This window comes from Cnephaeus nilssonii (genome assembly GCF_951640355.1).
Source record: "Cnephaeus nilssonii genome assembly, chromosome: 20".
NCBI classification, from domain to species: Eukaryota; Metazoa; Chordata; class Mammalia; order Chiroptera; family Vespertilionidae; genus Cnephaeus; species Cnephaeus nilssonii.
The window spans coordinates 32,777,962-32,883,153 of record NC_137091.1 but is presented as its reverse complement, the minus strand read 5'-3'; the positions used below and the strand labels follow the sequence as shown (position 1 = coordinate 32,883,153).

General features: G+C 51.5%; 2 protein-coding genes and 1 pseudogene across 7 annotated transcripts; 2 read left to right on the top strand and 1 right to left on the bottom strand.

The window, feature by feature from the left end:
• Positions 1 to 14,317: 14,317 nt before the first annotated feature.
• ACSF3 (acyl-CoA synthetase family member 3) lies at positions 14,318 to 93,680 on the bottom strand. Of its 5 annotated transcripts, XR_013812854.1 has the most exons (11): positions 93,616 to 93,680; positions 85,633 to 86,340; positions 84,375 to 84,530; positions 68,760 to 68,914; positions 66,895 to 67,043; positions 52,792 to 52,904; positions 38,716 to 38,842; positions 26,030 to 26,164; positions 25,773 to 25,884; positions 14,768 to 14,969; positions 14,318 to 14,582 (listed from the first exon to the last, which is right to left on the bottom strand). XR_013812854.1 is itself a non-coding variant. In XM_079759625.1 (10 exons), the coding sequence occupies exons 2-10, from the start codon at positions 86,314 to 86,316 to the stop codon at positions 21,460 to 21,462; spliced, it is 1,779 nt and encodes a 592-aa protein (XP_079615751.1). In that variant the 5' UTR covers positions 86,317 to 86,340; positions 93,616 to 93,680; the 3' UTR covers positions 21,099 to 21,459. The 5 variants fall into 5 exon arrangements, 4 of the variants coding, with proteins under 4 accessions (XP_079615751.1, XP_079615753.1, XP_079615754.1 ...); XM_079759625.1 differs by lacking the exons at positions 14,318 to 14,582; positions 14,768 to 14,969 and adding an exon at positions 21,099 to 21,607; XM_079759627.1 differs by lacking the exons at positions 14,318 to 14,582; positions 14,768 to 14,969 and adding an exon at positions 21,099 to 21,607 and having other exon boundaries at positions 86,263 to 86,340.
• On the top strand, positions 41,248 to 42,242 carry LOC307092413 (Y-box-binding protein 1-like; annotated as a pseudogene). Its single transcript has 2 exons — positions 41,248 to 41,292; positions 41,433 to 42,242. The product of its transcript is annotated as a Y-box-binding protein 1-like (transcript).
• LOC307092677 (large ribosomal subunit protein eL22-like) lies at positions 54,988 to 56,387 on the top strand (the record flags this gene model as incomplete). Its single annotated transcript, XM_079760030.1, has 1 exon — positions 54,988 to 56,387. Exon 1 carries the CDS (start codon positions 55,932 to 55,934, stop codon positions 56,385 to 56,387), a length of 456 nt encoding a protein of 151 aa, XP_079616156.1. The 5' UTR covers positions 54,988 to 55,931.
• Positions 93,681 to 105,192: the final 11,512 nt, after the last annotated feature.

Below are 105,192 nucleotides of genomic sequence, written 5' to 3'. Positions count from 1 at the left end.
GACACTGTCACTGCCCTTCACTGGCGTCGCTCAGCTTGAATTACATGTGCCAAATGTGTTCACTGTCTGCTGTGGAGCTCTCCTGGGCTGGTTATTCCCCGCCGACCCCCAGGGCTAGCACAGAGGAAGGCCGGGCACCAACCGGCCCTCCCACCCAGCCAGAGCCCTTCCGTCCTGCTCCGGTCTCTGGCCTCCTCTGCTGGCAGTTACCTGGTTAGGATCATAGCGCTCTTCCCAAGCCCTGCCTGCCTCTCACAGACCCAGCCTGTGCCAAGGAGTGGGGAGAGGGCAGGAGGGGAGGGAGGACCCTGGGGATGACATGCATTCGGAGGAGCAAGAGCAATGGGGAGTGGGGCTGCTGACCAGCCCTGGCCCCAGCCTGGGGAGCCCCTGTCTGGGTCTCTGTCGCAGGAGCAGGCACGGGCTTCTTGCTTTTCTCTCCAGATTGCTGGGCTGCCGAGCAGGTGCAGCTCCATCTGTGCCCTTGGCCTCCTTGGAAGGAGGCCAAGCGACCTGGGGGAGGCTTTGGCAGTGACTGGGGCCCTGGCATTCGCTGCGCCAAGGTGGGGAGCGGGGAGCCCCCTCCACCTCCAGGCTCTGAAGGCCTGGGGCTGGGGAGCAAACCCTGGGGGCCTCCATCCTGCCTCTGAGGGCAGGGCCCTCAAACACAGATAGGCCCTCAGTGCTTTGGGTTTCTGCCTCCTGGTGCCAGTGTAGGAGTGGGGGTGGGGCGGCGAGTGAAGTGGCCGAACCACCCCAAAAGCGGCAGCCCTTGTTCCCCTGGGTAACGTCAAGCAGGAGCCGGCCTGATAGCCTCTCCTCCCCACCCCCACTGCTTTTCCATCTTTCCTCTGCCTTGCTTTCGGCTGCTGGCCTTATCTTCCACCCAACAACCTCCCTCCCCCTCTCCACCCCCAACCCCTGGTTGGAGGGGAAGCTGGGTCCCGTCATGAGTGAGACCCAAGTGCAGGGGTCACCGGGGAGGGGTGTGGTGCCCAGGCTGGGCAGGAGCTCCTGGTAAGAAGCCCCACCCTGGGCCAGGGCAATCTTTCTCTCCACCAGCCTGTTTCTTCCTTGTCCAAGGGCAGGGGTTGGGTTCCATGAGCCAGGAGGTCCTGTTGGGTGCTGGCCCACCCCAGGTCACAAAGGGACGGTTCGCTATCGGCAGCTGGCCCTCTAAGCTCCCCTCCCCCGCCTCCAGTACCCCAAGACTGTCGCCCTGACCCACACTCTGGCCCGCCCCCTCCTTTCTCAGCTCTGCAGCCGCCCTCAGATGTTCCAGGCCTCCAGGCTGTCATCCCCAGGACTCAACCCTCCCTCCCTCTCGGCTGACCCTCCCTCCTCCTGCCATAGGGACTTGCCTAGGAGGGAGGAACCTGTGGGCTGGGTGCCCAGAGGCGAGCCTGTGGGCGGGGCATACACCTGGGCGGGCTGGAGGCTTCAGGTCACCCTCCCCGCCAGGTGGTAGTGGGCAGCTGTATTCCCTCCTCAGTGCACTATGTGATCCCCGATGCGGAGCCTGGGAGTTTGAGGTGCTCGGCCAGAGCGGAGCCGGGGCTGTGAAGGCCCTGCGGCCCGAGAGCCCTGAGGAAGGTCAGGCCGCTCCCATCCCTGCTCTGCTGGGTGACCCCTCCTGGGCAGAGCCTCTTAGGCAGGATGGACGTCACCGGCACACCAGTGCCGACACAGGCAGGGTGCAGAGGGAGCCTTCCACTCCTCTGAGGGGCGCTGGGGCACCGGCAGGAGGCAGGTCGGGCGTGTGCAGAATCTGGAGAGGCCCAGAGGGCAGCCAGCTGTGCCCCGGTGGAAGGCAGGGGGCCAGAGTGGCAGGGGCCAACCCTGGGGGCTCACTTCTCTGTTCTGGGGTTGTTCAACTTTTTTTTGATAAGCGCGGGGGCACTGACTGTCCTCAGCTGCAGATGAAGCTATTATGACTTTAGAATAATAATGTGATTATTTACTTTAGAGTAAGAATTATTATGTATAGTATGCAGGTTTATATGAAGTTAAACACAACCATAACACACACACACACACACACACACACACACACACAGTCCTCTGAAGCAGCGGCCTCTCAGGGCAGGTAAGGACACTGCAGCTTAGCAGGTGCTGGAGATGGCCAAAAATGTGCATGCCCCAAGACAGAACCTGTGAAAAGTCATCTTCCATGGCAAAGAGAGAGAGAGAGAGAGAGAGAGAGAGAGAGAGAGAGAGAGAGAGAGAGAAACACTGAATGAGAGAGACACATCGCAGATGCCCTGACCTGGGATCAAACCTGCAACCCAGAGGTGGGAGATGATCCTGGATTGTCTGGGCAGATCTAACGCAATCACACGAGCTCTTAAGAGCAGAGAGCGATTGGCCGGTGGCAGAGAAATTTGGCAAGAGGGTGACATCAGAGAGCTTCAAGGTGCACCAGGGACCAGCAGGTGGGTGTTGGTCTGGAGGTGCAGGGGCCACGGGCAGGGCCTCTGGGAGCTAAGGATGGCCCAGCCACCAGCCAGAGGAAACAGGCCCTCAGTCCTACAACCCCAAGGACCTGGATTCTGCCAAGGACCCGAGGGAGTTTGCAGCAGGTCCCACCTCCACCCCTCCCAGCACCGGGTAAGAGCCCGCCCAGCGGACACCAACTTTAGCCTCTGTGACCAGGAACAGACGACTTGGTCCAGCCCCCTTAGACGCCCACGCAGATCTAAAGAAACAGGGAGATGACAACTCGATGTTGTTTCAGCCGCTAACTTTGCAGTAACTTGTTCTGGTGACCAGAGACGACGAGCACTCAGGTTGAGTAACTTGGCAGGACCAGCTGGTGTTAACCGAGCGTGGGCTTGGCTCCGGGCATGGGGGTAACTGAGTGCCCGCACTGCCTCAGCCGCCAGGGGCTCCGGTGGTCCACAGGCCCACTTTGTGAGGGGGCCCGTTAGGGCTGCGTAGCAAGGAGAGAGCCAGGTGTGAACCGAGTTCCTTGGGCTGCAACAAGGGGCACCTGCTGGCCCAGGGTTCAGTTGCCATGGCGGGGGGCGGGGGTAGAGAGAGGGTGCACATAGAGGGGAGGGGGGAGAACGCCTGGGCATTCGGGAGATGCTGGACAAGGAGGTGATCCCGACACCAGGCGACCTGGGCAGAGGACAGGCTCCTTGTGGACAGGAGCTGGGTGAAGGTGCCGGGGGGCGACTGCACATCACACAGTGAAGGCTAAAAGGTGCTTCTGAGGCCCAGGCGCCTTTCCCACCCCACACGTGGCTGGACCCTCCGGGACCCCAATTTTACAGGCAAGGACCTGGAGGCTGGAGGAGGCAAATACATGTAGGACCAGACCGGGAACCCAGGCCCACCGGCTGCAGGCCCATGCCCTTCCATATTCGAGCCTGGTCTGAGGTTTGGAGAGAGGCTGAGTGGAGGCAGGTCCTCCCTCCCTCCCTCCCTCCCTCCCTCCCTCCCTCCCTCCCTCCCTCCTTCTGTGCCAGGCTCTGGGGCTTCAGTGCTGAGGAAAGACCCTCCCAGAAGAGTCAAAGCATAAACAAACCCTAATGTGGTGAAGCAGGGTGTGTCAAGTGGAGCCAGTAAAGGTGGGGGCAGATGGATGGGGAGTTGGAGGGATGAAGGGGTGGGACAGATCTGGAAGGGCCCTGAACCCTACCTGGGCCCCCCTGGCCTAGACAGGGCAGTGAGGTACCACAGGGAGGATGGAGGGGTGGGTTGGAGTGTTGGGCATCGAGAGACACGAGGGGCAGGTGAGGCCAGGCTGGTGGCTCTTGGACGCAGCTCCTGGCCTGGGGAGCTCAAGGGTGTCACTGCCCCCAGTTCCCGTCCTTGTTCGCCCTCTGGCGGCCACAGGGCACAATACAGGCAGAGGCCTCCCGGTCCAGGCGGCACCCGTCAGGTTTTTTTTTTTTGGGGGGTGGGGGTGGGGGGTTGTCTTTGTCAGAAGCCCAATGACACCCCCAATAAGTGCAGAACAGCCATTCTATGTTTTTGCTCTGGAGTGCTCAAAAAGTATAGATGGACAGACAGCAGACAGAAGCTGCAGGGCCTGTGGCCCTGAGGAGCCAACAGCTGTTGATGCAGTGTGACCCTTGGTCCTGGCTCTACAGGGAGCTGGGCCAGAGGGACCCTGGGCAGCAGGCTCTGTCTTAGACTCCCTCCAGGGCTTTCCCTGAGCTCCAAGCCCCTGTTTGCTGGCACTGAGGTCCTGTCCTGCTGAGCAGTCACCTGCACAGCAACCGAGACACGGAGATGGAGAATCTGGTCAGCAGCCAGGTTTTCCTGTCTTTTGGCTGATAAACAGCCCCAGCCAGACCTGCCCTGGCACTGGGGAGGGACTCAGCCAGGGTGGCAGGGCCGGGCTAGGGGAGGGCCTGGGTTCTAGTGGCTCCCGCCATGCTTGCTGGCACCAGCAGAGGGCAGTGTGGCTCCAGGGAAGCCAGGTGGAGCCGGCAGCCTGGTCCTCTTTTTTTATTTTAATTTTATTTTTGTTAATTCCCACCCGAGGATATTTTTTACATTGATTTTAGAGAAAGGGGGAGGGAGGGAGGGTGAGATGGAGGGGGGGAGAGAGAGAGAAACATTGAGAGAGAGACACACATCGCACATGCTCTGACCTGGGCCTGGGATCAAACTTGCAACCCAGGTGCCCACCCTTGACCGGGAACAGAACCTGTGACCCTTCGGTGTATGGGCTGAGGCTCTAACCACTGAACACTGGCCAGGGCTGGTTCTCCATCTTGCTGGCTCTCTGCTTAGGGGGCAGTGGGGAGGGGTAATGGGCCCTTCTCACCCCCACCCTGGACACATCTGTCCCCTACACACTCCTCCAGAAATGCAGCCGCCATGTGACCCTGCACCCCATGTCCCTCCCAGGGTGGAGGTCCCTCCTCCCCCTGCATGGACCCTTGTTTTCCCAAGTGGGATCAAAGGGCTGCTGGCCACGGGGTCACACAGACTCCTACACACATCCACCCAGAGGAGCTTGGGCTGCGGCTCCTCAAAGGCCCTGGACCGGTGGGGGCAGCTCACCCAGGCCTCACCCTGGTGGTATTGGCCCTGCAGCCGGCCAGCCTGCTCCCCATGGCAGGTGCTCTGGGGCATGACCTCTGCCCAGGGGCACTGTTGTGGGCTAAGCCAGGTCAGCCCAGCCCCTGTCTTGGCCGGAAGGGCGGGAGGAGCAGTGAGGTTCAGGGAGCAGGCCTGGCCACAGTGATAGGGGCGGTGCAGAGAGGACTAGGTGGCGGGCAGGCCAGAGACAGGTTGGGCTCAGAGGGTTGAATTTTAAAGCAATTTGCAAGTCATAACAGCCATTCCCACCCCCCACCCCCGACTTGGTTTTGTGGGAAAAACCCTCACCAAAACATGCCAGGGCCAAGGCTGGGGCCACCGTGCATCCAAGACCCCAGGGCGGGGGTGCAAGCCCCTGTCCTTCATCTGCAGAGCCTCAGGGTGCGGAGGACCCAGGAGAGGGGCTGGTGTGGATGGCTGCCCTCTGAGCTGGGCAGGAGGGCGTGGAGGGCAGGAGGAGTGGCACAGGCCCTAGGTGAGATGTTGGATGAAGCGGGCGGGGGTGGGACGAAGGCAGCGTGAGAGCCCTCTCAGCGCTGCACACCAGGCTGGGCCTCCATCACCAGTGACACTCCCTGGCTGCCTGGCCTGGGCCCTGGCAGTAGACGCCCCAGCCTGGCTTCACACACAGCAGGCGTGGAGAGGGTCTTCTTGAAAGACCAGGGGGGCTCTGCTTCCAGAGCCGCCTGGGCCCTGGCAGCTCTCAACCCCTGGGAGCAGCCTCAGAGTTTGTCTCCCACTGAGTCACCACAGGCCATCTCAAAGCGCCCTTGGTGCACAGCCGGGCTGGGGGGTCCCTGTAGGGAGGAAGCTGGCGGGATGGGCTCCAGGCAAGTGAGGACACTTGGTGGCTGGTCCTTCCGGGCGTGGGGGGGGGGGGGAGGGAAGGGAAGGGAAGGGAAGGGAAGGGAGGGGAGGCCAGGGGGTGTCCCCTTGGCACTATGGGCTGCCTGGGGGTCTGCAGGGCCTGGGGCCCCTCTCCTGCCTCACTGCTCTCCCCACAGGGCCTGGAGAGGCCACTAGCACGGCACCTCCTCCATCAGAGCCCCGCCCACCCCCAGCCTGCTCCCTGGGCACCAGCGCCACTGTCTTTCAATCAATATCAAGTGGACCGCCGACAGATTTGGGAGCAAAGAATCCCAAACAGCCGTATAAATCACATTAATGACCATTCAGATGAAATCAATTGCTGTAATGGAATCAATTTAGTCTGACGACATCGTTGCTGCATTGAATCTTGCCCTCTATTCTGGGGCCACTGGGGGGAGGTGGGTTGTTGACCCAGGCGCAGGGTCTCCGCGGGGCTGCTGTGTTTCCCTCTCCAGTGGCAGGCCCAGGAGGAAGGCACGGGACACACGGGTCTGGGCCCATGAGCTCTCCCTGCTGGCCTTTCTCCTCCAGACAGGTGAACCCGGCAGGAAGGCCTGGGGAGGCTATGCCCATGTCGGTGCAAGAGCTGGTGGGTGGCACAGAAGCCTCCCATGGCCAGGAATGCAGGCCAGCGGCATTGCCGGGCCAACTCAGCCGCCGGGCAAGGGCATCGGAGGCCACAGTGAGCGCGGTTGGCGAGGAGCCTCCTCGCCTCTTTGGAGAGAATCAGCCCGTGCCAGCCCTTCTCCTAGTTCCTGATGCTCCCTGCTCTCCTGAATGTTGGGAGCAGACACCCCTCTCCCCAAGTCCTCTCCCTGGAAGTGTCTGGTGGCGCTCCAGGCTGTGTCCAGCGCCCTCTGGAGTTCAAGCTCAGCCATGCAAGCTTAAGCCCCCACCGTCCCTCCTCTCTGCCCTGCCACTCCTCCTGTACCTCCATCCAGGCTGCTGGGCGGGAAGCCTGGACCATCCCAGACTCCTCCTTCTCCATCTTCTTCCCCTCAGAGCCAGCACTCACCTCCTGGCTCCCCGCTCCTGCCAGTCAGCGGCCCTCTGCGTCCTGTGACTTTTCCAGAGTGTGCTCTGTCCCGCCCCTGCCCAGCACCCTCCTCCATGCCAGAGAGGACCCGGATTTCATTTCAGGGAACCACTTCTCACCCCGCAGGAGTCTTGTTCTCCCCAGCCAAGGGGGAGTGCGGCCAGCTGGGGTCCAGCAGACATGCCCACTGTGCCTTTTCCCCCAGAGGGGGCTCCCTGGGACAGGACTGGACTGTGTCTAGTTAATCCTGGGTTTAATGAGTTACCGTACCTGACAGATATGCCCGAGCTCCGGGGGGGGGAGGGGGTACGGGAGGGGACTTCTGAAGCAGTAGGACTTGGTGAAGCACCTCCGTGACGTGACGGTCCCCCTTCACAGTGATGGTGTGAACATGGGCTGAGTGAACTGGCAGCCTCTATCGAGCAGTGCCTTCACCTGAGGAAGGGTGCAGGTGGGCCCACTCTCCGCCTCGCTCTGGTCGGCAATTCCATCGGTGCCTGGAAGGAAGTTGCGGGAGGTGGCCCGAGGCTCTGTGACTGCTGACAAAAGCAATAGTCAAAACGCTGCAGAGAGCGGTCACACTAGCCCATTCCAACAGGATGAAACGGCACTAACAGGGTTAAGTAAACACGGCGGCTTCGCTGGATGTGCATATTAGAGGGGGTGCTGAAGGGCCGGCCTGGCAGACATCTGCACACAGTGAGGCCGCTTAGGGAGCCCAGTCAGTGTGGGCCCAGAGCGGTCTGGCTGCTGGTGGAGGAGTTTCTCCAGCTGCATTCACAGACGGTGCGTTCCCCGCAGGGCCGAGCGCACCTCAGTTGTGGATTTCCGTCTAGAGGGGAACATCTCACCCCGAGGACGCTCAGGGAACAGGAGAGTCCAGGAACCGTGCTGCCGAGAACACGGGAACCAGGGCTGCCCATCTGCGTGACACAGAGTTACCACCTGTGTACAACCTGTCGGGTCGAGGACAAGAAAACCTTAAGAGCATCAGAGGGAAAAGACCAATGAACTTGAAAGCCACAAAGGCCAAGATGCCAAGAAGCAGAGATGCAGAGGAAATGACTTACATCTGGTACCACACTGCCTGTCACTCAAGAGGAGGGAAAACATAAAGACTCGGGTGTGCAAAGGTTAAGCGAGTTCCCACTCACAGGCTTTTAAGAGAACTATTACAGAGCATTCTTTATTAAAATGAAATCTGTTGAGCCAAGAAGTTGATAAAATGTCAGAAACTTAACGATTGTATAAAAACAGAACCTATTAATTTTTGTGTCCAAAACCAAAAACAAAACTGAAACTCTGAAGAAATACCAAGATGATAGAGGGGCAGGTATTAGAGGAAGGTTCAGCATGCGACAGCCTTGTCCTGGCCAGGGGTGGCCATACGTTGCTTAACCATAAACTTGGTTGGAAGAAGAACTATAGACTTTATAGTAGGTATTTAAAGTTTTTAAGGGTTTTCAAGGAACAGAAATATAATTTATTATTTCCTAATAATCAAAGAGAAAAAAGTTGAGAAGGTTATTCACACAACAAAAGAGGAGGCAAAAACTACAAAGCAAACATCCCTAAGATAGTAGGCGGGAAATGCAGAATAAGATTGTAGAAATAAGTCTCGATATATCAGCAACCACAATAAATGGGCTGCATCAGATCTAGTGATGCCACTCAAGAGACACAACACACACCACACAGAGTTGGTGATGAAAGACTCCAAAGATGGCCACTGACATACCAGCCCCTGGAATAGCAACATTAACCTCAGACAAATATAATTTTTCTTTTTTAATCCTCACCCAAGGACATTTTTTGTTGATTTTTAGAGAGGGGAAAAGGAAGAGAGAGAGAGAGAAAGAGAGATAAAGACATCAATTGGCTGTCTCCCCCAGGTGCTCTGACTGGGCCGGGGATTGAACCTGTGACCTTTTGGTGCATGGATGATGCTCCTACCAACTGAGCCACATCATCCAGGGCTCAGGACAAATATAATTTAAGGAAAAAACATAAATAGGGGAAAGAGATGCTAAATGACATCCACCAAAAAATAGAATAATCTACACTAATAAAAGAGAAAGATGCAAATTGACTGTACTTCATGACATCCACCAGCCAATCAGGAGTGAGTATGCAAATTAACTCAACAAAGATGGCAGGTTAATTTGCATACACAGGCAAGACACAGGTGTTCTGCACCACCCCCGCTGCTCTGGGCCACTGGGCAGAGTGGGAAGGTGGAAAGGCGGCTCTGGGCTGGAGCAAAGGTGGAAAGGTGGCTCCGGCCAGAGTGAAGGCAGTGCTGGCAGCCAGGGGAAGGAATGCCCATTCTTGCATGAATCTTCGTGCATCGGGCCTTTAGTCTATCTAATAATAGAGGAATATGCAAATTGTCCAGGACGCCATCACAGTAACAGTAACGGCCAGCAGGCTGCATGGGGCGACCAGGCTGGCAGGGAGGATAGTAAGGGACAACCAAATGACTGAACAGCAGGCTGCGTGGGGTGACCAGGCTGGCAGGGGGGGGCAGTTGGGGGCAACCAGGCCTGCAGGGGCAGGGCAGTTGGGGGCGATCAGGCCGGCAGGCAGAGGTGGTTAGGGGTGATCAGGCTGGCAGGGGGTGGTAGTTAGGGGTGATCAGGCAGGCAGGCAGGTGAGCAGTTAGGAGCCAGCGGTACCGGATTGTGAGAGGGATGTCTGACTGCCGATTTAGGCCCGATTCCTGGGATTGGGCCTAAACCAGCAGTCACATATCCCCTGAGGGGTCTCAGATTGGAGAGGGTGCAGGCTGGGCTGAGGGGAATTTCATGAAATGGGCCTCTAGTCAAATATAATATAATATGGGCCAAAGAACATAATGTTGAAATATATGCAGGGCAGCTTAACAGAGTGACAGGGAAAAACAAACAACTATGCATGGTGGAGATTTGAACATGCCTTATACTGGGGGGTCAGGCAGGCCAGACACGGCGGCATAGAGGCTCTGAAATAACCCAAATCAACAAATTTAATCTAACAGATTCTTTTCAATCTCTGGGCTCTGAAACAAAACCCAGCTGCATAGGAGAACACAAAAGATGCCTTAGATTGCAAAGAAATGGAATCACATGGTCCATGTTCTTGCAGAATTATATGGAGAGCAGGAGAAAATGGTGGATTGAAGATGAGATTAAATGAAAGTGGAAATGACAGAGTGTCTGGGACTGGTGGTGCCTAAGGACCTGGGATCTATTTATAAGAACAAGCCAGACAGAAGCCAACGTGAGCCACCAGGAAAGGAAGAGCAATGACGGGAAGTTGATGAAATGAAAGAGACACAGTGAGTATTAGCAAACGAAAGAGAAAGTTAAACAGACAACTGCAGCAAGGTTGCTGAGGACAGGACAGAGGTTCTAGGTCATAAGAGAAGGCTGGGCACAACTTCATGCCAATAAAGCTGGAACCTAGATGAAGTGTCCGGTTTTATAGAAGATACAGATAATCAAATGGACTCATGAAGAAGTGGCAATTTTGAACAAACCAGTAACCATTCAAGAGACCAAATAAGTAATCAAAGGCACCCTGCCCATGATAGCATGCCTGGATGCTCTCAGGGGCCATCTGATCCCCTTCAAAATTTTAAATAAAATGCAGGCCCAAGCCCTTAGCCAGTTTGGCTCAGTGGATAGAGCGTCGGCCTGTGGACCGAAGGGTCCAGGGTTCCATTCTGGTCAAGGGCACATGTCCCTGTTGTGGGCTTGATCCCCAGTGGGGGGCATGGAGGAAGCAGCCACTCAATGATTTTCTCTCATTATTGATGTTTCTATCTCTCTCTTCCTTCCTCTCTGAAATAAATAAAAATATATTTAAAAAAAGTGCAGGCCCCAATCCTGCACCCAAAGTCCTGGGCAAGAAGGGTGTTGGGATTCAGAATTTTTCAGATGTTTGAAAGGAATAACATGGGTTATTCCCCCTCCCCCCCCCCCCCCCCCGGGATCTGCAACCAATACACAAATACTGATACAGCTTCATGTCCCTTCTGCTCAGGTTTGTCTGCTGTCTCACTCCCTTCAGGTTGCTATGACAAAACAACTGGGTGGCTTACAAATGGCACACACTGATTTCTCACAGCTCTGGAGGCTGGAAGTCCAAGATGTGGACTCCAGCAAACCTGATGTTTGGTGAGGGCTTCCCGGTTCAGTGACGGTGCTTCTACCTGACTGCTCACATGCGGGAGGAGCAGGGAGCAGGGAGCTCTCAGACTCCCTTTATAAGGGCACTAATTCCATCATGGTGGCCCCACCCTCACGACTAATTGTCTCCCAAAGTGCCTACCTCCTAACACCATTACATTGGGGGTAGGTTCAACATATGAATTTTCAGGGGACACAAATACTTAGTTTCTAGTATCTATCAAATGAGTTTACCGCAAACATAAAAAACTTTGTTTTTCAGAGTTTTGATTTTGGAATTGTAGATTAGAAACCATGGAGCTAGTTTAAGGGTCACATTAAACAGAGTCTAATTTAGCTCCCTGCCCCCCACATTGTGATCAAGTAGGGTTTATCCCAGGAGCAGAAGTGTAATGTCAGAAAATCATCCACATTAACATATTAAAGACAGAAAGGGTGGTCAATTTCATAGATTAGAAAAAAACTCAATACATTTCACACTCATTCACCAAACACCTTAGCAAGCAGGGGCAGCAATACATGAGTTGTTCTGCGTCACTGGACGTGGCTCTGGAGGCATTTGCCCACCCACCTTCGTCTAGTTTTTATTTTAGATTCCAGCAATGCAGTCAGCAGAGAAAAGAAAGAGATAGGAAGGCTAAGAGTTGTAAAGGAGGAGAGAGAACTGGGCTAATGGGCAGGTGTTGATAACACAAGAAATTCACAAATTCAGCAAGGCTGCAGGTTGGAAATCAACACACACACCAGTCCAATAACCAATTGAAGAATAAAATTTAAAAAATCCCTGAAAACTTCAGGTTTTCAACAAAAAGTATAGATAGAGCCCCTGTGACTTGCCCTCTCAGATGTGCAGTTATTACACAGGATGGGCCAAGCTCGTGGCTGGAGGATGCAGTTTGTAAACAGGTCTCACCAGATCAAGCCACAAATTCAATCACCTCCAATGAAATTAACAATGAGGCTTTTAAAAAAAGGAACTTTAAGTTGCTCTTAAAATTCAGATGGAAGAGCTAACGGACAAGAAGAGCCAAGACAGTCTTGAGAATGGAGCTGGGAATGGTGTCTTGTCCGAACAAACATGGAGACCTAGGAAGTCGGCGGGAGTCTCAGCCTGGAAAAGAGCGAGTGGGCAGAGCGCGGGTACCTGAAGTGAACCGGGCCGCAGGCGGTTCAGCGGGGAGGGACGGAAGATTCCGTAACTGGAAACACTCGTTATTCCATGTTGGAAAACTCAGGCTCTTCATACCACACATGTGCGAAAATAAATTCCCAGAGAATTAAGGCTTAAATGAGAAAAGCAAAGCTTTGTAACTTTTAGAACAACATATGGAAAAATATACTTAAGAGCTTGGAGTAGGAAAGGCTTTTATAAGCAAGAAAACTCAAACCATAAAAAGTATTAATGCATTTGAGTACATTAAAATTTTTAAATTTGCATATTTAGATATCATTAAACGAAGTAAAAGACAAGCCACATAACTAATTCATAATAAAAAAAATTACCAACAACCAATAGGAAATGGGCAAAGAACATGAATAGGCAATTCACAGAATAAGAAACGTAAATGGCCAATAAACATATTCAAATTATTCCTTTTAACTAGTAATTATGGAAATGCAAATTAAGACAAAGCGATTCCGCTCCACATCCAGCACACTGGCAGAAACTAAGTCTGTTGGTCCGTGTTGGTGTGGAGGTGAGATTGGAGTCTCACATGTGCTGGAGGGCGTCTGCACAGGCACAGCCTCTTTAGAAAGAATGGGGCGTGGTGCCAGTGGCTGCCAGCTCCCAGCCGGTCCCCACGCTTTCCTCCATCCTGTCCTGGCTGTTACTGGCCACCAGGGGCCGGAAGGCAGCTGACACCTGGTGGGTGGCTTCAGAGCTCAGAACTACGCTGTCTACGGACACTTATGTGTCTGTGTCTGTGTGCATGCATAGCATGTGCACTTTATATACATCCATGCATGTGCACACACATGCCTGTATGTATATGCATGTAGCATGCACATGCATTCATACCTGCATGTATACACGTAACTTTGTGATTGTATGTATGTGGGCACAGGTGAGCATGCATGCCGGTGTGCATGCACACACGTCCAATGTATGTGTACACACATGCGCACACATGCGCACATCTGTGTGTCTAGGTTTGCCTGTATGCATGCGCTTGCATGTGTACAGAGGCAGCCAATCCAGCTGGTGCAGTGTCCCACCTTCTTTCTAAGGAGTGGCTCTCCCCTGTCATGGCAGTGCTAATGGGAGTGCGGCTGATGCATTAAGGATGCGCCTGCTTGTTGCGTTGTTGTTTTAATGGTTTTATTGCTCGATGGTGAGGAAAGGGCTGGCAGGCTGGAATGAAGTAGATTGTTGGCTTAATGGCCCATAGCCATTACAGAGTAATTGAATGGCTGTGTATATATGATCAGACTGTCAACGGCTACGTGCACCGCAAGCTGATGATGAGAGGGGCTGCCGGTGGGCACAGCTCAGCCTTGGGAGAGACCCTGGGGCGGGCAAGGGCCACCATGTGAAGGAACGTGCAGATGTGCCGGGGTCAGGTGCTACGCCCAACAGCATATTCCCACAGAGTTAGGTCATGCCTGCATGCAAACCCACAAACACGGTTACTCATACACAAGCCTGCAAGATGCACAGCCCCATGCATGTGCCCACTCCTCTTACAAAGTGTGCAGTGCTCCCCACATCTGCACACTTTACACACCCATGTGAAGCCCCGTGCTCCAGCAGGTGCAGAGGGATGGCGCCTTTGGAGGCCCGAGGGAGACACCTGTGCCCTCTGGGCCGAGGGCTCGGTGTGCCTGGACTCAGGTGTCAGAGGCCGGCAGATGCCCTGCTCGTGGAGGTCACAGCTCTGGCAAAGGCTGACTGACCACCTGCCCAGTCCCACGCTGAGGGGGCTGCATGGCCTCAGGGGAGAACAGGGAGGCGCCGAAAGCCAGGACCAGGGTGGCCAGCCAGGTGGGAGCCGCCCTGTACCTGCCCTGAGCTCTGATGTGGCTGCGCTGCAAGAAGGGCTTCTGCTCCTCGGACATAGCCTCGGCCCTGCTTGCCCAGGCCCCGGGGCCTCCGCCCGGTCCTGTGCGCCTGCTCCTACGTCCCGGGTCTGGGAGGGCCCTGCCAGCCCGGCACCCAGCTCCACACTTCCCTGCTTGGGGAGGACCTTGAATTCCATCAGATTGTGGCTGAGGGATGAGAAGGAGCCCCACCCTACCCGCTTTGTGCTGGGAGCTCAGAGGAGCCTTCTGGAACGTGATTTCCACGGAGTCCCTCACCTGCCCTCGAGCACCGGCACCCTTGACCCTGTCTTCACAGATGAGGGAACAGGCTCTGAGAGGCACACGGCTGGCGGGAGGGGTGGGGTGAGCCCCAAGGCCCTGGCCACCCACCTTGGCACTTGACTGAGGAATTGTCCCCAACTTGGGACCTGGAACAGAAAAGGGAGGGCGGTCTCCCACCATGGCCTCGGACGAGCCAGCCTCCCCCTGCTGTGCCCTAGAGCCCCTGGTCCCAACCCCTCCATTTCTCCATGTAGCTGCCCCTCTACAAGCTTATCTGGGCCTATTTCCCGTTCTTCACACCTGTGAGCCTGTGAAGGATGCCTCAGTTTACCTCTTGGAGCAGAGGCCTCACGACCATGCTGGCGGGAGACCCCAGGACACTGAAGCTGGTTGGAGAGGACATGGAGCCACCGCTTGGACCAGGTTCCAAAAGAATTCTTCAACAGCCTCTTTCCGTCCTCTTAAGACGCCAGCTGAAGGGCGATTGGTGCAGGAAACAGGAAGGTGCCTAGCCATCCACACGCATCTGGAGACTGAAACACGAGGCTCTCTCAGCCTGGAGGTCGGAGGCCCAGCACCGTGTCTCCGGGGCTAAAACCAGGTGTGGCAGGCCAGGCTCCCCTGGAGGTTCTGGGGGAGAACCCATTGCCTCATCTTTTCTGGCTTCTTGGCCCTTGGCCCCTCCCTCCACCGTCCAGGCGGGCAATGGCTGTGCGTGTCAGCCCATCGCCCTAACTCTGCCCCTCCCCAAATGTTAGGACCCTGTATGACACTGGGCCCACCCAGGGACCCAGGATCAGCCTCTGTTTTAAGATTCCTTTGCCTCATGAAGTAACATTCACAGGCCCAGTCTCGGGACCAGGATGTGAACAACTTGGGGGCCCTCACGGGTGGTCCCAGCATCTGAGGGCAGCTGGGGGACCCACAGGGACTGGACAGAGGTGGGCCAGGCTCATCCGGGACAGCCATGCAGCTCCCACAGCTCCCGACCAGTTCCGGAGGAGCGCCCTCTCTGGGAAGACCGAACCAGGCGCCCCGGGCATGGGCTGCCCCTGCCAGGCAGGCCAGGGGCCAACTCCCTCTCTGCTGCACCTGTGCCAGGCTCCTCCCTGTGCCAAGCTGGTCTCCAGCACGCTGCTGCCGCATGCAGCCAGCCCCGCTCCCCATCTCCCGTCCAGCCTCTTCTTCCAGGTCTAACATGTAGGCAACCCCAGGGGCCTGCCGACTTCATCCAGGCCTGTGCCCTGGGTCGTGCTGCACCCTCTCCTTATAGGGCTGCCCAAGCCCACCTGCCAAGACCAGCTCAAACACTGCTTCCTCTGGACGCCCCCAGTGTTCCGGGAGCCCCTCCAGCGCCCACGCACTTTGATAAGGTCTGTCAGTGTCTTGGTTAGTTACTCGTGTGTGTGGCCTCACCCCTCGGACAGAGTTCCTGAAGGTAGAACAACGAGTGCTTTGAGCCCAAATAGCATGGGTGGCACCACAGCCTTTCTCTTCCCAGGACCCTGGGACAGTTGCTCTTCTCACTGGTCCTCAGTTTCCTCATCTGTGAAATGGGCTGAGCACTCCCTTCAAGGTGCTCACCTGTCTGGCCTCCGTGGCCAGGAGAGCAGCTGGTCCCATCAGGTATGTGAACACGTTGGGGTCTGGAGTGGACTCCTCATATTCAGGTGTGTGGGAGCCCCTTCCTCTCCCTCGTATTCAGGTGTGTGGGAGCCCCTCCCCACCGGGCGGTGCAGCTCAGACAGGCTCCCTGGGTGAGGCAGGTGGCTCGGCCCCTCCTGCAGTCATCCGTCTCCCAGCTTTATTAATGGCTGTGTCAGTGCCGCGCAGGACGCCTGCAGCTGTCTGCAGTGATGGATGACGAAGCGCCTCTGCTGCTATTTATTCTCCAGTGACCCTGTCCCCCCATTGTTGCGTGCGTAAGAGTTATGAATGTGGGACATGATAATTTGATATTGATCTATTTGGTGAGCTAAGAATTTACTGCATCCTTGATGTTTTAACAAAGGATACACTGGAGTCCTGCAGGCAGTTTAAAGGCTGCTCTGACCGCTGCTCCCAGTCCAGTGGGAAAGGGCAGCCGGCCCCACAGGGCCCAACGTAGGGCGTAGGGGCCGGCTCTGGTGAAGCGTGGGCTGCTCTGGCTCAGGAAGATTCTAGAAGGGGCACCAAGGGGCCATAACAGTGCACATAGGACCACAATGCAAAGGTGACCTTGAGCAATCAACTGACCAGAGATGCAGAGTCCACACATGGAGACAGTCCCACCGTGACTGAGGACACAGGGGCAGGGGGACATGGGCTGAATGCTGGGTGGGGCAGGGGGACTGTAGGAGAGGACTATGGGGAGGTGAGGGGACAGGGAGGGGACTGCTAGGGAAGGGGACTGAGGGGGTGGGAGGTAATGAGGAAGGGGTCCCATGGGGAACCCTGACACAGACTCATCCAGTGGCTGTAAGGTAAGGGGCACAGAGAGTAAAGAGGAGGAGCAGGAAGAGGCGGGTATGGCAGGGCTGATGCAGAGGCCCAGGGCTCCCCAGAGGGAGGCTACAGCACAGGACCATTAAAAAACAACAACTTTATTGTTGAAAGTATTACATATGTCCCTCTCCCCCCCTCCCGCCCGCCGCCTTGACCTCTTCTAGGCCCCCTCCCTCCCCGACCTTCACCACCCTATAGTCTGTGTCCATGGGTTATGCATATACGCATACAAGTTCTTTGGTTGATCTCTTTCCACCCACCCTCCCATCCCCGCCTTCCTGCTGAGGTTCGACAGTCTGTTCCATGCCTCCATGTCTCTGGATCCACTCCATTCATGTTTGTTAATTAGATTCCACATATGAGTGAGATCATGTGATATTTGTCTTTCTCTGACTGACTGACTTCGCTTAGCGTGATATACTCCATGTCCATCCATGCTGTTACAGATGGTAAGAGTTCTTTTTTGTTTACAACTGCATAGTATTCCAGCGCATAAATGTACCACAGCTTTTTGATCCACGCATCTGCTGATGGCCACTTGGGCTGTTTCCAGATCTTGGCTATTGTAAATTGCGCTGCTATGAACATAGGGGTGCATACATTCTTTCTGATTGGTGTTTCTGATTTCTTAGGCTATATTCCTAGAAGTGGGATCACTGGGTCAAATGGCAGTTCCATTTTTAACTTTTTGAGGAAACTCCATACTGTTTTGCACAGTGGCTGCACCAGTCTGCATTCCCACTAGGGTTCCCTTTTCTCCACATCCCTGCCAACACCTATTGTTCGTTGATTTGTTGATGATAGCACAGGACCATTTTAAGAACTGAGCTGTAGTTTTCAAATTTACTGTTTAGTGCTGGAATTTGTCTTCTAAATTTTCTTCATGTAAAAACTCAACATAAAACAGAAAAAGAGTTGGGACTTCAGAGTTTAAGGTGATTCTAGGAACTCTGGGAAACTGCTTTATAATCCTGGTCCCACTCAACCCCAAAATCGGGGGGTGGGGGGGAAGGGGTTGTCACAGAGCATGTGCGCGTATGCGCAAGTGCGTGTGCATAGGTATACATGCTAGGATGTCTGTGTGCAAATGTATGTGTATGTATGCATGTGAGCACACACGTATACAGACATGTAAGCACGTGTATGCGGGGGTGTCTGAGCACACGTGTAAGCAGATGTGTGGGCATGCGTGTGAGCACACAATATGCAGGGATATGTGTGTGGTATGTACACCTGTAGGTAATACCTCTTATTCATTGTTGCTTAAAGTCAACCCGGCACTGTACCTATTTTTATAGTTATCTCACCTAAAATGGGCAGTGAGCTGCCATTTTCTGCACGACGGTCTCATTTTGTCTCCCAATGGGCTGGAGCAGGGACTATCTCCAGATCCCCTTTATAGACAGGAACGCCCCGCTTAGCGCTCCCTGACCTGGTTCTCAGGGTGCTGGCTGGGCCCTCTGTCTCTGAGGAGGCAGACTTGGGATCTTGCTCCCCAGGGGCCTGGGCTGCCAGTGGGTCCCAGCCCCACGTGTTTTGGCTGGGGACCAGGGTGGCAGGCAGTTCTGCTTATGGACACACCTGGAGAGTCCGATCCCCTGGCCCTCTGGGGATCAGGACTCATTCCAGGACATGAGGTGCATCTGTGTTGGTCCTGGGGCCCAGCACTGAGGAGTTCTGTTTGCGGCTGTGACATTTTCTGCTGTGGCCCCTGCTCTGGGGGGCGGGGACTCGGGAGAAATGCTGCAGGGGAAGCCTGGTCCAGGACAACATTTTTAAGTCCCAAGTGTGAAGGTGGCAGGGCGAGGCCATGCCTCCCCAGAGGGAGACAGAGGACCGGATGTGAACACGGGGCTGTGGCTTGCTGCAGGCCTGGCGCATTCCTCACCACCGGGAACCTCGTGCTGTAGGTGCGGCAGCAGGGCCAGCGTGGCGAGTAGACCAAGGTTTGAGTCGTGGCTGAGACTGGTGGACACGGAAGTGCCTGGTGCCTGTGCAGCGGGTGCTGGTGGCCTGGCCTGTGCGGCCCCGGCTGCTGGAGCTCCATGCCCTGCCCCGACTTCCTGCGGTGGCCTCCTCTGGGGAGCCAGGAGGGCTGGGGAGCTCCTAGGTGGAGACCGTGTGCAGTCACCAGCCCCCAGACTCAACTTCTGAGGAAGCGAAGCCCTCAGCCCTTGGTTAGAACCCGAGAGCCCAGGGGAAGCACCAGCCTCAGACCACAGACAGGGAGACGCAGGCAGAGGGCACGGGCCGGGGTGCTGGGAGGGGCTGTCTCAAGCCTGTCTCTCCTCAGGGGCCTCTTACCTTGGCTGGCCTCGTGCCTGCAAACACAGATGCTGGATGGACGCAAAGGCAGCTGGGCTCCCACTGACCGCTAATGAGTAATGTCCAGGAGGGACACGGTAGGACTCGGGGACCAGCTGAGCCAGGTGCGCTCCTCCACTCGGTCCTGAGGGATCCTGGAGGCACAGGCTGGCCTTCCCTCTGCTGAGGAGGCGGCATTCCAGGCCGCCTTTCAGTGAGTTCAGACCCAGCTCAGCCCCTCCCAGTGAGGCTGAAGGCAGATGGGCTGTCAATTAGGCCGTCACAGCTCAGCTTCCAGGGCGCCTGCTGCTGGCTTCACTGTGGGAGCTGAGTGTGGGATGGGCGGGCTGCCCAGGTGTGCAGGGGGCATTTTTAGCAAGGGGAACTTCCTGGAAGTCTCGTGACCCTCCATCACGCTGACGTAACAAGTGGGCCCAGCGTTCCGTGTCCTTAGAGGGCCCTGTTCCAAGGACAAATCAACATCCTCTGTCCTTTTGCTGTTAGCCGAAGGGGACTTATTTTTTGAAAGTATTTGACATAGATTATAGCATAAAGCAAATAATTATGTACACATTTTTAGGAATTAGTGTCAAATCACTGGGATTAGGGAAGACCCTGCAGTGTTGAGTCTGACTTCTCTCAGCAGCACGTGGTTATGTGGTTCCCTAGTTACCACAGGGGCGGCCACAGGACTGGGGGAAGCCGGTGTCCACCATGGTGTGGAGGACTGCCCTCAAGAGGAGCCAGCTGTGAGCACAGCGGCTGAGCCCCTCAAAGGGGCCTGCCTGGTAGGTGGGTGACTGGCGTTCATGTCCAGACCCCAGGCAGGAGGGAGCCTGGGGCTGGATGTTCCTCTGAGCAAATGCCACACCCAGGGTCAGACCTTGGGGAGTCACAGGCCACAGGCGAGGCTGAGGGCGGGAGGGTGGTCCCAGCCCCGCCTCTCTCACCAGCTACAGCCTCTCAATAAGGTACCGCACCCCTGCACAGGCTGCGGTGGCTCCTCCAGTTCCCACAATTTGCTGCTCTTTCAGACACACATTTTGGAGACAGGTTCTGGAAAAGTCAAGGCCAGACTCCTGCTGGGCTGTGAGGGCCACTGCCCACCAGCTGTGGGCAGAGGAGCTGCCCTGGTCTCTGGTCAACTGTCCAGAAGCCTCTGGATTCTCTGCTCAGAGTGCACAAAGGGCACCCATGCGTCGGAATCAACACGGCCAAGAGCGGGAAGTGGGAACGCTGAGGTCTGTGCAACTGTGGCCAGGAGTGTGGAGGACAGGGCCTGCCTCGGGGGAGGGTCTGGGAAGGAGAAGGTGGCATTTAGACAAAGACTGAAAGGAGGGGTTGTGGGAGTACAGGGGTATGTGGTGGGGACAGCATGGAGGGGGTGGGGTTTTAAGGGTCAAGGTGGAGCAGCTGCAGGGCCACTGGTGGTCAGCCTCTGGCTACTGAGAGGATTTGGACTCCACAGAACAGCGGGATCTACGTCACAACCATGGAGGGGAGTGGCTCCACAGGGACCATGTAGCCACAGACTGAAATATTGCCACCTGGCCCACCCCAGAAGTTTGTGGGCCCTTTGTGGGGGCTGAGGGATTGCACCCAGCTGCTCAGCAAAAGGTCCAGACACTCAGCTTCCCTGGCCCTCTGGTTGCCTGAGCTTTGTCCCTACAGTGGTCAGCTTGGCCTGAAGGCCTACATGAGCCTCTGCCAGACTCTCTGGGGCTCAGTGAGGCCACTCTTGTGACGTGGACTGTCCTAGAGCCACACTGGGAAACCCCAGGGAGGACAGAAGAGATGATGGCACGCCCAAACCCCCGCACCTGGATGCCTGGGCCTGTCCTCCAGGTGGGCTCCTCAGAGCAGTCAGGGTTCAATCAGGAGGCTCTATAGGGGTCGAGGCCACCTGAGGCAGCGGCCTGGGCATCCTAGACAATGGGGGGACACCCCGGGCTGCGTGCGTGCACATGTGTGCAGACAAGTGCATTCTTTGTCCCTGCCGCACAGCCCCCACACAGGCCCCGGGTAGACAGCACAGCACAGGCGTTTTTCTCTGAGCAGCTTTACTGAATTTCCTGTGGAGACCTGCATCCGTGGACCCTCCTGGGGCCTGAGCAGGCAAAGGTGTGGATGTGGCCACAGGGACGGACAGAGGAGGCCTCTGGCTGTGATCTTATTCCATCAGGCTGGACTCTGTTCCACCCAATTTGGGGGTTTTGGTGTAAAGTAGATGCTGGCTCATGGGTGCCTGGCCTCCGGTGCTCCCTGGCTGTGCGGGTAGAACTGTCTGACCAGGTCCCTCTTGTTGATCTTCCCCATCTGGTTCCTTGGGATCTCCTCCACCAGCAGGAGCTCTGAGGGCACGGCATATGGGGCCAGGACGCCTCTGCAGAGACAAGTGTGACCTGAGTGGCAGGAACTCCAGGCCCAGATGGCACCCACCTCACGGCCTGGCCATAGCTGTGCTTGTTCCAGGAGGGTGCCCTCCTGCAGGACACACTGACACAGAGATGCCCCTCTGCCCAGCGGGGTGGGGCGTGAGGATAAGCCCACCCTGCACCTGGTCACTGCAGCAGCCTTAGCCAGACGGTGGAGAAGGTGGCCTCCCTGCACCAGAGCCCAGCACTCAAGCAGCACCAGCGTTAGTCCAGGGATGGCTGTAACCTGTAGCCCCCACTCCCACGAGGGGCACCCCATTACATGGTGTGTCCGTCTGTGTGTGGCCACATGCTGGGGTCCCACACCCACAGGCTCTGCTCGGGAACTCCTCCTTAGGCTGCAGGCCCACACTCTCCCTCCCGAGGCCCTTTCTGGGCAAGCGGCTGCTCCCTGCTCTCTGACAGCCACACCCGGGCCACGTGCCCCTTTGTAAGGAAACTGCAGAAGCACCGGATGCTGCCTGGGGTGGCAGTTCCATACCTCCTGGGACACAGGGTCTCCAATCTGCTGACAACAACCTTCAGGCCAGGCTGGAGTGATGCAGATAGCGGGCTGCAGGATACATGGCCCCCAGTGTCTGCCCAGGGCCAACAGGTGGCCATGGCCCTCCATTCTGTAGCCATGGGGCCTTGGCCACTAAGGATTAGTAGCATGGAGCTGGTGGTGGGGGTGGACGAGAAACCCCAATTCTTGCCTAAACAGCCTGGTGCTTATGAATAAACATGAGCCCAATCACCCTTGCAGGCTGGGTCCATCTGCCCATAGGCAGAAAGCATCAGCAATATAGCCCTGAACACATTACTATCTCGGGGCAGCTCCTTCCTTAAACAGACTGCTGCAGGCCAGGGCTATGGTGTGGCTCCCACTCCAGGGTACTTGAGTGCAGGCTGCTGCTGGCTCATGAGGAGAGACATGCCACCATCTGTGGTCCTGGCAGCTGTAGATGACCGGGGCTGCCCACGGGTTGGAGGACATGTGGGACCAGGCTGGACTTTGCTGGAATAAGTCACCAGGACTAGAAGAGGGCCCAGGAGGGTCTGGGGGTGTGGCCTGAGATGACGGCAGATTCCCAAGATGAACAGTACAGATGAGAAGGTAGTAGAGCACCATTTCCCAGGAATCAAAAGAAAAACCAGTCAATCTAGAATCCCATGTCCAGCAAAAGTATCTTTTAAGAATGAAGGTGAAATTAAAGACGTTTTTAGACACAGACGCTGACGAAGTTCGCCGCCAACAGACCAGCACCAGATGGGAGCGTGTCTGCAGGCAGGAGGAAATGCTGCCGACAGAACTGAGGATGAGCCAAGGCAGGAAGAGCAGCAGAGCCGGGAAACAGACACCATTTCCTTATTATTGACTTCTCTTTGGGAGTAACCGCTTAACAAAAATCAAAGGCGGCAGTGTGGGGGTGTGACAAATATAAAAGTAGATGCACGGCAATAATAGCCACAAGCTGTCTATGCATGAAGAGGCCGATGTCACGGGAGAGAGACTGTGGAAAGTTGAAGATGCACAGTATAAACCCTAACTTAGCAACCACTAAAAAAGGGGAAAAAAGTATAAAAATTAAAATGATCTAAAAGTGTTGTGAAGAACACAGGCTTAAAATCTGCAGACCCTGCATTTCCAAGAACACTGATCCCTTCATTGCAGGACAGAGTCTGTAAGCTGGGCCTGCTTTCCTCCAAGGGTCCCAGCTTAGCAACTGGTCTAATACAAAGCTCTCAGAACTGCTTCAAGGCAAAGTGAGATCTCGCATAGGAATCCAGCAAAGCTGAGCTGTTTGTTAAGAGCAAGTTTCCTTGTGAAAAAATCCACATGGACAGTGGAGACACTGCCCAATGCCTCCCAAACACGTCTCCTTGCCATGGGGATGGTGGGGCACAGCGGGGACAGGACGTTAGCCACCATCACGACTCCTCATGGTCTGATTGGACGGTGACACTGAGGATTCTTCCCGGGTGTGTGAGTCCCACCGGCCCGCTTCAACTGGCAGTCCGGGGATGGAAGGGTGGTAGGTTGTCCGTGTCCTAGACCCTGCACACATGGTAGTGTTACCCAGCTCTGAGACCATGCCCCGCGGAAATGCGCTGCCCGAGCTGGGGCTGCCAGCTTCCCTGCGACTCCTGCTAAAAGCGCAGCATGGGGGGGGCAGGCAGCTCTTTACCTGGGGAGCAGAGAGACTGAGAGGACGGCAAGAATCTTCAGAAATTTAAAAAAAATATATAGCAAAAGAGAAAACGTTATTTAAAAAAAGTTTTTAAAAGACTCCAAATGGTAGTGAACATAGAAACACAGCCTTACTAGAAAGTCAGTGTCCAAAAGAGTCGGAGGGAGGCTCCTCTCCCCATCCCTGCACCTACACGGGGCACGCAGAGGGTGGCTCCGGAAGGAGGAACCTCTTCTCCCTCCATGGGGTGGACAGCCTCTGTGTCACACCCAGTGACTGCCCAATTTGAGGACACAAAGGCCCAGACACCAGCCTCAGTCTGACAGTCCTCATGGAGACACACGGCAGGCTAGCCAACTGCTCTGCCCAGTCCTGTTCTCCTAGGAGCATCTCCCCAAAGCACCCCCAGATCCTCTGCACAAAGAGCCCGTTTTAGGGTCTTCGCACACCCACTGTCACAAGCCATGACCATCAGGACAGGACCCTGCTGGGGGCTGGGCCAGAAGCCTGAGCTGAATTTGAGAGAGACGTAGAGCCGAGCTGAGGGTGAAGGGGCATGCGGGCACCTGCCTGAGGACAGCCCTAGGTTAATGTGCAGACTTGGACCGAAAACTCTCTGGGAGCTCTCGGGATAGGATACACACATGTACGCACACATGCACACAAGTGCACACATGCACACACACATGCACACATCTCCACCCGTACTCACATGCACACATGTAATTGTGAACAGAATAATTGTTTAATCAAAGCTGCCTCTCCTCTTGTTAAACAGCAGTGCTCCGACTCTGCTTCTGCAGATCCCGGGGATCTAATTGCCCAGCTGTGCTGCCCCTGATGAAACCAGGATTCCTACTGTTTGTGAAATCATGTGGGACAAGCCAAAAATATCTTTAGCACCGAGAAGGAGGCAAGCTGGGGTGGAGGTGGAGGAGGGTGTGGGGAGAAGAGAGAGATATGAGGAAAGGAGATTACTAACTGCCTCCTTTCTGAGCTCGCAGGGCCACTGCTCCATGGTTCCATTACACCCTCCCCTGTCCTGTCCAGTTCTGTCTGGCTTTGACAAGGATGGGGCAGGGATTTGGGGTGGGCCCTGGGACTGACCACAGGGCACAGGGAAGGGGCCTGTAAGCCTTGGGACAGAAACTACGGGACCAGGCAGATGGCCGAAAGGCTCCTGAGGGAGGGGCTAGGGTTAGGTGAAGGCAAACGGGCCAAGATGCAGGGTGAGGGACAGGGACTGCGCCCTGGAAATGGGGGAGCTCTGGCCGTGGGTGGGCAGTGAGCACCCAATGGGCATGGGGAAACGCCCATGCTCAGTGCATGTGGTTTACAGCAGCGGTCGCCTACCTTTTGGACCCCACGGACCACCAGTTGGCGCCGCTGGGTTAGAACACAGCCGAGAGGTGGGTGCCATGCTGGGGCGGGAGAGGCGCAGGAAGGCCCTCCGAGGGGCTCACCCCAGCGCCGGGGGCCGGGCTGGGTGCTCTGGATCTGGCTCCGGGTTAACCGGATGTCCCCCTGACAAGACTCTTCCTGTTCCAGGAGAGAACCTGCTCGCTCACCACAGGGGGCACTGACCCGGAGCAAGTGTTTCTGCCACCTCAGAACCTTCCTCGAACCTCATCTGAGTCGTACGGTGGGGAGTGGGGGCTCCCATTTCCCTGTGAGGGTTCACGGCCTGTGGCGATGGGCACCACGGGTTCTGCTTCTGCCATCATTACAGAGTGTCCCTGGAGCCCCCTACTGGGGCAGCCTCACGTGAGTACCACGTCGCGTGACCTTCCAAGTCCTCCCAAAGATGAATGACAGCAAGGCCCACGCCCCCACCCGTCCCTCCAGGCCCTGGGACAGTCCACTCCCTGCCCATCCATTCCTCTGAGGTGGGAAAGTTCCCTCCCCCGACCCCATGAGGGCCGCCGGCCCTGCCTGCCCTTACCTGGCCCACTCTTTGAGCTCCCTGTGGGACAGGGAGTGTCCCTCTTCCAGTGTCACCACTGCAGTAACCCGCTGGCCCCACGTCATGTCCGGGACACCGATCACAGCCACATCTGTGCACAGAACAGGGTGGGCACCTTAAACGCCAAGTGACCACTGCAGGCTACAGAGTAGCAAGAACGTACAGGAAATGCCGGGATGTGGGGTCCCTGGAGCAAGTCCTGGGAAACAGTTGCTGGCAGCACCCCAGCCACTCACCCTTGATGCTGGGGTGCGCCAGCAGCAGCCGCTCCACCTCCAGGGCGCTGACCTTGTAGCCACCGGTCTTGATGATGTCCACTGATGTGCGTCCCCGGATCCAGTAGCTGCCGTCCTTAAACATGACTGTGTCGCCTGAGGAAAGGGGTTCTGGTCACTAGGAGGCGTGCTGGGGCAGGCACAGAGGACACATGGACATGGGTGGGCGCCTGCATCTGGGCCCATCAATACTGCTGGTGCGCTGGCTGTGTGGGGGGCAGTTTTGGGACAAGGCAGCAAGCACCAAGTTTGATGGCTGTGCTCTCAATCTGTGGTGCTGACAGCGCAACAGCCCTCTGGCTGTGACCCTATGCGGGTGTGATGGAGGGGCCCACACTGTCACTGCCCAGGGTACCTGCTGTCTCTCAGGCCCCTGAAAACAGACAGGAAAGAGGATCGCTGTCTGTCAATGTCCGCAGTTGGGTTCTAGCCTCGGCAGGGCCCTGGTAGAGCTGGGTATCACTGTGGCCCTTTCCCGGTGGGGCGCTACTGGTGCCACGCGGGTCTCTGACAGGAGAAGAGGGACTTCCTGCTCCTTTGGCTCACTGCCTGCTTTCCCATCTTGCTTCTCTTGGGCATCACTCTCCCAGCTAAGGATCCAGTGTCCTTTCTCAGACATCACCGAGCATGAGGGGGGGTGGGATGGAGGACAACCAGGAGCTGGAGGTCTGCACTCCAGCCCGGGGCATCGAAGGCGTGGTGAGGCGGGCTGTGTGAGTGCACACACGTGTGTCAGTGTGTATACATGTGTGAATGTGTGGCATGTGCACCTGGGGACACCCCCATCCCGTCCGTTGCAAGGAGTGCTGTTTCACCCGCCTGCTCTCACACCCTGCACTTCATGCTGGGTTATTAGCTGAAATAAATCATAAATATTTCATTATACATCATGCGTCCGACGCAGGAAGGAGCCATCCATCACTGCGCCACTCCTTGAGACCTGCCGCGGTGCGGGGCGCTCTCCAGTCTATTAAACAAGACGGATGGGTGTGCTTGGACGGGCTGCTGGCTTATTTATAGTGCAGCGGGAAGGCCGGCCTCCCAGAGCACAGGCGGCAGTGTGGTGGTTCTCACCCGCCCCGACAGGAAGCATAAGAAATGAGAGGCATTAGAAAGCTGCATCATGGGGCCGGGACAGCCTGAGGTGTGGGTGTGAAGTGACAGGAGTGGCTGTAGGGACAGGGGTGGACACAGCCTGTTTAAGTCCACAAGGCCTCCGTGACCTCTCTCCCATTCCTGCTCTGGCCTGTCTTCTCTGCACTAAACATCTGCACGGTCTTCCATGTCTCCATGGCTGCCAGCTGCCTGCCATGTAAATGCAGAGTGCGGCCTCAGCCCAGGCCGTCATCCTGTCCCCGCCCCGGCTGAGTCCTTCCAGGGGCTTCCTGACCTGACCCTGCTGGCCTCCACGAGCCCAGGGACTCAGCGGAGAGGTACTGCCGTACCTCCACAGTACAGCGGAGAGGTACTATGCCTGGAGCACAGCCATTGTAGTTTCAGGGCCTCTGTCGATGCCACGTGCACCCTCTCTGAACTGCTCTCAGCCCTTCTCTGTGTAAATGCAGCTTAAGCCAGGGTGAGAGCCCCCTATAGCTGCACTCACATGGCCACTCCGCAGCCCCTGACATATCCCCTTACCCTGGAGCAGGAAGACGGCTCTGGCCTGCAATATTCTAGTCCTCCATCTGCTGCCTCTCCTCCCTTCAGCCTATTCAGACATCACTTCTCTGGCATCTCCAGGTGTCCCCTTCCCGCACGCCAGCTCGCGGTGGAAGGTGGCTTCCTCCAGCACCTGTCTCCTGTCACCAGCCTGATGCAGAGCAGTGAGAACTAGGGTCTCCTCCGAGAGAAGCCAGGCACCGAAATGGAGGGGATGGTGCTGGAGACATATGGAAGCTGTATCATGGAGGGATTTGGGGGTTTGTATGCCAAGTAAGGACAGGTGCACACTCGGGAGAGTCCCGGTCACTTATTTGGATCACTGTCAGCAAAACCAACACACGATGACAGGTAGTCCAGATCATGCTGGATTCCCCCGTGGGCTTCCCATGTGATCACACATGTCCTTAAGAGGGCGGCAGAGGCAGATATGACACACAGAAGAAGGCCATGTAAGGACAGAGGCAGAGGTCGGGGTGACGTAGCCACAAGCCAGGAACACGTGGAGCCCCCAGGAGCTGGAGAGACAGGGGAGCCTCCCCTAGAGCCTCCGGAGGGAACATGGCCCTGTGGCCTCTAGTTTCCAGACTGGGCGGGAATAGATTCCTGTTGAAGTCCAGGTTAGTGGTGAGTGGTTCCAGCAGCCCCAGGACACCCCACCAGGTGAGGAGCTGTGCTCTGTCCTGGGGCAGTGAGCTCAGTAGCACTTGCTGGTCAGCTGGGCGCAGAGGCAGGGCAGCCTGGCCCGCGGAGGCAGCAAGGCTGTGAGGAGCCTGGAAGGTGGTGGGGTGGACAGTGCAGGGTGTGCCGGGACACTATCGCTACTGAGAGCCCTGGAGGCTGTGGGTGAAGGGACATTTGCATCTGAAAGCTCCTTCCTGCTGCCCTGTGGAAACTGGAGGGCAGTGGGATGACTGGGCCTGCTTGTGGCTGCAGCCATGCCCAGGTGGGAGACAGGATGGGAGGGACAGCAGGCAGAACAAGGGCACCCGAGCACAGGAAGGCAGGCCTGGATTAGGACCAACAGGTGAAGGAGAAAGGAGTCCGAGCTCTTTGGCCCACCTCTTGCGTGGGGTGCACTGGGGGCCTGGGGAAAGCTTGACCAGTGGGGGCTTTATAAGGATGGGCACGGAACCTTGAGGGGGCAAAGGTGGTCATCCAGGAAAAAAGTTCTGAGAAAGCCTGTCTCATAAGGACCCTTCTGGAACTTGGCCAGGGTCTTCTAGCTGCTGGGAAAGCTGCAGAAACAGTCTCGGGCCTGTGGGAGTGACAGACAGGGGTGAGGCCCACCAAGCCCAGCCCTCCCAGAGCTTCCTCAAAGCCACCTGCTCTGACCGCTCAGCTCCCCATGGAGGAGCAGAGGCCAGAGGCGAAGGAGCCAACCAGAGGTCTGTGGGCAAAGGCTCACAGAGGGGAATGTCTGGGACACAGCACGGAGACTAACACTGCTTTCAGAAATGCGAAGGGCATGGGACCGTCAGTGGAGGAGGTGCTACTGTGGCATGAAGGTCTGGGACGGTGGAGGAAAGGACTCTTGAGGATTCTAGCTTTGAGGGGGCCCTGGAGAGAGGGAGAGGAGACGCCAGACTCTAGGAAGGTGGGAGGGGGCCAGGTTGGGGCACCCTCCTTCTCTGGGTTGAGGGCAATTGGAAAGAGTGGAGGGACGAGGGGTGAGCATGGAGGGTGTGTGGAGGGCAGGGTCCATTGGTGTCAGTGTAGTACCACTCTGCTCTCAGGGTACCCCCGTGCTGCCTGGAGACCTGGAGGTCCTGACTGGACTGGGGGCAGGATGATCAGGCAATGCACCCAAAAGGCATGCTCAGAATTGAGAGGCGAGGCCCATGTGGCTCCTTGAGGCTCTAAATGGGGACCCTGAACATCCCTCAACAATTGCCTCGGATACTGTCCGGGACAGTGCTAAATCCCGGCAAAGGACATGTCCTCTGGAGGGCTCCAGAGAGCCTCTGACCCACGGCACTCTTTCTGAGCATGAGGCTTGCCTGCAGGCCCGTGACATGTGTGCTCAGTGGTGCTGACGGAAGTGGTTTCAGAAAAAGGGGTCCTCGGCCTTCGAGGGAATGGGGAGATGATGCAGCACAGAAGCCTGCGAGGGTGGGAGCCATCTGCTTACAGGGCAGCCCCACAGCACCATTATTTAGACAGTAAGACTGCTGAGTGCTGTGCCCGCTCGCTGCTCCCACCGTGCCACCCCCAGTCATGCACACAGAGGAGCAGGACAAGGTGAGCCTGCCTTGGCTCCCACTCTCGGCATGAAAGCACCTGCATTGGGCCGTGTCCAGGAGGGAAAGAGTTAAGGAACAAAGCAAGTCTCCAAACCCCCAAAGAGCCCGGGACAGACAGACTTAAGGAAAGAAGGAAGTGTGGCGGGGAATTTCTGCACCTAGGAGCAGAGACTGTACTCCCAGAGCCTCTGTGCAGCCACACTGAGAAAGGGCAGACCCGCCCGGATGAAAGGGCGCGAGGCCAGACGGTGCCCTGGTGTTCATGCGGGAAGACGCACATGGAGCAGTAACAGTGTCCGGAACTGGCTTTGGTGATACGCCAAGTTACGCTGGACACCGTCACCTGGGGAAACGGGGCGAAGAGCAAGGACCTCTCTGCACATTACTTGTGACCTCCTGTGAATCCTTAAGTATTTCAAAACAAGAAGTCTTAAGAAATTGCTGCTTGGCTTATGGAGAAATCCCCCTCCTCAAACCCCAGGGGAGCGCCCCCACCCATGGGCTCACCCCCCCCAGCCCACCCCCCCGGGCTCAATCCTATGCAAGTCACTTGCAGCATCTGCAGCACATTATAATGAACAGTAATTCCTTAAAGGAAGAATTGGTATTAGCGAAGTTTATGACTGAGAACAAGTGTCACAAGTGTGGGAAATTGCCTATCAGGATGCCAATTAGATGCCCCTGATCAGGCTGGACTCTTCTTCAGGTGTAGTGCTCCACCTTTCTGGGAACACCTGCTCTGCTCATCCTGAGGGAGAGCCCAGCTCTCCCCCAACCCCTCTGACCTGGCAGGCCCTGCATCGTAGGAGCCAGGGCTCGCTCGCCAGGGCTGTGCAGGTGACTCTTGAGTCAACTCTTCCCTCAGTGAAGGACTGACACCTCCATGGAGGCCCACACCAGGGTGTGTGTGTGTGTATGTGTCTGTCTGTCTGTCTGGGTGAAAGGAGACCAGGTAGGGTCACCACTTGACCCAGCAACTGCACTAGGGTTGCATGTTCTACTGAGTCACGCTGAGGGCAGACCCGAGGGCCAGTGCAGCTCTGTGTCCTTGAGGCACCAGGCTTCTGAGTCAGAGGACGTGGCAGCCACCTGTCAGTAACAGGCTGTGCCTGAACTCCTACAGCAGCAGGTCAGGAGACTTGTCTTTCCATAAAAGCCCAGCCCCCCACCTGCCTCAGGAGGTTCTGGGGGTGCCCGGAACTTGCCTAGCCTTGGGTGTGGTGGTTCTTCGCCTGGAGTGTGTGCACCCATGCCGTGGACCATGACAGGTAGGAAACCATGTGCCGGCCCTCAAGGCAGCCACTGCCACACAGCTACTGCTGTCCCACATCGGAATCTCTGTCCCCCTGATGGCTTCAGAATTCCTTTCTAGCTGTAGAGGAGAAGGCTTCCCAAGACCCCCCAAGGCACACAGAAGAAATCCCAAGTTCCTGATGGGCCCTGTGAGCTGCTGAGGGGAGACTCTAGGGTGGAGTTTCTCAGTGCCCAGTCTTCCTTTAGCCCTGCACCAACGCCATGTCCCTTCTGCCTTGAGCTTGCGGTTCCCTTGGAGACCTGCCCTGCCTCCCCTGGCTGGCGCCTTCTCAGAGAGGCTTCCGGACACCAGGATCTGAAGGGCCGCCCTGCTTTTGTGCTCTCCATGGGCTCTAGCCCCATCCTCAGGGCCTGGCACGTGGAAGCCAAACACAGCCTCAACAGAGTGACAGAAGGAGGCCAGCCCCATGGGGAGGGTCATGCTGCTGGGGAGCTTCAGACACAAGACCCTAAACAAATCAAGAACTTTCACTTTTTCTAACAACATATTTATCTAAATGTACCAATTCTGGAGTCGGTCTCCTGCTGATGAGTGCCAGGTCCTGGCCCTGCCACCAGCTGCAGCCAGGGAGCTGTGCTCTGACAGACACGGCCTGGTGATCAGTACAGTGTGCTGCACACAGCTCAGGCACGTGCATTTGCAGCAGGACCTACACACTGCTCCGCCTGAAACTGTAATGGAAATTAATCTCCCCACACTCAGAGGCTAACCATGGGCGGTGAGCCTGGCCTTGCCCAGGTGTGGTCCTGGACCGAAGTGCTCCTGGCTGGGCGAGAATCCAGACAGGAGTGACATGGGAATAGCACCGTCTCTGCTACGATAAGGATCCTGAGATTTTGATTCGGGAGAGGGTGCGTGTGTTGGGCACCCCACATGCGGCATCCTGGGCTACGCAGAAAGCTAGAGCAGGCGAGCGAGGAAACCAAGTGAAGGAGACCCAGACCCACTCTTACTGTGGCCACGGAGCATCCTGCATTCAGGCTCCTGGTCCTTGAAGAAACTGAGGGAGTGGAGACCACTGCTGTGAGCTCTTCCCCGGCTGCTCTGCCCTGGAGCCCCTCGTGTTTCCACTCAGTCTCAACTCTGTCTGCAGGTCACCCACCAGGCTAGGTGGTGCTGCAGCTATCCTGTGGGCTCCAGAGATGGATGCCCGTGGTGTAAGAGAGGAGCCGCTGCCACGCAGAGACCTTGGCGGCTGCTGTGCTGACCCACTCCTGGGGGACAGAGACCAAGGAAGACACCAGAAGGAAATGAAGACACGACAACTTCCAGGAGCATAAACCTCACCTGAAAACCAGCAGGGAGAGATGGCAGGGTGAACTCAAGTTCTCTCTCCCTTGAAACAAAATCAACAGTAACTTCTTAAAAGTACAAAGCTTTAAACAGGGAGAATAGGAAAGGAGAGTTAAAAAAAATTGGAAGCTGAAAAGCAGATGAATCAGTGGTCAAGAACTACAAAGGCCCAAAGAAGTAGCCCCTATGAGGGCGTGGAGAGAGGCAGCAGGTGCTGACTCACACCCCAGGCGTGGGCAGAGGCCCCTGGCGTGAGATGGAGAAGAGGAGCGGGCAGGACTGACAGTGAGAAGCAGGTGGAGGGAGCCCCGCCTCGCAGCATGTTGTGTTCTCCAGGGATAGAAGGTGCCGTCTGGCCGGGCATGAGGAGGTAGTGGGCCTGTGAGTGCCCAGGGCTCGGCCGCCCCACCACCCTTCTCACTGTCAGCCACCAGAGGTCGCTGGGCATCAGAGGGGAGAAAATCAGCCAAACAATTCCCAGAACTACAGGACCTGGCTTCCGAGTGCTGGCGGACCAGGAACGTCAGAGCACCCACAGTGCATGGCCAGTCAAACTGTGGGCTCTGGGGACAAACAAGACCCTCTAGGACTCCACAGGGGGAAGGTCACAAAGTACCAGAAAAATGGCTGCAGCTGGCAGCAAACACAGAAGCTAGAAACCCATAAAGGGACGACTTCTAACCCACTATTCCGTACCCCGCCCAACCCGAATGAAGACACGGCCAGACACGTGTCCATTCTCAGGAGGCCTCTGGGGGATGTGGGCTGCAACCTGAGGAGTGAGAGGAAGGAGGAAGCCATGGGTGCAGGAAGAGGAGGGAGGAGGGGACCGCGGACAGTGGAGGCCCAGGTGGGAGCTGTGTGTAATGTGGAGGTGACAGCCCAGCTGGGGGCAGCAGGACACTGAAGGGTTTTTTTCCCTAGGAGAGAGGGTGGCCATCCATGCGTGGGGATGTGGACATAGACGAACAAATGAACTCTTCCCGAGCTGGGGAACAGCCACGGTTCCCACACTGCTCAGCCCTGAATGGAATGTGCAGGGCCTCATGCGCCGACACTGCACACCAACCGCTGATGAGAGTGCTGCGGCCATGGGGTGGGCGGGATCAGCAGTCAGTTAGGACATGGAGATCAATATCAAAGAAACAGCTAACACAGCTTGGGGGCCACTGGTTATTGTTCCCAAACTGGTGAAACCAATGGCACCTTTGAGCCCTGATGTACAGCTTTGATGAAAAACAAAAACTCAAAACATTCACCCTCTGCCCAGAGGTCTGGGACTGACCAGTGCAGACAAAAAAGGCCAAAGGAACAGCACTGAGGCCCAGGAGCAGCCGCGGGCAGCGGAGCCCAACACAACGAGGCCAGGGTGGTCTGCACAGGGCAACACATGCCGTGACGTCGCTTCGTCCCTTCACTTGAAAGCCACTTCCAGGTGGATCGAAGACTCAACTTCGTGAAAGCAAAGTCTGACAAGTTTCAGAAGAAAATAAAGGAGAGCATCTTTATGACCACTGGGAACAAAGGATTTTTAAGCGACAAAAAAAAAATAAAGCACACACACAGGAGATGGCTGCCAGATAGGACTACACCACAACAAAAGCGTCCGCATACAGGAGGTGCCACCAACAAAGGGGACCATGGGTGTCACAGCCGGGCTCAGCATCGTACAGTCAGGGAAACCCCCGGACAGCTGCAGAACAGCCAAGTCTTTGGAACAGGGACCTGTCTTCCAGGGACAAGCAAAGCTCGGGTACAAGATGGTCATTCTTGGTCAGCCAAATGTGAAGGTGGCGATAGCCTGCAGTTACATGTGCTATCACACTCACTAGCATGAGACACAGGTCCCTGATTTCAACCCTTTGCCTAATTCCTAACTATGGTTCACTGGCCAAAATAAAAGGACTCCTTGAGGAGAAACCCATCGGAGCTCTGAGCAGCTATGAGTGAGTGGCCTTAGCAAGATGTGAGTAGAGCAAATGTCACTCCTGAGTGCTATCCTGGGGCCTTCTTAACATGAGAAGGCTTAAACTTCAGTGTGAAACTTAAAAACCATTTATACTTATCTGTGCTTGTAAGAGTAACAAGCTTACTGCGGAAGTACCAGAAGAGAGAAAACACAAGAGGACATGAGATCATGCAGCGATAGCAAGAGTCAGAATTCTGTGCCAAACATGCCCACATGTGACACCCATGCACACGTGTATACGACACGCACCAACAGAGTTCCCTCATGCCATTAGTCTGGAAAATAAGGTTTCTAAGGTCTCACATTATTCTGCTGTTTGGATGGATCACAATGTACATACCATTCCCCATCACTGAGCAAGTGGTTCCCATTTCTCACACTGTAAGTAATTCTGCAACAGCTATCGTTGGGCATCCACTTTTGACCACCTCTAATTTTTTTCTTTAAATAGATTCATAGAAATACTGGCCACACAATCCCACCGGCCTTACTGCATTGAGCATCAGCTCTTTAAGAATCTGCCAGTTTAGTCAAAAGGATTCAATTTTTGTTTCCATGTTTATCTCTTTTATCACTAGGAAGTGAAGCATTTTCTGTATTTTTTAGCTAGCTGTATTTCTTTTTTGTGACCTGCCCATCATCTTAGCTCAAAGTTGACCGGCTCTGTGAGCAATTGACTCCCTGGGCTGCATGGTCAGCCCGCATTCTCGACTAGAGTGACACCTCAGAGAATTTCCACGCTCCACTGAGGCTGCAAACCTCGGGCAGCCCAGCCAATCCACGTCAGGCTCTCTTCTGCTGTCCTACCGGAGACGTGTTTTCTTAAATAAATAGCTTTTAATGTTTGTCTCTGATAATAATACCATGTGCTCATTGCAGAACAAAAAGGGAAGAGGCACCACCAGACGCCCTGGCGATGTTCTGGTGATTTTCCCATGGTTCTTTCTCCCAGGTACCTAAGTACCTTCTACACATGTATTTATCTAAAATTAAGTAAACAGAGTTGACGGTTTACTATGTCACTTTTCAACATTAACAGTGTATGATGCATATTCTTTGAAGTAATCAGAGATGCCATTTTTGTTTCCTTGTGTTCAGTTATCAGTCTCTTTAAAACGACAAAACTGCTCAGGGAAAAGCACCGAGAAGGCAGTAGGAGCTACGTGTTTGCTCAGCTCTGCCCCCGTGTCCCAGCGCCATCCCGTATCCCTATGTTGTCATCTCTGTCCTCACCTCCCTCCCGTGCACGCGTTTCCCCACATCCTCATCTCCGTGTCCTCACCTGGGCCCTGCGCCCTCATCTCTGTATTCTCAGGTGCAGCCTGTGCTCTCATCCCCACGTCCTCATCTCCAGCCCTGTCCTCACATCGGTGTCTTTATCCCCATGTCCTCAGCTCCAACAGCAGGGTCAACGTAAAGCCCTGAGGATGCGTGGGTCCTAGGATCGCCTGTGTGTGTGGACCACCTTCTCTGAGGGTGTGGCAGTGCTCGGTGGACTCAGAGAGCCCAAAGGCACTGTGGCTGTCAGGAAAGTGTCGGGGGTGGGGTCGGGCGGAGGGCGCTTTGATTTCTTCCCTGAGAGGCAGCTGGGAGCCCTGGGGGCTTAACAAGGAGCTCCCCACCAGAACTGGGCTGCAGGGAAGGAGGCAGGCACACACAGGGCAGGGAGGGCCACAGTGGCTGGAATGGAAGTGGCCAGCTTGTCTCCTGTCATCTAGACATGGAGGAGGCCACTGAGAGGAACTGGCCGGAGGAGGACCTGCCAGCTCCTGCCAGAATTCGAATTTGAATGGCAGGAGGGGCTGGCCAGGGAAAGGGTTAAGTTTAATTTATCCTGATTTCTATTTAATATCATGCTCTCCCCGTAGGAGCCGGCAGCTGTGAGCTGATTGCGCGCTCTCATTATGCAGTCTGTATCGCTAATGGCCTGTGACAAAGGCATGCGGCTTCCAGGCCTCACCCCCGAGAGCCAATTAAACACACATACTCCCTTCCTGTTTGCAGTGCATGACAATGAAATTAAACTGAATTTCAAAATCATTTTCTCCTAAAGACATCTCTTTACAATAATTAATGCATACTATTCCTTTTCAACTGAAATATTCATCAGGAGCAGTGACTAAAATGTTTGAACGCTGACTGCCCCACATTTTGCATGGCTGCCACCCCAGTGCTCAGTCAGCCCTGCTATCGGCAAAATCCACAGGGTTTGGCTCCTGTGCTTTTAAAGAAAAAATATCTGCAGCTTTTTATCTGAATTTTAAAATAAAAGAAGATGGCTACAAAGTAAGTCAGGTTTCCAAATTGGGACCATTTAGATGGCTAAAGAAGGGATGCATAAAAAATACGATTAGTTCAAAAGTAGTATTTCCTAAATATCTGCATTTGAAGGACAATTATAGAGAGACAGACAGGTATTAACGCAGATGTTTATAGGTAAACCAGATGGGCGTGTGTTAATATACTGACTACATCCTGTCACAGGCAGGAGGGCCCAAAACAGGTCACCTGGACTCCTGAGTCCCCCAAATGGGGCCCTCTGCTGACCAGCACCCCAGATTCTCCTGCCAGGGTTCCTGGGGCACTGGTCTCTGTTCTGGGGGCCAACACACATTTAATCTGCAAACCCTTCGGAACCCTCCACAAACCTGCTCTCTGCCCAGTGTGGAGGGACCAGGGGGACAGGACATGCCAACCACAGCTGCTAGGAAATACACTTCTGGGGGTACGTGAGAGAGAAAACCATGATGGCTGTGGGACCACAGGGTGGACATGGAACTGGCTGGGATCAGCAAGTCCAGCCCTAAGTGCCACCTGCACGGGGGTAGAAAGGGGGCCATTGATACCTCCTAGTAGGGCTTTCTATCTGTCCCTTCACCCTCTAGCCCCCACTCGATGGGCCTACACAGCTCCCTGCTCTGTCACTTGGTGACCTCAGGCCCATGACAGCGGCAGACTGGAGAGTGAACATGGAATCCACCCCCTACAGATCCACGCTGACCTGAGTCTGTTGAGATGACATGCGTGCAAGTGTCAGCCCCAGGCAGCACATGGCACAGGGGTCACCAGGCTAAGGGCCATGGCCATGGCCATCTCTTACACATCCTCTCTCCCATCATATTTGTACAGCGACCCCTGGCGGCATCCCATACCACCTGTAGCGGCTTCCTTCCTTCTGAGCTCTGCTCTCACAGAAGGATCAAGGCACGTTTCTGATCATGGGGCCACATGTGATAACATGTGAAAACAGGCCTTTCTTTTAGAAAATACTTCCTTGAGATTATTTTGAACTGATGTGTGTCCAAGACAAAAGTTTTAGAAATACAAATAGGCAAAAAGAAAAGGAGAAACGACCCAGAATCTCCCATCGAGGTGTCAGGAACCGATGTTCTGTGTGTGTTTAGATGAGCACACACACTAGGGAATCATGCAGCTGAAAACCTAAACATCCCAGTGTCTGCCAGGCCCAAGGAGGTGGGGAGATGGAGGGACAGGAGGGGACAGGGTGAGGGGCAGAAGGGTGGAGGGATGTGGGACAGGCAGGGGCAGGGGGTGGAAGGTGCCTCAGATCAGGCTCTGGGTGTGTGTCCCAGGTGACAGGATGCCAGTATGGGGGGCCCCACCAGAGAATTCCAGCAGTGCTGCTTTTTTCTGCCCAGCACTGCGGCCCCAGGTTTATACTTGCTCACTTGGGCAGGTGACACAGAGTGCAGACTAGTAGAGAAAAGGGAAAGGAATGACCCACACCACAAATAAACCACATTCCATCAAACAACTTGATCCTGAGTGGGGGAGGGGAAATTTTCAAAGCATGATGGGCTAAGAGGGAGGGAGGGTGGGAGAGGGTGAGGAGGATCTCCTACTTAGAGTGCAGTGGTGACTGGGAAGGGGGTGTGTGTGTCCTGACCCAAGATGGGCAATGGGACCACCAGGTGGGGGCTGCTGGCCCTGCTGAGGGCTGGGGCCTCAGGAGCCTCCTTTCAGAGGCTGAAAGGGATACAGCCACAAAGATGTGAGACACAAAGTGCACCCCCCAGCCCTGTCTCTGCCCTTGACAGAAGATTCTGGGGTGTCCAGGTGTGGTGACAACCTGGGGTGGCCACGTCACACTCCTCTCTCCCCTCAGGCCCCCTCCTCCGTGGCTCTCCCTCTCTGCCCCAGCGCCTACCTGTTTTAAACCAGCCATCTGAGGTGAACGCTTTCTTCGTTTCTTCTGGTTTGCCCCAGTATTCACGGAACACAGTGGGTCCCCTGACCAAGAGCTCCCCTTCCTTCTCCTTGAGTCCTGGGGTCACCTGTGGTGTGGGAGAGAAATGTGCACGTCAGAGCAACACCCCCAGGATGGGTCTCCACCTGCTTTCACTGTGCCCTGCCCGACCGGAGGACCACCACGCTTTTCTGAAACTGAACATTTTGTTGGGTGACTGAGACACAAAGCTTTCAACACAGAAACCCAATCAGAGCTGCTCCCTGAGCTCACCCTGCCCTGGGTGGGGCTATGGGTCATCTCTTCATCCTCAAACAGCTCCATCCTGTAGATTGTAGATGTGAGTAAGTGGCCAGGTCTCAGGGCTTGGACCTGGATGGATTAGCTGTCAGCTTCTAAAAGCCATGTTCTTGGCTTCCCATGAAATCCTGTGTCCAGGGCATTTCTCAGACAAACCACGGAACCCAGGAGAAGCAAGCAGCAGCCCGCACCCTGCCTGTGGCAACTGGAGCAGCTCCGAGTTGGTAGCACCTGCTGGAGAGCCTTTTGGAGGTGCTACTTTGCTTGGTGAAAAGGAAGCTGACAGAGCAGTCAACGGAGAGGGCGGCTCCAGGAGGAAGACTTGGGTGCCAGGAGACACCGGCACTGGAATTCACGTGGTCGTGGAAGGCAGGGAAGCTCAATGTTTCTCTAGAACAGGCGTCCTCAAACTACGGCCCGCGGGCCACATGCGGGTGTTTTTGCCGTTTTGTTTTTTTACTTCAAAATAAGATATGTGCAGTGTGCATAGGAATTTGTTCATAGTTTTTTTTTTTAAACTATAGTCCGGCCCTCCAACCGTCTGAGGGACAGTGAACTGGCCGCCTGTTTAAAAAGTTTGAGGACCCCTGCTCTAGTGTGACCACAGTGAAGAGGAGCAGGGAGATTGGGTTTTATAAGAAACTGAGCAGGGGCTTGCATGGTGCCAGGAAAAGCATCTGCAGAGGAGGAATCTGTGAGGTCACAGGTCCATTCCTCTGGTTAGCCACCGCTGGCCTATTGGAGAACTCAACACTCCTCACTTAGTAAGAGAACTAGTAGTCAGAAAACCAGCAAGGCTGTGGAAGAACTTAACCATCTGCATCTAATCGACATTTACACTCCAGCCCAAACCAGCAGAACATTCAACAAGCAGGACCACATATTCTGGGCCATAAAACATACCTTAACAAATTTAAAAAAAACCTAAAATCTTATCAAGCATGTTTTCTGACCAAAAGCTAGAAATCAATAGCAGAAAAATCTCGAAACCCTTGGAAAATAAATATCACACTTATAAACAATCCATGAGTCAAAGGGGGATGTCTTAAGGAAAATTATAAAATATTTTGAACTGAATGAAAATACAACACATCAACAAGGGGGGAGTACAACTAAAGCAGTGTTTAGAGGGACATTTATATAATTAAATGCATATACTAGAAAAGAGAAAAGGTCTCCAATCAATAACCTAAAGTTTCAACTTAAGAAACCAGCAGTTCAATGGGTACTGGGAGCAGAGAGTGGACCCCAGAGAGCCTTGAGCAGCCCCAGCGCCGCCGGCCTAGTTGCCATCATACCCGGGAAGAGCTGCTGCTGCTGCAGCCTGCCGCCACCACCAAGGGCTGCCCACACCAAGCCTGGCACGGCGAGCAGTGGTGCAGGGCCTGGCGGGCCTGGCGGCCTCACATCAGCGGTGCCTGTTGGCAGGGACAAGAAGGTTTTGGAAAACAAAAAGGGAACCCACTGTACGGGAAAACATATTTGGCAATGATACATCTGATAAAGGGTTAATCTCCAAAATATATAAGGAACTCATACAACTTAACAAAAGGAAGACAAACAATCCAATTAAAAAATGGATAAAGGACCTAAATAGATACTTCTCCAAAGAGGACATACAGATGACCAAGAGACATATGAAAAAACGCTCAAAGTCACTGATCATCAGAGAGATGTAAATTAAAATGACAATGAGGTATCACCTCACACCTGTCAGAATGGCTGCTACTAACAAATGACAAGTGCTGGTGAGGAACCCTCGTGCACTGCTGGTGGGAATGCAGACTGGTACAGCCATCATGGAAAACAGTATGGAGTTTCCTCAAAAAAGTAAATATGGATCTGCCATATTCCACTTCCAGAAATATATCCTAAGAAACCTGAAACACCAATCAGAAAGAATGTATGCATCCCTATGTTCATAAGTAGCACAATTTATAATAGTTAAGTTCTGGAAATAGCCCAAGTTCCCATCAGCAGATGAGTAAATAAAAAAGCTGTGGTACATTTATACCATGGAATACTATGCAGCAGTAAAAAAGAAGAATCTCTTACCCTTTGAGACAGCATGGAGGGACTTATAAGTGAAATAAGTCAGTCAGAGAAAAACAAGTATCACATGAATGCACTCATATGTTGAATCTAATTAACAAAATAAACTGATGAATGGAGTGGATCCAGAGACATGGAAGCATGGAACAGAATATGGAATCTCAGATAAAAGGCGGGGGAGGGTGGGTAGGTGGGAGGTAATCCATATATGCATAACTCATGGACAGAGAGTGGGGTGGTGAGGGCCTGGGATGGGGGTGGCCTGGAGGGGGTCAAAGGGGGAAAAAGGGAGACATATGTAATACTTTCAACAATAAAAATAAAAGGTTTTGGGAACAGTAAAATGGTTCAATGTAAGAAACAAGATATGGTTTCATCAACAGGAATAACACCAAGGAAGATGTATTTGCACACCAGACTGCCGCAAAGAAGAATAACCCCAGGAAGTACCTTTGCAGTGTAGGAGATGCAGAGATTGTGGAGTTTGATGTTGTTGAAGGAGAAAAGGATGTGGAGCAGCAAATGTTACAGGCCCTGGTGGAGTTCCAGTAAACATGCAAGGCAGGAAATATGCAGCAGATGTTAACCATTCTAGACACTATCCACCTTGCAGAGGTCCTCCGTGCAAACACCAGCAGAACTACCCGAGTAGTGAGAGTGGGGGAAAGAGTGAGAGATCCAAGAGTGCTCCCGAAGGCCAGGCCCAACAGCAGCTGCCCTACTGCAGGCAACAGTTCCCACCTTACTGCGTGCGGACACCCTATGGGCGTCGACCACAGTATTCCAACCCTCAGATGCAAGGAGAAATGATGGCAGGTGCTGACAACCGGAGTACAGGAGAACAAGGTAGACCAGTGAGACAGAATATGTATTTGAGCTACAGACCATGATTAACTGGGGTCCTCCTCGCTAAAACAGCCTCGAGAGAACAACAATGAAGAAGATAAGGAAAATCAAGGAGATGAGACCCAAGGTCAGCAGCTACCTCAATATCGGTACTGCCACAGCTTCAATCACCAACCAAATGCCCAGAAAACGCTAAACCACAAGATGGCAAAGACACAAACGCAGCTGATCCACCAGCCAAGAATTCATCTGCTCCCAAGGCTGAGCAGGGCGGGGTGAATAAATGCTAGCTTACCATCTCTACCATCATCCAGTTTAGTCATCCAACAAGAAATGAATATGAAATTCAGCAATAAGAAATGAACAAAAGATTAGAACTGAAGACCTTAATTTAGGGGTGGGGAACCTTTTATCTGCCAATGGCCATTTGGATATTTATAACATCATTTGCAGGCCATACAAAATTACCAACTTAAAAATTCGCCTGCTACATTTGGTCAAACATTTAATTAACTCACCCCGAATGCCTCGGCAGGGCCAGACCAAGTGATTTCGCAGCCTTACACGGGCTGGATGTTCCCTACCTCTGCCTTCAGTGCTTACTTTTTGCCCATTAACCAGACAACTAGAACTATCTGCATTATCTGCTATATAGCATGGGGTTTTTATTATTTTTACCTATAGAAATCTCATTTTGGTAATGACAAATGAGGTTTTTATTTCTTAAAAGACTGGTTTTTCTTAATATACCTTTAAAGGTTTTTAAAATTGTTTCATATTTGGTCAAATTAAGATTTTTAAGAAAAAAATATATTTTATTGATTTTTTTACAAAGAGGAAGGGAGAGGGATAGAGTCAGAAACATCGATGAGAGAGAAACATCGATCAGCTGCCTCCTGCACACCTCCTACTGGGGATGTGCCCGCAACCAAGGTACGTGCCCTTTGACCGGAATCGAACCCGGGACCTCTCAGTCCACAGGCTGACGCTCTATCCCCTGAGCCAAACCAGTTTCGGCAAATTAAGATTTTTAAGGACCTTATTTTTAATCTACACTAATAAAAGAAAAACATGCAAAGTAACCATCACCCCGCTACACACAAGCCATGCCCGCCAGCCAATCAGGAGCGAGTATGCAAATTAACCCAACCAAGATGGCTACAATCACGGAGCTGCAGCAAGCAGGAGGCTTGGGTTTCCCTGGCGATGGAGGAAGCCAAGCTTCCCTGCTGCCCTGGCCTCCACTCAAAGCTACAAAGTTTCAATTATAGAAGATAAATAAATCCCAGATACCAGGGCCTCCTCTTGGGTCACCGGGGGGCGTGGCCGGACTGCAAACCACCACAGGCTCCTCGCCCAGGCCACCCCATGCCCCCACCCTGATCCGGGATATCCTTCAGGGCAAACCAGCCAGCCCCCGCCCATGCACCAGACCTCTATCCTATCTAATAAAAGAGTAATATGCAGATTGACCATCACTCCAACACACAAGATGGCTGCCCCCATGTGGTCAAAGATGGCTGCCCCCATGTGGACACAAGATGACTTCCACAAGATGGCCAGCAGGGGAGGGCAGTTGGGAGGGACCAGGCCTGCAAGGGAGAGCAATTGTGGGAGATCAGGCCAGCAGGGGAGGGCAGTTGGGAGGAACCAGGCCTGCAAGGGAGGGCAGTTGGGGGGTGATCAAGCCTGCAGGGGAGGGCAGTTAAGGGTGACCAGACCAGCAGAGGAGGGAAGTAGGGGGCGACCAGGCCTACAGGGAAGGGCAGTTGGGGGGGACCAGGCCTACAGGGAAGGGCAGTTGGGAGGGACCAGGCCTACAGGGAAGGGCAGTTGTGGGGGACCAAGGCCTGCAGGGGAGGGCAGTTAGGGGTGACCAGGCCTGCAGGGGAGGGCAGTTGGGGGGTGATCAAGCCTGCAGGGGAGGGCAGTTAAGGGTGACCAGACCGGCAGAGGAGGTAAGTTGGGGGCGACCGGGCCTGCAGGGAAGGGCAGTTGGGGGGGACCCAGGCCTGCAGGGGAGGGCAGTTAGGGGTGACCAGGCCTGCAAGGGAGGGCAGTTAGGGGCAATCAGGCTGACAGGGGAGCAGTTAGGCATCAATCAGGCTGGCAGGGGAGTGGATAGGGGGTGATCAAACTGGCAGGCAGAAGCGGTTAGGGGCAATCAGGAAGGCAGGCAGGTGAGCAGTTGGGAGTTGGGAGCCAGCAGTCCTGGATTGTGAGAGGGATGTCCGACTGCCCGTTTAGGCCTGATCCCGGTAGGATCGGGCCTAAATGGGCAGTCAGACATCCCTCGAAGGGTCCCAGATTGGAGAGAGTGCAGGCTGGGCTGAGGGACACACACCCCCATGCACGAATTTCATGCACTGGGCCTCTCTAGTTTGTAATAAAAGTTTACAACTTGCTTTTTCAAAAATTCAACAAACTGCAAGCACCTGTTAATAAAAGGCCTTAAATAACTGTTTGTGTAAAAACAAGAAAAAAAGAAACTAGAGAAAGAGAAAGCAAGCACAAAAAAAGAAACAATAAAGATAAGACAGAAACTAGGATTAAAAAGAGAAAAACAATAGAGGAAATTTAATAAATCCAATAAAACTAGTTCTTTGAAGGAAGATGAACAAAACAGGTAAACTTCTAGCAACATAACAAAGAAAAAAGAAATGGAAGACACAAATGATGAGTATGAGGAATGGAAAGGGTATCACTTCAGACTCCACATATATTAAAATATTAATAATGAAAAATTCTATGTACATAAATTTGGCAACTTAAATGAAATTGAATTCAGTTAAAATCTTCCAAAAAAGAAACCTCTAGACCCAGATGGTAAATTCTATCAAATATTATAAAAATACAAAACTCCAATTACACACAAACTCTTCTAGAAAATAGAAGAGGGAACATTTCCCGACTCATTTTATGACACCAGCATCATCGATTCCCCATGATACACTGACAGCCCTCAAGCACAGCAGCTGCCAGCACACAGGCTCTGTGGCCACAGACACGTAGAGTACAAAGTTGGGGTCTTCTGGAACCAAAACCAACTCTCTTTCAACTAGAGCCCCAGCGTCCCATTCAATCCCATCAATCCAGCTCAATCCCATTCAACACTTAATCTGAGCCCCTTCTTCGATTCAGCTGACCACTACAGGGTAAATACCATAAAGGCAGGCAGATTCACCAATTCTAACTTAGCACAGGTTTGCCAAGGGCGTCTCCCGTCTATGGAAAGCACATATCAAGTAACTAAGATATGTCATCATTTTCTTCTATTTTTTAAAAAAATATTTTTATTTATTTCAGAGAGGAAAGAAGGAGATATTGATCTCAATGATGAAAAAGAGTGATTGATCCTCTGCCTCCTGCATACCCACACTGGGGATCGAGCCCGAAACTTAGGCATGTGCCCTGACCAAGAATCCAATTGTGATCTCCTGGTTCATAGGTTGACGCTCAGCCACTGAGCCATGCCAGCCAGGCTGTCATCATTTTCTTTCTTTCTTTTTTAAATCCTCACCCGAGGATATTTTTCCCATTGATTTTTAGAGAGAATGGAAGAGAGAGGGAAAGACAGAGAGAAATATCAATGTGAGAGAAACACATCAATTAGTTGCCTCCTGCATGCACCGGGACCAGGGCCTGGGCTGGGGAAGAGCCTGCAACCAAGGTACGTGTCCTTGACTGGAATTGAACCTGGGACCCTTCGGTCCACAGGCCAACACTCTATCCACTGAGCCAAACTGGCTAAGGCTGTCATCATTTTCTTTATGCTAAAAAAGACAAGGCCTTTTCATTTCTTGGGGGAGAGGGAAAAATGAACCACCAGATAGAGCTCTAAACACACACGCACCTATTACACATTTGCTTATGTCATACTAACTACTGGACAGACCTTGACAGTAAGGCCAAATTAATTTTGGTGGTTGATGTAAATTTTAGAGACAAGGGTATGACGGGCTATCAAGAGTGAAGATAAACCAGGAGAATGGCCGGAGGAAAATATCAGAGAGAAATAACAAATAAACTAAAATCCTATATAATAAAAGTCTAATATGCAAATTGTTCTACCGGGAGTTTGACCGCTCCCTATGACATGTGCTGACCACCAGGGTGAGGTGCGGAACATGGCGGGCGTCATCGATGTGGTGCTGGCAACGGGCAGCAGTGGGCCCTGATGAGAGTGGGACTGCAGCGGGATGGTGGAGTAGGTATGTGGGCGACGCCAGGCCAAGGCAGGTGCGAGCAGGGGCCTGATCGCCCTGCAGATGGTGACCAGCAGCCAGCAGGCCCTGAAAGCCTGATGGGGCCGGGCTCTGGGCTTAGACAGGGAACTGGGGGTGGGTGGTGGCGATCAACCTCTTGCGGCACCCGGGCAGGGGGGCTGCGACCTCTCACTGGCTACCTGGGGGGCCAGGGTGACGGGGAGGGAGATGTGGTGAGAATGCGGGGTGTCCCTGAGCTCGCTCTCACTCCCCCTGCTTCCTGCTTCCCTCCCCTGGGATGCCAGGGCTCCAGCGCTGGGGAAGCGCACCCCTCCCCCACCTCTGTGCAGCCTCTTCCTGGTGAGCTGGTCCACAGGGACCTGTCGGGCTCCCTGTGGGTTCACGCAGGTTTGTGAGGCTGGCTGGGAGAGAGCATGCCACTGGGCGGCCCAGAGGCCCACCCTGTGCCCCAGCCCGAGGTGTCTGGCCATGCTCACCACATCTCCGTATGGAAATTCAGGAGCCATGACTCAGGCGGAGGGGAGCACGCGGGGGCTGCCCAGGGCCCAGAGGTCAGCTGGGACCTGACCTTCCACACCAGATACTCGTGTTTTGATTGCCAACCAGGCTTAGGGACCGCACCTGTGCACAAATTTCGTGCACTGGGCCTCTAGCAGTGTATAATAGCAAACACTGCCTTCAACTAAAATCTATCACTCATGTCACCAGGCCATGCACAGAGCCAGAGCCCTGCAGGGGTTTCTGCTGGGATTCCTCAGAACCACTCAGGGTTCACTCCCTCACCTGCTAGGATGAGAAGTAGGGCTGGGTGGGTGGTCAGTGGGGCCCATTCCCCATGCTCTGGGGACCAGCTGTTCCTGAGGGTATTTTGGGTGCAGTTTGGATGGGCACGCAGCCAGACCCTGGGTGCCTGGCAGTCTCACATGACTTCATGCCACACCTGCTTTCCACACGGCAATAAAAATCTGGGCTGTGTTCACAAGGGACTCCCCCGTCTTTGTGCCTACAGGAACATTGGTTGAGTGAGGGCTCTCCACTTACTATGACCAGCGCCATGCCTGAGAGCTGCCAACACAAGAATGAACACTTCCTCATCTGAAGCAGCCTGAATCCCACTCTCACAGACTGCAGTGCCTGCCCCAACTCTGACCCATGTTCCACTGGCCTAGTGACCTGCTGGAAGCAGCACTCTACTTTCCTCTATCAGTGGCAGGTGTTGCTGGAAACAGGTGGAACCCCTGATACCTGCCCGACTCATGATGAGAAGACAGCTCTACCCCTCTGTGGTGGAGGGCATACTAGAAGGTGCCAGAATCCAGGCAGGTGAGCAGGTGCAGGACACAAGGTACAGCACTTGTCCCTATGGCCCCTCCTTGACTGTGGGCTCCCCTTGTATCCTGATGAAGGGCCGCCCAGTCAAGCACTGCCCACTGCTTGGACCAGAAAGAACTGGCCATCCACATAGGGATGAGCCAATGGGAGGAAGGCAGGACTTCTTGCCTAGTATTTCAGAGCAGAGGGTATTTGGGGACAGGCTCTGGTTGATAGCTGGAAAGAGGCACAGGGCTGCTGAGTGCTCTCAGGCAGTCACCTGGCACATCAGGGTGACAAATATGAGACTTTCTCTTTAGGGTCATGCTGCCTCCTACCTGGCCCTTGATAGAGGTAACAGACTCCACCACAACTCAAGTAGGATGGAACTGTCAGCTGTTGGTCTGAAGTGAGTGCGTCTGTGGGGAAGGCACCATTACCATCGTGGGCAGGGTGTTCCAGGCCCCACTCTGGGTCACGTGCAGCAGTTGGCGGCACACGTAGCGACAGATGGCCGTGACAGGGGAGGGGACTGGAGATGCTGGTGGCGTGGGGAGGAGAGGCAACAGAGCAGTCTGCTGTCCAGAGTGACAGCCTGCATATGGATAAGATATGAGATAATTAATTTTTAAGAAGAAATAAAAGGAAGCAGAACTCACAGCACCTGTCCTGCTCTAGCCAATGCACATTCCACATGGGTCTCTTTGCTTCCTCAGCAAGAGGAGATGATTCTGTGTGGAGGCCTGGTTATCCTCTGTGTTACATACAGCTGTGAAGTCCTTTATCTGCTGATGGACCCCATTGTTGCTGGCTGGTGCTCGGCTCTCATGTAAGCAAGCAATTTCAAAAAATAAAAAATAAATAAATAAATATAGAGAGTGTGCGACGTGCAGAGTTTATAGGCGGGAGCCAGCTGGAGGCTGCAGCACATGAAAGATGCATGGCAGCAAACAAAGCCATGCGTTAACCCAGCCCAGCAGGGAGGGCGCAGCCAGAGGCAGCCTCGAAGGGGGAACTATTTCACATGGTGCCGGAGAACCTCCCAGTGCGGGAGGGCGCCCGCTCTTCCAGTGCCTGATGTCCCACCAAAGTTACAAGGATCAGGAAGTGCTGGCAACAGAGCTACAGACCACAGGGACAACTGAGCCCTTGGGGTGCTGGTCAGCCAGGGCAGCCACACACTCAGGGACATGGAGACACGATGGTGTCACTGCCTAACAACCCGCAGTGAGCCCAGGCTGTATTCTGTGGGGCACCCAGGACAAGTTGCTCTCCTGACCCATATATATCTGCCCCTCAGGCACCACAGCTACGGGTGATGTGGGCTTGTGAGAACCCCTTGCTCTGGGCCTGTAGGAGTTAACAGGGATCTCCTGTTGTCTGGGAGGTTCTGCATGGCCTGCGGGACACCTACCCCGCACTGCGTTTGCCACGATGGGTGCCATTACTGCTGACACCTCTCTGCTGATCTTGGCAGCAACATGAGGCTTGCTGTCCAGCCCAGAGGGGTCTCCTCATGTGCTAGTTGGATGAAAGGAAGGAGTGGATGGGAGAGGCTGAGGCCACAGTTCCCACAGCAGGCTGGCTCCAGGGAGGTTCTCAGCGATGTCCTCTCTGAACCTCCACGTTCGTTCTATGCTCACCATCACCACGCGGTACACTTCTGCTCAGTGGGCACTTCTCTCTTTGATAACTGCTACCTGCACTGACATCATGCCTATCACTCAGGTGTACGGGCCTGCTTCAAGACCTGTCCTCAGGACAAGCCAAGGAAACAGCTGCCCCCAGCCTGAACCTGCAGTGGAGAAAGATGCTACATGTGACATCATGAGGTCAGTAGGCAAGGGGAACACCACAGTGTGGGAGAGGTTTGATAAGATGCTGGTCCGGTGCCACAGTTGCTGCACTGTGGGTGTTTTGGGTAAAGGGCCATGGCGCACGGCGCAGAGGAATCCTGTGTGTGGAGAAAGAATAGTGGGTGTTAACGGTAAGTGATCTGGGTGAGGGGCGTGCAGGTGTTCTTTGTACTGTTATTTTTGCAATTTTTCTATAAATTTATTACCAATTAAAAGTAAATAACAAACACACCACTTGAAACAAATCACCTCAGCCATCCTAACTTATGAACATTAGAGTCAGTCCTTACCAGTCTGGCTGCACTAACTGGGAATTTATAGTGTATCAGACAGGTACTGGAAGGTTTTGCTTGGCAAATCTCTGTTCAGAGACAGTATCAACAATTTTCAGCAGCAGGTTCACAATCGTGTAGGAACTGAGCAGACTGCAGCCTCCTGCAGCATGAGGCCACTCCGCACCGACAGTCCATGGGTATCGTAGCTTCCTCCTTTTCTTATTAGTAACCATGGTCCCCAACAAGGCCATGCTAGTTCCTGTTTCTGCTGCAACACGCCACTGAAATGGACCGAAATGAGTTCCTTCAGGATGGCCTGGGCTCGTCCTGCAGGCGGCAGTGCTGATGGGCTGGTACAGGCACAGAAACACAGCTGTGACCTGCCTGGAGCTGAGGCCACATCTCACGGAGTGGGAGGCCCAGATGGAAAGTTCCATGTAGGCAACTGCCTGAGTGCTGCTTCATTCGTACTCTACAAAGTCTTGGGGGGAGGGGGGACTTTTGAGTCTCTACTTTTAAAGGCTAAAGATAGATTGACAAATGCCATCAAACACAAGAGGGAGGTGTCCCTCTACCCATGAGTGAGACCCCAAAGCCCTGTTTCTGGTCTGTGGCCCTTGAAGGTAACAACCTCGAGAGCAAGTGTCCTACTGCACTGGAGGTGGGGTCAGACAAACAGCGCCATGGCGGGGCCACCTTCAAGACAGACACAGGGAGAAAGAGGCAGGTCCCTGCAGTCGGGACTTAACCAGGGGTCCCTCCTGTGGCCCTGGCTACCCCAGGGGTGGCCTTTGCCGAGCACAGCCTCACTGGTCACAAGACTGAACACTAGGTCCAGGACCAAACCCCTGTGTGGGACAACAGGCCCTCTGGTGTGTCTTCCCATGGAGTGGCCCTCAGACTCTGTGCGGCCATCAGGGCGGCTGCAGTCTGGACTGTCTGTCCTCCAATCCCTTCAATGAGTTGAAAATGTTCTAGAAGACACCCTCACGTGTGCCAAATTGCCTTATGTTCACGTTTAGACAGTTGGGGTGTACCTGTACAGAACTCACCATGCAGGGAGGACCAGACCCAGCTCCCGTATGCCCCCTCCTATCTCCATGGCCCCTCAGAGCCCTAGCCAGTGGTACCCATTCCCCTGGAGCCCCCAACCTGTGGAACGATTGCTTCCTTCTCCCTGGTTGTCAAGCACTCCGGGCCAGGACTGCGGCTTTTTCTATTTTAAGTAAGTTTCTGTGCACAACTCTCTGTAGACGGAAACAATCAAAGACGGGAGAGGAGCTGTCAGATGGCCAGCTGCTTGCCACCACAGGTGCGAGTTACTTAAATTGTATCGTCATTTAGGAGGGAGATGCTCCCGACCCCACCCTTTCTCTCTGGCAGCATCCCTGCCACTTCCAGTGGAACAGGTGCACATGGAGGCCGAGCCATCAGGTGATCTGCACCTGGCGGAGGCAGTAGTCATGGATCCTGCTGCTTGTACCACTAGCATCTGATGGATCCACAAACCCACACTGTTCCTCTCTGTTGGGGACCTCCTGATGAGCAGTGTCCCTGGAACCCACAGCCTGGCCTGCATTCTCCGTTGGCCATCCCTGACCTGGCACACAGGCTAAGCATCCATGGGGGAGGCAGTCATCAAATGCAGGGAGGGCTGGTGACCAGGGGATAGCGGGAGTCCACGAGGAGGCGGTGGTATTGGGAGGCAGTGCAGGGCACAGACTGAGAGCCAGAAAAGGACCCCATGGTATGGGTGTGGCTGACGCCCTGGACCAGCAGGGCAGAGGCAAGAGCCCTGGCAGAGGGTGGTGAGGGAGTGACAGGTGGTAGTGGAGGAGCAAGGCTGTGTCTAGATGTTATCACATCTGGGAACAGAGGCTGAGAGAGTGAGAACCTAGTGAGGGCCCAGGTAAGAGGTGTTCTTGGTAAACAGAATGCCTACTTTTTGACATCATTCTAAAATTTCCATAAAATTACACTTTAAAGCATCCAAGTTCCACCTATTTGTGCTCACAAAAACATTCAACAACAATCTCCTCCGTCCTCCCATTTCAGATGTGGAAACTGGGGCCCACAGAGCATGGCCTGTACCCAGCCCCTCCTGGCACATGAGGTGCAGAGCAGGGACCGACCAGCCCAGCAGTGCTCATGAAGAAGGATAAGCTGGAATAAGGACTCACTACTGTCATTTTTTGAAACCTGAGTAACAGAAACCAATCACAGGTGATATCTAATATGGATATTAGCTATAGAGAAATTCATTTCCTTTCTTCTTCTTCTTTTTTGATAAATTCTCACCAGAGGATATTTTTCCATTGATTTTTTTAGAGAGAGTGGGAGGGAGGGGGAGAGACACACAGAGAGAAACATTGATGTGAGAGAGACACATCAGTTGTTTGCCTCATGCACGTGCCCCAACTGGTGCTGGGGATCGAGCCTGCAACCAAGGTAACGTGCCTTAACCGGAATCAAACCTGTGACCCTTTAGTCCAAGGGCCAAAGCTCTATCCACTGAGGCAAACCAGCCATGGTGAACATCATTTCCTTTTAAATAAAAATTCCACTTCCCACTAATCCTAAACTTTTCTGTGACTCCCCTTCACTTATGACCAACACATTTGTAGCTATTAAAATCTTCACTGAAATAAGACAATGCACAGTGTTTCTGTTTCACTCTTGTGAATTTTAGAATCACATACAAACTAAGAGAGCCACTAGTGACTTCAGTAGAAATGGGTAACCTTCATTCAAAGGGTCCTGTGGACCTGCCCAAAGAGCCTTAGCGAGGCTGCTGGCAGGGCCACACCTGCCCTGGAAGTGTGTGTTGGCGTCACTCTGAGTGGGCACCAAGGTCCTGCCAGCACATAATTTTTAACCAGATCCCACCTACAGTGACTTCTGTTTTAGCGTGGGTTGTCCTTAGCAATGCTGTCATGACACACCTCAAAGTAACACCAGTGCATGGAGCCCAGGGAGAAGCCAGGCGGAGCACTGGAGATCGGGGCACAGCTGGGCCTTGGTTGCCCTCACACTGTCCACAATGGCACCTTTGGTAAATACCAGCCAGCATCCACCTCCAAAGCACAGAGACCCAAACCTCTGTGACTGGCCTGCTGGGTGGTCATGACCGTGCAACGCCCATGTGCCACCATGGAAAAGCGAGTGGCTCACCCTGGTGTCCTTCTCGTTTCCTTCCACGTGGAGGATGTAGGGGCAGCCCTCCTTCTGTGGGTTTTCTGAGACAATTCGCACCTCAACGCCTGGCAGCGGGGTCCCCACAGAACCTGCAAGGAGAGGAGAAATATAAGAGAAAGAAGATGGAGTCAGAGGGATTTCAAAGGAGAGGGCTATACACCTGTGGCTCTCAGATCCTGCCTGGACATCACTCACAGAGAGAAGACCTGGGGGCATATAGTGGGCGCCCACCCTGCCACAGCAGCAGCCAGTGCTCGCAGTTGCCAACAGTGTGCAAAGGCGAGGCTCTGAATGCTCCAGAGCAGCGGTCACCAACCGGTGGTCTGTGGACCACTGGTGGTCTGTGAGGTCCGAAAGGTTGGCGACTGCTGCTCCAGAGCATTCAGTTCATCCTAGGAAGGCCTCCTGCACCCAGGCGGGATGCAGGCACGGCTTCTACTTGTACCTGGCTGAGGAGTAAGGGCACTGAAGCGCACCTGTCCAGAACAGGTCCCAAGAGGCACCGATGTTGAAAGGTGGGCAGTGAGCAAGGATCCTCATGGCAGTGGGATAATATTGCTGGCATTCTGGTTTATTCACTAGGCACCCATGGTTTGTTCAGTGTCTTCATCCCACTCAAAGGCCCCAGCATAGTGGGCCAGTTTACAATCAAACTTCAAACCTACAAAGGTAAGGCAGGTGGCTTGAATGTGTCCCACAGCCACTGTAATAAATGACTAAGGCATAACAGAGGTTCCAAGACCAAACTCCCAGCATCTATGCAAATTCACTTCAAGGTTTTAAGACCTTTATTATAACAGCTGAAATCAATGAGGATTTGTCAGGGGATAAATGTCCCCAGAAGTCAGGTCAGCAAACTCTGCAATTTGTTTCATGTCCTGGATCCAAACTCTTCACAAGGTTGGCTGTTATCAGTCTTCTTCTGTAAAACAGCACCATCCTATCCTCCTTGGCCTGTCTCCTGCACCTGTGGTCTGGGGGCGAGGCCTGGGCCCTATGGCTATGGTGAGCTCTCCAGGTTCTGGAGGACTTTTTCCTCAACTCTGGTCAGTACTCTGTGTCAGGTCCCAGCTGGAAACAGACAGACCAGCATCCTCTCCCCGCCCCCGCCCCACCCCCTTTTCTTGGTTTCCAAAGATTTTTCAAATTAAAGTGAAATCTATATAAGATACAATTGATCATTATAGAGAGGCAATTCAGTGGCATTTAGCAATCATCATCACCATCTAGTTCCAGATATCTTCACCACCCCAGAAGAAACCTGTGTCCATCAGCAGTCACTTCCCACCTCTAGCCCCCTACTCCCAGTAACCACTAATCTGCTTTCTGTCTCTATGAATTTGCCTGCTCTGGAAATCCTATATAATAAAGAGCTAACATGCTAATTAGACCAGACAGTGGAACGACCTTCCAGAACGACCAGTGGGCGGGGGGCGGGGCCGCGAGACAGATGGGGCCTCTAGTTTCATATAAAAGAAATTGTATGACATGTGCCCTCCTATCTCTTCTTAGTTGTACATATACTTGGAGTCTGTGGTTACACAGGCGTTATGGACATTCAGGACTCAAGAGAACCTAGAAGCAAGAGCATTTCATCTCCAGTGTAGAGATAAGACATCGGAACCAGAGACAAGGACTAGCTTGTGAATGTGGAGGTGGGCCCAAGCCCAGCCTGCTCTGACATCACAAGCTATGCTTCTCCTGCTGATGGCTCAGCCTGCCCCTGGGCGCAGTCAAGACCAGCTGCCATTCTGCACTCTCTAAATTTGGTTTCCAGTTGACCGCAGGGTCATTATCTTTTCTAGATTAAATAATGCCTTTCTTTGTCGATCTCTCATTTCAGTGACAAGTTTAACTCCTGTCATTTACACTGCTCCTCCCTGGACCTCATGGTTTGATGAGGACTGACAGACACACCGGCCGAGTGATCAGAGCGGCCGAGTGATCAGAGCGACCGGCAAGGGCCACAGCCCGGACTGCTGGGACACTCACCTGGGCGGGGGGTCCAAGGTCTCCAGATGCTCCCAGTCACTCGTGTTTCATGGCCAAACTTCAGTAGGCTGACCTTGGTTTTAGCCCTTAGTGACCAGAGTGTTGGTCATAATTTACAATAAGTGTATGTGTAAAAGCCACAGAACAAAGGGCTCAAGGGAGAAATTGGGCAGATAACATGCAGAAGACAAAGGCCGCATGTGAGAGGCAGGCTGAGGCCACACTGGAGGACACTCAGGCCACATTGACCCCGTGCCCCCGGCACTGCCACAGGCCGTATGGAGCTGACAATGCTCTTGTAATCTGTATCAATAAGATCTTTCTTGCTGCTTGAACAAGGATGATACAGTGCTGGGCAGGGTGATTAGCCCGAATAAGAAGAAAACATCAGACACTGGAAAATGATTGATTGCCCTCTGAGACTGGTCAGATATGATTTCTTCAAGTACCTGACAGAGATAAAGAGTTCCATAAACACACCTCAAGGAGTCAGGCAGAATGTGGTTATTTCATCAGGAGGCATTTCGTCAGCTTAAGTGCAGAATCTGAAGCAGGACCAACCGCCTCACTCAGAAATGAAAGCCTGCTTCTCATCCCCTTCCTTCCGAGGAGCCTGTCTGAGCAGCAGTGTGCCGCTGGCTCAGGCTGACTGAGTGCGCTCCGACAGTGATGCCTCTTCAATTGTGAGCTGGGAGCTCATCTCCCCAGAAGGAAGGAAGCAGTCTCCATACAGGCCCTGAGACCAGAGAGATGTGTGTGGACAAGGGAGTCCTCCTGGGTCTGCCCAGGACAGGGGAGGCGTGTGTCACCTCAGCCATGCCCGACCATCTGCAGTAGCTGTTGGGGGCACATGTGGAGAAGGTTAAGGGCTCAGTCCCACAGCTGTTAGTGGGTCACTTCAGTGACTTCTAGTCATAAGTGGTGTTAACCACAACTTCTGTCCAACTTGGCTACAAATCAGAGGTTTCCAAAACCTCCTCCCAGGGTTCAATAATTTGCTAGAGCGGCTCATAGAACCCTGGAAAACAGTTTGCTTACTAAAAGACCAGTTTGTTATAAAGCATACAACCTCTGAATGGCCAGATGGAAGAGATGCCTAGGGCAGGTATGGGGGAAGGGGCGGCATGAGCTTCCCAGCTTTCCAGGTGTTTAGCATAATAATCCCCAGGTCTATCCATGCTGTCACAAAAGTTAAGAGGTCTTCTTTCTGCCTCTGCAGCCGCCATGGCTCCTGTGAAAAAGCTCGTGGCAAAGGAGGGCAAAAAATGAAGCAGGTTCTGAAGCTTACCCTTGACTACACCCACCCCGCAGAAGATGGAATCACGGATGCTGCCAACTTTGAGCAGTTTCTTCAGGAGAGAATCCAAGTGAATGGAAAAGCTGGGAATCTCGGCGGAGGGGTTGTAACCATTGAAAGAAGCAAGAGTAAGATCACTGTAACGTCTGAGGTGCCTTTTTCCAAAAGATATTTGAAATATCTCACCAAAAAATATTTGAAAAAGAATAACCTACATGACTGCTTGCGCGTAGTTGCGAACAGCAGAGAGAGTTACGAATTGCTTTACTTCCAGATAAACTAGGATGAAGAAGAGGAGGAAGATGAGGATTAAAGCTCATTTATCTGGCAAATTTTGTATGAGTTCTTGAATAAAACTTGGAAACCAAAAGACAGAAAGAGAGAGAGAGAGAGAGAGAGAGAGAGAGAGAGAGAGAGAGAGAGAGAGAGAGATATCTTGCTTTTTTATAGCCACACTAGAGGCTCAGTGCACAAAATTTGTGCATAGGTTGGGTCTCTAGGCCTGGCCGGCAATCAAGGCCAATCAGAGCCTACTGGCTGCCGGCTGGGACCTCCCTTCCCCGACTGCTGTCCAGGGCCTTCCTTTGTTCCGCGCCACCCCCTGGTGGTCAGCGCATGTCATAGCGAGCGATCGGTCTCCCAGTTGAATTCCAGCAGGGACAATTTGCATATTAGGCTTCTACTGATGGGTACTTGGGCTGTTTCCAGATCTTAGCTATTGTAAAAAAACATGTTAGGAATGCATAGGAGTGCATTTATTCTTTCTGGTAAGTGTGTTTCAGGATTCCTAGAAGTGAGGTGGCTGGGTCAAATGGCAGTTCCATTTTTAATTTTGGGGGGAAATAATCTACTGTTTTCCATAGTGGCTGCACCAGTCTGCATTCCCACCAGCAGTGTACTAGGGTTCCCTTTTCTCTACATCCTCAACAGCACTTGTTGTTTGTTGATGGTAGCCATTCTGACATGTGAGGTGATACCTCATTGTAGTTTTAATTTACATTTCCTGATGATTAGTGATGTTGAGCATTTTAAAAATATATATTTGTATTGATTTCAGAGAGGATGGGAGAGGGAGAGAGATAGAAACATCACTGATGAGAGAGAATCATTGATCAGCTGCCTCCTGCATGCCCCACATTAGGGATCAAGCCTGCAACCCGGGCATAAGCTCTGACTGGGAATCGAACTGTAACCTCCTGGTTCATAGATCAATGCTCAACCACTAAGCCATGCTGGCCGGACATTTTTTCATGTCTATTGTCCAGTTTGGAGAAGTGTCTATTCAGGTCCTCTGCCCATTTTTAATTGGGTTGTCTTCCTGGTGTTGAGTTGTATAAGTTCCTTATATATTTTAGAAATTATCCCTTAACAGAGATATCACTGGCAAATATATTCCTCTATACCATACATTGGATTCCCTTTTCTGTTGATTTTTTTTTTGCTGTGCAGAAGCTTTTTAGTTTGATATAGTCCCATTTGTTTATTTTTCCCTTTGTTTCTCTTGCTCTAGGACAGTGGTTGGCAAACTCATTAGTCAACAGAGCCAAATATCAACAGTACAACGATTGAAATTTCTTTTGAGAGCCAAATTTTTTAAACTTAAACTTCTTCTAACACCACTTCTTCAAAATAGACTCGCCCAGGCCGTGGTATTTTGTGGAAGAGCCACACTCAAGGGGCCAAAGAGCTGCATGTGGCTCGCGAGCCGCAGTTTGCTGACCATGGCCCTAGGAGATGTATTGATGAAAACACTACTACGTGAGATGTCTGAGATTTTACTGCCTATATTTTCTTTTAAGATTTTTATGGTTTTGCGACTTACATTTACGTCTTTTATCCTTTTTGAGTTCATTATTGTGTATGGTGTGATAGTCTAGTTTCATTTTTTTGCATGTACCCGTCCAATTTTCCCAACACCATTTATTGAACAGACTGTCTTTACTCCATTGTATGCTCTTGCCTCCTTTGTTAAATATTTATTGACCATAATGGTGTCAGTTGATTTCTGGGGTCTCTGTTCTGTTCCATTGGTCTATATGACTATTCTTGTGCCAATTCCAGGCTGTTTTGATTACAATGGCTTTGTAGTATAGGTTGATATCTGGCATTATGATTCCTCCAACTTTGTTCTTCTTTCTCAAGATTGTTGAGGCTTTTCGGGGTCTTTTTTTGTTCCATATACATTTTTGCAATATTTATTCTAGATCTGTGAAATATGCTGTTGGTCTTTTAATAGGACTGCGCTGATTACTTTGGGTAGTATGGACATTTTAATATTATTTCTTCTAATCCATGAATACAGTGTATGCTTCCACTTGTCTGTAATTTTCTCAATTTCTTTTATCAATGTCCTATAGTTTTCTGAATACAGGTCTTTTACCTCCTTGGTTAAGTTTACTCTTAGGTATCTCTTTTTTGTTGTTGTTGTTGCAATGGTAAATGGGATTTTTTTTTAGTTTCTCTTTATGAGAGCTCATTATTGGTGTACAAAAATGCCATTGATTTGTGGATGTTTATCCTGCTACTTTGCCGAATTAATTTATTAAATCTAGAAGTTTTGTGGTGGAGTCTTTATAGTTTTTGATGTACTATATCATGTCATTTGCAAATAATGACAGTTTTACTTCCTCCTTTCCAATTTGGATGCCTTTTATTGTTTTTCTTCTTGTCTGATCTCTATGGCTAGAACTTCCAGTACTATGTTGAAATACTGGAAGTAGTGGTGAAAGTGGACAATCCCTGTCTTGCTCCTGATCTTAAGGGAAATGCTTTTAGTTTTTGCCCATTGAGTATGATGTTGGTTGTAGGCTTGTCATGTATGGCCTTTATTATGTTGAGGTATGATCATTCTATTCCCACTTTGCTGAGAGCCTTTATCATAAATGGGTGCTCGATTTTGTCAAATGCTTTTTCTGTGTCTATTGATATGATGTGTTTTTTATCCTTCATTTTGTTTATGTGATGTATCACGTTTATTGATTTGCGAATATCGTACTAGCCTTGCATCTCCGTAATAAATCCCAAATGGTCATGGTGTATGATCTTTTGAATGTATTGCTGGATCTGATTTGCTAATATTTTGTTGAGAATTTTAGCATCTATGTTCATCAGGGATATTGGCAAATTGGTAATTTTCTTTCTTTGTAGTGTCTTTCTCTGATTTTGAAATTAGGATAATGCTGGCCTCATAAAAAGAGCTTGAAGTCTTCCCTCCTCTTGAATATTTTGGAATAGTTTGAAGAGTATGTGTTAGTTCTTTGAATGTTTGGTAAAACTCGCCTGTGAAGCCATCTGGCCCAAAACTTTAGTTTGCTAGGAGTTTTTTTGAATACTGGTTCAATTTCATCAGTCATTATCGGCCTATTCAAGTTTTCTGATTCTTCCTGGTGAATTCTGGAAGATTGTATGTTTCTAGGAATTTGTCCATTTCACCCAGGTTGTCCAATTTGTTGGCATATAGTTGTGCATTTCTGTGATGTCACTTTTTCCTTTCATTTCTGATTTTATTTATTGGGTCCTCTCTGTTTCTGATGAGTCTGACGAAAGGTTCATCAATCTTGTTTATCTTTTCAAAGAACCAGATTTTGGTTTCATTGATCTTATGCATTACTTTTTTAGTCTGTGTAATTTATTTCTGCTCTGATCTTTTTTATTTCCGTCCTTCTACATCCTCTGGGCTTTTCTTGTTGTTCTCTTTGTAATTGTTATTATTATTTTTAATCCTCACCAAGGATATTTTTTCCATTGATTTTTAGAGAGAGTGAAAGGGTGGGAGAAGGAGGAGGGAGAAAGAGAGAGAGAAACATCGATATGAGACACATCGACTGGTTGCCTCCCGCATGCCTCCTGATGGGGAGACAGGGAGCAAACCTGCAACTGAGGTATGTGCCCTTGATTGGGAATCAAACCTGCAACCCTTTGGTCCATGGGTTGAACTCTAACCACTAAGCTAAACCTGCCAGGGACTCTCTGTAATTCTTTTAGTTGTAGAGTTAGATTGTTTTTTTGAGCCCTTTTCTTATTTCTTGAGGTAGGCCTGTACTGCTATGGATTTCCCTCTCAGGACTGCTTGAGTCCATAGATTTCACTGTGTCCCATAGATTTTGAGTTATTGTGTGTTCATTTTCATTTGTTTCCAAGTTCTTGATTTCTTCCTTGATCTCACTGGTAACTCATTCATTGTTTAATAATATGCTATTTAACCTTTATGTGTTTGAATGTTTCTGAGGTTTTTTAAAATTGTAGTTCATTTTTAGTTTTATGCCATTGTGATCTGAGAAGATGCTTGATATTATTTCAGTATTCTTGAAATTTTTAATACTTATTTTGTGTCCTAACATGTGGTTCTTTGAGAATGTTCCATGTGTGCTTGAGAAGAATGTATATTCTCAGCTTTATGATTAAATGTTCTGTAAATATTAATTAAGTCCATCTGACATAGTGTGTTATTTATGGCCTGTTTCCTTGTTGATTTCTTTGTCTGGAGGATCTATTCAGTGATGTCAGTGGGCTCTTCAAGTCTCCTGCTAAGACTGCATTGCTGTCAATGTCTCCCTTAAAGTCCACCAAGAGTTTTTTTTAAAATATACTTAGGTGCTCCTATATTGGGTGCATATGTTTACCAGGGTTATATCCTCTTGTTGGATCAATCCTTCCTTTTAGTATTATGTAGTGACCTTCAGTGACTCTTGTTATGATCTTTGTTTTGAAGTCTGTTTTGTCAGATATAAGTATTGCTTCCCCAGCTTTTTGTTTGTTTGTTACTATTTGCATGGAATATTTTTCCATCCTTTCACTTTCTGTGTGAATCTTTGCTCTGAGGTGGATCTCTTGTAGACAGCATATATATGGATCATGTTTTCTTACCCCTTAAACTTCCTTATGTCTCTTATTGGAGCACTTAATCCATTTACATTTAATGTTACTATTAATATGTACTTATTTATTGCCATTTTTTTTCTTTCTGCCTATGTTTCTCTCTCTTTCTTGATTTCTTCTTTTTCTTAAAGCAGTCCCTTTAACATATCCTGCAATGTTGGTTTGGCGGAAATGTACTCCTTTAGTCTTTTAAAAATTTTATTATTTTCATTGATTTCAGAGAGGGAGAGAGAGACAGAAACATCAATGATGACAGAGAATCATTGATCGGCTGCCTCCTGCATTCCCCCTACTGGGGATTGAGCCTGCACCAGGGCATGTACCCAAGACCAGAATCAAACCCAGGACCTTTCAGTCTTCAGGCTGACACTGGCTAGGGATCCTTTAGTCTTAAAAAAAAACACCCCAAAACCTGGGAAGCCCTTTATTTCACCTTCTGTTTTAAATGATAGCCTTGCTGGATAAAGTAGTCTTGGATTCAGGTCCTTCTTTTCATTACTTGAATACTTCATGCCAATCCCTTCTGGCATGAAGTGTTTCTGTTGACAACTTAATGATACTCCCTTGTAGATAACTTTCTGTCTCTCTCTTGCTGCCTTCAAGATTCTCTCTTTATCTTTAATGTTTATCATTTTAATTATGATATGTCTTGGTGTGGGTCTCTTTGTGTTCATTTTGATTGGGTCTCTGTGCTTCCTGAACTTGTGTAACTTTTTTCTTTACCACGTTAGGGAAGTTTTCTGTCATTATTTCTTTAAACAGGTTCTCTAGTCCTTGCTCACTTTATTCTTCTTCTACTACCCCTATAATACAGATGCTATTAGGTTTCATGTTATCTCAAAGTTCTCTTAAACTATGCTCCTGCTTTTTAATTTTTTTCTTTGCTGATCTAATTGGGTGTTTTTTCTATCTTGTCCTCAAAGTCAGCTTCATTTAATAAACCAGTACTTTTAATTCCTTCCAATGTATTCTTGATATCAGATATGGTATTCTTCATTTCTGACTGGTTATTCTTCATGGTTTCTATTTCCTTTTTCATGCCATTGTAGTTCCCATGAGGTTCCTTGTAATTCTCACTAAGTTCCTTGAGCATCCTTATAACCATTACTTTGTGTGTTTTTTTTGTGTTTTTGTTTTGTTTTTAATTTTTATTTTATTTATTTATTTTTAATAAATCTTTATTGTTCAGATGATTATTACAGATGTTCCTCCCCCCCCATAGCTCCCTTCCACCTGATTCCCCACCCCACCCCATACCCTTACCCCCCCGCCACTGTCTTCATCCATAGGTGTAAGATTTTTGTCCAATCTCTTCCTGCACCCCTCAGACCCCCTTCCCCCTGAGAATTGTCTATCGCCTCCCTTTCTATGTCCCTGATTCTATTATATTCACCAGTCCATTCTGTTATTCAGATTTTTTTATTCACTTGATTTTTAGATTCACTTGTATAACTATTACTTTGAACTATATATCTGATAAATTGCTTGCCTCCATTTCATTTAGCTCTTTTTCTAGAGATTCCTCTTTTTCTTTCATTTGGAGGTTGTTCCTTTGTCTCCCCATTTTAGCTGTCTCCTTGTGTTTGTTTCCATGTATTAGATAAAATTGCTATGCCTCTATATCTTCATGTGGTGACGTTAGTAGTTCAGTGTCCTGTGGGACTCAGTGGCACAGTGTCCTTTATGTTCTGAGCTGAATGCTCTAAGAATGTCCCTTGTTTGGATTATGTGATTGGGTCTTGATTGCTGTTGGCCTGTTCGTGTGTAGGATCAGCCCATGGGCTGGCTGACTGTGAGGCTCAACTCCAAGTAGCACTATGTCATGCAAGTTATTGTACAGGTGCAATCTCAATGTGGCTTCTGCAGTCCTTGGTTAAGTCTCCTCTTCAGATAGTCTCCAGTTAGTATTTCAGGGTGACTGTTCCCCAATTTAGCTGTAATTTTCAGTTTGGTTCTGGGAGGCATTGTGAGCAAGATCCACCTACTCTGCCACCATCTGAACCAGCCCAAATTTATATTTCTTATCTGAAGAGGGACCTACAGCTTTCCTCCTCAAATGCACAAAAGGTCAGCCTCCCCGTCCACTACCCTCTGACTTCCATCTTTCAATCCACTCATTTCTCCTTTGAATATTTTTTAAAAGGAAGAAACTGCCCCCCACCACACACACACTCCTCTGGTTCCTCTCTGCTTTGTTCAGTAAGGCCTCATCTCCCCTCACAAAGCGAAAGTTACAAACCGTTAAGAAAATCTATAATGAAAATGCTGACAGAATTTTAATTAACTATGGCATCACAAACACAACAATAGAGTTAAACTCTCAAGGCAGAGACACTGACTTGAGTTTCGCAGTCATGTTGATACATAAAAGTGAGGTCCACACTGAGAAGAGACTGAAAACAGGGGCGGGGCAGCCCTGGAGCCCCAGAAACACACTACACCACCTCTGAATTGGCCCTGGCACAGCAGGATCAACTGGGCAGTGGCCATCCTCCTAGCACATGGACAGTGCCCTCTCCTAGCACCACTGGACAGTGCTGCCCTCCTAGCATCCATCTGGCAGCAGCACTGGCCATAGTCAGAAGTGGCATGTCATTTTTCTGTCTCTCTTTAAAACAGTTGCCTGTTCTTCCTAGATAACTTTAATTGGCCTGCAGCTTGGTCCAGCATCTGGGGAGCGAGGCTGCTCTGCAGCTAGTCCCGAGAGAATGGAAACAGGTCGATAAGGTCCTGGAGCTCCTGTCAACGCTCCACAGAGTCCCACTGCAGGAGCCATTAGCGCCTCTGATCTCAACCTCCAATTAGAGCGTCATTAGGCTCAGCAGCACTTGGCCATGAATTATTCATCCTCCTTCACGATAACCGCATGGGACACAGGGAATGAATGATTAGATCCGACCCAGAGCTTAACACAGGGCAAACATCCACCCCACGAAGTGAGTCCCTCCTTTGAGGCTGACCATGCCCTTCCATGCCCCCAACAGGTTTTGAGAACCTTTAAATAAATCCTGGTGGTCGTATCCCAAACCTGCTTAAGGGTAATGGGTGTATCTCATAGTCTCAATAAAAGGGATAGCAAGGCCAGAGCCTAGCGGTAGTCCTCCCACTAGAGGTGGGCTCCCGCCTGGCCCCCCATATCACCAAATTAAAAAAAAAATCCTGGTGGTCATTCAAGCAACTGTAGGAGCAACATTAAGAGGCTGTGCAGGAGCAGAAAGGAAGGAACCTCTAGAAACGAACCCCCACTGGGAGGCATGGGAAAGCCAGGAGAGGTAGCACGGCTATGTCCCAAGTGTGAAAGGGACACAGGCTGGGGCTCCAACACAAGTTCATAGCCTCCAGCTGTAATGTGCCCCAGCTCAGGAGACACAGTGCACAGAAAAGACTGAAAAAAACTTCTCAACCTGATTTCTCCAGAAATGAGGCTCAGAGATGATGTTTTAGGGATTTTCATGTAGCACTCTTGAATTTAAGGTTGGAGATTATTTTGTTTACTTTTTTTCCAAACCACGGAACTGGCACTACACTTGACTGTTAGAGGTTTGCTTTACAGTCGAGAAAACAATCACAGATATTTGATTCCAGTGTAGAGAGACTATAGCCTGTCCACATTCTGATGTTCCACACACTGCCTTTGAGGCGTGTAAGAGCTGTAGCCATAACTTAAGATTCAGAAATTTCTGGCTAATAAACCTTGGGTTTCAGAGTCTTTGGGTTCTACCTTCTCAGAGGGAACTGAAGGCCAAGTCGGTGGGGGACCCCTTGGTATATCTCTGTCCAGGGCAGCTTCTTCCCTGGTCCCTCTACTGTCCGAAGGTGAGCCCTGAGCTGGGCCTCTGGGCCTCTGGGCCTGTGACCTGCACTTTAACACCAGATTGCAGAGTTTCCACATCTCCTTCCTGCAGGTGGTCCCCATATTGCCATTTGCTCGCTCTCTCCTGTCCTAGTTCCTGGTCTTGGCTTCTTGGCCTTGTGTTTGCTCCTATAGTTAAGGCCCAGAAAGTCTCTTGTCCATTTCTTTGCCTCATCTCTCTTCAAATGGGGCTGTCTGCTGTGCTGCTGTGCTCCAGTAAAGTGCGCGTCCCTGTGTAATGGTGGGAATATCTGGTCAGGTACCCACTCTGTGGCTTTGGGTAGATTACAGTGGGAAATAAATATAAAAGACAAAGGTCCAGCTCCCCAGAAGCTGGACCAAGCTGCAGGCCAATTAAAGTTATCTAGGAAGAACAGGCACTTTAAAGAGAGACAGAAAAATGACATGCCACTTCTGACTATGGCCAGATGGATGCTAGGAGAGCAGCACTGTCCACGTGGTGCTAGAAGAGGGCACTGTCCATGTGCTAGGAGGATGGCCACTACCCAGTTGATCCTGCTGTGCCAGGGCCAGCTCAGAGGTGGGGTAGTGAGTTTCTGGGGCTTCAGGGCTGCCCCGCCCCTGTTTTCAGTCTCTTCTCTGTGTGGACCTCATTTTTATTTATTTATGTCTGTCAGTGGGAAAGGTGGTCCCTATATCAGGGGCTATTCTGGGGACAGTTTGGCAATTTCTTATAAGTAGAGCACAGACCTACCTCCTGACTCAACAATCCCACTCCAAGTTGAGAAATAAAGACATACGCTCACACAGAAATTTGCACACCCACATTTATAACAGTTCAGAACTAGATATAACCCAATGTCCTGCAGCTGGTGAACAGGTTAATAAACAGTGACCTCTCCACACCACAAATACCATGTGGCAATGGAAAGGGACATGTGATGACACGGACAAGTTACACATGCATCCTGCTAAGTGAGAAAAGCCAGACTCAAAAAGGCCATGTCCTGTAGGGATTCATTTATATGACATTCTAGAAAGAGCGCAATTACAGGTGGAGAAAGCCTACCTGGCCCTGGGGTGGAGGAGGTGCTGACCACACAAAGGGAAAGGTTTTGAGGTGATCAAACACTTCTGTATCTTGAGTGTGATAGCAGGTACATGGCTACTCACGTAACTGAACGTGAGGGGTGAATTTCACTGTATGTGCAAGCTAAATGGATGTACTGATGTAGGATTATTTTACTTTTCCTGTGAATGAGATATTGCTGTGTTCTGGACACACTGGAGGTGACTTCTTTTGAGTAATAGAAAAGGGCCAAGAACAGAACAGAACATGTTCCCGTCTTAGGCCTTGGGCTCTGTTTGTAGATTCCCTGTTAAGGACCCAGGATGGAAAGGTCTATTAAATGAAAGTCAGAGCGGCCATGGCCAGGGTGGCTCAGTTGGTTGGAGCGTTGTCCCATGCACCAAAAGGTCGCAGGTTCCATTCCAGGTCAAGGCACATACCTAGGTTGCAGTTTGATCCTTGGTCAGGGTGCATTATGGGAGGCAACCAATCGATGTTTTTCTGTCACATAGATGTTCCTCTCTCTCTCTCTCCCTTCCTCTCTCTCTAAAAATCAATAGAAACATATCCTCAGGTGAGGATTAAAAAAATAAAGTGAAATAAACATCTTAGAGAAGGCTGGGCAGGAGGACCAAAAGGCAACAATTCCTGTCTAGAGCAGCAGGTCATCCAGACATATACAGGTCACCAAGCACAGGTGGTGGTTCTCTCACCCCTTCCCCCAACACCTGTCATGTCTCCTGCTGCCACTGACCTTGTGTGGCTCAGGGCACCTGGACAGGAGGCTCTCACCAGTGGCAAACTTAGTTTGGACATAAGCAGCATGCACTCTAAGAGGTACTCTGATGAGCACATGGGTTCTGGTGGTTCACATTCTTCCCACCTGTCCCCCCAGGTAACCTGGAAAAGACACTGGTATAAAGAACACCTTTCTGTCCTATCCTTAACTGGCCACTGGGATAAAGTGAGTGCCCAGAGGGAATAGGCCATGGCCACCCTGCCAGCACCCTAAGAAGGCACTTTGTGTACCTGGCAAGCGAGCTGCTACGTTCAGGGGGTTGGACAGGGCCATGCCGATCTCCGTCATCCCATACCTCTCCAGCAGAGTGTGGCCTGTGATGTTCTTCCATTTCTCTAGGACAGGCAGGGGCAGAGCAGCTGATCCCGAAACCATCAACCTACCCGGCAAACCAGAGGCAGCCTTAGCTTCTGATGACAACAATCTTCAGTACAATAAAAAAAGTCACTATTTTAAGATAGTGAATTTAGAAGCTAGAATTTAACTTGGTTCTTTGAAAAGAATTTGTTGGGTATATTTTAGAATGTAAATAGGTCTTCAAAAGGAATGAATAATCAAGGTAAAAGAAAAAATAATTTTAGGGTCTTTGGTGACATTCTTTGCAAATAATTAATATGCTGTTCACAAACAATCCTAAATAACAGTAATAATAAGATGATTATGACCGAATTTAGATTATGGGTAAACTGCTACCAAGTCTGAGGGGTAAGAGGGGTAGATGAGAGGAGACAGTCCACAGCTAAGGGACGTACGGAGGTCCTGCACACGGAATTGCGCTAAAGGGCTCACAATGGTGACAATGACATTTATTTAACATCTGAGAGCTCCTAATTACTCCGGTGTATAGCGTGTCATGTAAGCATTATGTGGGGAAAGGAAGAAGGTTTTGGTTCTAGTTCAAGCTGGAGAAGAAACAACGGCTCTGTTTCCTCACAAAGGTGTACAACTCACCGGTACCTCCCCGACCATGAGCCTAAACAGGGGAGGTCTCAGGGCCTCTGTCACCCAGAAATCACCCTGGTTTCCCCTCTCTGGTATTATTTCTGCCATGAGTTCTATAGGGCTGGGTGCTCCTAATCCTGCTTTCGTATTGGTGGCTGAGCAATGGACACCTCCATCTATAGCTGCCCAACCCCACAACGGCTTGTGAGAGGGTGGGCCATTAGGTGACGGGTAGCAGGCAACATCAGACAAGAGCTGTAGTTCCACAAAAATGTCTTTATAGAAGAGGAGCAAAGGAATGGTGGGAGCAAAATCATAACATTATCAAATATTTGTCTTGGCTAATCCAGAATTCTCTTAGGGAAACAAAGTTGCCCTTCCTTTGTTCTTGAGGACTAGGAATCAGATGCATAGAGCGGCCCAGAGGCCACAGAAACACACACACAAATACACTAGAATTTAAAATTCACATTTGCCTAGTAGCTCACTCACTGAGGTGTTGAGAGGTTGTGCACACCACAGACATAGCTTGTCGTGTCTGTCTGCAACATGTGTCTACAGGGGCTGTGAAAACCCACCACGCTGCCCATTCAGGTGCGCACTCTGAGTGGGTCCCTCTTCAGTGTAACAGGGAGAGGAGCCTCCCATGTCCACCAGCTCCTACGGGAGTGCAGAACACACTTCTTGCCACCAAAAGACCCAAAAGTCTTGGTGCACCTCTGTCAGGAGGGGTGTGATGGGGCCCCAGCAGGGAGTTTCAAAGGGCCACAGACTGTTGGATGGAAATAATACAGCAAGAGCTGGGGGGCATGCAAATGTGGGTCAGAAAGGATGAGAGCAAGATGGTCAGTTCAGTGTCCTAATCCTCATCCTTCAAACTCTGCCACAAGACAGACAGACAGACAGACAAAGATGGATAGAATACAGATAGAGATATACATGTAGATAGACCTACAGAAGGACAGGATAGAGACACAGATATAGAATACACACAGATATATAGAGAATGTAGGTTTAAATATATAGATGCGTATTTTAAACAAAGTGGAAAACACTGCTTCCTAAAACTTAGCAGAACTGATTTGTTAGAAATAAGTCTTATTTGATGATATATAATACTTTCTGGATGGGCAGATGAACTGTTTTCATTTACCTGATCTTTTCTTCACAAACAGCACGCACGAAATCCTGGACATGCGGTTGGGTAAAATGCTTGTCATAATAATCCATCAATTTGGTGTATATTGTAGGCACTGCCATAAACACATTAATCCGTGGAGTTTCAGAACTTAAGAACTTTTCCCAAACCTAAAAAGAAAAAAGGAAACACATGGCAAAAGGACTGGAAAACATGCCAAATGTACGAATGCCTCTGGTTCCAGGAACAGTGTTCTTAGTGGAGGGCTCTCCTTTTCTGAAGCGTTAAAGGGTCTGTAAGTAGCTCCCACCTAAAAGGGCATCTCACTTTTATGGGATGACAATGCCTCTGGCCATTCCCATGGAAAGGGCCCTGTGCCAGGGACACTCGTATCTGGTCTGCAGAGTGACCTGTAAGGAGGGAGAGGGTTGAGAGAGAAGCCCAGAGAGAGATAAGGTTCCAGCCTCGATCTTCCATCAGGAGATATGTGGCAACTGGCCCCTCGGACTCTTCCAAGTGGCCACCAGGGAGCCTGAGAGTCAGCACAGTACCTGGCACAGATGAGCATGTGACAGATGTTGAATGGATGACATCTTCTGTTTATTGGAAAAGTCAAGTGAATTTTGTAGTTTACTCTGCAATAAATGTTTCTTGTTTTAATATAAAGATGCTTCAAGTTTCTCACCAGGTGAAGTGCTTGTGTGTTACCCCTACTCCATAAGAAAAGCTGGCGTGCCCTGCCAGGTGGCTCAGTTGGTTGAAGTATTGTCCCATACAACAAAAGGTGGCAGGTTCAATTCCCAGTCAGGGCATATATAGTTGCAAGTTCAATCCTTAGTCAGGGCGTGCACAGGAGGCAACTGATCGATGTTTCTCTCTTCCTCTCTCTCTCAAATCAATAACATATCCTTGGGTGAGGATAAAAAGAAGAAGGCCGAAACCGGTTTGGCTCAGTGGATAGAGCGTCTTCCTGCAGACTGAAAGGTCCCAGGTTCGATTCCGGTCAGGGGCATGTACATTGGTTGTGGGCACATCCCCAGTAGGGGGTGTGCAGGAGGCAGCTGGTCGATGTTTCTCTCACATCGATGTTTCTAGCTCTCTATCCCTCTCCCTTCCTCTCTGTAAAAAATCAATAAAAATATATTTAAAAAAAAAAGAAGAAGAAGAAGAAAAAGAAAAGATGGCATGTTACTCTCACTCTGTGGTTCTCTCACTGCAGCATCGCTGTGCAAGCCCATGGTCAGGATGGACAGCAGAGTTCCTGGTGCTGGGAGCCCAGTAGACTGACCGCAGACAGAGCTCTCCCCTAAGGCATTTGAAACCTGGGATAAATGGAAACTAATGCTGTAGTCCACCCCCAACCCATCCCAATTCCTGACTGGATGACAGTAATTAGCTCCTCAACTTAGCTGCTAGACAGAGGAAAAGAACAGTCCTCTGGGAGGAAAAATAAATTCTTTTAAAGACAATGACTGGCATCCCTCCAAATTATTAAAGCAGGTAAGGAAAGAGAAAAATGTGACCCATGATGAAGGGAGCCAGGGGGAGTCAATAGAAGCAGACTCTCAGAAGATCTAAATGTTGGAATTATCTGACAAGAAATTTAAAATAATTACAATAAAAAGGCTAATGAATTTAGAAGAAAAGATGAACAAAACGAGGGGTAATCAAAGATTTCATCAGAGAAGTAGAACTGCAAAAAAGAACCATTATAATACTGGAAAATATATTATCTGAAATTAAGAATTCATTGGATAGACTTAACAGACTAGATGTAGCAGAAGATAAAAGAAGTGAAACATGAGTGAAGGGAAATGATCTAAACTGAAGTACAGACAACAAAGAAAAGAAAAAAAGATAGAGTGAGTGATGTGTGGGACAACATGAAACAGTCTGATATACTATAACTATAGTCCTAGAAGAGGAAAAGAGAGAAGAGCTAAGTAAATGGAGAGATACTCCATGTCTATGGATCAGAAGACTCAATATTGCTAAGATGGCAATTCTCCCCAAATTGAGCTACAGCTTCAACACATTTCTCCCCCAAACCCTAGCAAGCTGTTTTGCAGAAATTGACAAGCTGACTCTACAATTTACATGGATATGCAAAGGAGCCAGAGGAGTTAAAACAAATGTGGAAAGGAAGAATAAAGGTGGAGGACTCCCACTTCCCACGCCAAAACTTACTTTAAAGCAACAGTGATCAACGCAGTGTCATGCTGGAGTAAGGTGGGACACAAAGACAATGGAACAGACAAGGGTCCAGAAATAAACCAATACATTGATGGCCAATTGATTTTTGACAAAGGAGCCAAGTCCCTTCAATGAGAGAAAGAAAAATAGATTTCATCAAATTAAAAAACATGTATGTTTTAAAAAATACCATTAAAAAATAAAAAGACAAGCTATATTGGGAGAAAATATTTGCAAACCATACATTTGATAAAGGACTTGGGTCCAGAATCTGTAAAGAACACTTACGACTCACAAGAAGACCAAAAAAAAAGAAAAAGAAAAAAAATTTAAAATGGGCCAAAGATCTGAATATACAGTTCACTAAAGACCTATGGATGCAAATAAGACCATGAAAAATGCTCAACATTATTAGTCATTAGGAAAATACAAAGTAAAACCACAATGAGATACTTTATGTCCGCTATAATAATAATTAAAAACAAACAAACAAGTGTTGGTGAGGATGTAGAGAAAATGTGCCACTCATACACTGCTGGCACAAATGTAGACAATACAGCACTTCTGTATTGTTTGGCAGTTTCTTAAAACATTAAACATAACTTTACCACACAACGCAGCAATTCTGTCCCTGAAACGAAAACATGTCCACACAAGAATTTGTATGCACATGTTCATAGCAGCAATATATTCTTAATAAACAAAAACTGGAAGCGATCCAAATGCCCATCAAATGGTAAATGGGTGAACAAAATGCGGGACAGCCATACATGTGATGCTATTCAAGAACAAAAGGAACAAACTACTAACAAACCACTAGCATTTCCCATTTAGTAAATACCAATGAATTAACAGCTCTAGGTAGCGAACATCACAAAAGAGAAGACAACCAGGCAAATCTGTCCCTGCTGGAGGAACGCTAATCTCAAGTCTTCTCACCAAAACAAAACCAAATAAACAAAACAAACCCCCCAAATCTTATCATGCCTTTAGATCAAATTACCCATCGCTTCTCGGCCTTTTGGCTAAGATCAAGTGTAGATCAAATTACCAGTTTTCAGAAAATACAGGGGATGGGGACACATATTAAATGACACCACAGGGATGCAATACACAAAACCAGACTGTGGGAAACTCTACAGGACACCCAAGCCTGATTTCTTAAGCAAACAAAAACTGCAAGGAAAAGACGGAGGGGAAACCTGCATATGAAGCAACAGCAGCAGCTGATATCAACCATGCTCAAGGCAGAAATTATTCAGATCTAATTCAAACAAACGTAAGAAATGAGGGGCCCTACCCGGTTTGGCTCAGTGGACAGAGCGTTGGCCTGCAGACTGAAGGGTCCTGGATTTGATTTCAGTCAAAGGCACGTACCTCGGTTGCAGGCTCCCCGTCCATGTGGGAGGCAACCAATTGATGTGTCTCTCTCACATCGGTGTTTCCTTCTGTCTCTCCCTCTCCATTCTACTCTCTCTAAAAATTAGGGGGAAAAAATATCCTCGGGTGAGGATTAAAAAAAAAAAAAAAAAAGAAATGAGGGGAAACTGATAGTGATAGTATTGATGGTAATAGGTGATATTAAGGGATTCTTGCTCATTACCTCATTGTGTCGTTAATGAGAAAAAATGCCCCTACCTTTTATTTTATTTTTTCCATTAAATAATTATTTTTATTTTTATAATCTCTCCACAAAGAAGTTATGAAAATACCCGTCAATACATTGAAAAGGCACTTTAAAATCCTGGGATGAAAAATTCTAAATATGTTACATCTTCTGTGATTTACAAATAATTAAATTCTGTAAGATAGAATTTCTGAATGATTTTGACAGAAATTTACTAAGAAGAACTAGAACATTAAACTTTAAAAGATATTCAATTTCTACCCCAACTGAGTTATTGAGGGTGTACAAATGTGGTCACCCCTTACTGCCCACCCCTGCCAGCCTGGTCGCCCCCAACTGGTACTGGGCAGCTGGCTCGGTACCAATGTCAGGCTACTGGAATGCCCCTACCTTTTAAAGAGGCTAAAATGATCTGATATCTGAAATTCGTTTACAAACAATCCTGAGCTAGGAAAAGAGGTTTCTAGATGAACCTAGAATGGCTCTGAATTAATCACTGTTGAAGCTGGGCAATGGTATATGGGTATTCATTTCTCTTGTAGATGTCTGAAACATTACACAATTTAAAATGTTTTAAGACTACACTGAAAGAGGGGTTAGATTCAGTTATCTCTCCAAGGGCTCTTAGTACTCATCCTACCTAATAATAGACAAATATGCAAATTGACCATACCTCCGACACACCACAGGCCATGCCCACAAAGCCACGCCCACCATCCAATCAGAGCGAGCATGCAAATTAACCCAAACCAAGATGGCTACAGCCACAGAGAGCAAGGTTTCCTAGGTAACAGAGGAAGCCAAGCTTTCCGCCTGCCCTTGCCAGGCCTAAGCCTCCACTCAAGCTACAAAGTTTCAATTATAGAAGGTAAACAAATTCAAACAAATGGTGGCAGAATGGAGCTTGAGAGAGCAGGCCAGGGTTGCCGCCGGCAACAGGGGAAGCAAAGCTTTCCGCACACCCTGGCGGGGCCCACCTGCTTAAGGCAACAAAGTTTCAATTATAACCCCAACAGAAATGGCTGCCAGCCTCGGAGGGAGCCCCAGGCTTGGCTCTGCTCCAGGCTAAAAGTTTCAATTGTAGAAGGAAAATAAATTCCAGATACCAGGGCCTCCGCTTGGGTTGCCAGGGGGTGTGGCCGGCCTGCAAACCACCACAGGCCCCTCGCTCAGGCCGCCCCACGCCCCAAGGGAACCCCAACCTGATCCGGGACACCCTTCAGGGCAAACCAGTTGGCCCCCACCCCTGTACCAGGCCTCTATCCTATCTAATAAAAGAGTAATATACAGATTGATCATCACTGCAACACACAATATAGCTGCCCCCATGTGGTCAAAGATCCTGCCCCTATGTGGACACAAGATGGCCACCACAAGATGGCCAGCAGGAGAGGGCAGTTGGGAGGCACCCAGCCTGCAAGGGAGGGCAGTTGAGAAGGACCAGGCCTGCAAGGGAGGGCAGTTGGAAGTGATCAACCCTGCAGGAGAGGGCAGTTAGGGGTGACCAGGCTGGCAGAGGAGGGAAGTTGGGGGCAAACAGGCTGGCAGCAGAGTGGTTAGGGAGGGGGTGATCAGGCTGGCAGGCAGAAGTGGTTAGGGGCAATCAGGAAGGCAGGCAGGCAAGCAGTTGGGAGCCAGCAGTCCTGGATTGTGAGAGGGATGTCCCATATTGGAGAGGGTACAGGCTGGGCTGTGGGACAACCCCCCTCCGTGCACGAATTTCGTGCACCGGGCCTCTAGTCTATATATATAAAAGCCTAAGCGACCATCACAACCGAACGGACAACCGAACAGGCTGCGTGGGGCGACTAGGCTGGCAGTGGGGTTAGTGAGGGGTGACCAAACAACTGAGCAGCCTAAGCGACCATCGCAACTGAATGGACGACTGAACAGGCTGCGTGGAGTGACCAGGCTGGCAGGGGGTTAGTGAGGGACAACTAAACGACCGAGCAGCAGGCTGCGTGGGGCAACCAGGCCCACAGGGGGGTCAGTGAGGGGCGACCAAACGACTGAGCAGCAGGCTGCGTAGGGCGACCAGGCCAGTGTGGGGGGGGGCAGTTGGGGGCAACCAGGCTGGCAGGGGGAGCAGTAAGGGGCGACAAGGCTGGCAGGGGGGCTGTTGGGGGCTAGCAGGCTGGCAGGGGGGGTAGTTGGGGGAAAGCTGGCCAGCGGGGGGGTGCAGTTGGGAGCGAGCAGGCCGGCAGGGGGGGGCAGTTGGGGGCGAGCAGGCTGGCAGCGGGGGACAGTTGGGGGCGATCAGGCCAGCAGTGGGGGGGGGGGGGGAAGTTAGGGGTGATCAGGCCGGAAGGGAGGGGCAGTTGGGGTGATCAGACAGGCAGGCAGGTGAGCGGTTAGGAGCCAGCGGTCCCAGATTGTGAGAGGAATGTTCGACTGCCAGTGTAGGCCCGATCCTGGAGGGGTCCTGGATTGGAGAGGGTGCAGGCTGGGTTGAGGGGACCCTCACCCCCCCTCCCCCCGTGCATGAATTTCATGCACCGGGCCTCTAGTATTTTATAATTCTTTACAGGCAAAGAAGTGAGCTAATATTATCCTTCTATATAATAAAAGCCTAATATGCAAATTGTCCCCTCGACTGGGAGTTTGACTGCTTGCTATGATGTGTGCTGACCACTAGGGGGTGGCGCAGAACATGGTGGCTGTCGGCAATGGGGCGCTGGCAGCAGGCGGCAGTGGAGGCACTGCTGGCCCCGAAGGGCCCCGATGAGAGAGGGACTGTGGCAGGATGGTGGAGCGGTGAGCAGGTGGGGCCAGGCCAAGGTGAGTGTGAGCGAGGGTCTGATTGCCCTGCTGATCACCCCACAGACAGCGACCAGTGGCGGCGGCAGGGCCACCATCCCGCTCCCAGGCGCTGAGGGAGCTGGGCGGGGGCCTGGCCCCGAACAATCGTCCTGCAGACGGTGACCAGTGGCGGCGGCAGGGGCCAAGGCTGCTGCCTGGCTCCCAGGCACTGAGGGAGCCAGGTGGGGGGCCAGGTCCCAACTGATCACCCCGCAGACAGTGATCAGCAGCTGGCAGGCCCTGATTGCCTGATCGGGGCCAGGCCCTGGGCTGGAACGAGGAACTGGGGGTGGGGGCAGCGACCAACCTCCTGCAGTGCTGGGTGGGGGGGGGGGGGGGCTGCGACCAATCGCTGGCTACCTGGGGGCGGGGGTGACGAGGACGAAGGTGTGGTGAGAATGTGGGGTGTCTGCCGAGCTTGTTCTCACTCCCTCACTCCCCCGCTACCCTCCTCTGGGGCACCAGGGCTCGTGCTCTGGAGAAGCCCCTGCACTCAGGTGCTGGGCACCCGCAAGGAGCCTGCCTCGCACCTGTGCGGCCTCTTCCAGGTGAGCTGGGCTACAGCTGCCAGGACCGCAGGGGCCAGTTGGGCTCCTTGTGGGTTCACGCAGGAGCCGGTCTGTGAGGCCAGCTGGGAGAAAGCACGCTGCCTGCCCGGCTTCTGTGCGGCATCACTGGGTGGCCCAGAGGCCCATGCTGTGCCCCAGGCCGCGGCGTCTGGCCGCGCTCACTGTATCTACATGTGGGGACTCAGGCACCGTGACTCAGGCGGAGGGGGGTGCATGGGGGCCTGGGGGTCCAAGTGCTTCCCAGGGCTCAGAGGTCAGCTGGGACCTGCCCTTCCACGCCAGATACTCACACTTGGATCGCTGGCCAGGCCTAGGGACCCATGCATGAATTTCGTGCACCAGGCCTCTTGTCTACCCTACATAATAAAAGGCTAATATGCAAATAGACTGAATGGCAGAACAACCTAACAACCAGTTGCTATGACATGCGCTGACCATGAGGGGGTGCGCATGGGACATGGAGGACAGCGGCTGCGGCGGGATGGTGGAGCAGGTGAGCGGGGGTGCCAAACCAAGGCGGGGCGCCATTTGCTGTCATTGGGGAGAGCCTCTGGTGGTTACTGAAAATTTTTTCTTCCCGTGTGCCGCGGTCCCGCCTGGCACTCATGCCTGCTGCCGGCGCAGGCCCCACTTGCACCTGCTGCCAGCGTCAGAGCCACTGCTCGCACCCACTGCCAGCGCCCAGTGCCAGCCCTGATTGCTCTGTACCATCAGCGGGTGAGAGTGGCAGCTGCCAGCCCTGATTGCCCCTCAGTGCATCTCCACCTACCCCTGCTCCTGAGGAGTGATTGGGGCTGGCAGCAGGGGCCATCGGGGCCAGCAGCTGCTGCTTGCAACCACTGAAGGCGCTGGCCCCACTCACTCGCACCATCAGCAGGAGCAAGCGGGGCCGGCGCTAGCAGTGTGTGGGAGCGGCAGCAGTGGGAGTGGAGCTGCTGGCAGATAGGGGACCAGGGGCCGCGGCAGGAGCACGAAGGATGGGCTGATACCCAACCCTGTGCCCACTGCAGCCTTGCGGCCCACAGTTCCTTTCAAGGTGCACGAATTTGTGCACAGGGCCCCTAGTCTACAATAATAAAAGCATAATATGCTAATTAGACCAGACAGCCAAACAACCTTCCAGACATCATTCCGGACGCCCTTCCGGAAGAAGCCACAGCGGCAGGGGCCGAGGCAGAGGTGGTTAGGGCAATCAAGCAGGTAGGTGAGCAGTTAGGGATGATCAGGCAAGCAAGCAGAGTGGTTAGGGGCGATCAGGCAGGCATGCAGAAGCGGTTAGGGGCGATCAGGCAGGCAGGCAAGTGGTTGGGGTGGTCAGGCAGGCAGGCAGAGTGGTTAGGGGCAATTAGGCAGGTAGGCAAGTGGTTAGGGGTGGTCAGGCAGGCAGGCAGAGTGGTTAGGGGTGATCAGGCAGGCATGCAGAGTGGTTAGGGATGATGAGGCAGGCAAGCAGAGTGGTTAGGGGCGATGATGCAGGCAGGCAGGAGAGTGGTTAGGAGCCAGCAGTCCCAGATTGTGAAAGGGATGTCCAACTGTCAGTTTAGGCCTGATCCTGCAGGAAGGATGGGCTGAGACCATCCCCCAGCAGTCGGACATCCCCCGAGGGGTCCTGGATTGCAAAAGGTTGCAGGCTGGGCTGAGGGACCGCCCACCCCTCCGCCCCGTGCACAAATTTTGTGCACTGGGCCTCTAGTCTATATACATAAAAACCTAAGCGACCATCGCAATCGAACAGACGACCGAACAGGCTGCGTGGGGCGACTAGGCCGGCAGGGGGGTTAGTGAGGGGCGACCAAACAACTGAGCAGCAGGCTGCATGGGGTGACCAGGCTGGCAGGGGGGTTAGTGAGGGGTGACCAAACAACCAAGCAGCAGGCTGTGTGGGGCGAACAGGCCCGCAGGGGAGTTAGTGAGGGGCGACCAAACGATCGAGCAGCAAGCTGTGTGGGGCAAACAGGTCCGTAGGGGGGGCAGTTGAGGGCGACCGGGGAGGGGGCATTGAGGGGCGACCAGGCTGGCAAGCAGGTGAGCAGTTAGGAGCCTGTGGTCCATCCCCCGAGGGGTACCGGATTGGAGAGGGTGCAGGCTGGGCTGAGGGAACCACGCCGCGCCCCCCCCCCCCCCCCCCCGTGCATGAATTTTGTGCACTGGGCCATATATATATATATATATATATATATATATATATATATGCCTAAGCAACCTTTACAACTGGTTGCTATGATGTGCACTGACCACCAGGGGGCAGATGCTCAACTGGTGGTCAGTGTGCTCCCATAGCTAGCCTCCCGCGGTCCCTCCCCCCCCCCCCCCCCCCCACCCCCGGCTGGCCAGCCACGATGTGCCCGCGAGACGGCCCCAATCACCGGCCAGGTGGAGGCACCCCCAACAGTGCATGAATTCATGCACCGGGCCTCTAGTTTATGATAAAAATATTAACAACTCATGTTAAAGGAACCCACCTTTGGTATGACTGAGGGAGTTCATTTATGTTAAACCACTCCCATTTCTGTATTGTTGAGTAGGTAGGAAATCAATGTGTATAGAAATAAGAAGTGGAGATTTAAAAAAAAATGTGGTCATGAAGAGCCCTTTCCTACAATTGCACTTCTTCCTATGCTGAATAGAGAGGAAATAAAACCTAATGGCTCAGAATCACTGCACACTAAGCAGTGGTCCAGCAGTGAGAACAAAGCGCTGGAAATCCAGACCTTAGCAAATCCACAGGGACAAAACCATGGACAGGCTACCCTCACTGGCCCAGGAGCAGCTATGACCCTGACCAAGCCCTTCAGCTTCTGTCTTCTCACAACATGATATTAATTGCGACTAAATCCCTCAAGTCCCTTCCAAGCTCTAAAATGCAGAGTTGCTGGAAACTCTGTGTGGCATCCTACTTCCCACTGGCTTATAAAGAAATGCAGGTCGGCTGCAACCTGCCACCTGCCACCTGCCACCAGGGAAGGTGTGGGGCCTGGGAGGAGCGTGGCCAAGTGGACACACTAGACACCACTCAGGCTTCCAGAGAGCGTTGATATGCTGAGCTGGCTGAGGAGGAGCAGCCGCGGGGGGCCCCCATTTCCTTCTCACGCATCGTGCTTTTAGAGGTGAACCGCTGGATTGTGCTTAGTGTGGCTGACCTGTGCGTAGACTCCACCACCATCAAGTCCTGACAACACCTTCACCTCAGCACCGAGACATCCTCCTGAGAACTGCACCACTGGAAAGGCCTCACCATTTTTAGATTCACCCAAGTCAGTAAAGAGGGCAGCTGCTGTACTGACGCAATATTCCTTCTCCATGTTGTTTTGACACATTCGTAACTTAAAAACCATAGCTCTGGGGGATCCCTCTCTAGACCCTGCATTTCACCCGTGAGAACACTTCTACCTGCTCAGACGCAAGCTGTCATAGCAGACCAAAGAACAGTTCCCAAATCAGGCTGCAGGTAGTCCAGGTACTGCCAGGCATCAAACGTGAGGGCTCCAGGCCCCTCTTTTACTCACCATCTCCCCAAGGTGACCCTGCTATGCAGGCAGGAATGGAAACCTGGGGTTAGATCCCAACCGGCAGTACTCGAGCAAAAGCAAGGACAGGATTGACTGCAGGTGAGAAACTGCAACACTTAACCAGTTTAAAGCAACAACCCCCACAGATGAAGCCATCACCCAATTTTTGGTAACTCTACACCACACACAGGAAGGGGTTCTTGTTCTGTTTTTAAGGTGCTCTGGCTAAAATCTGAGTGTCCTTGGCAACAAGGACACTCCATAATGAAAGCCTGGAGATGGGCAAATAGCTGCCTGCCTGGCTCCTAAGACCTATGAGCACCCCCTATCCTAGTGACCCGCACATTGTGGAGCACCCCATCCTACTGACCCCACACTGTGGAGCAGATCTGAGTGTGAGCACCCCCTATCCTACTGACCCCACACTGTGGAGCAGATCAGAGATGTGAGCACCCCCTGTCCTAGTGACCCCACACTGTGGAACAGATCTGAGGTGTAAGCACCCCGTTCTAGTGACCCCACACTGTGGAGCAGATCTGAGTGTGAGCACCCCCTATCCTACTGACCCCACACTGTGGAGCAGATCTGAGTGTGAGCACCCCCTATCCTACTGACCCCACACTGTGGAGCAGATCTGAGTGTGAGCACCCCCTATCCTACTGACCCCACACTGTGGAGCAGATCTGAGGTGTGAGCACCCCCTGTCCTAGTGACCCCACACTGTGGAGCAAATCAGAGATGTGAGCACCCCCTGTCCTACTGACCCCACACTGTAGAGCAGATGTGAGGTGTGAGCACTCCCTAGCCTACTGACCCCACACTGTGGAGCAGATCAGAGATGTGAGCACCCCCTATCCTAGTGACCCCACACTGTGGAGCAGATCTGAGTTTGAGCACCCCCTATCCTAGTGACCCCACACTGTGGAGCAGATCAGAGATGTGAGCACCCCCTATCCTAGTGACCCCACACTGTGGAGCAGATCTGAGTTTGAGCACCCCTGCCCAGTAGTACCCCCACTCTGTGACTGGATTTATGGGGCCAGTGTAGCATAATGTTCTTTGCTTCTCTTCTCCAAACTCTCCCTGCACCTTGATACACACACTGCCTGAACCCCCTTTCAACAAGATCCAGTTTCTCAGAGCACAGAATGAACTTTGTCTGGGGCCACAGGTCAGCATGTTTAATCACAGGAAATGGTGACCTGGGCAGGGGTGCTGGCCTCAACAGAATGCACTGGTAGCTTCCCCAGCCTCTGGTGTGGCACAGTCCCTGCCCTTGAGCAGGTACCCGGCAGGTCAACAGAGGAGGGAGCGCCAGCCCCAAGGTCCGTCCCTGATTTAGTGCTCCTGCTGCTGGATCCTGAGGAAGTCGGCCAGAACCAAGTCATCTGAGACAAGAAATCGATTGAGACTCTGGACAGCTCATCAACAGCCAGACTTTGTTCTTCAGGGGTGACATCAGGCAGTTCGCCCATCCATCTTTCCGCCTGTCCTCCAAGTCACTGTCACCTCATCAGTCAGGCTCGCAGGATGTGACAGCCTGTCACCCCACTGTTAGCAGGATGACCTGAGGATCCTGGGATCTGACTTAAACACCACTATAGGGTTCTGGTCACCCCACACCACTGCTTAAATACAAGCTTAAACAAAACCCCAATATTTAGTAAAGGGATTTTACTAATATAAATGTCTAAATTCACAAAATTCTGAAACTCAGGGTTGCAATCTTTTATCAAACTTGTTTCGATATTTAGCTCTGCTGCACAGTTTTGAGAAATTCCAAGTTAGGGCAAAGAACCACAAAGGTCTGAGATTTGATCCTTCTTGTGAGTTCCCCTGGTAGCCTCTCCCTCCTTTGCCCCTGTTGAGGTGCTCCCTCCTCAGCACCTCAACAGGAGAAAGGAGCATCCTAATGACAGACAATGGCCTTCCCTGCTCGGTAGTTAAGGCACCCATTCGCTTCCAGGCCCCTGTGGAGAGATGGGAGAGTGCCCAAGAAGCCAAAGAATACACCAAACCTGGACTCTGAGAAGAGATATAAAACCCTGTAGGTTTTTTCCCTGCGGAGTGCTTACTTGTCCAAAATGTATTCTCATTTTCACAACATCTAAGCTATGCAGGTATGTATTCAACAAAATCAGTTCCATCAAGCTTTAAACTACAGACCTCTTCAGAGGGTGGAACACCAAGGATGGCCGGTGGGGCCTCCCACTCGCCAAGGATGAGGCTCTTTGTCATGTTTCCATGTGAAATCTCCCACATCCCATGCATCACAGTATCCATGGCCATAGGCCATAGGCCATGAGCACAAGAGGCCGAGTCCTATTGTCCTGGCCTTTATCAATGTGCACAACCCAGAGCTTTGCAGAGAAGTTTATTGCTTTAAGGGACTCTGGCAATGGATTTTAAGTAGATGATCGTGTTACGTTGTACCTATTTATGTTCTGACTTCAGAGGAGTTGATACAGTAAAATTTCATCAAACAAATAACCTCTCCCCTAAGTGATTTAAGGGACTTTCTCCCCATATACCTGATGGACAAATCCAGCCAGTCATGATACTGAAATAAAGCAAGAGAGTTTGTAGAGGGGTATGAACCTGCCGCCTAGCAGCGTGTCCTCATGGTCCACACAATCAGTGGGGAAATGAGAAGCCCAGGAGCCCATGTATCATGTTGATAACCATCCATTCACCCATCTGTTCACTAACACTCTGACCCGCCGATGCTCTAGGCCCTGGGGACACACTGTGAACTGAAGGCAAACCTGTGCCCTTGGGGTGGACCTTCTAGGAGGAGAGAGATGATTCTATGGGCTTCAAGGAGGTAAGTGCCATGATAAATTTTAGAGGCAGGGCCAGGATGGTGTGGGGGTGGGCGGGGGGGAGGAAGGACATCTGCAGTGATGGTTAGAGTGACCGGAGCCTTGTTGAGTGACGCATGGGCAAAGACTTACAGAGAGGTGAGCAAACCGAGGGTAGGCAGAGTGCTGACAGAGGTGGGTGGGTGAAGTGTAGGGACAGCAGGGCAGCCAATGCAGCTGGAGCAAAATGGCGGGGATGGGAGAGAAGAGAAGGGGACAAGGCCTGGCACAGCCAGGAGGAAGGCCAGCCATGCTTCCTTCCTGCTTTTTTTCTTCTCATTCCAGGGTCTCTGTGTTTGGGGAAGAAACGGCCGCCTCGATTTTTGGTTTTTCCACTGCTGTGCCAGCCCGACACATCTTTGCCAGGCCTACTGGGCACTCATGTCGCTCCTGAAGCAGAACTAGGAAATGAGGACTCTGGCAGGTCCACTTGAGAAGTCCGTCAGTGACGGGCTGGGCTGCTAGGTTCCTGATCGGGGCTTTCTGGGGCTCTGAGTCAGGGTGGACCTGCTCTCCCTCTGCTTACAGGGAGTCTGGAGACTCAGCTCTCCCTCCTTTGCCCCTATAATCACCCAGCGCTGGAGTGTGGACAGACGGAACCCACAAGCACAGCTCTGCTCCTGAGAAACCTCGGTGGAGCAGTGGGCTGTGCTGGGGGAGCAGCACGCAGTAACTTACACAAGGAGGAGGCTTCCCGTGCGCCCTTGGTCCGGGGGAGGTCCTCCAAGTGGATGGAGAATTAGGGGTCTTGGAGAGCCCAAAGTACTGGTCCATTCTTGTGCACAAGCCTCCCAGACAGTCAGGTGAAGCTTCCCCTGCCTGAGGTGAGCTTTTTCTCACATCGCCTGTTGCCATCCCCACCTGCCCTTACTAAGCAGACAACAGCCTTGGATGATGCCTACTCCTCATCCCCATGCTTCCCTTCAGTGCTGCAATCGCTGGACTGGAGGGAGCAGTGCTGAGAATCACAGACTTGGGAGGGCCCTCAGTCAGAGGCTCACAATGAAAGGGGGTGGTGGTGGAGGAAGTGGCCTGACCCCTGGGCTAAGAGGCCACAGGTAGGTCTTTATGCTTGAAGGCAAACAGTGCCTCAGCACTGTGCCCTGAAGGGCATATTTAAGCTGCAGACTTTCTGTAAAACCATGTAAACCATTAAGAGTCCTGCAGCTGAAAAATACAACGCAAAAAGATGAAGGCAAGCTCAAAGGTTGAGGGAGGGGAGGGAGTCCCAGAGCCTTGCCCGCCAGCAACCACCCCAGAGCTGAGCCCGGGCTCTCAGGACAGGGTGTGAAAGGCTCCAGGGGAGCTGCACACAGGTCACAAGTGTCAAGCGGCAGGTCAGATCCCAGTCCTTTTCCCTTCAAAGCAGTGTCCTTCATGGCTCTGCTCTGCTCAGTAGTGAGGGCTCCGCTCCCACTTCCTTCTCCACACAGCCACACCACATGTCCCCTCCCCCGTCACCTCACAGCATGTTCGGAAGGAACAGTGTGTGGAAAAGGGGACAATCAAGGAAACTAATAAAGAACCCCCAGCTGAACTTTCTGCTCCAGAACTGCTGAAAGCCAGTGAAATTGGCTCAAGAATGGCTCCCAAATGTCCTCATCTCCAGGGATGTGGTACCTCATGTTGCAGAAGGGACTTTGCAGATGTGATTAAGCTAAGGATCTTGAGATGAGGAGGTGGCCCTGTAGCTGGGTGGGCCCACTGTGATCAGAGGGTCCTTAAAAGAGAGGGAGAGGTGACCACAGAAGCAGAGACTGAAGTGACACACTCACAAGGCAAGGACTGTGGTGCCTCTAGAAACTGGAAGAGGCAAGAAGAGATTCTCCGCTGGAGCCTCCAGATGGAATCAACACTGCTGACCGCTTGATTTAAGCTCCATAAGACTAATTCTGGACACTGACTTTCAGGCGGTAAGATGATAAACTCGGGCTATTATAAACCCCCACATTGGGATCATTTGTTATGGTAGCAACAGAAAACTTGAACTGCTGGCAAAGTTTTCCCCAGAGGAAGGTGCCTGGTCCTCAGGTGCCTAATTTGGCTATGGTGAGAGCCTGTCCCCCACTTACCAGCTGGGCATTGAACTCCGGGAGCATCACACAGGTGGCTCCCACCCAGAGTGGACAGAGCAGCTTGTTGACCACGCCATGGACATGATGCAGGGGGAGGACATGAAGGGTCACATCGTCTTTAGTCCACGCCCACTTGTGGACCAGCCCCGTCACCTGCAAGACAACAGCACAGCCTCAGACAGGAGGGAAGCCACTATGCAGGTGGAGGAACACAGAGGGGCTTCCCCAGCTGAGAGGAGGAGTGGGGAGAGACAGCTCATTCTTTGTCTCTGCACCCTTAATGGCATCTACAGGAGATAACAAAATGACGAGGGTCTGTGGTTTACTTGGTTACCCGTGTTGAACAGTCACACAGTCAGGGGCTTTAGTCATTATGAAAGGGTCTCTGATTTGGTGTCCCAAGGCCTCTGCAAACATTTTTGGTGACTTCCTCCCAGGTGCTCAGAGTTGTACTCTTGGTGGCCACACACCACCCTCCCTCCCCCTTTCTGGGGCAGTCAGAGGTGCAATTTCAGCTCTGACAGGCCCTGGGACTTGGGGCCTCACCAGAGGCCAGTGTTGTATCCAGCTGCCCAACCTCTGACAGCTGTCTGAGCTCCCTGGCACTTCCAGCACCATCCTCAGCTTGGCCATGAAGGAACCCAGAGCTGGGTGTTCCAGGCATATCCTCAGCTTTTACTGAGCAGCAGTGTGAGACTCGTCCATTTGAATCACCTGAAGTCACCACTGAGCACACTGTCCTGCATATCTCGTGACTGCTATGTGCAAACGCATGCGAGATAACCACTCCCCTTAGAAATGCAAGTCAAGAGACGGCTCTCCAAGTGAGAAGGACATTTCCTCTAGGAGGTCTAGGTGATATATCAATCGTGCTCCTTTGCAGCCAGCCTGGACAGCTTACCACTGATTTAGGGGACTGAGTTAGCCTAGACTCAATGGCATTGACCTCCTTCCTTTTGTGGTTTGAGCTTCTGTTTTATTTTATTTCTCCTACTGTGCAATTGTCTTTATTGTACATTGAAGAGTTTTCTTGGAAGGAAAAAAGGTATAAATTACAGATAAATAACATGGCTGGGGAGTTTTGCAAAGATGGTAACTAAGGCTACAGAACACAAAAATAACACACAAGAAATGGTGGTAGGATGGTGACAGCTATGAATGCCCTACAGAAAAGTACATGAACACCGGCCATGCCATAACTGTGTCTACAATAGCCTGACCCCTCCCAATAGTGGTGGCCCACACAAGCACTCACCACAGCCCTGATGTTGTGATGGGTGCTCAGGACACCCTTGGGCCTCCCCGTGGTCCCGCTGGTATAGATGATCATGGCACCCCGGTCTCTCCAGTCTCGTTCCGGCAACTCCCTCACCCCGTGCTCCTCGGATGCCCCATTGTAGACTGCAGGTGGGAGAGGCAGGAGTGGGACCCCTAGCTTCCTGACCACTGGACTCAGGAGCTCCACGTACTCCTGGCCAGCAAGGACCACAGAGCTCCGGGAGTCCTGGATGAAGTACTCCAGGTCGGCCTGAGGGTGCTTCCTGAAGAGAGGGACGGCGATGCCGCCGCTCATCCATGAGGCCCACTGTGCAACCACATAGGAGACGTCATTGGAGCACATAAAAGAGATCCTCTCCTCTTGCAGGTCCTGGCCGGCACACTCAAGGAGCCGGCAGATCTCCTGGGACAGGCGGAGGCTGCGGCAGTAAAGGTCCTTGTACGTGTGGAGGCCATGCTGGTCAACAAGGGCAACTCTGTCTCCAAAGGCCAGGGCGCGGGTGAACACTGGGGCACTCTTGTCAGAGCGAGCTGCAAGGGCCACGTGCAGAGGGCGGCTTCCTCCATGTCTTATGGGAGCCAGCGGGCGGGAGGCCAGTGCACATACCAGGCGCTGGAAGGTCATCACCACGCGGGGTGGCACTGCTGCATCGACAAACATCACCTTGGCTTCCGTGGGGCGGGGCTGGAAGAGGAAGAGAGAGCACCACATGTTACTGTGCCTGACCCCGTCCTGACTCACCCAAAGATTTAAAATACCCAACCAGGCCACGTGGACCTAACTTTCCATCATAAGATAACATCCTAAGTAGGAAACACTGACTCTCACAATACACTGCCTTTGGAATTTAAAGAGCCAACATTTAATCTCATTAGTTTAAGGGTTTCAAAAATACACAAGATTTGAAAACAATGAACTAAACTAGGCAAAACTGAGGAGAAGCACATAGAATCCAATGCACTTGTGGGGAAGAGGAAAAATTCTCCTTTCCCTCCTCTGGCTCTTTTGGCTAGACTGATAATCCAATCAACAAGAGAGATTGAAAGGGGAAAATCAAATTTAATTTCATGTGCATGGGAGCCCCATATACATGAGCAAGTCAGAGACCCCCCCCCCCTATAGAAGAGGTTCAAAGACAGAAAGGGTGAGTAGGGTGTATAGGGCATTCTGAGCTAGGGATGAGGTAAGGCAGCTGCGGGCCTCAGGAGAGGAAGGTCACTACGGGAGGGTAAGAAGAGCAGAGGGGCAGTAATTAGATGTTTGCCCTGTCATATAGGCAGGTCAAGAAACGCTCTCTCTGAAAATCCCTTCTGATGGGCAATTAGGAAATGAAAGCCCTTTAGATAGTTAAGGGGGAGGGGCGCAGTTTTTCTTGAGCCCACAGGGTCTGAGTTGCCTTTAGCTCAAAATAATCCATGTACCAATGGGGCACATCTTGGGGTGGCTGATTCTGAACTCCCACATACTTAAGGTAAATTCTGAATAATGGTTTTTAAAAATCTGAGCCTGGAAAAAAAGACTAGCTAAGAGGGATAAGTACCAAGGGCCACTAAGCAAATGTCCTCTCCATCGCAGCCGAGGTCAGAGGACTCCAAGCATCCCCACACAGACTCAGGGCTTGATTCTCCTCTCAAAACGGTGAACATATAGGAACTTGGTGATGAGCAAGGTCTTCAATAAAGTTCACGTGTCTGAAGTCTGTTTTTTTTTTTTTTTAGCTGAAACGTAATTCTCCCCTCTCTCTCCTAAAACATAACTACTAAAAAATGACCAAAATGGTCAGCAAGAAGTGAGAAGTCGCTGGAAGGGGCTGTGATCAGCTGACTTTCAACTAGAATTCTTTGGAGTCGGAGAGAAAAGAGACCTGGGAAGGGCCCTAGTCAGTCCAAAGCGCAGCCTTCAAGAGCCTGTCTGACCCGGCTCGCGTTCCGCTGTGGGACACTTCCCCACAGCGGCAGTCCCGTGAGTGAGCTTTCCAATTGCTTGTGCACTGATGGCAGTTTAGAACCGAAGTTTAGCTCAGTTCAAGAGGTCAGGAGCCCACCCGCTGCCCTACACTCCTTACTACCAGTGTAATTGAAAATGGCTCCTTCCCAGTGCCAGTGCAGCCTATTAAGGTTAATAACCATTTGCCCTGGTTTGAAAGCCCCAATTTCACAGCTCCTTCAGGAGTCACTCCTCCCATTATAGCCTCTGGAGCTAAGAAGGGTCTCTGTTCCGCCCTCCCCAAGCACCTTCTAGCCTCTGCTCCCCTCCCAGCTTCAACAGTGGCTCTGGATCAGAGCAGCACCCAGGATAGGGAGCTGAGGCGTGGACTAGCTGAGCTTTTCCTGAAGGGTGGGGCAGGCACAGGAAACCCCGAGGGTGCTTCTGAATGCCAGGGGCTGACCCGATGCCTTCCAATGGGCCATCCAGTTACATTATAGAATAAAAGCTGTAAATCTCCCCCCCCCCCCCCTTCCAACAGGCCCTGAAAATCTAGGAAGGTCAGGAATCACCCAGCAGGTGGCCCTGCCCAGCAGGAGGTACCCAGGCTGTCCCAAGGCTGGCACTGCCTCCCTCAGAGTTCTCTCTAAGGTCTTCCAAACCCTTCCCACATAGTGCTGCTTGGAGGGATCTGTTTCTTCCGTGCTCAGCTCATTCTTCCTGACAAAGCCACACTTTTCTCTCTGTCATTAACTTGTTACCCAGGGAAAAGGAATGTGCCATTGTTTGTTATATGTATGTACGAAACAGTTTTGTTCTCTGTTCTTAATTTAACAAACAGATTCTACACAATCTATAATAATAAAAGGGTAATATGCTAATTAGACCAGATGTCCTTCTGGACGTCATTCCCGAGGAGACGAAGCTGGGGCCGGAGCGAAGCCCGGGTCCCGGGTGCCAGAGGGAAGCCAGGTGCCAGCAGCCGGGGGAAGGAAGGCCTACTCTTGCACAAATTTTGTGCATCGGGCCTCTAGTACTTTATAATTACCTAACAAAAACTCCTCAACAATAAGAATGGCTGAGCCGAGCTATGCTTTGTACTGACACCCTCAGTATGTGAAATGGCCTGTGCCTATCAGCCTCCTTGGCTGGCTTCTCCAGCAGCCCCTGGCTCCTGGTAAGATAGTCTCCCAGCCTGACCAGGTGGGAGGAAACCCCACATCTCAGAGACACCCCTCACTGCCCAGAGGGGCTTCATTCGGAGGCCTCTCAGCTCTGGCTGACTGCTCCCAGGTTCTGTGCAAATATTCCTTAAGGCTTCAGGACCTTTAACAGAGTTCAGTTCCAAATACACTTGCCCATACTGTTTCCAGATGAAAGAGGCCATTTATTAAAAACCAGAGAGTGGCCCTAGTCGATTTCGTTCAGTGCTTAAAGCAGTGGTCGGCAAACTCATTAGTCAACAGAGCCAAATATCAGCAGTACAACGATTGAAATTTCTTTTGAGAGCCAAATCTTTAAAACTTAAACTTCTTCTAACGCCACTTCTTCAAAATAGACTCACCCAGGCCGTGGTATTTTGTGGAAGAGCCACACTCAAGGGGCCAAAGAGCCGCATGTGGCTTGCAAGCCGCAGTTTGCCGACCACTGGCTTAGAGCATCGGCTTGAGGAGTGAAGGGTCACAGGTTCAATTCTGGTCAAGGGCATGTACCTGGGTTGCAGGCTCCATCCTCAGCCCCAGTTAGGGCTCGTGCAACCAATTGATGTGTCTCTCTCACATCCATGTTTCTTTCTGTCTCTCCCCCTCCCTTCCACTCTCTCTAAAACTCAATTGAAAGAATATCCTTGGGTGAGGATTAACAAACAAAAACAGAAAGAAAAAGCCAGAGAGTGCCCTAGGACTTCTCTGTACTCTGCCCTCCACATATGGTTCAGAGGCGAGTTCACATCTAGTTCTATACCCTGGATTTCTGTTACTATAAAGAAACCTCACACATTGTAAGAAAACAGCTAGGCTTGACCAGAGACAAGAAGTGTGATAAACATGTGAGATACGCCAGTTTCAGAAAGAAAGCCAGCGAAAAGCAAACCAGGGCAGCTTTAACATGTTTTCTTTTCTCACTTCTAGCAAATCCATCTCTATTTGCTTGGGTAGAGGGGGACTAAAACGAAGAGAATCTACAAAGGGAACAGACACCTCCCATCTCTGCCTCATTCCCCTGGGGCACTAGGAGCTTCCCTAGGCTGGGGGAGGGGGAAGTCAGCTTGAGATGGAAAACGGGGCTGACCCACCCTCCCTCCCTGGCCTGGGGCATAGGTTAAGGCTGTAAATGTGCTGTGGGCTGTGAATGGATGCAGTGAGCAGTCACAGCAACAACTCCAAGGGAAACTGGCCACAAAATAATAGGCCTGAAGCAGTGATCCAAACCCAGACTTGGCTGATGCCACGTGTCCGTCATACCCTAAGTGGTGAGGCCTCAGTGATGAAGGAGGGTCAGTGACGGGGAGAGAGGACATCGCATATTATTAACTCAACGGTGTCTCACCTGCAGGGCTGTCGCAGTGTAGGTGACACCCACGGCATTGACTCATCCATCCCAAAGGGCACTTCCCAATCACTTAAAAATGAGACATGAAAATAGAAAACGTGGATCCTTTATTCCATGGTTGTACTTAAAAATGTATCCTAAGGAAGTAATCAGAGATGAACATGAAGATGCACATACTGGATGTTCACTGTGGTGTTATATACAATATTGAAAAACTGGAACTGAACCAAGTGGTCCAGAAGAGGGCTGAGGAAATCAGGGCATACACACGTGGGGTGTTGGGGCCATAGCCCCACTGTGGGTGGGACAAGCTATCTGGGAGAGGCTCCCCCAATACTGCCAAGGGTCAGTTAAAAAGAAGATTCGAAGTAAACACCCAGATGGTCACAAGGTTGCAGGGCTACAGGTGACCTTTTTTTCCTTCTTAGTGCTTCTCAACTTTCTCCAACCTTTCTACAATTAGCATGTATGACTTTTGTAATCAGACTTTAAAAGTCTACTAAATGTCATTTATTATTTTTTTAAATGGAGATGCTTCAACTTCAGCATTATTTTTTTCTTTTATACAAAAAAGAAATAAAAAATGTGCTCTGGATGGCGGACCTACAGGGTGTTTGTAACTGTCTATATAGCTCTTTAACTTCTCAAAATGATAGAGGTAAATAAAAATGAGATAACAGCATTCTTCTTTTTTCTTTTTAATCCTCACCCAAGGATATGTTTTTTATTGACTTTAGAGAAAGAGGAAAGAGAAACATTGATCAGTAGCCTCCAAAACACACCCTGACCTGGAATGGAACCCACAACCTAGGTGTGTGCCCTGACCAGGCATCAAACCTGCAACCTTCGTGGTGTACGGGACGACGCTAGAACCAACTGAGCCATCTGGCCTGGGCAACAGCATTCTTCTTTCAATTAAAGCTACTGGTTCATAAAAGGTCCATGCAGACAATGAAAAAGTAAGTTTTGGCAAAAGCAGTTCAAATACATGGTTTGCTAATGCTGAGCACCAATTAGACCCCGCATCTGTGGCAGCAAGAGACCTGGATGCCCACCATCCTGCATCGCCTGCCTTCAAATCTCTTGAGGGTCTGGGAGGTGGCAATACCTAGTTGGGTTCTGCAGGGGGACAGGCATGAGCCAGGCAGACACAGTCCAGGTCTCTAAGCAGAGTGCTTCTGCAGGCAGGCCCTCCTAGGAGGAGCAACAGAGCTAGAGCTCAGGATGAAGGAGCCAGCAAACAAACATGCGGTGGAGACTTAGGGGGCCAATTGTAATTGTGGTCGTATCTGGGTGTTTGTGGAGCAGACGCTGACAAGTGACCCTGCCCGGTGCTCCCCATGAGTCTCACAAGAAAATTTAATTTTAATTTGGGTAAATATTAGCCAGAGTAGCCTCCAGAGAGGTTGCACTAATTTATTCTGTCACCAAACACTAGGAGCACGGGGCCACCACCCTTTAAAAATAGCTTTTATGTCCCGCAGGTATGGGACCCTGAAACACTCCATCATAATTCTTTCAATACAGAGCTAAAATCTTCAAAGTCATGGGGACCGGGGACGGCTTTGAACAAGCAAACTTGGTTCAGGGAAGATGTCTGTGTCCTGAACACTCCAGGTCCAGACCTTTCTGGACCCCAGGAAGAGAGCTCCCCACCTTACAACCACAAGGCCTCCTTTAGTCACGAGGCTCTCCACCCCTAGAGGCACAGCTGCCACCAAGTAGATGCCAGTTGACCATGAGTTTTCTCTGTTTCACTGAACAAACTTCATAAAACTGCTCTTAGTACCCTAACCAACCGTAGACAGCCGTGCACGGATGGGAAAGCACAGAAACCTGCATTCCTGTGAGCCAGGACGGCCTTCTCCCAGAGGACGTGTTGTTCTCAGAGTCCTCTGCGAGGCAGAAGCCCAACCAGAGACTCAGCAGAGACCACGGGGTGTTCTAACCATCCAGATTCTCAAGTCAGACCCCTGGGGCACATGGACTTCTCAGAACCCTCACTCAACACCAGGAAGTTCACATCTTTTGGTTAAGAGGTCAGATTTCAGCCAACGCAGACACAGACTGGAACATCCTCCTTTCTTCCTAGTTTTCTTCACCTGTCTAAGCCTTCAATGCTCCATCTACAGATGGACTAATAACAAGACCGGCACACAGAGTTCTGTGGGAATGACCTGGCACACACCAAGGTGTGAGCAAGTGGCTGTACCATCCTCCCCATGGAGCTGCATGACAAAAATTACCTGATAAGAATGATACTTGCATTCAAATGAAGGTGGCTAGTTTCAAAATGAATGAAATGGCACCTGACTGATTAACATCACCCCAACCCCTCACCCCTCTGACCCTGAGTTTAAAGCAGAGCCCAGCACTTCCTGTTGTCTGCGGCCTGACGAAGGCGTGGGGTGGGAGAAGTGAACTTCACTCTCCCTGTGGTGGAGGACATTTGCTTCAACACAAAGCCTGCGGTTTGGGGGAGGCTGTTTTCAATGTTGTATTTTTAAGTAACAGACATTCACATTGCATTCATGAGTACCACATTCAAATAAAAAAACCAGAAGGGAAAAACACACACTTAAACCCCCATCCATATTAGCAAGTAAAATACTATTTTTAAAATGCCACCTGGAGGCAGGAAGCCTGCTATCCCAGGTCCACAGTTTAAATCCACCAATTCAGTCTGCCCTGAAGACGGGTTCTGGGATATGGGGTGAGAGCAAGGAAGCCTCATTTTACAACACCCACAGCAGAGACTATGGAAAGATCACTAGACCGCCGTGTTTCACCGCAGGAACCTCCTAGGGCCTCCTGACACAAACTGAGAATGCCTGTGCTCCTAGGTCCAGCTTTGTCCCCCCTTGATCAGTCTATGCCTAACCCCCAACAACAAACATCTCCCCTCTTGGGGGAATCAACAACTTCCCAAACAGGTGATTCCTGTTCCCACATCTTAAATTCTCATCATTTCCCTTTTGGGCAAACTCCTCTTCATCCTTCAAAGCCCGGCTCAGTATGACCTCCTTTTAAAAGTCTCCCCTCTCTCCGGATAGTTGCCTGCTCACAAGGCCTTCAAAACACCTGGCACTTACATATTGCTCTGTTTGTTTAGAGATACACCTGCTCAAGGTAGTTCTAGGATGATTCCTGCAGGCCCCATGAGAACAGAAGTGAATTTTAGACACAACAGATCAACAATGTCATTTCCTCTAACAATGGCTAAACGTGGACTCCACTAATTCCAACACCCTTCCTGCACCACCGCCTGGGGAGGGACCCTGCCCGCGAGCACCCCGCGAAGGGCAGAGTCCCTCCACGTGACAGGCACCTGCGGTCAAGCAGAGGGCGGTCAGCCGGGTCGCAGGAGGAAGGGGGAGGGGCTGGGACGCGGAGCCAGGAGCCAGAGCCGCCGCGGGCCGGCGCATGTCTGCGGGTCTGGGGGAACAGGAGACGCCGGGGCCGGCGGCGGGGCAAGGGCTCTACCTCTGCCAGCGTGGTTTCCCGCTCCTCCTCCTCCTCCCGCCGGGTCGGAACCGGAACCGCAGCTGCTCGCGCACCCCAGGTCCGGTGCCCAAGTGCATCCCCGGCGCGGCGCGGCGCGATGCCGCGGCGGCGGGTTCCGACCACGAACGTTCCCCCCCGCACTCCCCCTGCCCTGCCCCGCCCCACCCCCGCCCCGTCCCCGTCCAGGTCCCCGTCCAGGTCCCCGTCCAGGTCCCCGTCCAGGTCCCCGTCCCCTGTACGCTCTGAGCGAGGCCTAGGGAGCGAGAGGTATTTCCTTTGAATCTCACTTAATTTATTACCCCGACTGGAGAGCACAGCTCCAGACCAAAGCGTCTCAAAATTAAAACTTCCAGCGGGTCGACCAAAACGCATCTTGGCCCCCAGCCCTCCCTGGGATTGGAGAGCCTGCACGTCAGCTGGCTCCGTGGGTTTGAAAAGGACTTGGAACCTGGATCCTGATGTTTTAACGTCAGGTACAGCAAAAGAAAACGTTTACAGCCAGACACAAAAGTCCATTCAGTTTGCTGAAATGTGTTTCTTTTTCTTCTCTAAAATAAAAATAACACTTGGACGGCTTTGTTGTAAAAACAATAAACAAATTGTCTGTAGAAGCACGTACACACGGTTTGTAGCACGTATATTTTCTCTGTGCCCCTCTTCCTCCCTGGTGGTTGTGGTAGAGGCAGCTGACCTCTCCTTGGCGAGCCCCCGAGATTCCTCAAGAGCCTGAGGATGGTTTTGTTGGGAGGAAAAAAAAATCTGGGTCACAGGGAAGGTTGTGGCATTGAACATGGACTCAAACTTGAACTTGTGGGGCCTTGGGTGCCACACCGCTAGGTGTCATGCAGAAGAAATGAGTGTGATTCTCTGTTATAAATCAACAAGATGCTCTAAGAAAGAACATTCCAGCTCTTGAAGATTAAGAATGCAATAGCCCACGTAAAGAAGGGATGAAACATCTAGAAACAGAACCAAAGGACGAAGATGGGAAACAGGATAGGAAAGAAAAGCAAATGGGTCTGTCCAGGAGATCCAAATTGAAATATATAGTAGTTTTAGGAAGGGAAAGCAGAGAAGATAGAGGGGAGGAAATCATTAAACAAATTTAAGAAAATTAGCAGAACTAAGGGGCATGAGCTTTTGGGTTGAGGGCCGAAGAAGTGCCTTGTGCAGTGAGGAAAAGTGGGCCCATAGCAACTGAGCAAATAGCATTGGGATATTTCAGAACACAGGGTTATTGAAGATCCTAAACCGTACACCCAACATCTCACTTGGACGTCCAAAAGAGTCCAACACCTGATGTGGCTCCACCTGAACTCAGGATCTTCCCTATTATGGTCTCACTAGAGGCCCAGTGCACGGAATCGTGCACCAGTGGGGTCCCTCAGCCTGGCCTGCACCCTCTCGCCATCTGGGACCCCTCGGGGGATGTAGTAGTGCATGAAGCAGCAGGCAGCCAGGGAGGAGCCTGAGCCCGGGGCCGGGTGCTTGCTGCCACTGCAGCTTGGTAGCGCTGCCGCAGCTGTGCTCGCCAACTGTGAGCCTGGCGTTTGGCGCCCATCGGTCAGCTGAGCGGCGCTCTTGCTGTGGGAGCGCACTGACCACCGGGGGCAGCTCCTGCGTTGAGCATCTTCCCCCTGGTGGTCAATGCATGTCATAGCGACCAGTCGACTGGTCATTCAGGCGTTCAGTAGTTCGATTGCTTTGGCTTTTATATATATAGATGGTATGAATATTTGTGTCTCCTTAAATTCATATGTTGAAATCTAACCTCCAATGTGATGGTATTAGGAGGAGCTTAAGTCATGAGGGCAGAGCTGCCATGAATGGGATGAGTGCCCTTATAAAAGAGACCCCAGAGAGCTCCCTTGTTCCCTCTGCCATGTGAGGAGGACACAGAGAAAAGATGGCCATCTAGGAAGAAGCGGCTCTCACCAAACACTGAATCTGCTAGCGCCTGAATCTTGGACCTCCAGCCTCCAGAACTATGGGAAAAAAATGTCTGTTGTTTATGAGCCTCCCTGTCTGTAGTGTCTGTTACAGCAGGCCGCATAGACTGAGACAGTTTCCTAAGCCTTCCCATTCATCCTTCATTCCCGGTGCTCAGTCATACTGCTTCCTCTCCTTCCTTCCCGCCTCACTTCCAGTATTGTTGGCCTTTCCTTCAAAATCTTTCAGAATCAGTCACTTCCCACCATCTCTACTGCAACCACCCCAGGGGACCCTACAAAACCCTAGTTTCACACCCAGATTACTAAAATAGCTTCCTCCTGGTCTCCCTAATTGCCACCCTCCTCAGTCTGTTCCTAGCATGGCAGCTGGAGTGGCCCAGTTAAAACCTGAGTCAAATTTTAGCTTCCTCACTGGCCCGGTCTCCTACAACTCCTGATGGACCCCCACCTGACAGATGGGAACAGTCATCCTCAGGAAGGCAACACTAATGGGATATTTGGTTAATTTGCTCCATGGAGAGGAGATTTGAACAATTAAGGGAGAGGTTGGGCATAGAAGAGAGAGAACTACATAGAAAACTGATCTAGAAAAAAATGAGGCGATGATGAAATACTGGGAAAACAGAAGATGTGCAACAAAGGCAAAGTTTTAGGAGACTCCATTCCCAATAACGTTTACAGAATGACAATAATGCCAACATTTATAATGTAAACATGAACATGCAAACATGGATGTTGATCTAACCGAGTTTATAGTGGACTCTGGGAGGGAGGGAAGGGGCACAGGAAGGGTGTGGGGTGGAGGACAGGGGTGTGGTGGGAGAGAGTGAACCCGGATTGTCCATCACAGGAGCAAACAGAGATCTAAAGGGAGACTGAGGAGGCTATTTAGGCACGTGGTGATAAATAGTAAAAGAGTCAATTGAAAGTCGATGCCTCTGGTGATTCAGAAGGGGAGGGTGGTTCCTTACACTGTGCGGGTGGATGTATAGCCGTGTGTAAAAAGTAAAAGTTAAACTAGACCATGAAATACATTTAAGGGTGAGGGGATGAGGAGGTGCTTCAGAGGTATCCATGTAAGTGTGGCTCCTCTCAGCTGTCGGACAGCCCCTGTCCAGCACTGTCAGCTTGGCTGCATTCTTGCCTCTGGTCCCCTAAACACTTTCAGAGAATTCCAAGGATTTGCTGTCCACCAGACACACAATTGGAAGAGGAACCAGATTACCATCTACATGCATACCCTATCATCTTGCCTCCAACCTCCACAGAGTACACAGGACTCCCGTGCTCCCACCGCCTTCCCTTGGCCTCCCAGAGTTTGTGAGACAGACAGGCAGCTGTATGCTCAGGTGCAATGTATCCCCAGGCATGTGCCAGGCATGGGCATTTAGGCAGAGCTTAGGCAGAGCCTTTGCCCTCCTGCAGCTCACGTGCTACTGGAGGGAAAAAGAAAAGTGAATAAATAGACAAATAAACAAGTAATGTGCCATGTGATGAGGTTATGGACTGAATGTTTCTGTCCCCCCAAAATTCACATGTTGAAACTCAACCCTTTAATGTGATGGTGGTAGGTGAGTTCTCTGGGAGGCGATTAGGAATAGATGTGGTCATGAGGGTGGAGGCCCAGGGTGGGATTCATGGCTTTATAAGAGTCCCAAGAGCTTGCTTCCTCTCTGCTCTCCAACGTGTGAGGACACACTTGGAGGGACATCTACAGGCCTACAGGCCAGGAAGTGGGCTCTCATCAGACACCAGACCTACTGCCACCTCCACTCTAGACATCCAGCCTCCAGAACTGTGAGAAATAAATATCTGTTGCTTAAGCACCCCCCCTACCCCCCCACCCCATCGGTGGCATTTTGTTTTGGCCACCTAGCTGACTAAGAGAGAGGATAAGTGCTATGAAGGAAAATGGAGCCAGGCAGTGATGGGGAAGGCTTTCAGGCACAGAGGTCCCAGGGCTCCTCGGAGGAGGGGCATCCCTAGGAGCAGGGGCCTGAGGGCAGTGAGGCCATGAGCCATGGCACTCTCTTGGAAAGGACTGCGTTGTATTCGTTGCACAAATGAGGGAACCGAGGCTCAGATAAGTTATGTCATACGTCTATGCTCACACTCCTACAAAGTGACAGAGCTGGGGTTGGAACCCAGAACTCCATGTCCTGCCTCCCTGCTATATGCCTCTCACCTTTCTATGACTATGAGGCCAAACAAATACACACACGTGCCCCTTTGCTTAAAACCACACTCTCCCCACACAACACCAGAGCAACCCCTTCCACAAAGAATAAATCATTTCCACGAGCTGTATCCTCAAAGGTGTCCAAGGCAGTGTTCTTTATTATAGGCACCTAAGTGTCCTACTGCAGGCCTAGTAAATTAGGAGAGAGCGAAATAATGAAAGATAACATAGCCATTAAAAGGGTAATAGTGAAGCTATATAGAAACACTAGAATTGCATATAGCTAGTTGTGGTTAATAAAAGTAGCATAAAATAATTTCCTAAATTCTGCAATTTAAAAATTAGAATACAAAATTGTGTGCACTAGGATTTCCCACTGTGTACTTGAGCAGGTTCTAAAGGAAAATGTGAAAAACGGAAGCCGTTATTTTCCCAAGAGACAAACTCCGAGATCGCTGCTAGCTCTGCCTCTTGAACCTACACATTCTCCCCACCAGCTGACTGGATGGTTAGGGGCCTGCATGGCCTCAAGGGCCCTTCAGTTTGGTGGGGAGCTGGCCCTGCATGTGAAAGTGCTGAAAGCCATCTTGCACCTCTGCAGATTGGAGGTGGGAAGCCCTTGTCATCCAGGAGGTGATGAGCCCACTGGGCTGAGCTCCTCACTGTCCCTCCACCCTCCCAGAGAGAGTCCCATCTGTTCTGGACCTGAGCGGCACTTGGAGGAGAGGTGCCCTTGGGAGGGACTCTTGCATGGGCAGGACTTTTGCACTGCTGCGTGGCGCTGGCCTCTCAGTCTGCAGACGCTTCCAGCTGGGAGCCCCCCACAAATGTAAGGGAGCCTTGTTGATGGCTGACTGCTCCCATCTACAAAAGGGGGCAATGACAGCACCCACCTCAGGTCCTAGCTTAATCCTGCTGCGAGGATCAAGGAGCCAGGACACTTAAAGCTGCTCATAAATATTAACTGCTGCTGGCATTATCAGCACCCTTATGGCCAGCCCCTCAAACAGAGACTCCAGAGCAGGCGTTGGTAAATGGATGCTGAGGAATGGGCATGGTTTCTCCGGGGGCAGACAAGAGCAGCTGTGGTCTCTGCCTCTGGGTGGGGTGGATGGCTCCCGCCTGCCCCAACAACTTGGGCAGAGCTCTGGTGCAGCTCAGCCTTGCCCCAAGGACCCCCATCCACTCCCAACCCACGACCTTTTCCAGAGGGAATCCTTGCACTTGAACATCCTGGGAACTGGCACAGCGGCTGAGTAGGAATCATCCCCCCCTTCCCTCAATTCCATTTACACCTCCAGTTTAATGAGCCCAAACTGCTGGGGGCGTCTGGGTCACACCTTTTCACTCGATTAAAGCAAAACACAAATCTGGCTGGCAGCAATTTCCTCACAAAGAGAGCTTCTGCAAACTGTGAACACATTACCTTCCCGCTGCAGGCTCTCACACTGCTAACTGAGAAGGGGTTTGATGGCGCTGAGTCAGCTCAGGAAGGACTTGGAATTTTCTAGTCAGCTGCAGCCTGGGGTAGGAGTTACAGACCCCAGTGTTAGAGTCAGGCAACATCTGGGTTCTGACCCTGCCTGCGGCTGCCGGTCTCCAAGATGGCCATGGTGGACCCTGCCTCCTGGTAATCTGTGCCACAGTCTCATTGAAACTGAGTAGGACTGACTGTGCTAACAACAGGATTTTGAGGAATGGTGAATAGCTTCTGGGTGAAGTAATAAAAGGCAGTAAGCTTCCTCCTGGCTCTCACTGGGACCACATGCTTTGGGCTTACCAGCTGCCATGTTGTGAGGACACTCAAGCAGCTCTGTGGAGAGCCCCCATTGGAAGGAACTGAGGCCTCCTGCCTTCCTTGGCAGTGGCTCCTCCTGACCCAGCTGAGATAGCAGCCCCTGCTGACATTCCAGCTGCAACCTCTCAAGAGGCACTAAGCTAGAACCGTCTAGCTGAGGTTGTGCCCAAATTCTCGACCCAAAGAAACTGTGAGATAATAAATATTTGTTATTTTAAAACACTAAGTTTTGGGGGTAATTGGAACATAGCAATAAAGACCTAATACACCACTTCTATAAGTTATAGTTGTGTGATTTGGAGCAAATTAATCTCACCGAGTCTCATTTTTTTTTTCAACTAAAGAATGCCTACCTCTGATGGGTGTTATAAAAATTAAATAAGGTATTTAATGGAAAGCTGTTAGCATGGTGTCTAGAATCTAGCAAATGGCTAAATAATCACTATTATTCTAAAACATCTATATAAATATCTATATCATAAGAAAGGAAAGGATCAGGAAAATCTGATCAGATTCAGACAGGTGGGTTCAAGGAAGGCTTTGTGGACAAAGCAACATTTGAATTGGTCCTTGAAGGATAAGCAGGACTTGCACACGGGGAAAGGGGAGGAGAGGGCAGTAGTGCCCACTGTGGACAGTTCACGCTCAGTGGAAACTTGGGGCTTGACGATATTCAATGGGAGATAAGATTTGTGAAAGCTGATTGAGGTCAGGTTGGAGTGCTGGAATTAAGGAGCCTAGAATTTGCTTTGTGAGAAGTGGGAAGCCACTGGAGGATTCTGAGTCAGTCATGGGAATCGGGAAGGAACCCCAAAGCATGGCACTTCCTGGCAAGGCCACGCCTGGTTCTCAAGGTCTGTGCAGCATGTGGGAGGCGCTCAGAGAGCTTGAACTTGATCCTCTGTACCAGTGCTCCTCACAGTCTACCAACCCGAGGACCCCACGGCTCTCTCTGTGGGTCGGTGAGGTCAAAACCAGCTGCGCAATGGCACTAAGGCCTCACTTGCTTTTTTCACAAGTTGACCTTTGCACTGACGGTGCAGACGCAAAGTTGGCAAAACTGGCTGTCCGAGCCCCATCGACACTGTGCTCCCGGTCACTGTGTCTTTCATGCTCACACATACAAAGAAATGCCACTTCCCCTGAGACTGTCCTTGATGAGGCAGCAGAACGACGATTCACATTAAATCTCAACCTCTAGTCATCACCTTCTTAAATGTCTTCTGTGACAGAGTGGGAAGTGCATGCAAACCAGTTCTGCTCTGGAGGCTGATTGCATGTGTCCACCTGACTGGGCTCAGGGGTGCCCAACTGGCTGGCAAACTTGATTTCTGTGGTCTCCATGAGGCTGCTTCTAGAAGAGATGAGCATCTGAATCGGCAGATCCAGTACAGAAGATACGCTGCCACGCTGCCACGGGGAAGGCCCAGCGGGACAAAGCAGCCCCCAGCGTGGTTGTGCCACAGCCCCAGCTCCCTGCTGGCAGCGCCTCCCTCCACAGGGCCAGGGGAGGTGAAACCACCAGTGTCTGCTGGCTGCCCAGGGCTGGCTGCTTGCTTGTATATGGCATAGCAGCCGGCTTTGGAAACACTTTAAGAGGGTCCCTGGCCCACGCCAGTGTGCTAGTTGGGATGTGGCCACTACTTCAGCAGCTACCTGTGGCTTAGAGATGAGTTTTCTGGCAACTGGGAATTGAATCTGTTTCCAAACCCTCCTTCCTCCCACCGTGCTCCTCCCCCTCCTCAGGCCCTCTCTCCTTCCTCTGCTGTCACCCCTGAGCCCCCACCCATCCCCACCACATCCCACGTGCCTCTCACTGCACAGGACCAGGAGTACCCACCGAGGCAGACATGGGCTCCTGCAAGAGCTCCTGGCCAAGGCACTGTCTGCCTCACGGTGCTGGGGGTCCCTGAGCACGTTTTACCCCCAGAGAGAGGACAGCGGGTGCTGCAAGGTTGAGGGAACCTGAGCTCCTGAGGATCCAGAAATGCTTATGGAGAAAGGAAAAATTTGCAAAATCACAAGGCTCTTCCTGAGCCAAGGAAAATCTGGGCTTGAATGGGAAAACCCGGAGCCAAGTGACAAGAGGGAAGTTCCTGGGAGTCTTGGGTGTGCAAACCAGATGGCCCCTTAGCCCCAGAGATGAGCAGAACGTGTCCTCACTGGGCACTTTCCAATTTACAAAGCTCTTTCCCAGATGCTGAGCCACTAGAATTGATCTTTGCAGCATTCAGAATTACTGCCATCTCCACCAAAGGCCTGAGAAGGGCATGCCAGGAGAGGGTGTGGGACCTGTCTGGGCACAGCGACCGATCCTATGAGCCACAGTCTGGCTGAGTTTGGCATGTCTGAAAAGTAAGATGCCCATCCATTCATTCTTCCCTTCAACCAATATGTGGGGGTTGGGGGAGGAGAAGGATGAAGATGTGTTGGCAGCTATGTGGGCTCTAAATTCTTGACTTTGTGCAGGAAAGATTTCATGAGACCCGATGATTTGGGGTGTATGTTATTAAAACTGGGCAGTGAAAGGAAGGGCTTAAGATAGAAGAAGCAAGATCATAGCCACAGCCCTGGCTGGTTTGGCAGAGCGTCGGCCTGTGGACTGAAAGGTCCCAGGTTCGATTCCGGTCAAGGGCATGTACCTTGGTTGCGGGCACATCCCCAGTAGGGGGTGTGCAGGAGGCAGCTGATTGATGTTTCTCTCTCATCGATGTTTCTAACTCTCTATCCCTCTCCCTTCCTCTCTGTGAAAAATCAATAAAATATATTTAAAAAGAAAAAAAAAATCATAGCCACAGGACTGAGCCTAGATGGAGCTGCCTTGGCCCTTTGGCAATGTGAGGAAGAGTGAACCTTAGGCGTGGCTGCCTTGCCCCTTTAGAAAGTCACAGAGGCAGAAGAAGTGAGCCAGCTGGGCTGCGTGGACTCAGGAAACAAGTTACCAGGACAAAAGAAGGGCCCTGGGAGAAAGAAAGCAAAGACCGTGTGTCTCAGGAAAGAAGCGGGAGAAAGGCGCAGGTGTGCCCTAGAGAGAGAGTGTGTGTACACTGGATCCTTTGCCTTAAGGTTTTTTAAAATCTGTTTTCTAAAAGCAGGAATTTTAGGAGAGGTCTCAGGGGAGGATCCCAATCCAGGTGTGTCCTTCCGGGGTCATGGTCTCTAATGATTGGTTGGTACTAGGGTAGAGGGTCATTAGTCATGCATCTGGTCCTGATGTTGGGCCTGGAGCTAACACAACTGAGGCCTAGATGTTATCTCTAGTTTGATCAAAACTCTGTCTCTGTGGTCAACAGACCCAAGGCTTTGTTCCTAAAATTGTTTGATGCGGATCAGAACCCCATTGTCCTGAGGGCTTAATGCTTAAAGGAGTGGTCGAGTGAGGGAGAAGAAGGCAGGTGAGTCAAGGTGCTGGACGGGATCAGTTTGAATCAGCCGCCTGCCTCACTTTCCCCATCCCACTTGCCAAGGAACTTTCCTAGCTTCTTACTATCCTGCCTCAGACAGAAATGGGGTGTTCTGAGGGGTAGAAGGGGGGATGGACCCACAGGTGGATTAGGCCCTGGGAAACCATCTAATCCGCAGAATGTTTTCAGGATGCCGGTGACCAAGGGCTGAGGGGTGCCAATCAGTCAGAGATGGGTCAGAACTACTGGGTCACAGGCTGTGACAAAGGGAATGAGCTACTGGGGGGTGGGGGGTGGGGGGTGGGGAGAGGTGCATTAAATGCAATGAGGTGAAACCCTGATCATAACCTGAAAATAAAATGGAAAAATTGTTTGTTTGTTTTAAAAAATATATTTTATTGATTTTTTACAGAGAGGAATAGAGAGTTAGAAACATCGATGAGAGAGAAACATCCATCAGCTGCCTCCCGCACACCCCCCACTGGAGATGTGCCCGCAACCAAGGCACACGCCCTTGACCGGAACCGAACCCAGGACCCTCCAGTCCGCAGGCCAACGCTCTATCCACTGAGCCAAACCGGTTTCGGCGAAAAATTGTGTTTTTTTGGAGAGAAAAATGAGTCCTGACTGGTTTGGCTCAGTGGATAGAGCATCGGCCTACAGACTGAAGGGTCCCGGGTTCAATTCCAGTCAAGGGCACACGCTTCGGTTGGGCTCTATCCCCAGTGTGGGGAGTGCAGGAGTCAGCCGATCAATGATTCTCTCATCATCGATGTCTCTATCTCTCTCCCTTTCCCTCCCTCTCTGAAATCAATTATATATATATATATATTTAATATATTATATATATTATATATTATAATATATATATATTATAATATATATATATATATAATAGAACAGTGTGGGCTGTTCTAGCAGCTGGCAGAGGCCAGTGGGTGGCGGGGTTGCTGGGCACTGGGCCCGGGACGTCCACAGCCTCCACTCCTGGCCTCCTCTGCTGTTCAATATATATATATATATATATTTCTAAGAAGAAGGGGTGGGGAGGCCCAGGGAGACTGCACCCAGGGCTGCAGGAAGAGGCCAGTGCATCCCCTGCCTCAGCATGGAGTGGGGAACAGGATGGGGGGGTGCTTCTCTTTTTGGCATGTTTCTTCCTTTCATCCAGGGTCCCTAGAGTCTCTGAAAATGGGGGTGTGTACAGAGCACGCTGCTAGCTGTTCAATGTGGGCTCCCACCCTGAGCCAAAGTCCAAGAGAGGTTGTGCAGAGCCTTCCATATCCCCTCCCCTTCTTCCTCCTCTCTCACCGTGATCTCTTGGGCGCCCCCCTGCAGGCCTCAGCACAGCAGAAGGAGGTGAGCCAGGAGTCCGGGGAAGCCGAGGTGGAGTGTGTGGGGCCTGTGTGCAGGCAAGATTAGTCTACTTGATCCTTAGTTGCCCTGGCAGGTGAGCCAGACCACGCCACCTGAACATCTGGACACCTGAACAGCCCTTTCACCTGCCAGCAAACATGAGGTCCAGGAGGAGGACAGCAGCTGAGCGCTATGTCCATGAGGCCACAGTGCTCCAGGGTCCAGGAATTTCTGAGGTTGCCCAGTGCAGAGCCATGGGGCTGAGTGGCTGGAGAGGTTGCCTGGGCACTAGGTTAAATCCATGGCCCAGCTCTGCCACAATCTGGACCCAGCAGGAGGGAGTCCTACCTAGCTTAGGCCCACATTCTGGGCTCAGCATGGGCCTGGGGCAGGAGGTGAGCAGGGCACAGTCTTGGTCCACTGAGGCCTGCCTGGCCCCCTTGGCAAGTCCCGCTGCCCACTGCAAGGGCTCAGGCCCTGAGGAGTCATATTGTAGAGCTCCTGGCCTATCCTCCATTCAGCACTCTGGCTGGGACCTGTCCTTACATTCTCATCCTGGGGCCTGGACTCAGCCTCCACTCCGGCCTCCTCTGCTGTTTTATCAGAAAGATTTTTGAATGCAGGTCACTTTGGGGTCAATACCCCATTTCCAGACCCAGCATGGAATCCTTGGAAGAAGCTGGCCATGCTCCATCCAGGCTTCTCCCTGGGCAGCCTTGAGGGCTGGGGGGCAAGGTGGCTCTAGGCCCAGTATCAGCACCTGCCTGCTCCTGGTCCCCCAGGAGGTGTGGGCTGTTCTAGCAGCTGGCAGAGGCCAGTGGGTGGCGGGGTTGCTGGGCACTGGGCCCGGGACTTCCACAGGCGGTT

Coding starts and splice junctions, on each gene's coding strand:
- ACSF3 (XM_079759625.1), bottom strand. CDS start 86,316: ATGTTTGTCGATGCAGCAGTGCCACCCCGCGTGGTGATGACCTTCCAG. Junction 52,905..66,894: donor CGTAGCAGCTCGCTTGCCAG/GTACACAAAGTG, acceptor CTCTCCTTGCAG/GTTCTGTGGGGACCCCGCTG. Junction 25,885..26,029: donor GGCGCACCCCAGCATCAAGG/GTGAGTGGCTGG, acceptor TTCTGTGCACAG/ATGTGGCTGTGATCGGTGTC.